Raw genomic sequence first — 144,179 nt, forward strand, 5'->3', positions numbered from 1 at the left:
AAACCGTGTGCCTCTACAGCTACACACAGAACCCTTTTCTTCTACCTTGTTGCAGCCCACCCCACCTTGTAATCAGTTCCCCTGCTTCAGTTACTGTGTCACGTCTACACTCTTTAACTGCATCTCTCTTTAACAAACCCTTAGCATTGCATCGTTTCTTTGACCACTGGTCAACAAACTTAAAGGTAAACTACAAAGGCAAACTATCAAAGCTATATGATGTCACTAATGACATCATCAGTACACAGACACATCACAAACACACATTAGATAAAACAAATAACTAAACTGTGGACCCTTGGTTGGCTCATACAGTGACCATAAAAAAAGCAAAATGACCACCTTGGTTCGATCCCCGGCTCCTCCGGTGTCCTAGACACTGAACCCCAACTGAGTTGCTCCCGGTGAGTGTTGGCCAGCTGCATAGCATTTTGCAAATGGGTGAATGAGAAGCAGTGTAAAGCACTTTGAGTGACAATAGGTAGAAAAGCGCTATATAAGTGCAGAGCATTCAACATTTACCATTTCACTACAGAGCGACACCACAGATTAAAAAACAACATGTACAGTGAGATTCAGGTAATTGCCACAGATAGATAGAAAATAACTACAAAGATAATATAAAGGCACAACAGCGCATTGACCTATATGCTGAATTTAGCATATTAATGTCATCTTCAGCAGGCGTTATGTATAACAGCTCCACTTTGTTAGTTTATCCTGTCAGCATGCTTAGAATTGAAGCTGTTTTGCAGCTATATGGTCATATGATGTGCAGGATGGAAATTCTAAATTTTTATAATTTATTCTCTGGTCACCATGGATACTGGTATCTGAAATGATGGCAATCCATCCAGTAGTTATCACAAAAACGATAAACAAAATAATAAACAAAATTTAGCCTTATTGAGTCCATCCAATACTTGATATTTCTGTCTGGAACAAAGTGGGTCCCTGAAAATAGATGCCACTGAGATTATCCACACTTCTGTGCTCAGGCTACATATGCTGTAAAATACACACCTCACTTTTTCTGCACACCCATTTACTGCTGCTCAAGGCCTAAGGTCCTTAAAATGTCAGTGGTTCATTTCTGTATAATATCAGCTTATATTGCAAAGGTCGGTTTTATGTTTATGTGGTTGTGATGGTCCTCCACTCTTGTCCCACTGGAGTGAAAGACTGGAGTTGGGTGCTTTAAGACTCAACACAGTGGAACAAATCATGGTCACCTTTGTCAGCGGTGCATCTTTGGGAGTTTGTGTTCAGCCAGGTTTGTGGCCTTCGCCCAAGTCACACCACAGGAGCTACTGAGCAGCAGGAGAAGTGTCATCACTGAGGTTTCTAACAAATTACACCCTTCACTTGTGGACAAAGTCAAGTGAGCTCTTGGCTTGGGAGTGTGTTCTTGGCTGGGTCGAGGGGGAGAAACTGTTTAAAGAGTGGAAGAAACACTCCTCAAAGCAAAGTGACACCTGTCTCACGTACAGCAGTGTCCCTCGGCTGAGAAAGAAGACAGAGAACTCGCCCTCAAAACCAAAAAAAGCAAGTTCTCTGCATGTACCAGAGCACTAACATGATAAACTGTGTCCTTCCTGGCAACACAGCGCGCGCACTGCATTCGATAAAGGAGATTACATTTGATACGATTATTCAATTTTGTGCAGCGACCATTTCTGATGTATAGATCCTGGAGCTGTAGCGGGGACAACAGTGTGCTGCTGCATGTATCTGCCAAAAAACGACTAAGACTAGGCAAATTTCTCTCTCTCTATGTGTCATTTTCTTTTTTAAAAATAGCTACACGGTTTGTGCTCTTTGATTTCGGGCATTCAAAGGATAATGTCAGGTATGTGTGGCCAGAAGCAGCGAGGCCCATACTTAGAAAAAGACAAAATGGCAGAGGCTTTGAAAATACCAAAAAGATATTTTGGTTTTTTAGACTTTTTTGGCCCCATTTTTTTCCTATAATAGACTGTTCAGGGTGTAGCATCCCTCTCACCTGATAATGGCTAGGATAGGTTTCTACCCTCCCCCCCTGCAATGATATTATGTTGACATTATATACTGGATAGATGGAACTGATTATTAGAAGGGTCTCTAAATCCCTATGGCTCTTATAGGCCAGATCCTCTGTTTGAGGTGAGCGTTGGGAAGCTAATGAAACAACTATAAAGTCACACAAAATGACGACAAAGCAATGCAAAATTATCACCAAAAAAAAACCAAGATGACTATGCATAAACACAAAATAATGACAAAATGATGACTGTGAGGCACAAAATGACCACAGGCATACGAAACAACCGTAAAGAAATACAATACATTTTCTACAAACAGACACAAAATGGCTAATATGTTAAAAGAACAACAAAGCCCCTTTTGTGTCTATATTTCTGTCCGAGGATTCTATGTGGAAAGAGTCGCTGGCCTTTTACATGTCTGTGCCCTGGGGTCCGTGTTCTCATAATCCACTTATGCTTATACTGGCTTACATTTGATCCAGCTGCAGCACAAAATGGGTCAAAATCGGACTGTGTCAAAAATGTAAATGAAGTTGTACATTGTGAAAAATACACCGATTTTAGAGATTATCATACTTGTTTGTGAGAAGTTTGACACTTTGACAAAAATATGACATAAAGACATAAGAGTGACATTTCAGATTGGTTGTAGTCGTTTTGTGGTTTTAGGGACTTATTTAATTAGTATTTGTATTTCACTTTGTATTTTTTTTTGGAGGGGGGGTGTACTAGACCAATTATGTGATGTTGTAAATAATATTTTTCAGTAATTGTGCCAGAAGGAATTGTCAGACGCTCCCTACAGCGAGCAGGCTGAGTAGTTGATGCTGGATCGCGGAGCGGGAGCTCAGTCAGTCCGTCGCTGCGGTCCGACAGAGCGGCCGGTCATCAACAGCCTCCCCGCGTCCCCGGAGCTGTGGCGCTCTGTCGCTCGGAAAACTGACAGAAGACGCTTTGACGGGAGCAGGTGACGACGCTGTAACATTGGTGGACATGAGGACACATGCCACAGCGACTTTTCCCAAAGGGCGGACCGGGAATCCCGACTGGCGGAGATTTTCACCGAGCGAATGAGAAAGGTGGTGATGCAGCACAGCGGCGTCTACACAACAGACTGCCTGTCAGTGGATAAGCAGCTAGCTAGCATTAGCCAGCGACTCAGTTAGCGCCTCAGCAGGCTGTGGTGCTCCAGCTCAGCTAGCAGCTGGCATAGCTACAATTCCAGCAAGATAATATCGTACGCCACAATTATTTCCCCCATGTTTCATTCTGACCGCTGCCTGATTGTTCATTTGCCGCTGTCCGTTTGTTGTTTCTCTTCTGTTAGCCAGCGTTAGCTTAACAAGTTAGCCGCTCGGTAGCTAGCATTTTATATCGGCTAATCACCTCACGCAGACTGGCACCGAATTAACTATGTAGAGCTACGGAGATTGAAAACTGCTGGTTAGGACAAATACGCTCAGTGAAACCTTAAAGATTAGCTGGCGCGACCCCTTCGGTCATCGATACGTTACCTTGGGTTAGTGTATAAAGGCATCGAAACCCGCTTAGTTTACATGAATCCCTCACATTTAAATAGCTGAGCCCAATCAAACATTTGGTCCACTGATATTAGACATTTGCTAGGATGCCTCTGGTTCAGATGGAATCCAGGGCATGATGTGGGCATGCAGTGTGTTTAGCTTGCATGTCTTGCAGAGGATTGCCACACAACTGTCAATTGTAATTCTGGTCGACTCCGATGGATACGGATAGGAGGAGGACGTAGGCTGAGTTTTGCTCTACTTTTCTCTCGTTTTCATCACGATACGTCGTTTGGCTGACAGAAAACCATAGCACTGCAGTGCAATAAACCAGCAGAACAGATTCCTGGGTTCATCCTGGAAAGTTAGTCCTGGCACAGATGCCGTAATACACAGTTGTTTGGTGATGGTTTCGCAGATATTGCACTGGCTCTTAATACTTTAAGCCTGTGGAAAATATGTTTGTCATTTTTCTCGTAGTCCAGGGATTACGTTTTGTTTGTGTGCACGTTAGACTGCGGGGGTATTAATTTTTGAGATGACATGATGGTAAATTCACCATAGCTTGTTAGATCACTGTTTATTACCCCGGGATTTTAGTTATCACATCAATCAGCCACAGCATTGCAAACACCTATGTAAGGTTCTGTAGGTACCACCACAACCGCTCTGACCTGTTGAGGCAAGACCTGATAAAGTGTCTGGTATCTGGCATCTAGATATTGGCAGCAAATCCTCTGAGTTTCAAGGTGGGGACCTCATGGATTGAATCAGCGTCCTCACTATCGCTGTGGACGTTTGTGCTTTTTGGGTGTCAGGTTTAGTTGTTGTGTTGACCACTGTCTTCTAGCAACGCCCTGCATCGCCTGCTGTTTTAAAGACGCTTGACACAGTCACAGTGTGGCCCTTGTCAAAGTTGCTCAGATCCTCGTGCTTGCCACATTTTCCTGCTTCCAGCACCTCAGCTTCAAGAGCACACTGCTGCTGCCTAATATGTTACTTATGTCACCTGTCTGTGGTCCCAATGTTGTGGCTGATCGATGTGTGACATACCAGTTTCCTCTTTAATCGTAATTCAGTGGTGTTGGGCTCCGTAAAAGCCTTTCAGACGGTGCTTGGCCGAGGTATGCTACTGGTTAGCAGGGGCATGCTGCCACGGTGGAGAAATGACAGCTGAATGGTATCGGTGCTTCCATCCCGACACAACATAGAACATTGTGTGTCTGAAAAATTAACTGAGGCAAAGATAAGATAAAAAAAAAAAATAGAATCAAGTGTGAAATCCAGTCTGTATCAGGTGCTAACTCTTTAATGTCATTTATTTCAGAATCGGCATGACCCTTTTCCTGCTGACCAGTTACTCCTTCACTGAGGGACTTAAGCCCTTTTTGGTTGCTGGACTTAACAATGCACATATGAGATAATAAAGTCAACCAGCCGGTGAATGCTGCTTCAACAACACCTGCGGCACTAGTAAACCCACCCACTGCTGCCCCCCAAGCTAAGTTCAATTTAACAGTCGAAACATGACAACACCGGCTCTCCTGCCGCTGTCAGGCCGCAGGATACCTACTCTGTCACCTGGCGCCTCCTCTTTCCCACACCACAGGGCGACTTTGAGGCTCTCTGAGAAGTTCATCCTCCTCCTCATTCTCAGTGCCTTCATCACTTTATGCTTTGGGGCCTTCTTTTTCCTCCCGGACAATTCCAAGCACAAGCGCTTTGACCTTGGCTTGGAGGATGTGCTCATCCCTCATATCGACTCTCCCAAAGAGGGGAAGCATGCTTCAGGACAGGTCATCATTCATGGACAGGGGGGACACGATGAGCACAGACACAGGTAAGGAGCAGTTGCCTGTCTTAAGAATTTCTAATGACAGACTGACTCAGTTCTTAATTAGTAGTTTTATTTCATTCTATACTTTTACATAGTTACTACATTTGAGTGCAGAAGCTCAAATCCTTTCACTCTGAAATGGTAAAATAATAATTAATTATTATTTTACCATTTTACCATTAAATAATTATTTCGAAACATAATATTGAATGAACATTCACACCTACAAATGTTCCTTTATCATCAGAAATGACAAAAATGGTCAGTAAATAAATACAAGCCAGAGTAAAATAATGGAAATTATTGCAAAGGTTTCCATCCCCCTTTATGGAATGTCTAATACATTTTTTGCCTCTATGACCTCTTCCAATCTTTTTGGCTTCACTCAGAGCAGAGCTTTTTTTCTTCCAGGTGTAATCTTAGCCCTTTCCTTATGGCATATTTGTTCCAAGGCTATCGGATTGCTTACTGGTCGGCCATGTACAATGTTCCTTAAATCTCTACACAGGTTTTCAATAGCTTTTGATTCTGGAAACTGGGAAGTCGATGGTAAAACATTTACATGATTCTCTTTTAACCGTTTCTGGGTTGACTTTGCTCTTTGCTTTGGATCGTTATCGTAGCTGTTTGACTTATGGCAGCAGGGTTTGCTTTAAATTCTCTGATATTGGGCTGTGTTCATTTTTCCTTCCACTTTGTGAAGAGCTCCAGTGCCCGATGCAGACATACACCTCCAAAACATAAGCAAGACGGTGGCTGTGATTTTCATCTACTCATAGCCAGAGATGTTTCTGAACACACATACCTGTACAAATTATCACAAAATCTCAAGCTCGTTTCCTAGTGCTTCTTAATATTTTTCTCAGTCTTACACTTTTTGGAAATCAGTTTGATGATAAAGGAACATTTGTACCAGCTGAAACGGCAATAAATATTATGTTGATGGAGGCGGGGAAAAAAAACGTTTATTTTCCTCCTTTTTGTGTTTCAATATGAGTTGGTACAAACCTTTCACTCAACTCTGTATAAACCGATCAGGCATAACATCATAACCACCTGTGCCACTACTTTTTCTAGTTTTACAAGTTTTTAGGTTGACACTGTCAGAAAGGTGATAATTCTATGTGTTTATTACTTAGGTCAAAGTGGGTATTGGAGTCGTACTGGAGCACATTATAAGAGGTGGTTCTAATGTATTGGCCACCCTATTTCAAATGAATGAGGCGGCCAATTCATCAGAACCACCTGTTCTTATAATGTTGTGCCTGGTTGTTGTATCCAGTAGACTATAAAGGTGATTGACCTGAGAAGACACACACGGGTGACACAAGTTGTATAGCTATACACAGACTCTTCCTCTTTTTCTCCTCATCTTTTTGTTTTGAATATACTCAAAGTTTTTCAGCTTTTTTTTGGCCCGAGTGTTGTCTTACTGTCCCAAGGGAAGACGTGGCTGAACTTGATCAGCTAAAGCACACAGGCAGTTTGAAATGCTTTAGTAACTCCTCAAACAGGCTTGGAAATTACTGCCCCTCACAAGCCAAATACTGGTAAATTTTGGCTGCAGCTTTTACATTTGTCATTTGGTTTGTCCAACCCCTTTGGCAGATAGCCAGCCATCATTTGAAGGCTCTTTTTGCTGCCTCCTAAATCCAGTCATATTTGGCTGCTCTAAGTGTCTTGTATTTGGGAGTCAAAACCAATTTTTCCGCTTAAAACCAATCTATATGGACATTTATTTGTGTTGTTGATTCAGATTCAGGTCCGTCTTGAAAGTTTAGTTCAAATATTTGGACATTTTGTTCTGTGCTATAAATATACATAGGGAAGGCCATCAATCAGTGTTTTTGTCCATTTATGCCGACTGTAGAGAAAGTGAGGAGTTGATCATGGATTGGGGGGGTAGACGGTAGACTGACGAACCAATGGCAACGATAACTCCCTCGGTGGTTGGCGGGGGGCGTTGTTTGGTTATGTTGTCCATAGTAACATAACAGGGCAGAGAATTCTGCAGGGCAAAAGTCCTCTACCTCAGAAAAGCCCCATCACGGGGAAAGTGTACATGGTTGCTGCCATGGGGTTCTGCATCACTCTCCATAAATGCCTCTATGAGCACTTAACGAACATACGTATTTGAGTTATGAATTGGTTTTTTAGTGACAAAGCTGAAGAGGATGAAATTTAATTCACAAAATGCCAGCCAGTAGGTGGAAAGGATAATTTTCTAGGAAAGGCCCCCTCTATGCTGGTGAAGGAGGTCATTACTTTTACGGAGTGCTGGGCAAGATGTTAAAAGCAATTCTCCAATGGTTTCACAGTGGGGACCATTAAGTGTTGCCTCCTCGTCCCCTGTGGTGCCTTTTCATTTTTCCACACTGAAAGCCTTCTTAAGCTTTGGATGCTGCCTGCTTGAAATAACATAATTATTGTTGTCCAGCAAATTAGACACAGCAGACAGCATTGGGCTTAAGTGGAGCTGTGTCATAGTTTCAGAAAAACTTTGTGGTTTTACAAACCTAAAGTTATGCGACTTGGTTCTGACAGGTATGACAAAAGACTCGATGAAATTCAATGGCACGTGACTTATGGCGTTTGATAATGTGGTAAAACATATTCTTTCTTGAGTCTTTAATTATTTTATGCGTATTAGTTTTCAGTAATTCCCAGGCCATGGTAATGCATATTTTAAAGCATATAGCCAGTGGTTTTAAACCAATGATCAGTCTCTTCACCGTTGTGTTTCTTAATCCAGAGCCAGCTTTGTCTAATGAGTCTGTGCCTTTACCTTCATTATTGTCCCAAAACTATCAAAAACACATCATTGAGCTACACAGCTTTAGCGGGTTGACATGCTTCTTCATCATGACAAATGTGGGGAACAATGCCAGCTCTGTAAGTGAGCGGTTATTGCTCTTGGCTACACATATAGTTGCTTAAATGATAGTATTCCTCAGGGTGCAGCAAGAAATACAAGTATTCCTTCCTCTGCGATGCACTAAATCATGTTAAATAGGCTGAATGTGACAAAGTTTGTACTTTCAATCTACCACCTCTGTGGAATTATTAATTTGAGGATCATGAAAATCAGCCTTTAGGGTTAAAACTAAATAGGTATAGACTAGTTAAAATAATGATACATAATTATGAACATGTTGATCTTATGTTTCAAGCATGTGGCAAGATATACAAATAATTTGAGCTTGACTGAATTTAACGGAGTCAAAACTTTTGGTTTGATAAAGTGCAATAAAAGAAGATGTATGTTTGGTGCCGGTCTGTCCTGATTACCAGTCCACGAACTAGAGCTTCATTCTGGTGATTGATCCTAATCTTATCCATCTTATTTTAAGAAAACCATTTGCCTTAAAAATGTCAGCAATGCTACTGAATAGACTTCATTTACATTTAATTGAACTTAATTGTTTTTTTAACGCACTGAGCCTACTGAATTGTATTTATTTAGTGTTATTGTGCACAAGGTGGGAACAAGACTTGTAGTTATTCACTATCTGTTTGAAGCTGTGAGCACAGTACAGTGTAGGTGATCCATGCTGTGGAAACGCATTTTAAAACCACTAAACAAACTAGTGAATTTCTGATTAGTCCAACACTTGTAGTTTTGAGGTGGGAGAATAATACCTTTAGTTAGTTTCACCTCAACCTTTTTACAAAAATTAGATATAGTTGAAATAACTATAATAATTGTTTAGCAGTAGCACTAACTTTAGCTATAGCAATAATTGTTTTCTCTGCTTTTAGCAGTTTATAGAAACGTGTTAAATTTCCTTTTTGTATGTCTGCAACAGTTGTTCTTTAAATCATCACTGTGCGATCCAGAGCGCCAGGGTTCTAACAGCCGTCTGCAAAATGAGTCATACCAACATTTAAGAAACCCAACAGGAACGACACATGCAGGCTAAGTTGAGTTTCACATACATTTTATTTGGCCCCAGAAATCACCACAGCACCACCTTTGTTTTCACAGCACAGTTAATAGTCTTTACAAAAGCTTTTGGGTGATCAAAGGTTATTAAGCTGTTTCCTGTGGAGTAATCTAATTGTTTTTACAAATTGTTGATATATTACCGTATTTCAAAAGGCCTGAAAATATAGTTTACAATTTGGTTGTAACATCACCTATTGTTACATCCTAATTTCTTAGAATATTTAAATTAAATCATGATCGTTCCAATTTTTTTTTGTATATGAGCCATTATATGGCCCCATCTTCTCACTCCCCTCACAGACAATCAATCATTCTGTTTTACAGTCACCTCTTTCTTGTCAGGTTCTGTCCTTGAAGTCAGATTTACGACCCGGGAAACATTTTTGAATCTTTTCGAGTGACATTGTATTTATTGTCTGCTTGACTTATGACTTGACTTCACATCTGTAGTAAAAATATCTGAAGCTGTTCTGGACGTATTTAAGTTCAGTCTTTCCTTTTGAATTTGTTTCTCCTGTTTTACACAATAAACGGGTTTTACGCTGGCAGGCAGTAACTCGCTAATCTATTTACACTAAGCTCCAAAAAGCGCATAATACAAAATGCACAAAGTACAAGTGCTGATACCGTTTAGCCCTGGATTCAGTTTACAACATTTAAACAAATGTTCAGGTCATCCAACTTTTAAACAAATTTACTTTCCCATTAACCTATAGTGCTTTCTATCCATACAATATACAGTTTCAGTTTTATTGGGATGGTGTTAAGATGTCAAATTCTAGGGTTTCTAATCCAATGATGGCTTATACCATTTGGTCTATGCATTTAAAAAAAGGCTGACAGCGTCATGCAATCCATCTCTACTGAGCACAAATCAGTACTTGGGTATCACAGCCAACTATGTGTTTCTGTGCAGGAGTTCTAGGAGGAGTACTGCAGAAATAAGTACTGGAAACCATTTAAAGATTTTTGCTTGAAGCTAATCCTATATTGTTTCTTTCTCCTTCCTTTTGGGATGGCAATAGAAGTCTTGGCATCAAAGACTGGCAATCCTTATTAATTAAACTATGCTAAAATGATCTTCATTGCTAGTTGCCACAAGCTGTACATGGGGAAAATGTACAAAATAATCTTAGCTGTTTGACTTTTCCTTCAGTAGTTGTGAATGTGGAGTCATATCAAGCAAACATTTAATATTGTCCCTGTAATCTCTTTTTGTTTACCTTTTGAGGTACATTATAGTACTATCCATTTTTGGTCCATTTGATCAAGAAATGTGTGAAAGACACCCTGTTGTGTCCCTTTTTATGAAATGACCCATGTAAGGACAATATTTTCTAGTTGTTTAGTGGATATTTGTGTAAGCATTTGTTTTTTAGATCAATGCAGCACTCAAGGACACTGTGACAAATGTGTAAGGATGGACTCACAACATGGCTGCATAAAACTATTATTATAAGAATTGATAGCCTGGACCTCACTGTCACCAACTCGTCAAATGAAACCCCTTTCTCTGGAGTCCTAGAAAAAACTTGGATGTTAACCTCAGCATACTGTGAGGCCAGCAAAGTTTGGCCAGTTGGTTTTGTTTTGATCTGACCAAAAAAATACAGGGGTAGCTGGGAGCAGTACTCTATATCTGATAGGGGGGCAAGTGGATGTGTTGACAGAGGCAGTGACATTTCAGCAGCAGAGTAGCCCTGGGCGAACACAGTAGCAATATCGAGGACAGAAAGAAATAACCTTATGTTGTGATCAGACGCGGATATTGTGCATCATATTTTGTTGTGAGGACGGAATAACATAGTTTGAAAGAGTTGGTTTGTCTTGCAGAAAAGAATATGTTATCCATATCCGGTTTTAAGAACTAGGGCTGAATAGTTAATCATGTTTAAATCAGTATGGCAATTTAACAGAAATCAATTTTCAAATCTCAACAGCTGGGATAAATAGTTTTTTTTAATGCTAGATTAAGTAAGAGAAGCTGTCCCCTGCCTGCACAGGAAATGAGAAAGAATGAAGAAGAAAGTTTGAGACACAAAAAAGTTGAATTGCAGTGCTGATAACTGTACAGAAAAAGATCTCAGCAGAAGCAAACCCTGATGTCAAAGAGTGTGTGTGTGTTACGCATATTTGAGCTGTATTAAGAAACTTTGTTTTCCTTCAGAAATGCATATGGAATATGGTGGTTTGATAAGTTGTTTCAAACTCTTTTTCTTGTAGATAATAATTCCTAATTTCTTTTGAGATAATCGTTAATAGACTAAATGACCGACTGAAAAAGTGTCTGATTAATTGATGATTTGTTGAAATTACTGTTAGATGCAGTCTTGCATTTGCTCTATTTCTTATTGGTTGTGTAATCTTGAGCAAGATGCATAATTTATGTGCGTGCGTGTGCATTGCATTTGTTTTCAGGACAATGTTTTTTTTTCTACACAAACACAAGCACAAGAAGAAATGCAGTTTCACTGAAATGAAAGCTTTCTTCATTGTGCGGCTTTTTTAGACCAGGGTTCGGTACAGCACCAGGTACTAGTGTTTGGATTCTTAACAACAGACAGAATAAATGGCTCTAGAAATTTGGGGATTGCTCAAGCCCATACTGCAGTATGAATCTGCGTACTTATTGGCGTCATGGTCCAGTAAACATCAGATCTTCTACCAAATGTGTCTTCTGGGGACTCAGTGAACCCATGCATCCACATGATTATGAATTGTTCATTCAGGACATAATGATTAAATCTTTACGTCTTCCTTGTATTTAGTCATGAAATGCTGTTTGCAAACTGATGAGACTCCAGAGAGCACAATCTTATTCCTCTTCCTTGAAGTTTTCAATTATAGCACTCAAAATCTTTGTACAAAAGCATCACTCTGTAGCTGTGCTCTACTTGACAATGGCAGTGTGCTGCTTGTTACATAGCAGCAAAGACTAGGACATCCTCTTATATGGAGTGCAGGTGGCTCACAAAGTGGCTGATTTTGTTCCAAGCCCAGATAGATGCTTGCAAGACAGACTATATGGAAGCTCAGACTTTATGCTATTAGTTGGCCAATTTGAGAAAAACATGTTTGGGCAGTTTGGCGTTTAAAATTATTAATTTAAGATAGTAGTTTATCAAAATAGAAGCTGATGACATTTTTACTTTGCTAGGCAATTTGACATCACTGTCATATATATCTTTATAATCTTGACTTTATTCTGTAAAGTGCCCTGAGATGACTTTGTTGTGAATTGGCGCTATATAAATAAAGTTGAGTTGAGTTGAGTCAGTGAACATTTTCCAGAGTGAGGTGAACCATCAAAAGAGACAAGTGGAACTGTATATGATGACACAAGATAACAGGCAGGATTTTAATGGCCATCTTTTTCGTGCATCCATGCTGCTGCCACCTTACGTAGTATGTTACTACATCTGATCTGTGCCAGTTAAACCTTTACTCTTAGTAAACTACATATACACTATGGCAGGGGTCACCAACCTTTTTGAAACTGAGAGCTACTTCTCGGGTACCGATTAATGTGAAGGGCTACCAGTTTGATTCACACTTTTGAAAAAAAAATTTTTGCTCGATTTATCTTTAATTATATGTTATTATTAATTATTAGTTAAATTAAGGATATTCATCTATGTGAAGACACAGATCAGGATTTCTCACAATATTTATAAATGTGATTTAAAAAAGAATGGCAACAAAAAAAATTTGATTCAGCTCATTGGTAAGTGGCGCTATGGTGAGCTATTTTTAGAACAGGCCAGCGGGCTACTCATGTGGTCCAGGGGCTACCTGGTGCCCACGGGCACCATGTTGGTGACCCCTGCACTATGGCATTGTTTTCCATATTTCCATGATGAGAAGCTACTGCCAAGTAAGCTATGGAATGTTAACACAGAGCCAAAAGTAGATATTGCACCAGCAAAGCTTTTTCCCAAAGCATCGTCCTCATAATAACCTGGTTTCACCACTTATCGCCTTGCCAGTTATTGTTGGTGTTGCAAGACCCCTTTTCGTTTGCACGTTGATATGACCATAAATCAGCATCACAGTCTTCTAGATTCTATTTAAGCCTGGGGCCACTATAAAAGTGCACTTATTTATCATATTTAGTGTGATCTTGGATATCATTTCTGTGTCTTCACGCTTCATTGGCCTGTCAGCGGCAAAGTACATCTGGGTTGGTTTGCGTGTTTGTGAATGCCGTGTGTATCTCTGTATGTCTAAACACCTCAGTGCTAATAAAGGTGCACCAGCTTATACAGGCACCTCACCCCATCACACACACAAGTGCCGCACACTGTCAAGCTGGAAAGAATACCAAGATGCTGCAGTCGGCGCAGAGGCCTCATGTGGTTTGTATATTGAACAGAAGTATAGCAATTTAAAATCAGCCTCTGTAGTTCTGGGCAAATTGATGGCTGCATACACCTGACCTACATGGAAAAGGCCTTTTAACACATCCATCTACATCGTTGAGTTGTTTTCCCCTTTATGTCTAACGCTAGGCTAAAGGGTGGAATGCATCAAGCTTGTTGTTGGATTTCTTCTATCCTAAAATTGCGATTTAATGTGGTGCAGAAGATGATACACATAATATTTTTCACCTTAAAAAGATAATCACACTGCTGTCTGGACTCACCATATTGAGTTGTGACACGTAAATGCCATATTTTTGCTTTTTCACCAGCCTCTTAGATTTTTTTGAGTATAGGCCCTTCACATGATGTCTGAATTCATGCCCAAGTGGCTGGCAGGACGCTCTAAACTTCCAGCTGCAAGAAGGACTTGGCATGAGGTAGTTTTTTTTTTCCCGCATTCTGGTGGTGGTGTTGTCTTTTTCAAAAAGTAATGACACTGCCAACGTTTCGACTGCCGACTTGTGGCTATAGTATGTTGATTTCCAGTAAAAGTCAGAAGACTAACTTGGCCAACAAATGCCAGTAAAGTGTGTCGTGTTGGAGTCACAAAATGTAAATTAGACCATTTCAGTGACTGAGCCTTATGAAACCTTATGAAAATTAAATAAGTTTATAAGTGAGTGGAAGCTTGCACGTACATCATTATTAGTATCTCTATTTTCAGTTAAATTGGTAGATTCACTCTGTTCATGTGTTAAGTGTGTTTAAAATAATCTTTTAGTAAACAAAAATTACATTTCAAACAAACTTCACAGCAATGTAAAGACCAACAAATAACCTTTTTAGTTTTACTAGTCCTCACTACTGTTCCTATTTGAACTGTTTCAGAAGATGGTCACTGCATGCAGGATAAAACGTCAGATCTATGTTCATGGAAATGTCACTGAGACTTCTGCTAATTAACTTATCTGTTGTCAGGAGAGTTCTACTGCTTACAGGCTGCAGAATGAGTGGACTTCATCAAGCATAATCCCCTCATTAACACTGCTGCTTCATATCAGATCTGCATTCTGTTTCTAATTTCCTGTCTTTCTTTCTCTTGTTTTGTCGCCATCTTTTTCATGTGATCACAATGTTATGCTCTCTGTAAAACACAGCTGCAGCCTCTCAGTGTGTGTGTGTGTGTGTGTGTGTGTGTGTGTGTGTGTGTGTGTGTGTGTGTGTGTGTGTGTGTGTGTGTGTGTGTGTGTGTGTGTGTGTGTGTGTGTGTGTGTGTGTGTGTGTGTGTGTGTGTGTGTGTGTGTGTGTGTGTGTGTGTGTGTGTGTGTGTGTGTGTGTGTGTGTGTGTGTGTGTGTGAGGCAGAGAGAAAAAGACAGACTAGACAGAGAATGCATGTGTAACTTCAATAGATTTTTCTTTTCTTCCTTTCAGTAATTTCAGAACAAGTACAGTTTTGTAAAATAATTGTTTTCATCAACCTAATATTTGATCCAGCTAGTAGCTATGTACCTTCCCCATCAGACAATTTATTTAATTTATCAAGAGGATGCAATTTTATTATTGTATTTTTTTTTAAACAGTCCTTGACCATTTTTGTTACCTCTAATGATAAAAGAACATTTGCGTTAGCTAAAGGTGCATTATTATTAGTATGTTAGATTTAAGGTTAGCTTTGCATCCATTTATAATAAAATGTCATATAAGGGGATGCAAACATAACTGTAAACCTAACATAATACCAATGGACCTTTTTTGGGGGGAAAAAAATGTATTTGGGCTGCAATAGTTGAGTTCAAATGAGCTTTCTAATTTTGGCAAGTAACCGCATCATTTTGAATTTTATTAAGCAATTGTTGGATTTTGTTGTTGGATTGTTGGACTTAAACTAATCAGTGTTGGTGCTAAAGTCTGGGCTTCAGTCAACAGTGGAACAAAACCCCAGGGTATGTTACCTGTTGAGCATGACAACAGTGGCAGTGAATTCTCACAACCCAACACTCCAGGGAATTGGTATAAAATTCCCAGAGAGAGTTGGGGAAAGACAGATATTATGCTATTAAAATCTCGCTTTATGTTATGGCGGTTTTATTATATTTATGAATTAAAAGATGTGCATAAGTTTATTGATGTGTATTGTAGATCGAACAACACAAAGGAAATAATGAGCTATAGTTTGACTTGAGGTTGCTCACAAGGGATGATTGTTGGTGACATTGTGTAGTTACAGAATCTATAATATTAGAGTTAAGGTCTTAAGAAGGATGGTGGTGCAATTGACTGTTCTAAAAGTACACTGATGCCTTAAAAATGACAACTGTTGTTTTTTTGTGTGCACCCAGCATTTATGTCTTGTCTTAAACCTCTGGTATACAGAGGGGCAGCCTTTTCTTATTCAGTTGAGATCAGTTAATAATAGGTTGGCTCAGAAGATTTTTATTATTTTTTTTCACTGGCAACTCACTTGTTACACTAACTGGTTGGACGCAACCTGATGAGGGCTGAAATTAGAGGGAACCTGTACAGTGTTGACCATGGATTAGTTGTGTTTCTTATTTTCTCTTTAGCCTAACATATGAACTTAATATTCTTTAACCAGGACCTCCAGATTTTGGATCAGGTAGTTTCTGAAAAATATGTCGTTGAGTATTGAGTATGCTGCTAATAATAATTGAGTCAGACTGGGGGCAAAAATCTTAAACGAGACACTTATTCAGTGGAAGCCTGTCATACATCATACTAGAGTATGTCTCCTTGAAGTCTAACAAACATTATGAACATGTTCCTTCCTTATTAATAGTATTAAATGTATATATCAACTATTATAAATGTCCATCAATATGACTAATAAAATACATTGATATCCCAGCTGTACCCACAAAGTAGAATTAAATTTAGTAGTCTGTACTGTGAATGAAAGTAAGCAGGTAGAATCCTGGGCTCTGTGCTGAAGGCTGGATGTTTTACAATTACTTTGGAGTGGGACATGTAGGACTGGACATGTAACAAGTGTGGCCTGTTCCAGCAGCAGCCAAGATGTCATCTGCTGAATGAGATGTAAAAATGTCTGCCGTTAATGTAATTTATTCTTAAAAGCCGCTTTGCGACTACTCAGAGAGGACTGCAGTACAGGAAGCAGGTGTATCTAGAAGTTTGAAGATTATTACGGAGATGCAAGGTATAATGGGATGGACCACAATGTATTAAATCCCTGTTAAATTTAACTGTACGTGAAGAAAAGTGCATGCATGGCTCTTTGACATCTGTCAAAACTGATGGCTTCTGGTTCTGAGGAGCAGTGCTGAAATGTGGCTTTAGGCCTTTGCTTTATTTTAATTTCAAGGTGCAAACAAGCTAGCATCATCTTTGTGTGTGTGTGTGTGTGTGTGTGTGTTAGCTTTAGCATACCGGAAAAAGTGTGTGAATCACATCAGTAGTGCCCACAGGGAGTGTGCCTCACTCACCCACTCTTCCATTTCCCATCTCTGTGGAGTGCAGCAGTGGTGACAGGACCACTTGAAATCCAGACAAAGAGAGAAACTGGTTTAGTTTGGTTTGTATTAGCTGCAGCACTGTGGGTTTTAGTAACAGGGGCTGCCAAAAAGGAGAGACAGGATCTAGAACAAAAAAGGGGAAAATGAAGGAGAGAGATGGACGGAGAACAGAAGAGAAAGCAGTGTAAGAGTGGCTCTCAGTCTTCAGGAATGATGTGACCGTGTTAGCTACAGAGCTGCATCCCTGCCAAACACTGGGGCTAGAGCCCACTCCACAGTGGTTCCCTCTCTCTGTTAAAACAATGGGATAAACATGAGATTGCTGAAAACCACATTTAGAATTGGCCCACAGGTTTCCAGGGGTAGAATTTCATACGAACACTTCTAAATTCTCTGGCAATTTTATGCACATTCATTTCAATAATTGCAAAAGCTGCACTAGAGGCATTAGAACATCGGAGTAAATATGTATCGTACCAGAGGAATGTCATGCCAGCCAGTGGATGTACAACTGTGCTTTTCCTTTTGTGTCTTGAAACCTAGCAGTGTTGATCCGCCACTATGCCTGGATGTTGGCTTGATAAACGAAAAATAAAACTGCAGAGGTGGAAATAAAACAGTTGAGCCACAATGTTGGACTTAAGGGGGAAACCTTAATTTTTTTTTTTTTTTTGCAATTTGGATACATTTTATTGTAGTTGATCACTAGAACATTATGAACAGAGCAAAAAAAACCTTTAATGGACATTGTCTATTTTTGCAACAGCAGGAAGGTGGAGAATGTAACGAGGATGAATTTTACCTGCCACACTAGCTACACATGCTTCATATCTCACAATTATGTTAGCAGAATTAAGTTTAGCTGTCATTTTCTTCATCTCTTCTACCACTTTTGGTCAGTTTGCCTTTACTCGATTCTACACCTACCCTTATATTTAGGAGGTTAGAAACCACCACTATATTAATGCAATAAAACAGGCTTTTAGTGTTGACAAAATTGTCCTTGCTATTCTACATGTGGGGAAACCAATATAAATCTGGGCAGTTATTAAGCAGAGTTAGTATTTGTCTAATGTATGGCCTGTGCTAGCTGCAGGAAATGGTGCGTGTGTGCGTGTGCGTGTGTGTGTGTGTGTGTGTGTGTGTGTGTGTGTGTGTGTGTGTGGTATGAATGCACAAGTCATCCAGGTCTGATGTAGGTCAGAAGTGCTTAATGCCCGAATGGCTAGTGATGTTTACGTGAAATGGGCTGTGAGAATCCTGACACCAACTGTTTGGTGTTGATATGTGAAAGTGAATACTTTGGTATAGTATGTTTTGAGTGGAAGTGACTGAGGATTGGGATTGTTTACATATATAGCATTCAGTTTGATACAGGTTGAGGTTTAGAGGAAGACCAAAGAGGAGATTTATGGATGGAGTGAGAGAGGACATGAAAGTTAGTTGGTGTGAGAGAAGAGGATGCAGAGGATAGAATTAGATGGAGGCAGGTGATTCGCTGTGATGACCCCTGAAAGGGAACAGCCCAAAGGAAATGAAGAAGATGATGATGATTCAGGTCGATACACAGGCTCTACAGTGAAGTAGTGGATGACTGTTGATACACACAACATTTGACATGTGAGAGGAAGGAATTTTGAACAGATAATAAGAAAAAAAGTGAGCCAAGTGGGTTATGTGGAAAATCGGGACTTGGAAGCAGTTTGACAGTTCATGTTGAAGGGAAGCCGGGAGCTGCAGGCCACTAGAAACAATAATTCGGCTGCCTAAGCAGCCTCTGCCGCCGCCGCCTTCTCTCCACTCGCAGTTTGTATGAGCTTGCAGGAGACAGGCTTGTCCGTATCCGTTGAAACTCAGGGACACCATTCCTAAGAGTGCTCTCTTGCTTAGAGATGCTTGACAAGAAGCACACACTTTGGGCTCACATTTCAGGGATGGACTATAAAAACACTCCACAGGATAGGGAAGAGATCCTTGACATGAAGCGGTCGCACAGAGGTCTAACCTTTATTAAGTCAACCTTCGTGCTCTTGTCCTGAGTGGCAGTGTACAGTGTTGGCATTTTTCAGCTGAAGTCTACGTGGTAGCCTTAAGCAGTTTTAGGAATATTTTACATTGGTTCACTATAATTAATCAGTCGTTAATTTAACATAGATGTGTAAAGCTTGGGTGTGCAAAAAGATGACCTTGGATGTTTCAGCTTTATATTACTTTTATTTCACACTTACACCTGCTTTTAATCTACAATTACTTGGTCTCACTAGTGTTGCGCCTCCTATGTCAGTTGTTAATGGTTAGCACTAAAGCGCTGTCATACGGTAAGCAAAGAAAAAGTTTTACATTTCTTTATATATCTTAATAAAAAGTACTGAAGTGCCGTTTAAACAATAAAGGCTGTTGATCGTTAATGGTTGTTATTTATGATATTTCATTATTTCGTCACACATTTTTTATTGGATGTATTGAAGCAAAGAAATGATTTGCCGTGAGCCACAATTTGTGTAACCTCTGACGAGCTGCTGGAAATCAGGGAGTGATGTAATTTTTGTCATAGGTTTGTCAAGAGCAGAAGCAGTTGTTGAATTATTCTACAGACGTCTTTGTGAACTTCCAGATACATTTCTTTCTGAGTGTTTCAACAAGGCTCATGTTTTGACAGGACAGCGTGGATTATTGGAATCTATGTGTGAAAATATAATTGACTGTGTCAGCTAATTAATCATCCTCACTAGTTTGAAATTGTTCTGTCTTTAATACACTGCATTTCCTGTGATAATGAACATTTCTACCATATGTGATGCATAGCAGGACGGTTAATGTTAGATCCTGAATGAAGAGGACAACATAAACTAAAAATGGAAAAAATAGTCAGCAAGCAATATCAATTAGGATTTTTTTTTTTACGCCAGATGCCCTTCCTGATGCAACCCTCCCCAATTTCTACCAGGCTTGGACCGGCTCTGCACAGCTGGGGATGGGAATGGGCTGTCAGAGGTTCAGTGTCTTGCCCAGAGACGCTGGGGGGACACTGGGAACTGGGGATCAAACCACTGACCCTGTGGTCTGTGGACGACTGCCTTCCCAACTGAGCCCCTCCTTGGTTGAAGTTTGGAAATCGCAAAAAAATACTTGGGGGACAAGTTGCTGCTGAAGATTGAGAATGAGAACGGCCTTTTTTGTCGGGGTTGAAATAACATAGTCAGCTGTAGGTAGATGTAGTCAGAGGTTTCATTTACACCACTGGTTTTTTTAAAAGACCCTCTGTGTTATTTAGAACAGTTGGAATTGCATCGCCTGTTAGTTATTGTTAAAATGTTCTTGAAGTTTTACTTACATTTGAAATCTGCCTGATGTTATGCATGTCCCATTTGTTTTTAGATCTGAACATCATCATTTTAGTAAAATGTCAAACTGTGACCTTAATGTAGGTGGTTTTATTTTTCCTCCAACACAAAGAAGAGTCAACTAAACAATACTCAGGGAAAATAGTTATAACTGTTGTAAAGCCGACTCATAAAAGTTTTCAAGCTCAGTTTAAACCAGACTTGTCTAAAAAAAATCACCTTAGATCATATTTTCTGTTGTGTAGCCCATAGATAAAGGATGGATGGATGGATATTTGGGGTTGTTAAAGAACACATGATGTGAACATTCCCCTCTAATTAAAAATTGATTTTTCTTTTTATGTACAGAATTGTTGTACTTCGGGGCGACCCTGAGGCTATGTATACTACGTGTCCTGAATTAATTTTTAAGCTCTGAGGAAGAAGCATTGATGGCAGATCTCAGGTTTTTGTAGTGCTGCAGAACTGTTGCTGTGCTTCTGCATTTTTGAGGGTATTTTTCTTTTTTGCCACATGCTTACATTCAAAATGATGCCATGCACTGTTTGGCACAATAGCTAAAGCTTGCAAACCATTACAGAGTTGTACGCCAAATGCTCCAACAGAGCATCTTACTTTTTAATATAAGCCCAATACAACAGCCTGTAGAGAGTGAAGAAAGCATAGTATTCATGCTACAGTTGTTTTCATTATAGGTCCATTTTGGCATATGACTGTAGCTCTGTAGCTTTATAATGAGGCAACATAAAACATCCACAGAAAGGTCAACATGTAATACATTTCATTAAATTAACCGTCATTGTAGAAAGCACACTGATGCTGAAATGTCAGCTTTTCCTTCAGAGCCATTCGTGTTGGTGTATATGATGTGATGATGCACAATGATGTGTAGAGTCTGGGAACATAACCAGAGATACACCTGTGACAGCCATGTCTTATGAAGCATGGGCGTCACACGGATTGGCATAGAGTGGGACACACTTGGGCTTTGTTGGGAAATGGGTTGAACTCTGTGTCTTTGGAGTGTGAAATAAGACGCAGTCACATGAGGTAGTTGTAATCCCAGGACGTGGAGGGGTTCCAGCTAAGGGGGTTTTTGATCAGCCTTGCAACATAGGAATTCTGCTTTCAGTGTGGCCAATCTGTTTGGATCTGTTGCAGTTTGGGTGCTTTGCATTGAGCTTTAGCTACTTAGATGAACATAGACAACACATGTTTCACATTTCCTATAAATCTATCTTTTGCCAATGAAAAATCGGATTTACTTGAAATAATGGTTTGGTTAAGCACTTTCACGTTTACTGGTGTTACACACCATCCGTTTGTGTTTCCCCCTTAAAGCCCGAGTAGCAACTCATTCAGATACTGTGCAGTTGCTCGTGGCCTAGCAGTCATACCCACTTGCATAAATGAGAAAATTAGGTAATTAAGGTTTGACTTGCTGTCTTTGACCCCCATGCCTGTGGCTGTGCGCGTGCCAGTTTGTTGCTATGGTTACATAGTCCTTTCCTGTTGCCATGGAAAGGACCTGTGTTTGCTGAGCAGCAGATTTCCAATTGACACTGAAGAAGAAATCTCAGTGACGGGCAGGGAGGCTGATAAAATAAGGAAGTGATCACTGGAGGGCTGACGCAAGTAATCAGAGTGCTGGAGCTCTCCTTGCCTCAGTCACATTTTGTTGCTGTGGGGTGGGGGGATCCTTGTCATGGTTACCTGAGTGTGCAGCAGCTCCAGCCTGCAGTTGTCTTTGTCACGGTAACAGTGTTCATGTGTTCTGAATTGCATGTTTGACATTTTATGAGCCTTAAAGGGAATCACAGGCAATACAAAAGTGAGTCTGGCAATGCATGTTAGGAGGAGAGAACATGTGAGATGGAAGGCAGTTGTGTGTCAGTGTGTTTCTGTGTATACAGTGCATCCAGACAGTATTCACACTAACCTGTTCCACATTTTGAAATGGACCAAATGCCCCATAATGACAATGTGATAGAAGTTTGTTTGAAGCCTTTGCCTATTTAAGAAAAAAAAAGAAAAATAATAAGTAAATGTATGCACTTATTGCACTTTGTTGAAGCACCTTTACCACCAAATACAGCTTCAAGTCTTTTTGAGTATGATGCTACAAGGTTGGACACGCCTTTTTTGGGCAGTTTCTCTCGTTATTCTTTGCAGTACTTTCTGGATGCACTCTAAATGTAGATGTGTATATGGAGCACAATCAGTCCCCATCATCACCCTAACCTCCTCCGTGGCTTTGGTCAAACTCCCTTGCATCTCTCTCTCAGATCTGCAGACATTTAATCAGACCTTCCAATGGAAAGAAATACTGTATGCATGCATACACACACATCAGACAAACTAAAAAATACACGCATGCACTACGCATAAACATGAAAACTCCTCAAAGTAAATACAACTCATTTGAAAGGCTTCTGCAGATGCAGTGGCACAAACACATACACAGTAGTTGCTGTCTTGGTGTTGCAAAATATGTTTTATGTCAATTAAAGTCACACACACAGATATGCAATATGAATATTTATGAGTTGTTTTCAGGGCAGTGTTGCATAACACAGAGGCTGTTTATTTTGGTCTCTATTGGCCCCCACATTCAGCATTTTCATAGAAGTATAAAATGGATGCACACTGTGGTGTGTGATGGGTAATTAGTATAAAAATGTCTGTCATTAATTTCTCTAGCTTTTTTTCCCAGTATATTGCTGCTTTCTTTCACATTCTCTTCCTTTGGTATCCTTCCACCAGACCTTTGGAGTGATGTAAAGCGGCATATTTGCGGCTTCCTGGTTACACAATTTAGTCACACTTTCTCCAACAATGGTTGCAGTCTCAGCCCTGCAGATGGCGAATACTTAAATGTGTTCTATTAGAAAACCTTCTTATAGAGATTAGTTATAGAAAAGTACTGCAAACTCACCTTTGTATCAAGCAGCTAAAAAGTTATAGTGAGATGTGTTTTAATTTGCCTTACTTGACATTGTATGTCCTCAGACCTTTGCACATGGCAGTGACGATGCTAAAATTATATTGTGCATGTGTTGCATACACAGTCCTGCCTTAACTGCCTGAACAATTCAGTCAGCTGTTTGATTAGCTTTGACATAGAGGGGCCCAGCAAAAGGCTTATTAGGGCAGAAAAACTATTAGACTATCAATATATCATTTGATATGTCAAACTTGTAGTTATTGTGACTCTGGGTTTTGTTACACCTTGTATGTGCTACCACATATCTCCTCTGGTTTACATCTCCACCAGGTTCTTCACAGGGATGTCTTGTTTTCAGTGTCCTGTACCATCGCTCACTAGTGCGGAAGGCTGCACTAATGAGCAAACACTGTGTGCAGGTGGTGCTCATGGGAGTCGTCGTGTCACATTGCAATTATTTCAGATGCCTTTTGAGATTGGAGAGAAAAAAAAAAGTGCTCATTTTGCAAAAACTTTTGCTAATATTTTCGGGAAATAATACTAAAGAAAATTCATGTTATCGCAGACTGTTGCTTTCAGAGACAGAGTATATGTAACCTGTGTTTTTGGAAGTGTTCATAGCCCAGTATGCAGCTGCTGTGAGTGGGTGTTAGTTGGTTGGGTGTATCATCGCACAGCTGCTGCTAGTGTTTACAATAAATATAAAAAGAGAACAGCTATACTGGTTATTTTTTCTTTATTATCATTGCACATATGTGCCTCGTTACTGCCGAACAGCATATACTTTTAATGAGTTAATATTGTGTATTTTGGTGACTCACCATTAATTTTAGTGGGATGATGCAGCCACACTGCACTGTGTGTATCATCAGTACATGTGTAGAGCCCACTCTTTAAACTCATGTCTTTATTTTACATTTTGCTCATTTGTTTGACTTTTTTTTAAAAAAATTATTTAAAAAAAAAAGCACCTGTGCAGACGGAAATCTATATAAATCCTGACCTTACGTTTCCACTGTAAGGATGGAAAATACAGAACAAGACTCAACTCAGGCTAAAGAGCAAGATGAGAAAACATGACTTGTCGAAGTTAATATAATAAATAAGACCTAATGAGCAGTTATCTCTTTTTGGCCGCATGCATTAACACTTTTGTTTAACAAATTCATGCATCACATTTAACTTACAGAACAGTAGGTGTGATTGCACACTTTGCTTCTCTGTGTTTTACCACTCGTATGCCGTGAACATGGAAAGATTTGTACCCGCAGTATAAGCAATACAGTGAACACTGTAAACGGTATAATTATCATGTATTTCAATCTTTTAGCTGTGGATGTTTATTTCTGTAGAAGGACACACAATTTCTGTGTTGTTGTCTCATTTTCTCCGAGATGTTGTAGCACTGTGGAGGCTTGCAGCTGAGTCCACACGGATCACAGCAGGTCATCAGTTCCTCCCACGTTTCCAGAATTTGTCACATGGAAGGTCGTTACTAAACACAGTTGTCCTCGGATGACATATTAGAATAATTGCACTTGGCAACTCACATCTGACACATTTAAAGACTTTGAAGTTGTGAGGTGACCGGTTGCACACACAGGCGTATTGATCCTTGATATTTCAAAGTAAATGTAATTATAGAACTGACAACTTAAGCAATACAACAGAGCTGATGAAGCGATTAGGTAGTGACAAACGTGTCTTAGGAAATTCATCTTGTTTCCTTCTTACCTTTTCCCGTCTTGCCTACTGACTTCTTTTCGTCTTGATGTTTGGTAATTTCGCCTGTAACCCAGTGCAAGACATCAAACAGATTTCAGCTTGATTTAAAATGTATTTAAATCCTGAACAAAACTGACATCGCCAGAATTTACCTTTAGGACCGATGGTCTAATTTCAAAAGTAAAGGCTCTTCTTTTGCCCAAGGTAAATCATATTTAAATGTATATCCTTTCTCCCACATGTAGCCATATTATGAATATGATGAATTTACAGGCTGTGAGCTAAAGTAAATCACTGGTCATATAATTTGTATGTAATGAAAATTTTAAAGTTTATCAATGTAAATCTCTTTATTTTTTGTGGTAATTTGCCTATAAATAGTTGAGCATTTGCTATGTAGACTATTACATCTTTTCTGTTATTGTGTTCAGGACACAGACTGTAAGTGGTTTGTGATTGTAATCATGTGTTCATGTGTAGGCTATTGCACAGCCCTTTGTTTTATTGTAAGCCTCCCTATAAATGCCAGCCTGCCTTCTGCCACTTCAGAATTCCTTCATCACTGTGCTGAAGATGACAAAAATTGACTCTGATGGTTAATATTTCATTTACATGTATTTTATGGCTTCAGTGGTTTGTAGTTTTTCTAACAGCAGAGTAAACAGTACAGTGTCTTCGTCATCTTGTCACCTTCTCCTTTAGCACCCTGCTGGGTTTGTTTTCATTAATAACGCTCATCCTCACGGGGCCGAGTTGTGTCAGCACCCTGGGGCTTGTATCTCCATGTGGCACCTCGGATGATGTTTCTGTCTCAATCTGTCTTGGCTCTTCGTTGCGTTTCTCTGCACCTGTCCTATTTCCTGGAGCTGTAGTAACTACAGAGGGGGGTAGGGGTAGGGGTAGGAGTTCCCTTCAGAGACCCATGGTTTCGCCCCCTTCACAGTAATCTAAATTTGAGCTGTGTGAGTTATAGTTTGATTTCCTGCCTCTGTTTTTATTTTTTTTACAAAAGCTACTTACCCTGCAGATTTAGTGGCAATGTTTATTAAGATCTGGTCATGGAAGTCAAAGACAAAGGTTCAGTTTCACACTGCCCTGCATGCACTTGATGCAGGACCTTACTTGAGCACATATTGTGTTTTGTTGCTACTCGCTAATTAAAAGAACTGGCAAAAAGAAAAAAAACCCATCCACATAAACTATTAACTATTTGAATGGTGAAAAAATCCAGGTTTGATCTTTGCATTTGCTTTTTGTTCAGCAAACATTCACCTTTTCTGAACATTTAATTTGTACCCAGTGATAACCTTCTGTAACTGTTTCAGTTAGAGCTGTATGATATTTATAAAATATTTCTTTTGGTAATGTTGAGTCATTGCAATGTGCACATAATGGCTTAAACTAAACGCTACTGACTATACAAGCCATTTTATTTTGTCAACACACAAACTGTGTGTGCAGTAACTTGCAGTGCAGACTTGCTGCTTGCTGACCCTGGCCATCTTATACCAACTCTAGAGTTTGCATATACAGGAAGAACAGCCTGACTGAACAGTGTGTGGATTCAACTTTACCAAGTCTATGCGCTTGGGAGATGATGCCAGCTAGACGAGTGATGTCAAGATAAACTGCAGATAAATTAGTGAAAAGCGATTCTGTTGTCAAATATGATACTGTTAGATGATAGACGATACAACACGGCACAGCCCCAGTTCTTTCTTTCTTTATTTTTAAAAAGAAACCACACTGTATGTCATTCTTCTCCAAATGATTGTGCTTTTGTGCAGTAGCCTCGGTTAAAAAACGTGTTTTTGCAGCGAGACTAGCAACCACATTGTGGAAACTTCTAGTGATATAAAAACCTGCCTGCATCACCTGCCATTTCTCTCCTTACTACAGGGAGGAGGAGGAGAGCCTGCGGGACAAGATTCGGGCAGACCATGAACGAGCACTGCAGGAGGCAAAAGAGAAGCTGAGGAAGTCACGTGAGGAGCTGCAGGCTGAGATTCAAACGGAGAAGAACAAAGTGGTGGAGGACTTGAAAAAGAAGGATGCGGGACCTAAACCCCTGCCACCTGTTCCCATGCCCAAAGTGGTGGGTGTCAGTGATGGAGAGCCACTAGAGCCTGACGTCAAAGAGAAACGTGATAAAATCCGAGAGGTAGGATGATCTCATGTTGTTTAAACATCCCACTGATAAGAACATTAGTTTCTGTTGAATTGTTTCTCTGATAGGATTGATGCCGATTATTTCACTGTAAGTAAACTTACAAAGACTGTAGTTAATTCTCAATATACTTTTTTTTTTAATTTATTTTTTTTTGCTTATCCCGTGAGTTCAGCGACGCCACTGCGGATCATTGTGCGCATGTTGATTTGGCAGTTTTTACGCCGGATGCGCTTCATGACGCAACCCTCCCCAATTTCTTAGACTTCACTCAATATATCATTTTAAAAAGTCTAAAAGTATTAAGTTCCTTCTTCGTCTTTATACTCCCCCATTAGTACAAGTAATTTTGTCCTAACGTTCCTATCTGTGTTTTCATCAAATAACAAATGTGGGATATTAAAACGGCTTTTATTAGAGAGAACGTGATATTATATATAATATAATATATTAATATATAATATAGAATATTTTGAATGTCACACTTAAATCGGTGCCATTAGCTCCTCATTCACAAATAAACCTGCAAATAGTGTAAGTAGGGTGAAAACAGGAAGCCGTGTGTGTAAGGACGAGTTTGTACTCGACTGCACTGTCCATCTGAGTACATTTCTGCTGGTTACTGTCTGTCTTGGCGCCAGCTTTCATTGAGGGGGAAAAAAAAAACACAGCTAGCCAGACGGACAGTGCTGGTGCAGAATGCAGATGGTGCTATCTGGTCCTGCTCTCTATAGACACTAAGCCAGCCCCCAGCACATCTCCCTCTCTTTGCTCTTCGTCTTCCTTTCTCCCCCCTGCAAGTTCTCCTGCATAATTACCTCGTATCGTCTCTCTTGAAACAGCACTTGGAGCTGGCCCATTCACTCCAAACCCGCCTTTGTCTGTAAATGTCCCTTTTGTTCCCTTCATAATTACCATTCAGAGAGAATGCCATACACTCCCGAAAGAGCAAGAAAGTAGCAGCTGTATGGGCTACGGCACAGCACACTCCCCTTTTCCTGATTGCCTTGTGATTCGAAGTAGAAACCATAATGGCACACTGCTACACAAGTGGGACTGTAGGACTGTAGCTTTTTTCTTTTCTTAAATAAGCGACAGGCAGCCATTTGACCTGCGTTTCACGTTGTCAAATCAAGTGTAGGGCGAAGGGAGACGTATTAGCCTCCATCTTGTCATCATTTAGGTTTCACGTAAACGGCAGTAATTTAGGCAGCGGTAGCTGCTGAGTCAGTCTTTCACCAAATTACTCTTTATAGGATTATACCCTCTCACTGACTTGATCTCTGATAGGGTCTTTCCCGCGTCACCTTTTAGATGTTTGGTTTCAAATTTGGTCTCATGCACAGTTCATGGCTGAGGGATCAGTGATTGCTCTCTTTGCTTCTGGTTTAATTATTGGAGTGGGGTTAATCAATTTTAATTATTTTTTTCTGCTCTGTTTCTGTTTTCTGGGGTATGAGGACAGTTTTGTAGTGTGGAGATGCTGAAATGAGAATGGCAACCAAAGCAGTAGCACCAATTTTTGACAGATGACGAAATTGGGAATCTGTGAACAAAAGCTTCCCACAAGCTATTAACTCCTGTTCTTTAAAAAAAATAAATGAATTTAATGAATTTAGTTCTTGATTTTGACCATGCAGAGACATTTTAAAGCTACACTATGTAACTGTTTTGAGTCACACTTAGTGAACAGGGCTCCCAGCAGTGCAGACACATTGAGCAAGGTTTGCATTTCAAATCAACCAAACCCTTTAAATTTCAGCTAGTCGGGCAAAAAACAAAAAACCTGGCATAAATTGTAGAAAACACTAATACAATATTTAAATAATAGATGCTCATCGAGAATAAAACCCCAATATTTGTACAAGTCAGCATATGACAATACAGTTAAATCAATTTTAAGTATAACATTACGTCTTAAGACCAATTTCTGCCTGAAATGTACAACTTGGGTTTTGTCCTTGTTTACCATTAATCTCTGTTTTCAGCACCAGTCAGCCACAGTATTAGCCATTTTGTTCAAATATTCCTCCTCCTCAGCTTGGAAAATTGTCATCAACATAAGTGAAATTGTAATGAGCAAATCATATGTTTTAACGCCCAAGGTACATGATTTAATTTGAAACGAAAACTAAAAACTAAATTGGGAGCCAACGTATGTTTTTGTCTTACCCCAAATTGATAGGGAAACCACCCTGTTCTAAACTCACAGGCCACTGGTCCTCGATATAGTAAAGACTATAAAACTTTCATCAACTCCTGAGAATTGCAGGCTATGCTCAAGATCCCCAGTCAACTGCTTTCTAAAATTCTATAAAACATACTAATGTGGATTTCTTTTCTTCAATTCTTGCTAAGAAATAAAGTAACAGTATATATAAATAATATGCTCTAGGTTGGCAAAATGATAAATAAGAACATTAGAAAACTTGATAATGGAACAGAATTCACTGAAGTTCACAGATTGATTAGAAGGCATGAATTTTAAAGCAAATAATGTACAGCTCATCAAATCACAGCATCTCAAAAAAATTACTGCCAAAGTGTTTTATTTCTAATGATCTGGTGGTTATGTATTGTTAATATAGATCTATATCAGGGAACTAGAAATAGAAATGAACCTTGTTTATGTTATGCCTTCATAATACATATTTTACAGAATACAAAAAGTCTTCTTTTTCTCCACATCCATTAGCTCAGAGCTTTGTGCTGTTTTGGTATTCTGCTAATTACACGACCCGGACATTAGCGGCCATTAAATCTATGTCTGCAGATAGAGAGCGCTTCAGGGCAATAAAAGAAAAGGAATGGAATGAATTTGACTATTAAGTGTTCCTTTACTATTCACCTGTCACATCATGAGTTATGTTGGCCCACAGCTGTTGAAACAAGCTGGCTGTTGAAGTTAATGAGCTGTGTTACAAAGGCACAGTTCATGTTCACAGGTTTGTTCATCAATATTGTTGGAAAGACACTAGTTATCTGAGACATGGTGAAAAAAATCTAAAGTGTTTAATCATAAAAGGTAGCATTTTCATTATTTTTCATGAAGAGTTCTTTACGTTTATCCCGTCTTTTCTAGAGCCCTGAAATGTGAAATTGCATAACAAATTTGATCTCTTACTTATAACGATCAGTGCTACAGTGTGTTCTAAAGAGATTTAGAAGCTTCATTTAGAATGTCAGTGTTTGTTTCATAAAATTGCCTAAAATTATTGGCAAGATTTTGGTTGTTATGCTTATGGTTTTTTTGGACAGTAGCTGAGAAAAACGATTTGTTATTTTGTGAATAGACACAAAACGCTACAACATTAGTTACAAACAGATTGAATTTGTGAATACGTTATCAAAATGATTGACATACATTATTGTCCTGTGGGTGATAATATTTAAACCTTCCTTCCTGTATAACACTACATGTGATGGAGTAAGAAAATATGCCTGTTTAAACTTTTGGTATCGTTGACCATCAGTTGAAATGACACTAGTCTTTCATTAGTACATAGTTGGCACGATGAGCATTTTTCAGACATGAACTCTGGTCAATGTTGGTAGGATTCAGCCTCAAAGTATCCGGAGTGTCCTTTCAGACATGTAACTCACAGTGGGGAATCGGAAAAGTGATCTGCGTCCGCAGGTGTGAAAATTCGCTCGATTTCCTGACTCCTGTGCGTGATCAGCGAGCACAGGAGGCACAATTTGATATAAAACCTAATCTGTAATAAACTGTTTATTTAAGCACATCAGAGCTGTGCATCTAATTAAAAAAAAAGATCACTAAACTACAGCGGCAGTTGAGTGATAAAAACCCATTCACTCACTTTCAGTCATTCGGACGATTCAGCACAGAGCAGCATGCTGCACGTCTGAAAGGGGTTATAGACTGAGCCAGGTGGACCAGCCTCAGAGGCTCCAACATCTATGACTTATCAAATGATGCAGATTGCCTTTGATTAAAAATTGATTAGTGCTAATTGCAGAATCATCATACCAGACTTGTGAAAAAAAAAAAAAAAAAACAAAAAACCAGCCTCCTCTCAGACATGCGTCTCTGCCCACTTTGGCTCATCATGAGGCAGTACAATGTTTGAAGACTGAAGAACTGACTGCTGACTTGCCTCTCCAGTCACTGAGCTGTGGCAGTTGAGTAAAGAGCAAACCATCACAGTGTGTGTCTGTAACGCCCACAACTGAACTCCTCTGAAAGTGCAGCTGAAATGTTCCAGACTGGCCTGGATAGACACAGCATGGAGCACAGGTTCTAATGCAGGTGTGGATTATTTGCTGAGGTAGTAGTGAGTGTCCCTTACACACTTCTTTGTAAACTATGTATTTGTCTGTCTGGCGTCCTCTCTCTCCATTTGAGTCCTTGACTTGGCAGATGGTCTTGTATGTTGATTGCACACCAGGCCAATACTGTATGTATGTGTCTGTGTTTGTGGAGCAGTTGCCTTCGGGGCACAGCTCAGTTTTCATCATTCCTCACACACTGTCATCTTTTTGTCTTGCATTTAACCAATTTTCTCCATGTGTCTTGTTTTTCTTCTGAACCCATTTCTTTCTTGTATCTCTTTCTGTCCATCGCTCACTGTTCCTGACTCTTTGCCGCAGTCTGTTGACTTCCCCATCCCTTTCAAACTCACTGTCATTCGGCAGAGTCCTCAAAGTGCCTCATCTGGGCACTTTTACAAGGCTCAGAAATCCTCATCCCCATTTGAGTCTAACAGTATGAGTAGGCGTTGAAAAAAAATGTTATCTGGAGAATGAAAAACATGCGGGTAGAATATGTTACATCCATTCCCTTTTCTTTTGTTTATGAAAGCATAAGCATTTGAACCTGGATTGTGTCTAGGCTACATATTTTTTGTGAGGCAGTCCTGCTTGCTATTGTAGTGCTTGATGCTCCCTTGTAAGTCAGCCTTTCATAGCATGTGGTAGGAAGTTGACATTTCTTTTGCAGAAGACATTATGCACTATATGTGTATACATTATGCATGATTCTATATGTCAACAGAGTTCTCAGCTGCTAAATGTATTCCTGATTACTGGCATTAACCTTTAAGGAAGTGGACTTAAATATGTGATACATCCTGTGGTTGTGCATTGTTGCCATAATGGAACAATATTTGTACATGAAGTACTGCTTTTTAGTGACATTTTCACGTTGTATGTATGATTATAAAATGTTGCCTTCATGCTTTATTGTGCAGCTGGTAATTATCAGCGCTACAGTGGGAAAGCAGTGTTTTTATCTCTAGTCTAAAACGTTAGGAACTGTAGCAGCTTCACGAAACCTGTGGCAAAATCACGGAAAAGCCACCACTGCTGGTACTTACACCGATATGTTAACACTAAAACAATCTATTCATTAAACACATTTAGTTGGCATCAACTCCGTTTGATCAAAGCTGCACAATACTTAAAAAAGCTGACACAACAGTATTGCACATTAAACCTTATCTGGGGGATTTCATTAGTTAGTGTTGCAAATGCGCTTCATATTTGTCAGTGAGATTTACTTTCCTTGCTAATCAAACTATCAGTACATTTACATGGACTTAATTAACCAGGTGCCAGTCGTCTTAACAGTCACGTAAACGGGAGAACAAAGATCCGTTTCTCCAGACAGAAGCAAACAACCAAGTGAAAAGGCTGAATTAGAAAGAGCTCATTAATGGAGCTCATTCGTTTTTTTAAATCGAAGTCCAACAGAAAATATAACTGTGTTAGCGTCTAAATAAGTTCCTCTTCACTGCTGCTTTTTATTCAGACAGTTCATGCTGTGGATCAGCTGTTTCTCTCCTCTCTTTTCTTTTTTTCTCGCCCTGTGCTGTCACTCTGCTGTGACATAAACAAAAAAAAGAGAGAAAAATCTGGATGCTGCTTTTTCTGCCGCTTAACAATTCAAATCTGTGATCTATCCTTCCACAACAAGTCTGGGGTAAAAGAGAAATCTTGACTACTTATCAGTTAGATGTATATGCAGATTTCCAGAAACCTGCTTTCTGATGTCTTAAGCACATCGAAACTATTTCTTTAAATAATCTGATTACTTAAATGATGTAAACACAGTCTCTGAAGCAAAAGTGGGACCATTTAAATGGTATAAATCTGTGTAAAGTTACTAAGGGGTCTTAACGTTTATCTACTTTGTGATCTTTAAATTGACGTTTCGTTTTTCACGTTTATGATTCATCTGTCCTCTCAATCCCCTCTCTGGTCCATCACAGAGGTCCTTGTTGTGTGTGCAGCCTGTGAGAATTAGCAGATGGCAACTTGGTTGTGTTTGTTTTAATTCCCACAGAGCACAAAGAGGATACACAGCTGTCCTCAAGTGGGAATGTAATGCTCAAAAACCAGCTCTCCTGGAATTTGTAAAACAGAGTATTGGTGCAGGATGACTTCTTTTTTAGATTAGTCACGGAAAATCACAACCATGCGAGTTGCCTTTTGCATCAAGCAGCATAAGCATTGCACATCATGCAGTGTGACTATTGAGCATGTGCACATCGCAGTGACTATGCTGAGATGATATATCGTGCAGCCCTACTTTTGTCAGGAGTTAATGTATGAATAATGTATCTTTAAATAAGTCCTTTAAAAAAAATAAGATGGAATAACTTCCCATTGTCCCCAAAATGTGAAAGCATCTTTAGAATAGTGTCACTTTAAGATAAAAAAACCAACAAAAAACAAAGATTTATCGGTTGAGAAGTATAAGTGGAGGTTTCACCAAGCACCACGTTTCACAGGCAGATAGGCTTATGTGCTAATAAGCTTGGAAAAACAAGAAAAACCCAACAAAGAACCAGGCTGAGATGCAAAGCACGTCTGGAGAAAAGACCACAGATCTTTGCCACAGTACTGTTTGTTGAATGCCATTGTCCTGGATTTTTCAAACTTCTTCTGAATCTGATTCCAGGGACTTGGCTCATATTCAGCAGTCTTATCAAATATCATCTTCAAGCCCTTTCAGAAAGTTTTTTTGCCTTTTCTTTAGTTCAGTAGCCAAAATAAAGAAATAACAAGGAAGTGTGCTCCTTTCACTTAGTTGAAATTGTCTGCCAAATCATCTCTCCCCCTTCTAAAATATGACTTTGGTTTTGGTAAATGATTTACTCCTTCATCCCAAATGTTTTCATAGTATTTCCTATCATGATCTTTCTCAGTTACATGATCATTCCAAGGTAACAGGAACTAATATTTTGTTACAGCTTGTGTCCAGATCTTGTCTTGTGGCATCTATTAAGCTAAAGCAATCCAGTGAATCACCACAGACTGCTGTAAAATTATATGTACAATTTGACCACTCCCCTACTGACATGATGGGGGGGAAACAAAGGTTTATTCAAGCATCTTGATGAAATGGGACAACCAGTAATGTCATAGATTAAATTTGAGAAGAGTATATGTCCAGTGTGAGAAAGGTGCATTAGCATGAATTTTTTTTTTATTCTCTTCAAGTGTACTTCAGTAAACACTTTAGTGGTGAAGCCAGTAAAATAGCCACTTCAACATCAATGCCAGATGATTAATAATTAATTTAAATGTGCATGTGGACACTACTTGTCAAGCTTGATTCTTTTCTTTTCACAATTTGTCAGGCAATTTGTCAGGCAAGACTAACTACAGTACACACTCACAGCATTATAGTTAGTTTCCATCCCCATGCTGATAGATTTTGAATAAAAGTCTGTTATATTTCTAAATGGTGGTAGAAATAATTAACATACATCAGAACAGCATTTATTATATTGTAGAATTCTGAATCAATTGACACAATAATAACGTAAAACAGTAAAGGATTATGAAGACATTTTTACGATATGAAGTTGAAAAGAAAAAAGGTGGAACTGTATTTCAAGGGCACTCTGCAGCACATTCATACTACAGTAATTTTGCTCAGTTTCAAAAGAAGCAAACGCTTGAGCAGAGCGACCTCAGCAAAGAGGGACAGAACTCCAGCACCGGCGAGTAAAGAACAGCTGATGAACACTCAGAGCAACACTTTGCAGAGAGCTTAAGTGTGTTTGACTGCAGAATGGGTGCAAAAATCCCTGCAGAGCACGCAAGGCAGAGACCATCCCAATCATTTACAGCAAGTGGTACAGGACAGCAGGACAGCAGGACAGAGATAATGAGCTTCACCAATTAGAGATCAGGTGAAGAAGTGAGAGTGAGAGGACAAAATCACTCAATCAGAAAAACTGCTCCCTTCCAGGTTTTTTTTTCTTTTCTATTTCAACCACTAATAAAACATTGATTTTATGAGATCAAGGTCGGCCTGTGTAAGCAAGCAAAATCGGGGGATTGCAAGTGAAATGGGTTTTCCATGGTTTCCTCCTTTCATTCTTAGCAAAGTAATACACCTGCATGTTGAGCGCGTGTGCATCTTTCATGAATTCAGAAAATTATTGATCTGGTAGCTTCAAAACTGCAACATGCAAGAAGTAACCAGCATGCAGGGACATGAGCCGGCGACGTCTCCTTTTCCTTAATGACCATGTAAGGCAGAAAACGTTCTGTGCTTTCTATAGCTCTGATGTTCGACAGTTCAGAACAGGCTGCCAAAGAGCAAGGTGGAGGGCTACAACTAAGAGGGTTTGTTCAGATCCTAAGCCACCAAACAGAAATGTTGCATGTTTGCGAAGCTAGAATTTCTCTTTGGTTGGAATGAGCAGTTATTATTAAGTTTGTTAAGGTGTTTATCTCTTTTGTCTTGAATTGAAAATAATCCAAAATGTGTTTACATCCAACCCTTTCTTGCCAGCAATAGTCTTATTTTTATTTATTTATTTATTTTTAATTCTTTAGTGTTTCTCCTTTTCTAACTGAAGACAACACTTGCATATCTCCATAGGTAATCAGAAAAAATTAATACTGGACTCAGACATGCTGTTTTCTTTCCCAACCTGCAATCAAGTGTGTGTTTTAATGTAAACATTACACTTCCAACATGTCAACACTGTAGTATGAAGATTGACATTCGTTTGAGCTGCACGATATTGGAAAAAAGCATTGATATTTTTTGTTTCTGCAATATATATTGTGATATAAAAAAAGTACAGGAATTATAACTAGATGACTTCAATAGCTGTATTTGTAAAGAACTGAAAAAAGAGAAGACAAAGGAAAAAAGGAGCCTTTCCACATGTTGGGTGGTCTTTATTTCACAGTATGAAGTCAGTATTTGCCTCTTTTGGGCCACTTTTATTGTAGTTTACTCAGTTTGTAAGCAAATCTTAGATCATCATGGAGAAATTGCTGTAAAATTTAATTTCAATGCTCTTTACATGAGTATTTTCAATTGAAGTTACTTTTACTCCCGAACAATTCAATCGTACTTGTCCCACTAGATTTAATTCCAGATTCATACAATACAAAAATTCCTGTTTTATTTTCTCTTTTGTATATTTACCATTTCTCTTTAACAAACTAAACTTATCTACCTTTTGTTCGGTCACTTAATTCATCGATACAATACTAAATTACTAGAATAGTCTATAGCTGCAGCACTAGCTGCTTGTTAACTGACAGGGTACCAGGCTGCAGCCATATTTGTGATCTCTCTTATTTCCAGGTCAGTCACTAACTATAGTGCAAGTAATATATATATGTAAATGAAATAAGTATTATTTGAAATTGTTTTGTAAAGCTATGCAAAGCAAGACTTTGAAAGATTTCCTGCTTTCTACTTAGTGTGAGTGAGCCAGCTGTAGAGATGCATGGTCAACTGATTTCATCACTTAGAAAAAGCCAATACAAGCTTGTAGTTGATATTGTCTGTGATTGTGTGCTGATTACTGACCTGTTACTCTCACCAAAGATTGCATGACTTATGACAGGTGCTTTCTTTGGCACAAAGTATGTTTGCATGGCCTTTGCTATTTGCGTATATTTAGTGAGAGAGAGGAGGCAGCATTTGGGTCTTTAAATCAGCAGTGTGGGAGTATTTTGAATATGAGACTTGAGGCACATACCCAATTTGCTGTAGGTGTTGGCCAAAGTGACTGCCAGTGAGTTTAGCACTTTCAAAGTGTTACAACTTCCTAAGCTTCTTGGTTAACAAAATATAACACTTGTGAAATGTTAAAAATAAAACATTCAGAGCATTGAAAGTTTCGCATCACGATGATGGAAAAACAAAAAGAAAAAAGGATGCAGACAAGATTGTACCTGTAATATTTGTAATAACTCAGTATTCATTGATGCTGCCTTTGCACTATTTTTACAGTTATTAGATGATTCACTTATTACATTTTCAGCTCGAGCAAACAGGATGGAGAAATCTGGCTGAGAAATACTGTAAAAATGAATAGTTGACATGAGCAGTGTTTGACAGTGTGCTCTGCCATCGAAACAGCCATCTTATCTAGTGGCTTGGGAAAAAAACAATCCGTAATGAACAGATCTGCCCTGATAAGTAAGTATTGTCCAATACTTTCTGCTAACAATCACAGGATGCTCCTTGTTTCACAGAAAAGCTACAGTTGCGTGTCACTTGAGCGGACGGTGATGACTATGATTAGGAACTGAGGGAAATCTCACTTTTGAATGAACCCCTGCGTGTACATTACATGGGAGTAGGGAATGAGTGGAAAGGGAGTAATTTCAGACATGGCCTTTTACTGTCTGGAGGTCTTGGGGAATTTATTGCCACTCTCTTTTCATGTGCCATGAATGTATTTACCACAGGAAGCAATTCAGATGTCACATTCTTGTCTCCCTCGTGCGTCCCCCTGAGAGATGCTCCTGATAGGAAGATAGTAGGCCCACATTGGGGGAGTTGAATAGGGATGAGAAAGGTGGGGGCATCCAACCCTTTCTTGCCAGCAATAGTCTTATTTTTATTTATTTATTTATTTTTAATTCTTTAGTGTTTCTCCTTTTCTAACTGAAGACAACACTTGCATATCTCCATAGGTAATCAGAAAAAATTAATACTGGACTCAGACATGCTGTTTTCTTTCCCAACCTGCAATCAAGTGTGTGTTTTAATGTAAACATTACACTTCCAACATGTCAACACTGTAGTATGAAGATTGACATTCGTTTGAGCTGCACGATATTGGAAAAAAGCATTGATATTTTTTGTTTCTGCAATATATATTGTGATATAAAAAAAGTACAGGAATTATAACTAGATGACTTCAATAGCTGTATTTGTAAAGAACTGAAAAAAGAGAAGACAAAGGAAAAAAGGAGCCTTTCCACATGTTGGGTGGTCTTTATTTCACAGTATGAAGTCAGTATTTGCCTCTTTTGGGCCACTTTTATTGTAGTTTACTCAGTTTGTAAGCAAATCTTAGATCATCATGGAGAAATTGCTGTAAAATTTAATTTCAATGCTCTTTACATGAGTATTTTCAATTGAAGTTACTTTTACTCCCGAACAATTCAATCGTACTTGTCCCACTAGATTTAATTCCAGATTCATACAATACAAAAATTCCTGTTTTATTTTCTCTTTTGTATATTTACCATTTCTCTTTAACAAACTAAACTTATCTACCTTTTGTTCGGTCACTTAATTCATCGATACAATACTAAATTACTAGAATAGTCTATAGCTGCAGCACTAGCTGCTTGTTAACTGACAGGGTACCAGGCTGCAGCCATATTTGTGATCTCTCTTATTTCCAGGTCAGTCACTAACTATAGTGCAAGTAATATATATATGTAAATGAAATAAGTATTATTTGAAATTGTTTTGTAAAGCTATGCAAAGCAAGACTTTGAAAGATTTCCTGCTTTCTACTTAGTGTGAGTGAGCCAGCTGTAGAGATGCATGGTCAACTGATTTCATCACTTAGAAAAAGCCAATACAAGCTTGTAGTTGATATTGTCTGTGATTGTGTGCTGATTACTGACCTGTTACTCTCACCAAAGATTGCATGACTTATGACAGGTGCTTTCTTTGGCACAAAGTATGTTTGCATGGCCTTTGCTATTTGCGTATATTTAGTGAGAGAGAGGAGGCAGCATTTGGGTCTTTAAATCAGCAGTGTGGGAGTATTTTGAATATGAGACTTGAGGCACATACCCAATTTGCTGTAGGTGTTGGCCAAAGTGACTGCCAGTGAGTTTAGCACTTTCAAAGTGTTACAACTTCCTAAGCTTCTTGGTTAACAAAATATAACACTTGTGAAATGTTAAAAATAAAACATTCAGAGCATTGAAAGTTTCGCATCACGATGATGGAAAAACAAAAAGAAAAAAGGATGCAGACAAGATTGTACCTGTAATATTTGTAATAACTCAGTATTCATTGATGCTGCCTTTGCACTATTTTTACAGTTATTAGATGATTCACTTATTACATTTTCAGCTCGAGCAAACAGGATGGAGAAATCTGGCTGAGAAATACTGTAAAAATGAATAGTTGACATGAGCAGTGTTTGACAGTGTGCTCTGCCATCGAAACAGCCATCTTATCTAGTGGCTTGGGAAAAAAACAATCCGTAATGAACAGATCTGCCCTGATAAGTAAGTATTGTCCAATACTTTCTGCTAACAATCACAGGATGCTCCTTGTTTCACAGAAAAGCTACAGTTGCGTGTCACTTGAGCGGACGGTGATGACTATGATTAGGAACTGAGGGAAATCTCACTTTTGAATGAACCCCTGCGTGTACATTACATGGGAGTAGGGAATGAGTGGAAAGGGAGTAATTTCAGACATGGCCTTTTACTGTCTGGAGGTCTTGGGGAATTTATTGCCACTCTCTTTTCATGTGCCATGAATGTATTTACCACAGGAAGCAATTCAGATGTCACATTCTTGTCTCCCTCGTGCGTCCCCCTGAGAGATGCTCCTGATAGGAAGATAGTAGGCCCACATTGGGGGAGTTGAATAGGGATGAGAAAGGTGGGGGCATGGGGGTGCTTTAAATCAGTTGAACTAACTCGGGGGGTCGCTGAGAGCACAACATAATTCTGGCTCAGCTCTCCGCTTCCCCAAACTTCCAATAGCTTGACACTGTGCATATTTTGTGGGAGACTTTTATTTATTTTTTCAAACAAAGGTAGAAGTAATGGCCTTGCTCTCAGCGTCTGGCTTGAACTAGATTTATGAATATTTCACTGCCATGAGGTTGTCTGAGACCGTGGCACGTCAGGGATAAGGGTGAATGAATCACTGCCTTTGCTTCTTTGGGGGAGAGAGAGTCTTTTCTAGAGCAGGCAGCAAGGAGGCACTAGCTACCACTGTGAAGGTCACTGCTTCTAAAAGGTGGTGTGAACTCATTTCATTTTTTTTTTTTAGATAAACTATATTCAAGTAGTCCTTGGCATTAATTTCAATTACAGGTTGGTGTGCATATTTGAGTATGTCAAATTCTGTCAAAACAAATGTTGAGAAATTTTAATGAAGCCTGCCTTCAGTGATGACCACAGCTTAAGTGTTTGTTTGTTGTGGTCGACCCTGGGACACCATTAGGCATTCAGAGACAGCAGCAAACACATGTCCCATGTCTCACTGGCTCAGTTTTGGTCTGTTCTAGCAGGCTTTTACTGTCGGACACTTTTAAACCAATGTTTAGAGATACAAAGACTCTCTGGATTGGCAATACATTTATTAAGGCTTCCCTCTTCAATCTCAAGCCTGTCGGTGGACAGATACTTAGTGAATCTGACCATAATAAGACCGTTTCCCCCCCCTGGACTGCGTTTGTTCCCAAGTGAGCTTGAACATATAATGACACATGATTAATGCATTTGCGGTTGCAATATAGAGCCTGGATCACAGAAATGAGGAGATTGCTGTAGTAGGGAATGATGGACAACTACAGTGACACGTCTCAATCTTCTCAGGCACAGAATAGCATAAGCCATGAATTATTAGGTCGTTTTATTCTACCACATGATCGTCAACAGGAATATACATTTCAACCAGTGACAGGACCTGATCAGCTAAGTGTACTGATTGATGATGCAACGTATGACTTTTTTTGTCACCTCCAGACAACAACTGCTACAGTAAGTAGATTGATGAGGTCTCAGCCATTAATGGAGCTCCAATTCCCATTAAAAGAGAATAAAATGTGGTTCTAATGTTTTGGCCAGCATATTTAAAATGGATGAGGCGGCCAAAACCTTAGAACCACTTCTTCTTACAATGCACTCCAGTACGACTCACTACCCACCTTGACCTCCATAATAAATATATAGAAGAATTATCACCTTTCTGACAATGACGCGTTTCCAGCAGAAAACGCAGAATGTCCCAAAGGTCTGCTGTGCTGGTTGGGCATGGGTTGGACATCAGTGAGACTAATCCAGCAGCTACTTTCTTCTCCGGATGATTCTTACACAACTGGGAAAAAAGCTTGGGGTCATTTTCCTGCGGCAAAATTGTCCCCATTCAGGTTTGTGCCCCGATGGAATCGAACGCCTCTTCAGTATTGGAGTGGTATCCATGCTGATTGAGAAGACCTTGCACACAATGCTCCAGATCATCACATTTGCACTTTAATGCAAACTTCGAGATATCAGTCTACAACACTCAACAACGCAGGTATCAGTTTTTCGAGGAAGACACTTGTAAGTACTTGTCTTTCTAGGCAGATGTGCAGTTGTGGAGGGACATACATGTTCAATTTACAGTACACACATAATCAATTTGGGAGCACACACACTTTCTGAAAAAAATTATTAGTAGAATGCCACAGATTTGTCAGCCAGTTATGGCAGAAAGTAAAGTAGAACATGCAAATTTGATATGAAAAGTGTTCTTTGCTCAAATATGCTTAAAAATAAATGGCTTGTAAAGTATATATTTGGAGATAGGATAACAGTGATTGCAATAATATCAAGCAGCTGCCACAATCACACGATGAATCATGCAAAAGAACAGACTGCGTTGGTCTGTGTTCCTTTGGAGAGTTGTTGGGGTTGGTCAGGCTCTCTTCATCCTTCACCGCAAGCTGTTGCTCGCCCTCATGCATCACAGTACCAGGCGCAGGAATTCACAGCGGATGCTAACTGACAAGAGACTAACCACCAGCAGGACTCTCTGGGAGTAACAGCTGTGTGTGAAGGAGAAACCAGCAGAGCACAGGTTGAGGGATGCAGGATGGGGAACCTGCTTCTGATGAAATCTTGTCTCAGAGTAACACACAGTTTATTTCAACACACTTTAATTTATGGCTTGTATCTCAAAGTGCAGAGAAAGAAGATGCATCATTTAACAGAATTTGTTCAGCTTTATCCATGCTGCTGGTTGTCAAACGAAACCAATGAGCTAAACAGGGCTGTGTGACAATTGTTTGTGATTTTGACACTCTAATGCTTGCAGGTTAAATCTTCCTATCAGAGATCAAAAAATGTTTCCAGCCTTTGCTGCCAATTTTGCCGTAATTGTTAATGAGATTCAGTTCTACTGTTAAAATGGAGCAGCCACTTTTCCCCATTGAAACTAGTTTTCCCCGTTTTCTTCATTCTTGTTCCCAAGAATCAGAATCAGTCACAGAAATGTGGAGCTTAATGCCATATTAATATTCCAAGGTCCTTTAAATTATGTGTTTGTCAACATTGTCAAGCTCTCTGCACTGTTGTGCTTGTCCTTGGCATACGGGCCAATCAAAAGTTGATGAAGCATCCAATCAACACAAATCAGAGGAAGGCAGCCAATTCTTAAGTGTCCATGTCATGCTGTGTATTAATGTGAGTTACGGTCCCCAGTGTGTGCATAGAGTGCGTCATGGAAAGCCATGAGGCCAAGAACACAATGAAACTCCTGGCCCTTGTCTTTATTAGCTTGGCCGCCGGCCTGGTCCAAGGAGTGAGAGTGACTTGGATGAGGATCTGGATATTCATCCTTTTCATGGTGGCATGAACAGGGAAGCAGCACATGCTGGCTTCATAGGAGGGAAATCTAAAGTGACTGGTTGGCAGATACTGCTATGTGAAAACCATGTACTGCTTTTGCGTTGCTGATTGCTTGTTTAATTTCTTTCATATACTGGGCTCTTAGGAAGTGCTTGCAATCACATGGCAAAATTAAACGGCGACATGTGCATATGCTTTACCTAAACACTGCATTTATAATTGTTTGATCCCAAACACATACACATTCTCCACTTACTCTGCACTCTGCTTTCTTATTTGTTTAATAAGTGAACCCCATCACTATTAACAATCTCTAGTAACAGTTTAGTCACATCTAAACTATTCTCCGCTGTGTATTCCTGGTTCTTGTGAACAAATCAGAATTCAGTCTGCTCATTAACACAAATGAGGTGTATGTCTTAGTTGGGATTGTTTTTTTTTAAACTGCAAACTTCTACAAAGGCCTTTGTTTGAATTATAAAATATAGATAACTATTAACCAAAACATACAGAGAAGGTGCATGGAAGTCTGATGGATGCAGTTTGGTTACCATAATTGCTATCATCACAGAAATGATGTGATAAGCTGACATGCGTGTGAGACGGTGAGGCTAGAAGATGGACAGGTTGGAGAGCTGCCAGGTAGACGGTGTAATAAAGAAAAAGAAATCAACAGATGTCCATAGAACCAGGCAGTCATTGACATGACCGCATAGACAGAAAATGTACTTTCATAGGTTGTTGAAGCCACTTGAGTTGTGGATGAGGGGGGAAAAAAAGGTTTGAAATGGAAAGAGACCAGCAATGCTTCAGTGAGACCTGGCACTTTTTTCCCTTCTTCAGCTGTGTCATCTCTTCTGTTTGCCCTGAAGCACCTTTTCTCAGCATCAGCCTCCATGTCAGGGCTCATCTCACAATCTTTTGCTCTTTTCATTCTCATCCCCCCTGCTCAAACCCATCTCTTGCAGACCTCTTTCAAAGGTCATGTGAAGAATATCCCCCCCCCCCTATTTTTTTTGTTTTGTTTTTTTTGTTCTGTCTTATAGACAAATGTCTACTGATGCAAGAAGAAGGAGGGAGAAGTAATACACTAGAGCAAAATATGAATATACTCCCTCGATTTCTGCTGAATTTGTGGGTAATGGCTACATTTTCCTGTGCTTTTAAAATAGTATAAGGTTTGGTAGATCATTCCATCCTCATGGAACCACTGAGCCAAAAGAGTTTTGCTTGGGACCTTTATCTGTTTGATACTAGATGCCATTCCTTGGCAGTGAGTTCAGGGGATGAGGAGGATTGTAGACATGGATGAAGATGTTCAGGGAGGAAAGTGTTAGATCTCTCAATTTGATGTGACCAGTCACTGGAAGTCACTCCAGATGTGAAGAGTGGTGTGATGTGTCCTTTTCGGCTGGTAAAAGATCCGCAGCTGTGTTTTGGCTCATCTGGAGAGCTTTGATTGGCCTGGTAATAGGCCTGTTAATAGGCCATTACAGTATTTGGGTGAGACATGACTGGTGGCGTATACAAAAGGCAGCATCCTCGGCCTGATGTGTAAGTTGACTTGATCGATTTAGAAATGAAAGAAAGAGGAGGATTAAATCATAATGTTGTTTTTCTACTTCATGCGTCGGGCTTCATGATTTTGCCTAAATGTATTATTTGAGTTATATGGCAGCTATTGGTAACATACAGTTACTTTTCTTCATCATAACCATTTCCAAAACAAAACTATAATTATACTTGTGAGTGAACTGGGAGCCAGTCGTATCGGTTCCAGTATTTAGGAGACTTACTTTCCATCCCAAGTCAGTAGTAGACTTCACAACTTGTAACACGTGGTTTTGTTTTCCTTTTTTCCAGATGATGAAACATGCCTGGGACAGCTACCGACAGTATGGCTGGGGTCACAATGAGCTGAAGCCTCTCGCTAAGAAAGGACATTCCACAAATATCTTTGGTACGTCAAACAAACTACTATCATCCACTGCTGTCTGTGCCCAATGGCTCTATTTCTCACATGGTAATAAATCACACACGTGTGCATGCACGAGTGCACAAACACACTGTGTTGCTCACACTCAGACTCATATACAGTACACACATAAACAACACACACACACACTCACACACCATCTTTTTTCTCTTGTGGAAAAGGTAATGTGATAATGCCTCTGGCAGGATGCATATCATTTTTGGGATGGGTGCTTGTGAACAAAATATCATTGATGTTTGTGAACAAACATCAGTGATATATCAGACAAAAGAAAATGTAGAAAGTGTGTTTAAAGTATTTGTAGCATTTCACCAATCCTTGAACTCTATAAATATATGGAGGAAGCAGTGTTGATAACGCTATATGCTGTTAGTTCCCAATGAAAATGTTTCTTTTGCAGTTTCAGCAACTCTGCATTGCCTGTAAATAAAGTACTCGCATTGTTGTTTTAACACTAATAAGATTCAAACCTGGAAGTTTTTTAAATTTGAGTTTTGACCTGAAGTATCAAATAAAAAAAGTTAGGAAACGCCCAAATCAGACCACACATTGTTAAATCACTGTGGTTGCGGCTTTTAGGCTGAGACACAAAACAATAAAAAGGATAATGACACAGCAGGCTGTAAACCTCAAAAAGTCTCATGGTTAGGCCACGCTGGCAGTCCAGATACAGGTCCAGCCCAAGTGTAGACCTCGAACAGTGGACAGTATATGCAAGGTGGAAAACTGTGAAGTAGAATCAAACCATCCAGAAAGCAGCAGCAGTTAATGGCAAACCTTTTTTTTTTCCCGCATAAAGTTAACAACTGGCACTGATGATACACATGTAATGTCCTGCTGGATTCAGAAAGTGTTAAAAATATTTTTCCCCACAGTTTGGCAATATGGCCAAAACCGCCTAGAGGAGACCGCCATCCCCCAAAAACTGAATATTGTAACCTTTATGATTTATTATATGTCTTTTAACTGCATTCAAGTTGTATTCGATGATTGTTCACATCTCATGAATAAGGTCATTATTGCATCTTAAAGAATCATACCACTATATGCTAATTATCCACTGCATTAAAATTCTGACCACAGTGTTTAGTGCCCATAATCCTCTATATTGGTGAAGATGGGGTATTATGCTTGTTTACCTGAGTGTTTGAGTTGCCAGTTTGACTTGTGTGTTTCCCTGGGTTCCTGCGTGTGTGCTTTTGCCTCAGGTTAGTGGTGTGTATTTGTCTGATGTGAGGATGCATGCATATGAGGCTCTTGTGTCAAATTGGAATGTTCCGTCTGGCGGATTGGCCAGAGGCGGCTGTTTTTTTTTTATGAGCCCCTGCTAAATGGTAGATAGATGCTGTTTGTGTGTGTTTCCATTTGTTAGTGTTCCTGCATGTCTGTTCATTTGGTGTTTGTCAATGTCTGTGTGTGTGTTTTTCTCCTGCCTCCTTGTAATGGCTGAGTATCTGTCGGTTATTAGTCACAAGGTGGCCAGAAAAACACAAGTAAGACACAAGACAAAGAATCCCGCTCACATTCTTCACAAACACACTTCCATTATTGATAAAGTGTTTACTTTCCTCCAACAGAACACTGTGTGTGTGTGTGTGTGTGTGTGTGAGAGAGAGAGAGAGAAAGATCCAAGAGTGCAATACAGAAGTATATACATTTCCCTATATATTTGCAATATATAGGTATTTGATGTAACTATCAGGAGACCTTACAACTTGTTACAAGGGGGCAAACAAATCCACAAAATGGTGATGATTGAATGGAAGCTGATTAACTGTGGATATAAATCACTTTGATGTTTTGTCATTTAAAGTGAACCCTACTCCACTACACTTAGATGCTAGAGCCAATCCAAGATAAACATATTTTTTAAATAATATAATTATTAAGTATAATATGATTTTTTTTTCTTTTGTTCGAGGGGAAATGTGGTTAGATTTCTGATTAACTGACCAAGTTTGCTCAGTGAATCCTTTTCTAATACAAGCAATATTTAGCCAGCGCCTCCTCCATTAAACATGGCTCCAGTGCAGTTGTTGCAGAGACAAAGGGTGTGTGTGCTCATCCCACGCCTTACAGCTCAAGCGTAATCTGTCCAGAGAGACGAGGAGAGGCCACAATGGTAACAAGAGGACTGGGCCTCTCATTGTGGCTCCAAGCTCAGATAACCTTGAGGACAGATACAAACATAGCCTTTGTCTCAAGGGTGAATGGTTGGAGCAAGGATAACGCATGGCCTTGTTAAAAAAGAAACACAGTTCAGGCTGGGTTCTTTAAAAAAAGGTACTGTGTGTGGGGTAGTAGGGAAAGAAATCCAGAATGCGATGGTAAAATGACTGCAGTACTATTCATAAACATAAACACATACGCTTATAAGGAGTTAGTGGCAGAGACTTCATGCTCATCAAGATCTAGCAAAGACTGAGTGGACGTGTGCATAATGATGACAGCAGACTGACATCCTTCGTTCGTTCACAGGGGGATAGCTGCTTACAGACACATAGAGAGGCCAGTTAATGATGATACTGTGAAGGGTCATCACTAATAAATGAATGCAGGGAGTCACTGGGGAGGGAGGTGGCTGCAGCTGCTGTTTGATGGACACATTCAAGAGGAATTTATACAGTCTTTTAATAGGTGGACCCAGGGTTTGTTTCCACTGACACTAGTAGTGTTGGTGGCACATAATTTGATGGATGTGGAGGTGGATGGAAGTGGATGCCTTATAATTCCATATGCAGAAAAAGCCTGGACTGTTGGTTGGACAAGTAAAAGCAATTACCAAAAATCCCACTGGGCTCTGTACAGGTGGGATGTCCATCTTTTGACAGTAATAAAAATAATAATTTGTTGCGGCTCTAATAAACTGTATTTCCTGTTCTGACCATCACACATGTTACGAGGACACGACTCCTTTTTAGGCTTTTGTTGCTTTGATCATAGTAGCACTGTCACCAGTGGTCAGTTCAGTTACATGAAACAGAAGACTATTCATCTCTTTGTGTTGGTACTCTCTCTCACACACACACACACACACACACACACACACAGGGTAATAATACCCCGATGGTTAATGAAGAACATCAGCCTCCACTGGTTCAAGCAGAAAGCATTTGACGCAGATGCACAGCATAAGGCCTCATCTTTAAACACGCTCTGTATTTGCAGGAAATACTGTCAGGGGAGCAGGGTCACTTTACATTGATAAGGATGTCAGTGGGATCGTACTGTCCACCCCCCCTTTGTTTTGCTTTGCAGCCAGCGTCATTCCTGTTTGTTCAGTCATAGTAGTTCAGTCAAAATAAAAAAAGCATGAGAAAAGAACAGAGTTGTTACGGTTATATTACAAAGTTAAATGAGATTTGTTGTCTGAGCAACACATAATGATTAATCAAAGGAAATTAAATAACTATTCAGTCAGTAAAGTAATTATCAAGCAAAACTATTTAACGTTTGGCCATGTTGGCTTCTGGAAAATCCTTGAAGTTTTTTTAATAACAAATTGAGTCATTTAAAACGTATACTAACTAGTCACAGAAATGATTGTTTATCCAAAATTAAAAAAACTTCCAACTGTAAGATGTGAAGGTACAAAGTTGGCTTTGTACTGTCGTGTGGAAGTCTGACCAAAGATTTTTGTTTCATTGAAATATTTAATAATTTCAATTAAGGTTATTTATTTGAAATACTTTCCAGCCTACAATAGAATCTGGGTGTTGTTTCTTTCAGCTGATTTCATTTGTGGCTTTGGAAGAGCTTATTGGAGTCATTTCAGTCGATTTAATCTTGTCTGCCAGCACACAAGGGAACCCACTGGTGAGTCTGAAGCCTGTCCCTCATACTCTGTTTCTGCTTTATTGGTTTCTCTGTAAGTTTGCCATCTGATAATTTCAATCTAAGCTTGCAAGAGGAGAATCTCTCACTTCTCAGACACATGGCCTTCTCCCACCAGCAGACTGACACGCTCACAGTAAATTCTATCACAGACTGCCTGAGGCAGGCTGTTGCTCGAGGCCTGTTAGCTAGTGGGCAGTATTAATGATAAAACACCTAGATGGACATCTGGCCCCTCTGTTAGTCCAGTAGTACAAGAGGCTTCCTAATGCTAATGCTTTGTCTGTTATCACGTTTATTAGAAAACAAACGTTGGTGCATTGTGTTGCACATAGTACAAGAGTTGCACACACTCTTTGTTCAGGCAAGTGGAGTGTGTCTTTCAGTTGCCCAAGTGGACAAGTGGAAAATCGGTGTACTGGTCTACAGTGTTTCTCAAACATCACCCGCCACAGTCAGTATGGGACACAACATTTTGATTTTGTTATGTATGGAAGTATTTAAATTTGTTAAAATCTCTTTAACAATGTCATTGCTAAGCAGCGTGCAGCTTGTTCGATCTCACCGTGTCCACTATATCAGGGGAACAAGTTTTCATTTGATGCTATAAATAATTTATCAGCACACGTGCCAAAATAATAATAATTGATTTTATTTATAAAGCACTTTACATGTACATGTAAAACACTAAGCATAACCGAAACCTGAACACTAGCAATTTAGCTAAATTCCCTACAAATCTTGCGCTAAACAATTTCTAGTGGACTATCTAACTGACAGAATCCCACACAAATAATTCAGACACGTTCAATAGTAATCAAATTTTTATTTAATTTGAGCATTTTTCTCTCTTGTAATTATTACATTGTGATATATGTAAAGCAAAGAGAGACAAAAAAAATATTTGCATTATGTTTCGGCTGTGGCCTCCCTGCTCTAAATTGGCTTTGGCATCGGGCGTTAAAAAACCCATGTAAGACGACCACTAGTGCATAGAGATGATCTGTCAGTTTGTATTCAGACTCGGGTAAGATGCACATGCTGTTGTAAGATGGAATTGCTAAGAGGACATTTATTCATTTTCTCTCTCTCTTTTTTTTTTTTTTTTTTTTTTTTAAAAACATATGTTTTGCTACCAGTCTGGTGATCACGCGTGACCTGAGAGTAAATCTCACCAGTGCAGAAATACTTTATGAGCACTGTGTTACTGAGGCATCTTTTGGTCTCGCTCATCTACTTGATCAAAACAAGATATTTAGGCAATCAGGGAATTCAGATTTTGTTGTTATGATATCACGTCTAAAACCCCCAATACCAGATACCAAATACTGCATTGATTTCCAGCTTTTCTGAACATTGACAGCAAACAGTGTAATCTTCTTTAGAGCTATTCATTTCCTCTCACGACAACTTCACAGGGTTTAAGTATCTGAACTCTCTCCTTGCTCACAGCTATGTAGCTGTACTTTCCCCCCCAGCAACTAGGTCTCGTCCTCACATGATTATCTCTGCGCCTTGCATGCTAGAAAACGGTTGCATAGTGACACCATGACAATGTACTCACGGGTAAAGACCAGTGACTCAAACACAGCAAAGCTAAATGTCGGAAATTACATTTATGTGTCAGGCAATCCAGTATTGGGGGTCGGAATGTAGGGCCATAGTCTAACTTTTTATGTCCTATGCACATCCACAAATCCTCACTGGGTTAGGTGTTGGTTAGCATCAGTGGTTCATTTAGCATAGAAGGTGTGTTGTACAGTAAATACTTCCTTTGCTGCAGGAGCCCAGTATGGATCATTTTCTATGGGACCAATAGGATCTATAGAAATTCCTTCACTCATTTGGTCAGAGGTGTTCTGCATTGTTTGTATGCAACCACCTTTCTGGAATATTGCAAAGTACCTTTCAAAGTATTTATTCAGTCACTCTTATAGGAGATATAAAAGCTTACATGACTTAAAAAAAAAATAAAAGAAAGAAATGGTGTGCAAGACACACTGAGTCACTGATCTGCTTATTTGCAAATCAGCAGCGCAGTGAACTTTTCAAAAGCCAAGATGTGCCACTAGTACAAAAGGTATATCCGCCATTTGAGGTGTAGTACTCACTGTGTGCAGTGTAAGGATGGATTGATTGCAAGGTGGGATATTGAACAATCTGCAGACAATAATCTTAAAGTACTTCCTCTGTGATTATCTTAAACTTTATGATTGTGGCATGCTGTCAGCTGAATGCTTTTATCGAGAGCACCCTACAGTTCCAGTAATGGGTGCATTTTATTTTTTTTATCACATTGATTCCTGTAAAGACAAAGTGCATAACATTTTTTACAACAGCAAGAGCTGAGAAAAGACATCTGAAGACATTTGTTTTTAATATTGACCAAATGTACCATGGGAAATGTAGCTCTATTCATTTTGTGTTTTGTTAGTTTATTTAGTTTTTTCTTGCTTAAGGAAACAGTAATTGCTGGTCCATCCTTTACTAGAATGTACCATCTGATACAGAGTGGCTGGAGAAAGTATTTATACCCCTTGAACCTTTCCTCATTTTATCACGTTACAACCACAGACGTAAATGTGTTTTATTGGAATTTTATGTGATTGATCAACACAAAGTGATACATATTTGTGAAGTGAAAGGAAAATGATGAATGTTTTTGAAACTTACTAATAACTAAAATCCAGTGGAACCAATTGGCTTTATAAGTCACCTGACTATTAAATAGAGTCCACCTGTGTGTCATTTATTCTCAGTATAAATACACCTGTTCTGTGAAGCCCTCAGAGGCTTGTTAGAGGACATTAGTAAACAAACGGCATCATGAAGTCAGAGGATTAGCATGATAAGGTTATAAAAAATAACCCAAGCTTGGAACCTATCACGGAGCACTGTACAATCTATCATCCAAAAAATGGAAAGTGTGTGGCACAACTGCAAACCTGCCAAGACATGGCCGTCCACCTAAACTGACAGGCTGCACAAGGAGAGCATTAATCAGAGAGGCAGCCAAGAGGCTCATGGTAACTCTGAAGGAGCTGCAGAGATCCACAGCTCAGGTGGGAGAATCTGTCCACAGGGCAACTATTAGTCATTCACTCCACAAATCTGCCCTTAATGGAAGAGTGGCAAGAACAAAGCCATTGTTGAACAAAAGACATAAGAAGTCCTCATAGGCCATGTGGGGGACACAGCAAACATTCGGAAGAAGGTGCTTTCAACTGAAAGCAGTTGAAACAACCCTAAACATGCAGCCAGAGCTACAATGGAAGGGTTTAGATCCCAGCATATTCATGTGTTACAATGGCCCAGTCAAAGTCCAGACCTAAATCCAATTGAGAATCTGTGGCAAGACTTAGAAAATGACTGTTCAGACGCTGTCCATCCAATCCATTTCACTCTCTAGATGTGCAGGCTGATAGAGACATACCCCAAAAGACTTGCAGCTGTAATTGCAGCAAAAGGCAGTTCTACAAAGTATTGACTCGGGGGGCTGCATACAAATGCACCCCACACTTTTAAGATATTTATTCATTTTCCTTTCACTTCACAATTATGTACCACTTTGTGTTGGTCTATGATGTAAAATCCCAATAAAATACATTCACGTTTGTGGTTGTGACCTGATAAAATGTGGACAATTTCAAGGGGTATGAATAATTTTGCAAGGCACTGTACAGTATGTAAGTAACTGAAATTGTTACCTGATGTTCCTCCATCTCTGGAACATTTCATCCCTTTCTGCTTCATAAGCCCATTGTCACAGTTTCCCTGTTACACCGTTCCTACAGTATTTTACATCAAATGCAACTTGAATATGTGGATAGGTTCTAAAACAGTTGGGCTACAAAAATAGATTTTACATAAATAAAGTGATGGTAAGAAGGGCGAGTTTCAGCGCTACAGTCCCAGTCATTTTTGGACGTACTTCTTAAGAGTATCTGTGGGACAGTTTCAGGAGTTGCTGGTCCTACTGACTGCATTAGAGGAAGCAGCGAGCCCATTGACCATTGGAGCAGCGTCTGGGATTGACTGAGGTTAAATATTTAACCTTGATGAATAAATCAGTAGGTTTATGTTACAGGTGCACAGTAGACAACAGGGCAGCAACTTGAGTCATAACAATGAAGCTAACAACGATAAATCGTCTGTGTGATACATCAATACCTTTCTAATCTTTTCCAGTACAAACATGATCTTGCATATTTCAGCCATGTACTACAGGCTCTCTTTTAAGCAGGTTTACCCCAAACATTAGATCATGTTTTTGTGTCAAATTCCAGAAACCTGCATTTTAATTGTTTAGAGTTGTTTAAAGTCAAGATTGTTAAAAGATGATGGTCTTAAGTATTGTAGAAGAAATTGAAGTAATCTTAGTTTAGTAATAGTACTTGGTAGCATTAGTTAGTAATACTAGGCCTTGTATTAAAGTAAGGTTAATAAGTTTTAAGCAGTCAATTTATGGTGAATAGTGAGGAGACCAGTTTCTATGGTTTTGGGAGAGGAATGTCTGGACTGCAGGCAGGCAGGACTGGACTCTTGTCCTGTGAAGCCACGCTGTTTGATGGATGCAGCATGTGGTTTTGCATTGCCTTGCTGAAATATGCAAAGTCTTCCCTGAAGGACACGTTGTCTGGATGGGAGCATATGTAGCTTTAAAACCTCTATGTACTTTTCAGCATTGATGGTGCATTTCCAGTAGTGTAAACTGTCCACGCCATAGGCACTAATGCACCTCCACACCATTAGGAATGCAGACTCTCCACGGAGACGGTCCCTCTCCTCTTTAGTCTGCAGGACAAAAAGGATTTCAAATGTTGATTCATCTGACCACAGAACAGTTTTCCATTTTGCCTTAAACCATTTTAAATGAGCTTTGCCCCTGAGAACACAGCAGTGTTTCTGGATCGTGTTCACATATGGCTTCTTCTTTGCATGATACGGCTTCAACTCACATTTGTGAATTGCACAGTGAACTGTGTTCAGACAGTGCTTTCTGGAAGTGTTCCTGAGCCCATGCAGTGGTTTTCAGAAGAGAATCACGCCTGTTTTTAATGTGCCCCATGTGCACAGAGATTCCTCCTGATTTTCAGAATCTTTTCGTGATATGTATTGTAGATGGTGGGATCTTCTCAAGTCTTTGCAGTTTTACGTTGAGGAACATTTTTCTGAAATTGTTCCAGATGTGTCACAGATTGGTGAACCTCTGCCCAGAGTCTCTCTACTGTAAAGCTGTAACATGAGGTTACTGACCTGTTGCCAATTAACCTAATTAGTCAAATGCTCCTCCTTTGTTTTTGATTTGTGGCAGTTACTTTTCCAGCCTTTTGTTCGACCTTTTTTCAGATGTGTTACTGCCATCAAATTCAAAATGAGCTAATATTTTCCAAGAAATGGTAAAATATCTCATTTTCAAAATCTGATATATTGTATATGTTCTATTGTGAATCAAATATAGGTTGGTGAAATTTGCAAATCATCGCTTTCTGTTTTTATTTACGTTTTCACATCTTACCAACGTTTTTGGAATTGGGGTTGTAAATGTTTCTCGTAAACATTTATTTACCAGTAATTGGCTAATCATCAGTCAGCCTTACTACGTTATTTCTAACTTTAAAGACCTCGGTTGGTGCAGAACAGAATTTTGCTCCTGAAAAACTTCATTCAGACTTCTTCAACTTGGCCATCCTTTACTATACTTCCCTGTTTCCTTTGACATTAAATTTTCAGTAGGGCTACCATTGCCAAGTCGGACAGCAGGAACGAGGAGGATTTGCCTGGCGCTGAGTACAGCAGGAAGGTGAATAAGACCTTCAAACAAAGAAAAAAAGGGTTATAAAGCATTAGCTTGTACATTTTTAACCACAGTCTTTAGTTTGCTTTTGAAATTATTGTCTACCATGTATGTAACCAGATGATTTCTACAAAGTGGTGCCACTGAATTATCAGTAGAAGTGTAACAACTTTTAAAGAAAAAGTATAGATGTGTTTAGGCCCAAACTCAGAAAGCCAGAAACTGCTTTAATTTTGGAGGTTTTTAAAAAATTTTAAATGATCTAAATGATCGATGTAAAAAGTATATACATTGCCAATTTTTCTAATTAGATAAAATGAGAAAATTGGTCAGTGTTCATGTATAAAATAGGTTCAACACAAGCAACCCATGTCACAGTTTGTTTTCCTTTGTACAGACAGAGCAAAGCCATCAAACTACTATGAAACCAGCGCCGATTTCGGCACGTTGGCACTAGGCCTGGAGACGGCCATCTAGGCTGGGGCTTTGTCAGAGGTCCAGTCTGACTAGTAACCCTCTGAGGTGAGAAAAAGAACACAGCAGATGTTTCAATCTAAGGCCAAATTAGTTGGTAACCAGTTGCCCACTGCCAGCCAGACTGGTCTGGCCTGGGGAGTTGACTTGACTTGGCTTTATTTATTGCTGCTGGGCTCATTGCAAAACAAGCTTGAATGCCACAGTGGACCTGGAGCATCAGAAGCTGAGTTTGCAGCTGCAGGCAATTTTTAGAAAACGGTCCAGTAGGTGCTGACAGTGAATGTAAATAATCTGTAATCTTGACATAATTTAACATGGTGGGACAAACATTAAGGGTTTGTTAGGTTGTTCATTTATTATTATTAGGGTTATATTGGGGCAACATGTTAAATTATTTCGATAAAAGATTATTCACTCTGACGTTACGACAGTAATGGGAACTGACTTTGTTTCCTTGGAGACGCATTTGATCGAGCTTGGTCAGTCAACAAGCTGGAGTTATCGGCAGCCGAAGCAAGTGAAGAGAACAAAATAAAGCCAGAGAAAGGTCATGTTACCTTGGTGATATGGAAATGTAAGACATCTCGGCTTCTCTATCCCTTACCTGTCTTTGTGAGCAGAGGCTGGGTGTTACTTTCATTGCTGCACAGCTGCTGTAAGTGTTATTCGTTCCAATGTTTACGACATGAATAGAAGAACGAAATGAATGAAGAAAAACTGTGTTTTTAATTATATTTTTCCTCAAAAATATTGCACATTAGGCTGTAGTTACTGGAGAACGGCATATAGTTTTAACAAATGTATTTCTAATCTAGAAGAATCAAAACATTTTCATTTCCGTTGCTCACAGCACTGAAAATTACATATAAAGCCAAGGCCCCAGTTATTGTGTGAACCCATTTCTTTGACCTTTATTTCTTGTGGTCCTTAAATTGTGGACTTTCTTTGGCATATTCTCAATGAAACTCTCTAGAGGTAGTAAAGCTCTTCTGTGGTGTAGGCCGGCGTAGAAGGTCGTGTGGAGGGCATGATGCTAGAGACCTAATGGGATAGAGAGAGACAGACTGTGGAAGCAAAAGCAGAGAAGCATAGAGAGTTGAGGAGCTAATACAAGAAAGGGAGTCTTGGAAATAAAATAACTCCAGCGCTCAGCCCAGTCCTGCTTCTAAGTCCGATCTTACAGAAAAAATCTGGTTATAAACATGTAGAAAACATGCTGAAACTACACTTCTATTTACATGTATATCCACCCACCGTTATTACTCTGTATTCCATTTTCAGTTTGAAAAGCACAAAACAAAATGACTTATTGTAGCATATACATCCTAACCACACACACACACACACAACCATCCTTTCTGACCCCACCTCCCACACATCCACCTGCAGCTCTCCATCACCTCCCACTCTTTCAGAGCCGACAGGTTACAAGACAGATGGAATGGAGACAGAATAATGCCATCACATTTTCCTGCTATGTGTGAATTCATACCGCAGCGCTCTGAAACTTGCCTTCTAATAAAGCTGGCACAGGGACTAAGACACTTTGAAAGTGGATGGAGGGCGAGAGTGAGGTGTGTGAGATTGTAATAGATGGAGAGAGAAAGCTGGAGAGTGTGGGAGTTCAGTTGAGGTAGAGAGACTGTGTGGTGTGAATTCAATTAAAGGAAAAGGAGGTTACATGTGTCTAGTGTTTTAGTTTAAGTTAAGAGAGGAAGAGAGTTAGTTCACCCAGGCCGCCTCAGTTTTCAGCTAAGTGTAAGTGTGTGCTGTGATTCCATGACGATAATTCCCCAAATGAATAAATCTCCTCCTGGCCAATTTGTCTCAGTTAAGCTGCGCCTGTATCCCTAAACCCACCTCTTGGAAGAGCCCATTCAGCTTTATTTAAACCACTTGGCGGCGTATTAAAGGCTGCATGGTGCTCAGATGCAAGAAATGGACAGTGTTGTGTTGACAAAAATGAGTAAAACAATACTAGTTAAAATATGAAAAGGAAAACCAGGTAAAAGCAGGGTTGAGCCAGATTAGGATGGTAAAAGGCAGATTTGGCGATGGGCTGAAGTAGCTACAAAAATGCACCTGCCGAAAGGTGAAAGGAGTAGATTTGCATTAGGGATTGAATGGGGCCATCAAGGGAAGATTAGGAAAAGCACAGTAAGACGGTGACGAATGAGAACAAACAGATGGTTAATCATAGGAAGGAAGGATGAATGAAAATATGGAGGGTGTGATGAAGCATTAAGGAGATGGAGAGGATGTATCCAAACATCAAAGTGAGCTTAACTTTTCAAGGTTTGGAAATCATACACTGCAAAAGATCCAGAGAAACCGAAGTAAAATGCGAGTTTAAGTTCCCTTTACCTTGAAGTTTACACTGAAATTGCAAATGAACTAGGGTGAAACATTTTTCTAAATGCCAACTAGGTGTTGGAGATCGAAAGAAAGTAAGTGAACCCTTACAATTACCGGGAATTTTATATTTATATTTTATATTTTATTTTGAGAATGATATATGCTCTGCATGGTGCTAATTCTACTTTACCTGCTGGACACAGTGCTTGTTTGTTATTCACACCAAAAACAGCAGGGGGCAACTTAGGGTTCAGTGTCTTCATCTAACTCGCAATTATGTATTGTACATGTACTTTAGCTGCTGTTGTGAAACCTATCACTGCTCTTGTTCACGTTAAATTTATCAGTACTCAAACATTTGCAGTATAAAATAGAATCATATCGTAATAATAATGTCTGATTGGTTAAAGTTGATGATGGAGAAAAGCAATTATTTTAGACAACTACGTAGATTTATAACAGTATCTTAGATGGTATAATATTGTTGTTTCACATTTTATACCAGCACAACAAATATAAATAATAATCTGAGGCTACACTCTGATGTCACATTCTACCTGGTTTTAGATTTACACTGTGTGCTCTCTTTTGCTGTTTAGAATCTACTTTTAGATTAGGTAGATGTACAAAGTATCTGAACATTAAGAAAAATATTGTTAGGTTTGTGTCACGGGCCTGATCAGTTGAAAGACTTTAACATTCGAATTTTTTTTAACCAGCAACAGCAGCATTAAGTGTACGTTAATCATTATTGCATTACATAATACTGTAATTAGTCAAATTGTTTTTGATGTAATTTCAGCTGATAAACTGGCTGAGGTGGTGTCTGTTGTTGCTGGACCAATAGTAAAAAACGTTTTTTAGAAGGAAAACATGGAAGTTCATAATGGTGGTTTTACAGATTCTTATGTAATTTTACTTTTTTTTTTTTTTATTTCTAACAACTTTAATAAAGACACTAAAACTAACAATGAATTACCTTTACGCACCCATAATGTCCATCAGTCTGAAACCTGGATTAATTGTTCGTACCATATTCCCCATTGTTGCTCACCTGGATGACGTGCTTGCCTTCCATGATGCTTGGTCTAGGAAAAAAAATGCAATTTGGGGAGTTTTTTATATCTCATTTTATTCATAGCGGTGATGGTGTATCATTGTGGTGAACACCGAGGAATTAATGCATTCAGGCGCTTTCACACAAAACCTTAACATCAAAGAAATATGCTCCGTCTTAAGAGGTTTGACAGGTCTCCATCTTTGCCTCAGTGGTGTCACATTGCTGTGGCTCGCCTGAAGCTTACCTGTAGGTGATGAAAGTGACAGAAGGGAGGGAGATGGGGGTTGTGCGGTGCAGCAGAGGGGCTCTGCTCCACCAACAGTCAGGCCAATCTGTCAGGATCCGGCAGGCAGCCAGGGCATCTTGCTATCAGCCCTGGCTGCCTGACTGGGGGTGTATTTTTAGAGTGATTTAGCGGTTCCTGTCTATAATGATAATAACACTGCAGCTCCTGCATGACGCCAGACGCTGTGCTTTTGAATAGAGTCACAGATAAGGAAGGATGGTGGGAAGTCTCCGGAATTCCAGCAGCACATGCTGCACTTGATATGAAATGAATAAGAATTTAAAGGACGGTGCCACTGGCGTTTACCACTGAAATATGTTGTCATTGAATGTGCATTGAAGTGAACCAAATGCTGGCAGCAGTAGGACAGTGGGGTCACGATGATCCAGTGAGACCTTGGTAAACCTTGCTGCATTGTAATAAGGAGAGTTTTGTGTATCTTTACACACTGTAAGTCTTTAAACCTTTAAGGTATGTTTTGTGTTAGGCAGAGGCAAATATTGTGCCTCCCATTATGAATACATAATAAATGTTAGGAGGGCCTGGATTTTATTGCAGCACTGCCGATATTGCACATGATTCCAGCAAGTCTAGCACTGGTGTTGCTGGAATTTCCTGCACACATTTACAATGATGGTAAATATTGACTAAGTGATGCCAACATTAACGTTAGACTTTAGGTTCCTCAGACACGGGCAGGAAGACGGCTACAGATATCGTTACATCGTTTCAATATTATTACCTTTACTTCCATACCAGTTTGTAAATCATACTTGTTTCAAACCAATTTCATCATGAAGTAAAGAGACTTACTTTAATATTCTAATCTTCCCATTTAAGTTTTTTAGGTCTTGTGCCGGTAATTCTTAAATCCATTTTAACAAAAAAATAGATTGCAAATTGTATTATCCTACAAAAAAAGGTTTTATTTTTACTGTAGCTCTTTTGGATTAGAATAACTTAGTTTTAGCTTGGTGAACCTAATTAAATGACAGCTGAGTAATTCAATCATTTCTATCACAGCAAAATCACATCGACCCAATACCCTTAAATGTAAAATCTTTACGAAATGAAAACTGGTTCTGAGATTAATCATTAGGTGAACACTGTCTCACTGTCTAATAATAACATCCTTCAACCTCCATCAATATCCACCTTATATCTAATATAAAAAATATATTTTTGACCCATTCATTTAGGAAAAGAGCTGTTTTTAAAAGAATATTTTTAAATGGTATTTAAAAATAATGTTTGTACATTTGACAGACAGTTCTTAGATCCAGCCTAAACAAAAGATTGACTGTAGTTGTGTGGTGTTGTACAATGCAACATTCACCATAGCTACTGGTTGAATCTTACTACATTTGACCTGAAAAATATACAGTAAATGTGTTTATATTAATTAAAATAACCTTCGCAATGGTCAAAGCATCTGCAGTACGTGATCGTTACGATGCCTTCAAAACCTATAATATTTTGAAAGTACGATGTTAATGGTTGTGTATTACAAAGAGAAAGTAGCTACAAAGCCAAAACTGATGGACAGTATGATCAGACAATAGACACAACAGTATTTGATGAGCACTGTACAGAACTGTGATGCACAAAAGAGTGTTTCTTTGCTTTAGTGGTGCAGTGATAGTGAGACTGAGCTGTGTGCTGTGAGTTCTCTGCCTTACAACTAGCTTGGTCTAATTTCTTCTCTGACTGCCTATGACACCCATGACTAGAATCATGACACATTTCAGCTGTAATTGCCACGGTATCCAAACCATGATTAGTTTATTATGACATGACAACTGTGCTATTTTTACCTCCGCACTAATTATCTTGATGTCCCTTCTCTCTTGCAAGAACTTAAAATTCAGGAAAATGTAGATCTGATGAGCCACAACAGACTTGGATTACATACTGCTCACAGATGCAAGTTAATCATGGTCATACTTTATTTTTTTATTTTTTAAAGTTGGGGATATTCAACTTTCAGGTGGACTCGGTGAAGATTCTCAGACATCCAGGTTTGGTTATCCGAAGATTGAATCATGTCAACTGGTCAACTCTTCTTTTTGGTTCGATGGGGATGGATGAAAGGGCAGGATGAAAAAGGAAGACAGATGGTATGAGAGGAGTACGTGAAGCCCTTTCTGTTCATGCACAATCTTTCCCTCAACAGAGGAGGCCTCAGTCACAGTCTGTCTTGTATTTCTCATGCTGCCCTTTCATCCATCCCCATCCGTCCACTTCACATATCCACACCTAACAACCCCCATCTTAGGGGTTGTAACCGTTACATCTTTATGACTCCACCCTTTTGTCACCTACCACCTTAAGGAGCCTATTCAGGCCACAGTGGAACACAGGCCTACTCTGGAGGATATGACTGGGTTCAGGAAGCTGCTTGGATAAGCAGCGAAACATTTCTAACCAAGACAAAGAATTCCAGTTAACATGATTCAATCTTACAGGCGAACTTAATTTGACCTTCTCTAAACGTTTGAATGCACAGGTTCAGCTGTTCAATGTTTCAGTACCTGTAGCGTAACATGCTGTTCTCTAACAAGGCGATTAACAACGTGATCCATAGATCAGGTCTGATCCATGAATTCACCACTAAATGTTCTGGTGTAGTGACAGTTTGGATTTAAACAGTTCTGTCCATCATGCTGTTCACATTTTGACATCATGAGACCCAGGTGACACCTAACAATTGACAAGTAATTGTGACGTTGACATTCTTTGTCTCGGTATACCCTCATCTGTTAGCCTTCGTTTCAATAAACAGTTTGAGATGAACACTTAAATGCCCCACTTTCATGAAATAATAGCACTGTAGCATGAACTTTTTACATTTTCCATGAATTTCACCCAAAAGTCTACAACCTTGATCCTTAATAGATGAATGGGTGGTAGGTATTTTACTTTACTTTGCAGCTTCACACCCGTCTCCCAAACTACCCTATTCAGTTCACAGCAGGAAGTACTGACGATTGGAGTCCAGAGAAGGAAAAGTTTTCTCTACCCACATCAGTGGAGATGTTGCATATTTATAGTTGGAAACAATCAGATTTCACTGAAGTTTTTCACAGGGAAGTGAGCATTCTCTCATACATTTGCTGGGTACATTGATTGGTCTAATTGGGCATTGGTATTGCTTAGTGAATGATTAAAATTATACACATCTATCTTTTTAGTTTTTCTTGTCTCTGCTAGTCCAGCTTTGCCTCTCAACTCCTATTTCTATCTGTATATCTTGTTTGTCCTTACTTCTGTTTACAACCTGTTCCATTTGTCCTTTATGCCATCTATTCTCTTTGTCTTAGGTTGAGGTACATCTACTAGTACTTTTCTGAAGTTCTCACTTTGAACTCACACTGTTCTGGGATGCAACTCAGGGCAATAAATGGAGAATCAGAGAAATCAGAGGAGGAAAAATATAACGAGAGAGAATAAACTGATATTGGAAGGACATGAGTGACTAACAAGGAAACTCTCACATAAATGTTGGTACAAAGGGACTTAAAAGACCAATTTAGAGGCGTCTCATGTTCAATTCAATTCAATTCAACTTTATTTATATAGCGCCAATTCACAACAAAGTCATCTCAGGGCACTTTACAGAATAAAGTCAAGATTATAAAGATATATAAAGAGAACCCAACAATTCCCCCTGGAGCAAGCTATAGGCAACAGTGGAGAGGAAAAACTCCCTTTAACGGAAGAAACCTCCAGCAGAACCAGGCTCAGGGTGGACGGCCATCTGCCTCGACCGGTTGGGGGGAGTGGAAAGGGGAGAGAGAAAAGAACAGAGCAACAAAAAGCAATAACAAAACATCGGGCAGATTGGTAGGACCAGTAGCTGCACGCTGGAAGACACACAGCTTCAAAGCCGGGGGACACCTGCAGAAAGGGACAGAGAGAGGGGGACAGAGGAGGACAAAGACAACTACGGGAGAGAACACACAGAGTTAATGACATACAGTGGTGAGAATTGCGGGGTGAGAGGAGAGGAGAGATGGTCAAGAGGAGGAAAGGAGCTCAGTGCATTGGGGGGTGGGTCCCCCAGCAGTCTAAGCCTATGGCAGCATAACTATAACTAACTATATGCTTTATTAAAGAGGAAGGTTTTAAGCTTAGACTTAAAAGTAGAGAGGGTGTCTGCTTCCCGAATCTGAACTGGGAGCTGGTTCCACAAGAGAGGAGCTTGATAGCTAAAGGCTCTACCTCCCATTCTACTTTTGGAAATTCTGGGAACCACAAGTAGGCCTGCATTCTGAGAGCGAAGTGGTCTACTGGGATGATATGGTGCTATGAGGTCTTCTATATATGATGGAGCCTGACCATTCAGAGCTTTATATGTAAGAAGCAGGGTTTTAAATTCTATTCTAAATTTAATGGGAAGCCAATGGAGAGAAGCTAGTGAAGGTGAAATATGATCTCTCTTGCTAGTTCCAGTCAGCACTCTTGCTGCAGCATTTTGGATTAATTGCAGGCTCTTTAGGGAGTTACTGGGGCATCCTGAAAGTAGGGAATTACAGTAGTCCAACCTAGAAGTAACAAATGCATGGACCAGTTTTTCGGCATCACTTTGAGACAGTATGCTCCTAATTTTGGCAATGTTCCGTAGGTGGAAGAAGGCTGTTCTAGAGATTTGTTTTATATGTGACTTAAAGGACAGATCCTGATCAAAAATAACTCCAAGGTTCCTTGCAGTAGTACTGGAGGCCAGACTTATGCCATCTAGGGTAACAATATGGTTGGACATCATATCTCTGATATTTTTGGGCCCAAATACTATGACTTCAGTTTTGTCTGAGTTTAAAAGTAAAAAATTGTGGGACATTCAGGCCTTTATGTCTTGTAGGCATGCTTGAAGCTTTATTAACTGATTATTTTCATCTGGTTCCATAGATAAATATAGCTGGGTATCATCAGCATAACAGTGGAAATTTATGGAGTGTTTTCTAATAATGTTGCCTAAAGGAGACATATATAAAGTAAAAAGTATTGGTCCTAACACAGAGCCTTGTGGAACTCCATAGCTAACCTTTGTGTGCATGGAGGATTCATCATTAACATGAACAAATTGAAATCTATCAGACAGATAGGATTTAAACCAACCTAGTGCAGTTCCTGTAATTCCAATTTCATGTTCCAGTCTCTGTAATAAAATGTTATGATCAATGGTATCAAATGCGGCACTAAGATCTAACAGAACAAGTATAGAGATGAGTCCATTATCTGAGGCCATGAGAAGATCGTTGGTGACTTTTACCAGTGCTGTTTCTGTACTATGATGAACTCTAAATCCTGACTGAAACTCTTCATACAAATTATTCCTATGAAGGTGATCACATAATTGTTTTGCGACTACTTTTTCAATTATTTTAGAAATAAAGGGGAGATTAGATATTGGTCTGTAATTGGCTAAAACACCTGGGTCAAGACAGGTTTTTTTAAGTAATGGTTTAATTACAGCTACCTTATAGGCCTGTGGTACATAGCCTGTTTCTAAAGATAGATTGATGATATCTAATATGAATGTATCTATTAAGGGTAAAGCTTCCTTGAGCAGCTTAGTTGGAATAGGGTCTAGCAGACAGGTTGTTGGTTTAGATGAGGTAATAATTGAAGTTAGCTCAGAGAGATCTATGGGTAAAAAGCAGTCTAACAGAGAGTGGGGCCTTATCCATGATTCTAGCACTGCTGTACATGAAGATCTATCTGTAATTTTTGGGGGGAGGATCTGGTGAATACTTTCTCTAATAGCTACAATTTTATTCATAAAGAAGGTCATGAAGTCATTGCTGCTCAAAGTTAAGGGAATAGTAGGCTCAACAGAACTATGGCTCTTAGTCAGCCTGGCTACAGTGCTGAACAGAAACCGGGGGTTGTTCTTGTTTTCTTCTATTAATGATGAATAATATGCTGTTCTGGCATCACTGAGAGCTTTTTTGTACGTTTTTAAACTATTTTTCCAGGCTAAATGAGATTCTTCTAACTTTCTGGAACGCTACTTCCTTTCTAAGTTTCGTGTTTCCTGTTTTAAGTTGCGTGTTTGTGAACTATACCATGGAGATCGCCTCTGCTGGTTTACTGCCTTCTTTTTTAGAGGGGCAACACTATCGAGTATTGTACGTAGTGAGGCTGCAGAATTGTCAACAAGATAATCTACTTGTGCAGGAGTAACATTAAGGAGACTACTTCCCATTGTATTAACATATGGTGAAGCAAATGATGAAGAAATAATTTCTTTAAATTTGTTGACAGCTTTTTCACTTAAGCATCTGCTATAGTGGAATTTTTCCCTAACTGCTGTATAGTCCGTTATTGTAAATTCAAATGTTATTAAAAAATGGTCAGACAGAAGAGATTTGTGAGGACATATTGTTAAATTATCCGTTTCAATTCCATACGTAAGGACAAGGTCTAACGTGTGACTAAAACAGTGAGTGGGTTTATTTACATTTTGGGAAAAACCAATTGAATCTAATAATGAATTAAAGGCAGTGCTCAGGCAGTTACTGTCAGCATCTACATGAATGTTAAAATCACCCACTATAATGACTTTATCTGTACTAAGCACTAAATCAGCTAGAAAATCAGAAAATTCAATCAAAAACTCTGAATAAGGGACTGGAGGACGGTACATGATAACAAATAATAGTGGTTTTTGAGTTTTCCAGTTTGGGTGTGAAACGCTAAGAGTAAGGCTCTCAAATGAGTTATAACTATGTTTAGGTCTAGGAATTATTGATAAGCTACAATGGAAGATTGCTGCAACTCCTCCACCTCGGCCTGTGCTTCTAGGAACATGATAATTAATATGACTTGGGGGGGTTGACTCATTTAAACTGACATATTCTTCCTGCTGCAACCAAGTTTCAGTGAGACAAAATAAATCGAATTGATGATCACTTATTAAGTCATTTACTAACAGAGATTTAGAAGAGAGAGATCTGATATTTAATAATCCACATTTAATAGTTTTGGGGTTTTGTTCTGTAAGAGGAGTAGTCTTAACTTTTATTAGGTTATTATGATTAACTCCTCTTGTTGTCATATTTACTTTATGTAATTTAGGTCGGGGAACAGACACAGTCTCTATAGGTATGTGGGAGTTGTGGGGGGGTGACGGTTGTAAGGACACTGCAGAGAGACGTGTAGGACTGGATCTCTGCATCCTAGGCTCAACTCTGGATTGTCATACTTTTGGTTGTCTAATAAAACCAGCCATATTTCTGGATAAGAAAGCTGCACCATCTAATGTAGGATGGATGCCATCTCTCCTAATCAGCCTAGGTTTTCCCCAAAAACGTTTCCAATTGTCTATGTAGCCCACATCGTTTGCTGGACACCACCTAGACAGACAGCGGTTGAATGACGACATGCGGGTGTACATGTCGTCACTGGTCAGATTTGGCAGGGGACCAGAGAAAATTACGGAGTCCGACATTGTTTTTGCAAAGTTACACACCGATTCAACATTCATTTTAGTGACCTCCGATTTACGTAATCGGGCGTCATTAACTCCCACGTGAATAATAATTTTACTGTATTTACGTTTATCCTTAGCCAGGAGTTTCAAATATGATTCAACGTCGCCCGCTCTGGCCCCAGGAAGACATTTGACTACGGCCGCTGGAGTCTCTAACTTCACGTTTCTGACTATGGAGCTGCCAATTACCAGAGTTGGTTTCTCAGCGGGTGTCGCTGAGTGGGGAAAATCGGTTAGAAATCATGTCACAGCACTTTATACTGGTAGGGGTACAGCATAGTTTTAATTGCTTGGAGGAACTGGCTTTACCCCAAGTGAGACGTTATCATTTATATAACTCATAGTAGTATTGATTTAACATATTAATCGTGTGACTTCACTGTCAATTAGTGTTTCTCTCCCCACGGGAGCCATGTATCGTGTTCGATTTCCGGCTCTCTCTTTGTGGATTTTAATTTTCTCTTCAGGTTGCCATAGAACTCTCTGCTGGGTGGGTAGTAAATCCCAATTTTAATTATATATAATACATAATTTTAGTGATTATTTTTCACTGCCTCAAATTAGCTGGTTTCCTGTTGTGTTTTGTCATTATTTTTCCCCAAAGGTGCAGAGTCTCCGTATCAAGGTTGTTAACTGGTGGAAAAATTGAATCTAATCTTCCGATTTCTCTTTTCACGTCTCGTGCAGGTAATTCCCAACTAGGGGCTACCATTGTGGATGCCTTAGACACCCTTTACATAATGGGTCTGCATGAGGAGTTCAAGGACGGCCAAGAATGGATTGAACAGAATCTGGACTTCAGTGTGGTATGCATACGCCTTCCTTTTTTAACATAAGCATGTGGTTCTTTAGAATTGACATTCTGTCATGTTGATAGTCCAAAAAACATATTAAATATTGCAAACCTTGCTTAACGTTGTGCATTTTGATTGTCGGCATTAGAAAATATTAGAAATCTAAAATGATCGTTTCTTATAAAGGCCGCATGCTCAATTTGGACCATCGCTCAATTGGGGTTGTGCTTAATGAGCTCTGAGCTTTCGTTTAGAGAGTTAGTTAGAAAATCACTGATCAGTCACCACAGTACATCCACCCGACAGTTGTAATGTTGACTTAAGAAACGTGGAACGCTGCCAATGACCAACAGGTTGTCAGAATACAGTTCTGCAGACTGATCAGAGTGGATGCGGTGGGATTCAAACTGCACTTGAACTGAACTTAATTTGCACCGGTGTCACCAACGAGCTGCACTTGATTAATGATATTATAACCATTTTAAAGTACAAACTGAAACCGTATCTAATTAACTGTTTGCATATCATTTTCTCGTGAAATATATTTTCATCCTGAAGTATGTTTGTCTCGTATTCTGTTCCATAGATGAACTACTCTCTTGGGTTTTCTTCACCCATTTTGCTTTAAAAGTTTCACAGTTACTTGTGTGTGAGTTTCTTCTGTAACCAAGAATCTTAAAATTTGTTCATCCCTTCATTATTGGCACGTTTTCAGATTACCAAAGCCAAGTGGGTTGCCGTTAATAAAAATCAAAATTGCCATCTTTAAATTATGGTAGTAATAGCAATATCATTTCATTCCGTCATGTTGTGAAACCAAAGTTATTTCCTAGCGTGATTCCCTGCTCTATTTACATTCATAGCCACCATTCCAACTCATCTGTCTCTGTCCATTTCTGCTTTCATTGCCATCTCTCCTCTCACACTCTTCCATTAAAAAGCTCCTTTTATTTGTCTCTCTTCTGTTCTTAACATTTGCAGTTCTTCCTCATTTACTTTTGTTTCACTCTCTCCCATGACCTGCTTTTCCTCTCTTTTTTTTCCACCTGTCAGTCAACTCCATCCACCATATTTCCCTTCTGTTATATTTTACTACACTCTCTGCATTCTCTTAAAAACCCCCATCTGCCTCTCTTTTTTTTATTTTGCACTTTTTATTTCCCTTTTTTTGTTTTTACTGCTCTTTCCACGAGAATACTTTATTTTCCTCAGGTGACCCTCTATTCAGCCTCCTAACTCGGTTTTTGCTGTTATCCTTTCTTTTGCCCTTCAGTAATTCATGTCCTTTACATTTATTTTCATGGCTACTTGGCTACATGGCTCTTTCCAATCCCTCTTTGTCCATCCTACCATCATTTTATAACTTGTTTTTTGGCTTCTAGATGATTATTACTAAATGAGATCCCATTTCAGCGTTACCAGTTTCTTTTGCACTTTATTTTTCTCATTCTGTCCTCCAATTAGAGGGCTTCAGGTTACCTATATTTATTTGCAAGTCCTTTTTCCCTCCACTTTCACTCCTACTTCTGTAGTTTCATTATGTTTACTTACTTACTTACTTGTCTTTTGTGTGGTTTTCTGTCTATTTTTTCATTATGGTGATTATGGTTTGTCATTATCAAGCTTTCAACACTCCTTTATTTCTCCAATATTTTGGTCTATCTCTCCTATAATTCACCTGAAATCACTGTTTTATTCTTTATGCCTTCTCCCTATTTACTGTATGTTAGTCCCCCTACCGAGGCAATCACAGGGCAGCTACAAGGTTTTTGAATGGATAGACCGAGGAAGAAGAGATGCCAGAGGAAGAGACGACGCGAACATGAGAGAAATGGGTAGCAGAGATGGGAGGAGAATGACAGAGAAACAAAGACAGTTTTGTTAAAGACAGGGACTTTATTTCAGTTTGGACTCTAGGTTTTTTACCATTCTTGTTATTTTCGGATTAGATTAGGTTTAGATACACTAACACGGTCAGTGTTGTAAGTCTAAGCCCATAATCAGATGTTAGCTTATACATAAAACTATGCCATGAAATTATTTTGATTTGATTCAATATAGAGGCCGGTAATAGATATGAAATTATAATGTGTGCCTCTTTTAGACAATCAATTACATTTTCATTAACTCACAAATGTAAAGATTAATTCGATTTTTTTGAGTGTATGTATAATAAGCCAAGGCTTTTTTACATGAACAAACTTAAACTTTTGCACTTTTTACACTGTCACACCTAAAAAAAATGCTGAGCAAAACATTAATTGTTCCCACATTACAGTATGGTAGCACAGAGTGATACACAAAGTCTACGCAGGAGCAACAACTTTATCAAAGCTGCCAGGGTGAGATTTGTGCCTTATGAACAAGGTGTAGAATTATAACATGTGCTGTAAAACAAATTCATCATCAATGCATATGAGGCAGTAAGAAACACTGCAAATGTGCTCGAGTTGAATAGAAAGAGGCAAGTAAAAAAGAGCACAAGCTCTTTGGTTACACAGGAGGGAAGTGGAAAAAAGAGATTTAAGGGAGGAGAAGAGAGGAGAGGATGAGACCTGAAGCTCCTGTTGACATTGAGAGGAGAGATGCTACGTTTTCATTAGATACTGTGTTGGATGCTCTTATACCTGCTTACATTAGGCAAATGATTCAGATGGTATTAGCATGCAGTTACTGTAACATTCATGAAAGGTTAAGCTAGCTTAGGCTGAATCTTTGCAATATGGCCATGGCATTACTCTGGCTTTTCCTCAGACCTTTTACAAAACAAGTAAGTCCCCAGCTTATAGGGACCAATGTTTTTCAAGTCTGCAGAGGCCTTGCAGCGTAATTGGCAGCAGAATACTTATTAGGCTTGGCCCTTGTGAAAATCAAAGATTTGCTCAATGGAAACGGTCCATCCGTAACCAGGCTGATGCTCTGAGGCTGGATTAAGGGTATAGTCTGGATTTCCATTTAGGAAATTAAAGACATCACTCCTAGTCAAGTTTAATCACTCTCCTGAGCATGCATATGTGAGAGCAAGATCCCCACGGCCGTACTGCACTTAACTGTGTGTGCAAAGGCAGTTTGACCTTTGGAGAAAGACTCATTTTTGCCCCTTTTCACTTTGGCATTAAATAGTTCAATATTAGGTTTGAGTTAAATAAGATGTGTATGATTTCTGCTGCCTTACTAAATTCAGCTTTGTATGACATGTATAAACCATTATTTTATGGCTTTCATATGCTTTTAACACGCGTATGCACATTTTTATTGGCTTCTTTACACTCACACTTCACCACCTCCCCATTCAGCCACCCACCTGCCACCGCTAGCGCATCAACCACCTTCAGCATTGATGAATGATTAAAATCCTGCCATGTCAGGTTGAGCCAAACCGTGAGTCATTGTTGGAGTCTCCAGTGTCCTGTTGGGTCCCCTGCACTGCAGCTTGCCCTCAGATGATGAATGAGTTGGTGTGAGTTGTGCATGCACTGCCAGGCTCAAAGATTCACCAAATTAATGGACCCCATTAACTGACACATTAATAACCCTGGTTAAATTGAAGATTTGATCAGGGACGATGTTGCAGAGATGAAAAGATAAATTAATACTTGACGTCAAAGAGTGTGTTCAAACCCAGTTTAATTAACTAGGTTATATTATACAGGAGTAAAAGTTCCTAATACCATTTCTTTACTGCAGTTTACATCGTAAAAGTTTGGCACTTAAATGTTACATGTGACACTGTTTTTTCATACTTGAAAAACTGTTGCATTTTACTTTTTTGTTCTTTTTTTTTTTGAAGAAAAAGAAAACGAGGGTCGCAAGTGAAAGACATTTGACACTGACTTCCTCTGTCTTATGCTCCTGTCTCTTGTCACCTGTAAGATCAAGTCATTGCAGAATGTAATATTTTAGCGGAATCAATTAGATGACCCATTTGTCAATTTATACGTTTCACTCATGCTACAAATGAACATCATCGTCATCATCATCATTATGTCTCTCATGGGGCTTTACCATCTTAACAAAATTAAAAACCTCTGTCCTTTAAATCAAGGACAACCTTTCCCAAAAAACCTTTAATAAAAAGAAGGAAACCTGCACAACTCTTCACTTATTCAACAGGCTTTTGCAATATATTATTCAAGCACAGCTTTCTGCCTTCGAAATGCAAAGCAGATGGAGAATATACCACAAAAAGGAAAAGGGAATAATATATTGCAATATGGAGGGTGAGGGGTCAAAACAAAAGCACAAATTCCAGGTATGCAAGGTGGTAAAATAGATACCAAGTTAGAATATGAAGAATGAATCCTCGTCCTAATGGCAGGTCCAGATTACACATTATTTTAGTTTGATGTAATGGTCACTATGTCAGATTAGACAATTCGTGGCCAGTCTTGGCTGACTTCATAGCATGAGCAGCATCCATCCTCTTTCACTTCATCATGTCTCCAGCTGTGGCTGCTGTGCAAAAAGGCCCCGTGTGCTCACTGTTGCCCAGCAGGTTGTAGAGATGCCGGTGTTTGTGTCAGGACATTGTGAGGTGGAGTGATTGTCAACTATGACGCACTAAAGGTTTTGAAATTATGAGTTGGACCATTTTTGGTGAAGATTCCCTACGTCTTTGGGGTAAGGCTACAGCCTGGCTCCTATAAAGTAGTCTGAACCTGCTATGATTTAAAAAAAAATAAAAAAAAATAAAGCCTGGACTATTAACAATTATGTTTAGAACATTGTATAAAGTGTCTGTATGCATTTCCAAATTATTAGTTGAAATATTCATAAGACCTGAGAATGTGGACCTGGGGATAAAGCACTTTTATAGGCATGACATTATCCAAATGAAATAATGAATTATGATATAGCTTGTCCGTGGTGGATATTAATAGAGAAAGTAGGAAAGGTTGGAAAGTGGATGCCATTCACAGGGGAGAGAGAGACAGTGCAGTACGAGGAGCTGTCTCTTGATAGAGGATCAGAGAAGGAAGACACTTTGCCGTCCCAATTTGTAACTTCATTCCATAACAATTCATTGAAATAAATCATCTGTTCTTGTGCTGCTCTCATGCGTCATTGCATAGCCTCGCTATCCTATCTGTGCTCACTGCAGGGATTTTTAAGTCAGGGTTGTTTTATAGCTGTGCTGCTCATTGGAGTTTGTGCCCCTGAACTACAGCTGTAAATGGATACTAAGTAAGGCAGACTGACTGGGGATGAGAGAGCTAGATGCTTCAACACTGGCCTTCAGCTTTACAAGAACTTTCCATCGCTTCAGAACTCTGTTCAATACAACATCCACTCACTCACTTAGTCATTACTGGATATTGAAAGGAGACAATTGTGCAAATGCTAAAGTAAAAGCAGAGAATTGTCTAGACGTGCATCATCCGAAAAACCTTAATCTTACCGTGTTTCTGTTGCCTCTGTAATATTGCTGGCTAAGGTTGGGGCTGAAAGAATAATTGTTTTAAAATCAATATTGCAATTGAACAGAATGCAAATTTCAAATCACTTTTTTTTTTGTACGCTACATTAATAAGACGTGTTCCTGCTGGCTTCACATGCAGAGATCTGCCCTCCCACACCTGCAGAGAAGGTAAGTGAGAGTGAATGAAGCAAGTTTTACTGCAGTGCTGCTCACTGTGGTTAACAAAATGGCCGTGATGGGGAGGATCAAGAGACCACACTAAGCAAAACAGTAAAGTCACATCGGTCGTTAGGACTTATTATGGTTGCACGAAGGGGTTGTGTTTGACTAGTTATTGAATAAAAACACTTTAGCGTTTAAACACCACTTGGGTCAGCTGAGCCAGTTATCAGCTGACGGAGATCGATAGCCTGCTGTGTGAGAGCCTCACTGCAATGTTGTCAAAGTTCACGGTCTCTGTTCTGGAGAACATTGTCGGTGTGAGTAGCAGAGGTTACACTAGTCAGCCTGTACGCTGACAAAATGTTTGGATGCTGTTGTTGGTATTTAATTTTTAAATTCATAATTGAATAAAGTAGCTCTATTGGAAGAGGAACCCTGAAAAGAAATAGCATGTTAAGTTGCAATTGGAATATTGCTCTAAAGATTGCAATTGAATTATTTTCTTAAATCGTTATTTTCCTAAAATCGTTGCCTAATACAGTGTGGGAAAACCTCAACTTCATGATCTGTTGAATTTAATAGAAGTTTAAAGCAAATACATTTGCCCCGAGTATGCAAACAAAGGACACGATAAAACGGGGATCCCTGCAAACCTGCCACCTTACAAACCACCTTCTTCCTCTTACAATCAGGATTTGACAAATTTAAGATCCGAGGTAGGACTCTGCTTCAAGTGGCACTGGCACATTATCACATGTTTCAAACCAGCTTAACTCAAAGGTGATTGTACACTAATGAGCCATTTTACACCCACTCCTGACTTATACACTTTAGCTTTTACACGAACTCTGATGTTCCCTGTAGAATCTGGCACCAAGACGTTGGCAGCACATCCTTTAATGTTCTGTGAGTTGCAAGTTGGAGCTGCCAAGGATCAGACTCGATTTGATTACAGATGACTTTCAGTTGTTTAGATAAGATGTTTGATGAGGTAGAAAGTGACAGAAATGACAAGAAGCAGAAAGGGCCCATGGGATGGCCAGGAATAGGTTAGTGAAGGTAAGCTTGGCTACTTCTGCTGACCCAAAAATGGAAGCATAAAAACCGGTGCGTTGCATAAAGACCCACATGACGGAGATCATTTCTCGATTATTCAACTTTCTACTGAAATGTAGAAACTGCTGTAATAAAATGTGCCAGTGAAAATATTGGAATATTAAAAACCTCAGTAAAGTGGCAAACCATGATGATAACGTGGTGATTATTAATCTGGTGGTAATTCTGTTGTATAAATCATATTTTTAATTAAATTATTTCTGTATCATAATTCAGTAATGGCAATTCATATTTCTTTTCTTTTTTTCTATCCTACATTTTCAAAAATTACGAGCACTGCTCCTCAAGACAGAATGACAATGTGCCAGCAGCACTGGTTAAAATATCCCCCTAAGAAATGGGGCAGCCTGCATTTTAGGCTGTCGACTCCTCCAAGTCATCAGAACCAAATAAACAGTTTTGCACACACGCTACAATTGTTGCTTGCAATCACCAAACAAAGTCTTGTTTAGACTCTAATATGTTAAATGATAACATATTAATCTTTGAAACTTATACTGGAGTTAAAGTTATACATTCATAATACATGAAAACAATGTTAACCTAAGAGAATTGTGTGGCTAACATCATTTTTATGTGTCTGTTAACAGAGACTTTATTCATGCACCTCAGTTTTGTGTCTGCTATCATCTCCATCTTCAGTTAACATGAACTAGGCGCAACTGATACGCTGGTGCTGGTGTTAGAGCCAGTATAGCTCGGGGTTCAACTGAATGTGGTTCTTGGTTCTAGAGCAGGAAATAGTTAGTACCCTGTGCTGCTAAAGTGAATCACGGCACCAGTACTGCTGCACATGAATGTGAAAAATGCAGGTGAAGGGCTTATTGGTGAAGCCTGTTGTCTCTAAATCGGGGTCACTTATGATTTACTTAAGAGATGAACAAATCAAGTCCTTAGCTGTTGTATATTTTTATATTTTCTGTAGAATCGTCCGAGCAAGTTCACATTGTATATATATCTCCCAGCATTGTAATATACTGGGCTGCAAGGTTTCCCAGTTGAGTACCTTTACATCAGACCTGCCATAGCGTAGGTGAAGCTGTAAAACGGGAGAAATTTACAGTGTGTACGTGCATATGTTTACTAGTAGCATGTTAAAGTATTTGGTCTTTTAGTTGTGTCAAGAAAATGCTCAGCAGAGGCCACAAAGATTACTGTCGTAGGTGCTAATCAAAGATGATTATTCATTAGGGTACGTTAAGGTAGGAAATATGGACCTTTTGGGGAATTAAGCCCTTATTAAGTTAAGAAAGAACGACACTGAGTACTAACCTAAGGTAGAACATATCACTGAGCTGAGGGCTGTGGAAATGTGCATAATCCCTACTGTGTACATCCACAGTTGACTTGTCTGATTTTATTTTAAAGTTCTTTCTTTGTTGGGAGCTCAGAAGTCAATAATTACAGCTCACAGATGGCAATCAAATGTTTAACATCTACCATAGGTAGATTCAGGCTACAAATGGACGTTCAACACCTGTGACTCAAGGATCATTTCATTTAACGAGGTTTTGCTTTTAAATATTACTGTTTGATCCAGGATTTCGTAAGGAAGACAAACCCACTTTGTGCTTTCAGTAATAGCATCTCTGGTCTTTCTCCCTGTCAGACTGAGATGGTCTACATGTTAACTGGAGAGATGAAGAGAAATTATTCCCCTGTCATAAAAAGATAAATAATAATTGAAATAATGTGTTTACCTGTCTTCTTGTTTTCCCAGAATGCCGAGGTGTCTGTGTTTGAGGTCAACATTCGTTTCATTGGGGGACTGCTGGCTGCCTACTACCTATCTGGACAGGAAGTAAGTTCTCACCTTTTATATGAGTATTTTTGGAGCAGCTCAATAAACCTCACTTGAGTTACCTGAGGAGCACAGAGAAGGCATGAAGGGAGGTTTAGAAATTGGCGTTTGATTAAAGAAAGTATAAGGAATTAAAGAGAAAATCTTTGAGGGAGTTTTTTTTTCCAGGTAAGTTAGGTGTGAAAGGATGAAAGCTTAGAGAGGAAATTAATGTCTTACAGGAATAGAAAAAATGATCTTCCTCTTACATTTTTTCATCTCCACTCTTCCCACTTTTCTACCCCATGTTTTTTTTTTTCTCCTCCACTGCCCCTCCCTCCTCAATCCTCCCCACTGTTCTCATTAAGGTTAGCAGACAGAATTTTAGTTGGAAGGTGAATCCAGCCTTGCATCTCTCTCTCTCTCTTTTTTTTTTCCTCTCTTCTATTTCCCTCTTTCTGTCCATCCCATTCACTCCAGCTTTCATGCCCAGCCAAGCGGCGTTCCCTCTGTAATGGGAGCAGATACATCAAATATGTGCTTAGTACAACGCCCACAGGAACCGTGCTCTCTCTGGTGAATTTATGTGGCCGTTGTAAGTCCTGGCCAACAGTTCTCGGAGGAAACCTTTCGGTTGTTTTTGGGCATTTTGCTGAAAATACTCCGTGAAACAATCTCAGATTCTGCTTTTCTTGTTGAGGTTTATGTGTGTGCTGGAACTTAAAGCGGCTGTCGTTGGGTCGCCAGTCTATTGTGGAGCCCCTGACGACTGCCTTAACTGGGGGCAGCACACTTAACGTAGGGCTTTCTCGAGACATGAAAAACTCTTTTGCGCTTTCTCTTCCACACCTTCCTGAGCACTTAGATCTTTAAAAAAAACACAAAAAACCCCCCATAAAACACACACTTCTTCTGATATCACTTTGCTTTGATGTCTTCTCCTGACTTGGCTTTGCCTACACTTGTAAGTCGCATCTGCCAAATGACCAAATGTAAATGTTTGACAAACTTTGACTTTATAACTAAAAGCTAAATCGCGCGTGTAAAGGTGAGGACAACGTGGACTAAAGAGCCTAAAGAGGAAAGTGAAGGTAAAATAACGTGTCGATAACTTCGACCTAGCTAATGAAGCTAATTGTACTACACAATATTACTTTCATAAATCTCAATAGGCCAAACACATGATCTTGTGCATGTGCGCATCCTTTACTCACTTCAAACCATCCAATTCAGATTAATTTCACACTTCTGAAGCAGACTTCCTCTGTCTTTTCTCGACAGCTATGATTTATTTAATAAAAGGCTAATGGGAAACCAGACATGAGAAGTGTTCCGTAGTTTAGAAAGCTGTTTTTACACTCAAAATGAAAAAGTTTTTCTTAATTAATTAAGAGAGATGTTGATTGGAATGTAGGCTTGTTAAAGTTCTTTGGATTTGTTTAACAGTAGGCAGACACATATTCCTTCTGGGTTTTCCTCAGGTAAAGAAAAGAACAAATGCATAAACTGAATGTATTCACAGTTTGAGTTTGGTGCACAGCAGAGGAGGCATCAAACATTCTCAAAATAGCTGCAGTGTTCATGTGGTTTGAAAATCAGCTGCACAGACAAATAACAGCTCTGTAAATGACACATTCACTTTGCCAGTCGATATAGCATAGAAGCAACTGATTAGTCATCTGTCAGTAGGTTAAAAGCTGATTTAATCATCCTAAAAACCGTTTGGCCTTCTCCCACATTGAAAACGCCCATTGAAATGTTGCCTGAGCTCTGTAGGTGATGCTAAAATTGTGGGTTTGCTCTTTCAACCTGATGAACCGCGATTTTGCTAAATCACTGAATATCAACATAAACTATATTGCCAGACAAGCAATATGTAATGTCACTCTTTCTCTCCACACTTTCCTGACCATCCCCTTGTTCAATTCCAACTATTCATCAGCCGCCGCTCAAGCGATAATAGTAGCACTGGGTGGTGGGAAGGGAGAGGAGAGGGTTGAAGCATTGCAAAGCTCAGAGGAGAGGCAGTGATGGAGGAATGTTAGGAGAGGGTGGAGAAATCCCTACGATTGGATAGTGTGGATGAGTTGAGGGTGTTTGGAGGTGATGGTTACAGAGAAAGAGATGGGAATGGAGAAGGAAAATGATGAATGGCAGGCAGGAGAAAAAGAAAGTGAGCTTCATTCTTCACTCTCACTTGGACATGTCCTTGAGCAAGGCACTTAACCCCTTAACTGCTCCAGTCAGCCAGCAATTGACTAAATTGTTTTCACTGGGCAGATCCCTTGAGGACATTGTGTGTAACTGCTTAAAAATGAAGCGGTGCCCACTCCGTGGGCAGATGGAGGTCGGCGTTGTTAGAGCCACAGGGGTGCACTGGTGGTGGAGGGGGATACTTTCAGAGTTTATCAGCGTCTTTCCCAGTTAGTATGTCATTAAGGTGTGATTGTTGGAGAGATGGACTCACGAGGAGAATGAGAGGCAGGTCTGGGAGAAGTAAGAGAGGGGAGGGAGTAATAGATGCCAGAGAGAGAAAACAAGACAAGGAGCAAACATCAAAAGGCTTAAAAAGGCTAATGTGGATATATTTGTTACTTGTTGTATGACCATCAGCCCAAATTACAAAGATAGCTTACATTAAAATAAAATGCACACTAGTCTCTCACTTGTTAGTTTTATCCTGGGCTTTATCACGTTTAGGATATGAGGCCTGCACTGAATAGACTTATGGGTTTTTAATTTCCTATTCGATTGTCTGTCAGTACAGGTCCACTCATTGGTTCTAATCTATTTTTCCTTTCCTTTTTTGTTAAAGCCCAACGAATTAACTTTTCATCCACTTTACCACCAGCTGCAAAAGACAAGTGAAAGTCTCTAAATTTATCATGTGCAGTACAGATGTTAGACTGTAATTGTAGCATGTGTATAATTACGCTGTCAGTTTGGTAGCTATTTCGTGACATTAGTGGAAAATGCCGTCGTGCAGACACTGATTAAAGTCCTTCCTACAAAAACATTTATATGGCACAGTGTCCTGGGCTCTATCCACCTACATAGAAAAAAGCTTTCTCTTTCTTTGACAGGGTTGAAGTTTGTCCAGGTGTCTCACATGCTAGCCACATTTTCCTAGGTTCACCATCATTTGGGAATTTCATTTTTGCATTTTTATTTACTTGACAGAGAAATGATAAACTAGTGCCTCTCATCCAAGAGATGGTACTAATGCTGAGATTATTTGAGAAATACTTTTACTTTTTAATTCTAGATGGCTGATTAATTTTTCCCATGGTTATAGTTTGGTAGCTCACCTGCTGTCCTACTGCTGTAGTAAGGAGTTAGACATTTGGGAAGCTGGAGACATCTAGTGGCTATAGTAAATATTACAGGCGCCAGATTTGCATTGGGTGGTGTGTTTGAGTGACACAGCGCAGGATATCTGTTAATGTCCTAAATGACTAAAGGACATTGCTTCACACAATATCACATGATTAGGACCTACTTAGCATCGTAGCATGTGGAGCAGGTGCCTTTTGTCACAAAATATGTCTATGGAGGTGTATAAAACAGGTAATGGTCATTGATAAGCCTGCTAACATCTGAAGATGGTTTTGTAGAACGCAGTTGTTTTTGAAGTTTAAAAACAAAAAAACAAACTTTTTATGAAGCTGTAGAAGATCATGGAGCCTATTTGTCTTCACATTTGATATTCTTGTCAGATTGGCCACAAATTTTCAGAGCTATAGAGACTATTTGCTGAGAAATGCTGCAATTTTGCATTCACTCCTAGACCCACACACAATTTAACGTAATGTGGGGAAAAACATTCAAGGACAGCCTTGAATGTTCAGATGAAGCTTTCTAGTCATTAGATGTCAGTCTGTCATCATCAACCTTGTGAAAACATCATAATATGCGGAATGAGAAGAGAGAGAGAAAAATGTGAGATCTAAGAACATTCAGGGATACTGAATAAAAGACAGTGAAACAGGAGAGTGATAGGAAGACTTAGAGGTACAGACGGGAAAGGGGGACAGAAACACAGGTGGAGGAACAGAAAAACGTAGAACAAAGACACAGTAAATAAGAGAAAGAGTTAATAGAGAGTTGGAGATCAGCATTCAGGAGGAGGATTGTAGGTCTGGGAGAGTTGAAGCGGTGCAGCATTGATGGATTGTGTTTACTTCTCTGTCTGTCTCCAGCTTATTCCTTTACTTTCTCCTTGTGTTTCTAACACTTTTGCTAATGTCCTCACCACCTTCTCTTTTTTTCACACTTTGTCTTTAGTTTGGCTTGCCTGGACACTTGTCCGCATCTAATTGGATCATCTCCTCTCCTCTCTTATCGCCATGCCACCAATTCTCTGCGCTGCTACAGTCACCTTTCTTTCTTTCTTCTTCTTTTTTAGTTTCCCCCTCTGCATCTCCTTACTGATTTATTGTGCCCTCTTTCTGCATATTTTCTCTTCTGTGCTTAATATCTTGTTTCTCAGATCTCTCCCAATGTTTCGTCTACTCCCCTTCACTCATACATCTTCCTCTTGACCTGTTTCCTCATTTTCTTCTCTGTTGTCATCCTTCTGTGTATTTCTTCTTCCTTTCTCCCAATCCCCTTCTCCCACCTGTATTTCCACCTGTTCGGTTGTAATCTGCTAACAGGCAACCGAAATATTAATGCCAGACAAATACATTTAGTTATTCTGAGGAACTGTGACTCACAGTTCTTTCACAGTTTTTATGTCTCCCTCTGAAGTCTTGAAAGAGGAATGACCAAGTCCCGGAACTGCAGCCTTTTCATCTTCATAATAATTTCCCCGCTGCTGCACATATTGCCGGTCTGTCTGGATAATATTTATTGATGTAAATGTAAACTTTATATAAGTTTAACATGGTTGAAGAGCACTTTTCTGTTTGGTAAGACTGCTTTAATGACATGATATTTTATGTGGTTTGATTACATTTTGTTTTTAGGAAAATATTTTTGTTCCTTATTTATTTTGTAAGCAGCTTGCAGTAGGATAACTTGTTCCTATTAAGTGCATAGCGACTGAAGAATCTACAAAGTCAGTAACAACTTTCATTGGCAAGTAGAGTAAGTAAGAGAAATAGCTTCCACACACACCTGATAATAAAACACAGCGTTTTGTTCTTATTGCCTATGGTGGTGTGTGGTGGCATTCTGTCTCTTCTCTAGTTGTTCTGCCAATACCTGCACCTCATTAGCGCCCTGGAGTGTGCACCATACTTTCTGAAGTTTAGAAACCAAGGAGATGAAGTCCCATGTAAAAACACATTTGGTTGACATTACACTTCCAGCCTAACACACTGTTCTAGTTGTGACATTAAATCTGCTGATAAAGCTCAGAGGACTGTGTAAGGTTTAGCGGCGCGTCCTGGATACATGGAGGCATTCAAACCACCCGTGTTAATTAGGTGCTGTACATAGTGTGTGTGTGACTCTTATGTAAGGGAAACTGTGTTACACTTACACATAGTTTAGCAAATTAAAGTTAACTGTCAAGCGATTAGAACAGCAAATCTTGTAATTGATTACACAAACAATATTATTTTAGGAAACATGCTTGTTTACAATTCCAATTAGTCATTTACCAGATGCTTTAACCCAAAGCGACTTGGGAATTTCCCATTGGGTCTATCTACACATAAGGAGCACACACCAGGGGCAACTTGTTCAACGTCCCACCCAAGGACACCTTGACACATGGACAGGAGGGAGCAGGAGTTCCTCTGACCTTGCAGTTGGTCAGTGACTGCTCTACCAACCCAGCTACGGCCTTATAGCTTATGTGACAGTAGGATAATAAGATTAGAGCATTAATACCATTTTAGTATGGCAGTAATATGTGGTTCATATTTGTATGACCAATAGAAGCAGCTTCATTCCTTAAAATCAGCCTGTGTTCATGTTTATTTTTCAATAGCATTTCAACATGCCAAAATGCCATCATGTCATTTGAAAATGCACTTTGCAATTCAATCCTCAATTTAGTCTGAATTATTTTGATTAAAATGTTCATAAAAACTATATCAATTGAATTCCAAAATGATTTTTTAGGCTTTATTCAATTGGCAATTCAATATGCACTTTAATCATACAATTTCGAAATGCATGATGCATTTGACAATTCGGTATTAATATTTGCAAATTAATCTTGAATTCAGTTGTAATTATGTTGATTAAACAAACTGAATGAAAGCCAAATCAACTCCGTGTCATCTTGCCATGGTTTTCTGCTGTCTATTCAAATGTCTAGTCCAACATCGCCCCCTAACTATATCAGTTGCTATTTGAATAAAGACTACAAATTCATTACAAATTAAAAATTCATTTTGCTTTTATTTAGCATTTTATCCAAATAATTCAAACTGAATTGAGAGTTGATTTGTCAGTTTGCATATTGACTTGCCGATTGAAAAATGCATTTTCAAATTGCATGACCCAAATTGAAAATTGAATTGCCAATTGAAATATGAATTGCCATCAGAATTATGAGCATGATGTGCTTCCATAGTTTGGTAATCCTGGAATTCCTAATAAACAGTAAAAGCAGTAAATTATTACTTCAACCAAGTGGTGTTTTGCCTAAACTTAACCACAAATGAGATTCTGAATTGTGTGGGCAGTGTGACAGTCATGTGCTGCTTTTCATCCACTCTGTTGTTTTCTGATGAGAAATGTGCTGCATCATTCATTGACAAAAAGACATGGAACTGATTAGGCTGCACAAAAAATGTAACTGTGTTTGCAATTTAGGTAAGATTTTATTCATTTTAGGTTTCATTAGGGCCATTATTATTTCCAGGGCAGCTTTTGGTTTCAATCTCTGCAGCTATAAATAGTTGTTTTTGCTTTGTTTTTGGTTTAGTTTTTTCGGTTTGTTTTTTGGCCAGTGCACGGCACAGATTTTAAACCATGAAACTCAGTATGCCTCTCATGGAGACGACTACTCCCCTGCGCTACTAACAGTTGTATGGTGTCTTATGTGTCTTTGGAAGAGCTTTTCTAAGTCTGAGAAGATAAACCCTATCTCCTCTTGTGCGTGGAGGCTACAAATCTTTAACAGAAATCCTGCATTACAAGCTGTGGACCTTTTTTTTAAAAAAAATAAAATAAATCTGAATTGTCCTACAATATCAAGTAGGCTTCAGGTTGAAGTGTTGACAACGTTGTATAGAATTTAGAAGGTAATGTATACAGTTCATTGCAGTTACTCATCACTTAAACACTAAAATGCCTCTGTTTCTTTATTCTCCTTTTCCCTTTGAACTGGCTTTTATTTTCCAGATGGTTGCATTTATTTCACGTAATGCCTCATTTCCTCAAATCTTTTTCTCACTCTTACAAAACTCCTCCACTATTTTCAGTCTCTACCATCCTGTTGCAGCCGAGGAACATCGGTAGTTAAGTGAGCATGCAGTATAAATGTACCCTCTAGGCAGAGACTATGTATGTGCTGTAGAGTTGTATGGATTTGTCACCATGGGGTAGCACTCGGGAGTGTCTCACATTTAGTTATCCGCCTGAATGAGGAACAGATAAGTGCACACCAAAGGTTAAAAAGTCGCATCTTCCCCCATAAATCTTAAAAATTTAAAATCTGAAAACTGTCTGCCAAGAAATGAGATGGGAAGAAGGGAGAGGAACAAAGAAAATCAGAGAGATGAGCACAACAGGAGGAGAGGCAGTGGCAGATATGATGGAGTGGAAAGAAAAATGAAATAAGTGGAGGTTGATGCAGGGATCAAAATAGGGAGTGTTCATCTCCCTTTTTTGAGTTAGAAAAGTCAGGGTTAACAAGTCAATCGGCCGGGCATAATTTGAGACATGCTTTTGACCAAACTAATTAATCACATTAATCTTTATTCTGTTTTTTACGCCGCCTTGATCAGTTGATAAGTGAAACCATTATTACATGTTAACCAAGGTTCGTGCCTACAACATCTGGACAACATTTTTAAATAACTTTTTCTTTTTTTTTTATGCATAAAGAGATCAAATTTACAGGGCTCCTGTAAAATAAAAAAAGACAAAACAGGGACGATTTGAGGGAGGAACAGCAGTTAGTCCAGAGAAAGGAGAAGGTCAGGGGAGCAGACTGAGCCCTGTAATGTAGGATAATGAGAGGAGTGTCTAAAAGAAAAGTTGCAGACTCTGCAGGCATAAACGGCATAAACCACCCTGTGAAGGGATGGATGGATGGATGGATGGATAGAAAGGACATGAAAAGGGTGGACACTGGCAGAAATTGAACAGTAAGATGAAGGACAGGGTGGTGGAAAGACAGAGGGACAAAGATAATGATAGTGATTAGAGGAAACATCAGAGAAAGAGACTTAAGTGGCCAAGGAGGAGGGGGAGAGACAGGAGGAAGCATAAACAAGATCTCCAGAGAATGGGAGCAGGGAAGACGGACAAACGGGCATCAAGGAAGCAAGAGAAGAAGATGTGCTGAGTATGTAATTTACCAGCCAGAAAATAATGAATTTATGCCTTTTATTTCATCTTCCTCCAAGAGTTGTTATTTGAAATCCTTTTCTTCATTCGCTCGTCGTCTCTCTTTCATTACTCCAGACTTTCCTTCTTACTCTCTTCCTGTGCTGGGATATAAAGCTAAGCTGTCTCTTGTCCAGGGATTGGAGGCTGCAGACTGCAGCATATCCACTGGCTGTCTGTTTGATCTCTCCAGGGAGCATTTGACTGGCTCTTATTTTTGTGTCAAACACTGAACCTGTCAAACAAATTCAGGGCATCATACTGCCATTGACCGACTGCGCCTACACCACTACCTAGCAGGAAGGTGGGGACAGACACGTGGGGTGAAGGGACTTCAACAATATGGCTGAGCGAGATCCAACACAAACTTTCTAAGATGGTACAAAGTACGGAGATGAAATGCGGACAGTTTCTTTGGAAAAACAAGCCAATTGAAAAGATATTGAATGAATTTTTCCTAACGTCGTGCAACCACACAGCGAGTTGAGGCTTTTTACTCTCGGCCTCTGTCTCTATCTGTCACGTTTGTCCAAACATCAATTTAAAGCTTTTCGATGCAGAAGTTTGGAGGTGAAAAATGTAACCGGGGGTTTGATGATGATGGGACGGTGGGACCTCTACTTTAACTGGGTAACTCCCCCAAAACGCCCCCACAAACCATAGTTTGGATTAAAATAAATGTTATAAGCCCCAGTTACCAAAAGACTCATTAAATATTGGACAGTTGCTTCCTAATCACCCATTCACTCACACTCACTCACAGACGAAAGCTGCCGTGCACGGTGCTGGCTTCATCCACTAGGAGAAATCTGGGGTTCTGTGCATCCCCCTTGTCTCCCTATGTTACATGGGGAAAATCCTGGCAGTGTAACATTTATGCCGATGGAAAGCAGCACATAGTGAGGCCACCACAGTTGTTTTTAGCAACAGTTGTTGCTTCCTCCTGGGAATCCTTTTTTCCCTTAGCAGATATTGCTGTGATGACATGCTCTGTAACTGGCTGCTGCTGTGCCAGCAGGCAGGCCCACACACACTGAGAGCAGGATGGTGTAACAAACAGGAGAGACATTTTAATTTCAGCACAGCTATATGAATTCCTCTTTGCAAACAAATGACTCGCAACTCATACAAACCAGGGTAAAATTCAAAAGATGGATGCATAAACTTTAACCACACTGAAAAGAACAAACTCAAATAGGGAGGAGAAAGTAGTTGATGGACAGTCGAAACACGATCAGGACTTGGAGGTGTGCAGAAAGAGCCAATTGGATGCAGAGAGACAAAAGACAGACACTATTGTAATGATGACAAGCAGAAAGATATGATAATAATTAGTAATAATTCAGCTAATGAGGGACAGAGAATGATGTTCAGTGGGAAACACATGTAGAGTATGTGCACATAATATACTGTATACTGCATAGATATTATAACACGAAGTTTACGTTCTGTTTGCTAAAGCACACTTGATTTAATTAAAACCAACCTTAATACCAATTAAAACATCTAATTACCATATTTCGAGTTGTCATTGGTGATATTTAACATAGGAAAAATTCAGCCTGTATTTTTATCAGTTCTCAGGAGGGAAAGATGGTAATATGGTAACATGGCAACAAGATGGTATAAAGGACTAAATCCTAGTACAGCAGACACCATATACACACATCAGGGGGCTGACACAGCAAAACAACTAGCCTCAATTGTTCCATATTGAGAAGATTGGATGCTGAAGGCAGACAAACTCCTCCGTTTATTATCCATTTCCAAAGCTCTGCAAGTACATAATTTCCATTAATTCTCAACGCAAAATATCTGTCACAGTTGACAGCAGACACTGTGATGCAGTGCAATGGCAACAATCGAAGCGATCACAGAGCTAATTTGATGACGGTCTTTAAGTTTTTCCTGTGGCAGCTCGTCTTTGTCCGTCTTGCCTTTGATGCAGAGCCACTGGATGCTAAATAAAACGAGCAAACGTATCCGCTGATGGCGAAGTGGCATGAAGAAGTATGTAAATGTCACACAGCAACCACACACATGCACACAGAGGGTGACTTAATCCTGTCTCTGCTGCTGGCCCTCAGGGTCCTTCTTACCAAGCAGGCGCATTCAGCCCATTTCACAGTCTACCCCTTAATCCCTTTAGGAGGCTCCATTACATGTCAACAGTGGCCCACTGCTCACACTAGAGACACTGTGTGTCTGCCTGTGTACAGTATCTGAGGACACATTGTGTGCAATTTTTGGAATGTATGAGTAGCTTCTTCAACGAAGTGTGAAAAATAATCATGTTAAATCTGATCTTATTAGGCCATTTGCATTTGTTATACAGCCTTTTTAGTCAGGAGAAACTAAGTTTGGGATCACAGTGATTAATTTTAGCGTGAATTATTATTATCTCTTATTTTATTAATATAGCAAGACGTGAAAGAACCCACAGTAGGATTGTAATACATTCATTCCTCAGATGGCGTCAAATTGCACACAAAAACACACACCCACAGAAAAACCACACGGTAAATTTCCGGTGAACAGAGGCCGCATGGTGTATCAATACCTGATCTGGTGATCAATACCTGAGAATAAATCAATCCAAAGGAAGATGATTATGATGATGAATGCCAGTAATAGCTAACTGCTGCTGACAGGACTGAGTTGACATTTCAGGATGTTTGCGTTTAAACATACTGTAGCTTGAGCATTTATTAGAGAAGATGGGGCTGATGGAACCTAAAGTAATCGTTAATCACTGCTGGTTGAGTTACAAGCCAGCAACTCTTTCACTTGTGCAATAAAAGCAGCATTTACGAAGCAACTTCTTAGCTTAAGTGTGGACGACTCAACAAAACATACAGTAGCTTATACCATAATATATAGTGATCTTCCACAGAAATACTTCACATGCAGAACTCTTTGTAACGACGCAGTGCGTCTTAAAATGTCGTCTTTAAATATTTACGGTATATTGATAATTTTGGATTGTATGAATTTCATAAGGCATTTGAATACACAGGAGTAAAAAAACATTGTTACACATGAAGCTGCACTGCATCAATGCAGATGAAGTATGTTGCATATTAAACGTTTTCAAATGTTACTGTATGTACATGCTGTTTGTGTGTTTCTGGTTTGTGTGTATCTGTTGGAGCCTGCTCTACTTTACAGCCTCCTAGCGGCTCACAGCTTACAAATGATATCCTCATGTGTAAAAACTGGATTATTGGCTGAGTTTAGGACGTGTTTAAGTGGCGGATTACAGCTCTCCCGGCAACATTGATGTACCATTTGGCAGACGACTTCATCCAAAGGACCTGACTCAATCATGGCATGCGTTTGTAGTGCAGCTGCTCCCGTGGAGAATTTTACCCCTCACTCCAGGCACCGTTATCATAAATTTTCACCACCAGGACCACCAAACCAGCCTTCGTCCCCCCTCTAATGTCCTCACCCTTTCTCCCTGGAAATGTGGCCAGTGGAAACGAGTAACTAAACGGCCTCTAGCGGCGACTAATCCTGAATAAGGCAAAAACGGAGAAGGATTGATCAGAAGAGAGGGAGAGAGGACGCTGCTAATGTGTAAATAAAGGAAAGAAGGATAAGACAAAGATGGGCTCAATTTACTGTATGTATTTCGATTTTATGTTATTTGAGTACTCGGGGAAAAATATCTACCCTATTCACAGCCTTCCCAGTTCCTCTTATAAGCATAGGGTCAACTTGAACTGGTTTGGTGAAAGCAATAACTAGCTATGATGTGATATCAGCTAACCTCCACATACTAACCCCATTTTGGCAAATTAAACATTTTGGAGTCCAGACTTTTACACCTCAAAAAGGACAATATGTCCATACCCCTTGTCAATGTGAGGGATGAAAGGATGAAATGAAGGAATGGCCATGCAAATCATGGACTTTTTTGACTTTGGTAGTAGAGATGCTAAAGTGATGCAGCATCTTAAAAGCCCAGAGACAAATCAGTACATTAACGACAATAAGGTTAATGTTTAGATTTACAAAATCTGTTTCTCACTATCTCCCAACCTCTCAAATCTCACCTGATGTGCTTCTGGTACTGCTGCCAGTCCTTTTGAGGACCCAACATCTCTTCCCTGGTGGTCTTTCTAAGCCCATTCACAAAGTTGGTTGCAGCTTTTCCTCCATCGGCTTCTTGTCAACAAAATAAAATGGGCTCACACACTGCATTTCAGGACGGGTTGTTTAGTTTAGATTTTTTTTGCTCTTCGCATTTATTTTTAATTGGCAAAGTAACTGTACCATTGTTGACAGAAAAAAAATAGTATTTTGTTCGGGGCATGTCTGAAACGGTACTGTTGTAAAACCTACAACTCAGCTTACTCTGGTTGTTTGTACAGTGCAACATAATTACATTTTAGCCAGTTTTGTTTTGAGCCTTTATGCTTTCCACCATAATCCCCTAGTGCAAGGCTACACCATATTTCATAATGCAAACAAGGTTTGAACTGCCACCCATGCGAGCAAAAGTGAGTTGTACATACGTGACTGTATCTTCTGGTACTTTTGCAGAAACGGCATCTATGTTCATTTCTATTGTACATCATTTAATGCATTTATATGATGATATTCACATATTGGTAAAGTAATAAAATGGCCCAGTAATATCATCCTATCCATGCTGTGTTTGTGTGCGCTGCCGAAAGAAATGTGTCAGACCATAAATATTGCTTAACCTTGTGTTTTATACCCCAATTGTCTGTTTTTAAATCTGTGTGTGTGTGTGTGTGGTGTCCCAGAGAGAGTACATCCTTCAGTGATTGATTTTGAAGTGTGCTGTAATGCATTTTAAAAAGCTGAAAACTAAAGCTGTCAGCCCTGGAGGGAGAGTGATAGAAACAAGTAAGAAAATGCCAGACAACGAAGTGTCTGGGTTTTTTTCTTCCCCAAGGATTTTTTTTTTTATATCTTATACCTCTCAATAGTCTAATCTTGTCGTCTTGCTACAGTAAATATGTTGTCAACAGGATAGATGCAAAGAGGCTTTGTGGTTCTTTTGCTACGGTGATTTGGAGATGTGTCGAGAAAGGGAGCACAAACCTCACATTGTTTTGTTGATAATTGAACACGGGATCATTTCACAACTCGCTAGTTGTTGGTAGAATAGGACAGAATGTCAAAGTGAAGGTTGAGTAACTTTGATTCAGTATGAAGAATGTAAAATGAGGCCGTGCTGTAAAACCCTCCACAGCCTGTTCAGTGGTAGCCCGTCCTGGAGGTGGTGGCATGTTTGAATTATGTTTGTTAAAGAAATAATAGCTGCAACCAAAGTATGATTTTGCAGCAGCATTACATCGAATATTGAAATATTTCTCTGCAGGTCTTACTATTACCAACATTGAACATACCTTTACTTGTCCTATTACTTTTGTTCATGTGTATTTTAGCATAAGTCTTTGCATTACTTATCTGTAGTACAAGGCATTAAATGATTTGTGTGTGTAAGAGTGAGTGAGTACTAGTGTGTAGTAGTGTTGGTAAAATACCTGACTTTGCATAACAAATTGCACAAAACTCTTGACTGACCAACTTTTGCATAGACACTTTGGATGTAGTTTATGGAAATAACCATTCAGCAGTTCTGCCTGGTTCCTTGACACGGTCGCTGTGGTATAATGGTTGGTTAGAATAGTAAAGATACATCTGCTACTGTATGTACGTTGATGTGATGCAGCTGGCAGTGTGGAGAACACCCCCCGAATCTGTTTACATCAAATGAATTCGGCAGCGCAAGCACAAATAGACACAACAGCACTCGTCGTAAGTGTGATCATTCCCCATAGTAATATAAACAAGATAAGGAAAACATACAGCCGCTAATTAAGCAGACTCTCTATCCTCCTCCTCCTTCTCTCAGCAGGTTTATTTCCTTTAACACCAACAATGCAGCCCTTGTATCTTTAGATAGCTTGGCGGCTTTTCCCTGGGAGCTCCCTGTGTCTTTCATCCTTGCCTGTAGATGAAAGCACTGGAGAAAGATAATTATCCTGTGCTGTGGAGTTTTATCTGTGAAGGCTGCTGGCCATCTCCTCTGATGGGCCATTTTGGGTCCTGTCACTGTTTGATGACATCAGCAGTGGGATTGCCAATAAAAGGCAATGGTGTTTGTTAAGGACCTCAGTTCAGCCAGCAAACACGCCAAGAATCATTACAAGTTTATGATGACTGGGCAAACATGAAAACACACCATGACCCCAGCGTACATGCACAGAAGTATGAAAGTCAGAGATGCAAATATATGTTTCTTTTCAATTACTACTAACTTACTGCTTCAGTGACAACCAGTCGTTTCAGTTTATCCTTCATGTGCTGCCACAAGCGCTCAGATCCAATCAGTCAGGAATTTAAAGGCACCTTCACAGACCTGGATACGCACTGTTCTTATGAGAGGTGTACGTGCATACGCATGGCAAAAATAATTGTCTTCAGTTTAGCATTTAACAATCCAATTCCCTCAGTTCAGACGGATTTTGTTCTGCAGTGCTTCTCTCGTGATAAAAGAAGTTAAACTTAAGATGGACCCTAATAATACTCCTATAATGTTGTACGATATAGAGTTTTCCCTCTTTGTGTGGTCTTGTGTTGAGTTCACTTGCTCATTCCCCTTATTGCCTCTTTCCCTTCCTTCTCCTCCTCCTGACAAATGATTTCCTATCTCATTCTGGCAATTTGCATCCTTCACATACGCAGGCCCGTTCTCTCCATCTGTTTGACTGCACTGGTCTCTCTCTTCCTCCCCCTTTTCTCTTTGCATTTATATCAATTCTAACTCCACAGCTTGACCTCTAAGTCGTCCGTAAGATGTCACATTGGCTGCTTAAGTATTCTGCAAACACCAGCATGTGTTATTGCTCCTTCTTGTTTTGCGAGACAGCAGGATTTTTCCATAGATCTGGTCTCTCTATAAAACTGCTCAGTCCTGACAGATTGTGTTAATGAATCAAGTAATGCCTGCTGCAGACTGGCATTTAATGAAAGTGTTTCTACATTCAGGAATTTAAACCAAATAAAAACTGTAGAAAGGAAAGAATTCATGTCTGTCTGCTCGCCGTGTATACAAATGGTGGTAAAATAGAGCGATTAACAAAAATAATTTTGCATAAAAACTTAAAATAGTCAAATTGTCACGAGGAAAATGAAAGCTCAAGAAAAGTCGACCTAAAATCTACTTACTCATTCCTCCTCAGCTTTACACCAACCAGTAAAATATTCAGCTTTCAGCATATGCCCATATCCAGTTAGTTCAGAAACAGAACAACCCTATTTTCCTTTTTATCTTTTTGACTGACGTGCTGAGAGAAGAACAAAGGCTGCAGCCAATTTTTCTGGCCTTCATCTGTCGAGACAAGTGCAAGAATTTGTGTAATCTCGAGATGAACACGTGTCCATTCCTCCAGATTAGTCTGTATGAATTAGACGGCGGTCGTGATAATAGAAATTCAATTCTGACTGCGTGCTTTGGTCTCCCCACTCTGCTCGGTTTGTGTAGTTTGACCTCCAAGCTTTTGTTGTAGACATCTCAGTGGTAATCTGGAACATTTTAAATTACTGCAGCACAGCTCGAAGGGAGGTTTTGCATATATCAGCCTGCCAGTTTCTACCATAAATCTGTTTATCTCTGACACTTAGCTTGCTAGCAATCGTCTGCCTCACTCTGCCCTATTTGCCATCGTCGTGCATTTGTTTTGGCTGCTGACACTTGTTTTATACTTGTACCCGTCCGCCATTTCCGTGCAGTTGAACATTTTTAAAGTTAACCAGTCCTAAAGTAAAAACCTCTTCCTCTGTCTCTCTCCAGGTATTCAAGCTGAAGGCTGTTCAACTAGCAGAAAAGTTGATTCCTGCCTTTAACACCCCCACAGGAATACCCTGGGCCATGGTCAACCTAAAGAGGTTAGTGCTTTGTGCATGAGTCAGTTGGCAGAGTGCATCAAAGTCCACACCCCTTTTACACTGCCTTTATTTGGTATCATGTATAAAAGGTATGATGATGATCGACACTGGTTGATGGTAGCTTGGCGGCTCGGCTCAGGAGGGTTGGAAGTAAGAGGGTGAGAAGTTCCAGAGAAGACTTTGTGATGATTTTAACATGAGTCAGACTGAAGTCCTGCATTTTGTACCATCCAACATTATAGCAGCTACTTACAGTTTACTATAAACAAGAGAAGCCTTTCTAGTGATTTTTGAAATGTCTTTGATCCTAAAATAAGAGGAACATAAACTCTTGGCTTCTATACTCAGGTGTAACCCAGAGATGCCCTTTCTTTTTTTTTCACAGTTACTTTACCAGATATTAAATGACAAAGCTACATGTGGTTGCTAAAGATAAGTGCCTGCCTCTTACAAACTTCGATTGCTGCAGTCAGATCAGCTACCAACAGCCACTTAGTGAGGAGCAGTAGACATGACAGCCACATGTGAAACACTGATTGCCAGCGACTAGGTGCCAGCGACCTGCCGATGACATTTTTCATAGAAAATATTAATGATCACAGACTGTTTGTGTCTCTACTCACTCTGTGTCTGCTAATATGTGAATTAAGAGGCTTCTAATGCCTTAATTACAGAATTGACACCACATCATCATGATATACAGTCAATTTGAAGGCAATTCATGCCATGGCTTGTATTGGTTTTCTTTTTTTTTATAGAACATCACAACTTCAGTTGACAACATAAATTGTCCAGCTGTAGTGCTGTGTTCACATTCAGACTTTTCTCCCCTGTAAAATGATGCAGGGAGTGACATCTGCCTGAATACATTTTTAGGAGTTTGGATACTGCCGCACTCTTACACAGCCTTGGCAAACTTCTTGACGCTGCCACTCATCCACAGTGGGTGTTGTATGGGAGGGTCAGTTAATTATTGCTTTGTGCTCATTCTCATCATTACGTAGAGTTTAATGGCCTTGTTAATCCCAATACTGCTGCACTCAGCTTTATTCCGAAAAGCACTCTAATTGATTTGAATAACTAAAAATACTGAGGCAGAACTTATTTTGGAACTTGTGTGCATTTGTCACATAAACATGCTGTAAAACATCTTTAGAAATAGTGTTGAATTCAACCTTTAGAAACCTGTAGTCTATTTTCTTACATTCTGTATTGTTCAAAGTTGTTTCTTTTGTAGCGTCACCCCAACGTGACATTACCATCACAATTCAGTTCCCTTTCTATTTGTCTCATCGGCTTCTACTGGAAAATAAAAGATCAGCTTTCTGGTATAAGCATTTGCAGGTTGTTGTGTGTGGAACACAAGAGGGTTCTTGAGGTAATTGGAATTCTTCTGAGAGCAGATGCTTTGTGTTTTGCCTTAATGTCCCACAAGACGGAGAAATCCTCACGCACAGGACAAAAGAAAAACAACACAAAAATCATACACACACACACACACACGCCTGCAAATGTTCATACGTACGCACATCCTGGAATTTCATCTAAACCGAAAACACAAGTGACAGATCTGTACCCTTTTATCACACGAGGATCCTATCACAGGAAAGCACACAGCAACAAGTTGAAACCTATTAATGTAGCATTGAAGATTAGATTATGCCCACTGCGACAGAGGCAGCCTCATCTGTGAACCTGTGGCACAGTTCCCCTTCAAGTCGTCCATATTTTACTAGATTTTGTTGAAAAGATAGAGCACAGCAACTATCCTACTTGAACACTTCTTATATTTGGAGAAAAGGGTTGTTGCTTTTTGCCTCTGTTCCTTCATAATCACTGCTTATTCAAATCTTATTATTTACAAAGATGCACTGTGACCTAGAAAGAAAAAAAACGGATGCGACAAAAAGTTTATTTACTAATTGAATTTATTTTTATTTCCCTCCTGAGAGTAAACGAGGTCATAAACGTCAGAAATTTCAAAACCTGACTGACTACATGAACCAATAAAGTGTTGCAGTGTGCACTGCTGAATCCCGTTCATAGAAAAGCTTGCTGCACCCTGACAAAGCAGTAAGGAGGCTCTGCGGGTGTGAGACAAGTGATACTGTGAATAAACTCTTGGTGTGTGCACTTTGTCTTAAAGAATAAATCTACATTTTGAATCATTGGTCTTAATTGAAAACCCTGTCAGCCCAGGCAGATACATTATGTTCGTTTTTATTCTATGAGCTAGTAAAAATCATTTGAGTGTATAAAATCAGTTTCCTGTTCCAACACTCTGTATTTCTCTTTTACTGTCCATCAAATTAATCTTCCACCCTCGACCACCCTTCTCGTTACTGTGTATCTAGTCTCCACCATCGTAATAATCACCATCTCTTCCTCTCCAGTGGTGTTGGTCGTAACTGGGGCTGGGCGTCAGCAGGCAGCAGCATCCTGGCTGAGTTTGGGACTCTCCACATGGAGTTTGTTCACCTCACCTATCTGACAGGGAACCCAATCTACTACCAGAAGGTACAGTAGCACCATTAAAAATAATGTCATGCCACTACAACATATCTGCAATTTATCTTTAAACATATATGTACAGTATAAAATCAGTATTAAAGCGGTGAAAATCGGTGACAAAGTTCACTTGTCACATGTTTGGGTCTGGTCTTCATCTCAGGTGATGCACATTCGGAAGCTTCTAGCCAAAATGGACAGACCCAATGGGCTTTACCCAAACTACTTGAACCCGCGCACGGGCCGCTGGGGCCAGCGTAAGTTTACCTTTATTTTAGATTTACTTTAAAAATGTTTTCATCAGAACAAATGGTGGCATTAAATAACTCCTTTACTTTGCTAATGATTCCTGCTTTCATTGTTGTACATTTCTGCTATAATCTCTTTGATTATGGTAAATGAAAATGTATCTTAAATGGTACATTAATGTAAAATATATAATAAAGTTCAAATTCAGTATTAATATCATGAGAGTATGCGTGAAATCCTGGATCACTGATTTCTTAACCTGCCATTTGGGAGAAGTGGAAAAGGGCTCTTGCACACTTTAGATGATCAAGTTCCAAGCGCTATAAAGAGGAACAGGAGGAATTAACGCAGAGTGAAGAAAAGGGGGAGAAGCACTGTAGGATGGATCCTCTTTAATGAGAACAAATTAAAGCGAGCAGAGGAAGATGGAAGAGCAGGAACATGGTATTCCCAGTATATTGATTACATTTTGGCAGTCTGCCCAGGGAAATTAACAGCTCTCTGAGCGAAGTTAGATGTTCAGTGACACACTACTCTTGCTCTAAACCTGTCATTTCTGGTTAAAGTAATTTTAAACTAATATATAATTAGAGCTGGTGAGACAGCACGTTCCTTGGTTAGCTACACCTACAGTAATCTAATCTCCCCCATTTTGACACACGATGATGGACAAACAAGCAGTTTAATTGAGGTCACACTGAGGAAATGCCTGCTGTAATTGCAAAGAGAAACGGAGTAAGAAGCCTTCACAAATGTGCGGAAACCAGATACTTAGTGTTTTCGGACTTTGTGTTTAACCATACTCTCTCATTTCAAGTGTGCCTTAATATAATACTTGCATGCTCATACCCTGTGTACATTTGAATATGTCTTTATAGCTACGTATTTCCCGTTCATGCCACAATTGAAAAGAGCACGTCGTAAATATAACTGTGCAAAAATTCGTTTTGTAGCATTGAGTTATTATTATCTACAAATTATTATGGATTTGGTAAATGAAGTAGACTTCCTCCAGAGTTGCAGCAAAAGAAACCTGATAAATTATTGAAGTCTGTCAATGCGAATATAATTAACATCTTTTTGGCAACTGATTAAATAAAGTAATAATTAACAGATATTTTCACTCAGAGGACAGCATGAATAAAATTATGTGTAAAACTAAATCTCTTGATGGACAAAGGTGTTTTACATGTCTTCCCATTCATGGAAGATCTCTTACTACTACTACATACTATTTTTATACTGTTTGCAATAGATTTTTTGGGCCTAATAATTGTCTTCATAAGAGCCTAATCACACAGAACATGAGAACAGAAGTTTCACAGCACTTCTGCAAAAGACATGTTGAGGAGAAAAAAAGCGAGATGCCCTGCAGCACATAAGCAGCAAACAAAGGCTTCCCTCTGATTTAAAACAATTATTCAAAAAAAAAGTAATCCCAGAAGGCTGAGATGCATTCTGTCAAATCAGGAACTAAAAGTCTACTTATTGTAATGTACTGGGATGAAGTGAGACTGACTCTGAGACTGGTGTCTTTTGTTGAGCAACAACAAAGCCACAAAACGGGTTCAGTGTACAGATGGACATGTGAGGGTTGTATCAAATGAGAGAAACAATGTAAAGCAGTCCTTCAGTACTAGATTATACTTAAACTACTTCTACTGTGTAATCAACCAGCATCAACATTAAAATCACAGTGTACTCGTCAGTATGCAATTTTTGGATGCAGCATAATTCCAAACACCTTAACCCTGATATTTAAGCACCTGTTGTCCAGCTTGCATCGCTCACATCTATCCGATGTGCCACGTCTGTCTTTGCTGAGTTAGCCCTAACTTAGATTGTGGTATCACTTCTTTGAGTCTTCTTCTAAACATATATTCAGAATATTTGACATTATCTTTCATAGACGCACTTTGATTGTGTGTACTCGTGTTTCGTTTTTTTCCAAGCCTTCGCAAGGGAATATTAAATATTCCTTTTTGTTTATTTTTCAGCAGGGAAAGTTTTGAACCTGGGAAGACATTTTAACAGAGACTTAGAAGCTGGATGACAGTTATGTAGAGGGTCGAGGTTTGTTATCTTAGCATTCCAACAGAATATTAAAACATTGTGGATATTAAAATATTCTTTTTGTCCGTGCACACTCCTTAAAAGGGTTTTTTTTTTCTGAGTGCTGTAATTTTTGGCCGTGGATCAGATATAACTGTCTGCTCAGAGTTTTCTCTTTAGTTTAGTGACGGAAATGAAAAGATGAAATCTGTTTAAAATTGAATACATTTCGGTTGTTATTTGTTCAGTGGAGTGAGTTGCTCCGGTAAGAGACTGCCGTTAAAAGTCTATTCATTTTCACAATTCTCCCAAGTAAATGGGGAAACAAGCAATACGCATCCACAGACTGAGGCACCAGATGGTACCACTCTTAAAACAAAACAACACAGAAGAGAAATTTTTAATAACTCCTGTTGTCCAGCAAGATGAAATCTCCCCTATTATTTGTTTCACTTGTTGACAAAACTAATGGCGAGCGCTCTTGGGCAGGATGGATAAATGGAGAAGCTCATTAACGGATGGATAGGTAACTGGACAGCCAGACTGATGCACTTGTGTGTGCGCAGGCTGTGGGCCAAAAGCAGGAAAACTAAATGGCTGTAAGATGGAGAGGGGGGGACAGACTGATGGATCGATGAGTATAGTAACAGACGGGTAGTTAGATGACGAGCTGCATGTCTGGGCGGGGGATAACTGTATAGTGTGTGCACGCGTGGGACCAGTGTTTCCGTGCAAACACACGTTTATTTCTTACTGAGATACAGATCTTGTGTGTTTACATTTGTATACATGTGTGTACACGCATTATTAGCTGCCTTTAATTAAATCTCACACGCACTTCAAAATTAGCCCTAGGTTGCAGCAGTGCAACCCAAACTCCACAAGAAGCTGTGTGATACGTACAGAAGAAGGCCGTTAGGGGAGAGAATCACAATCTAAAAGCTGAGGGAGCAAAATTATTGCTAGTGAATTACTACAAAATAACACCCGATGACGGAGAGGTGTCCCTCGTGGTCAGTGAACATTTTTTCCCTCAATCCACAATTGAGCTATGAGGTAATCCTGCTCGAAAATATGACTGTTACAACCTGTAAATTATTTTTGGCTGACACTTTGCAAGTTATTGTGGGTGAGTGAAAAGCCTGCTGCTTTTGAGCATGAGCAGCCTCCAGCAGAGTGGAGAAAATGATGGCACTGTGCAGCCAGCAAAAGAAAATGTGGTGCCTTTAGTAACAGCTTTATTAAAAAACAACAAAACTATATGATGAAAATAAACATCGAAGTCATTATAAGCGGGTTAACTAACTGGGAGGGCATAGTGCTTATGGACACCAATCAACATTTCCAAAGCGGTGTACATTTTGGTCCACAGCTCGGATTAGAGGTTTGGTAAGAGCCGGGGCTTCAAACCACGACTGACCTCGCTGTATCATTTGTTAAACACGTTTTCAATCAGCCATCCACACGTCACTGAAGATACAAAATAGGTTTCTGATGTTGACACGACACCTTGATTGATCATTTACAGAAGGCAGAAAATGATGATACATTCAAAGTCTCTTTCCACATCAATACACGGTGTCTAAAGCATTATTGTAGGACGTTTTTTGGAACACCTGTAGCTGCTGCAGTGCCAGACGGAGACACGCCACGTCCATTTAAATTCATTACAGGAACATTATAATGCAGTGAGGCTGTTTCATGTTAGATTTATGTGTGTTAGTATCTGGGTACAAATCAACACAAACCACCATCAAAAATCTGTCTGCAGCTGGAGGCTTTTCCACAGCAAACAACCATCATTTGGAGGCTTCATCTTAAAGAGTGTAATTCATTTGTAAAATGCCAGAATTTACGGTGCATTTGTAGGATCCAGCCCACTGTGACATGCAGGGTGACGAACTCATCTTTCACCCTGATCATTATGCGTGTGGGTGCATGTGGAAAGCTGCGTGTGTGATTTATAAAACATTCGAACTGCGGGTAGTCATAAAGATACTGTTAGAAATATATGCGAATGTGTGCCCACATGTGAAGCAGTGTGTTAAATGTTTCAAAGGGTTAAAGCATGTGTTGAGAGTGTGTGAAAAATGTGTGTGTGTGTGTGTGTTTGTGTCTCCCTTACTGTATTTGTGGAGTGTAGGTGTGTAGACGGTAGTTAAGCCAGACTAATGAGGAATGAGGCTGAGCTCCTCGGTCTTAATGAGATCCTGCTGTGACTGACAGCCTTATTACCACACTCTCCCCTGTTGTACTATGACTGTGCAGCCTACGCACACGGACCCACCCACACCACCCACTCCCTCTTTTTAACCTACTCACTGGCACTCTCCTGCACTCACATATGCATATACACGACAGTCTGGCAAACACCTATTTTTTTTTTTCATCACTGTGTTTACCATATAGAATATTTAATTATTACTCAAACAGAAATGATTTTAATGACATGGTGTTTTACTTAGTGGACTTAATGTACAGCCTGGTAAAGCAAAAGTTGCTATAGTTTAATTAATTCTTCCATCTCCCACGTACTGTTATAAAAGTTTAAGTGTTTGATTTTTTTTTTTTTTTTGCCTGTGCTACGTTTTTAGCCTAATATCATAAGGATTTTACAGTTTTCTGTTTTTGGCTCTATAAGATAAAAATTATGATTCTTATACAATTTACTGAGCTTGATAAAGTGAGAAATAGACATAAAACAATCCGGGCTTTTTGCATTTCTTTTCTAGTTACATTTTTTTCCTTTATTTTGTGGTTGTGATTCTCCAAGTGCCATTTTTTCCCTTATGTATTAAAGCTACAATATGTAACTTAGTGTAGTGCCACTCTGCTCATCCCAGTTCCCCCTCTGCTCTGCTCTGCTCTGCTCCTTTCTTATCCGCTACACTGCACCATGTGCTTCACAGCCCTTTAGGTATTAGTGATAATGAAATAAAAAATAAAGGTGCCACAAATTCAGTAATTAAGATGAAATTGTTGAAGATGTCTCACAAGTTAGAAGGACAGATGTAGCTTACAAAATGTAAAAAGCCTTTAGATGTAAATATCGTTGCACTGCTGCCAGTGCTGTTTAATGACTGTGTCACAGGATGTTTCAACAGCACTTCTCCAGATGTTGATCATCTTTGGAGAATTATAAGACACTTTTTAAAAATAAAAAGCTTAGATAATGATAGTTTTTGCTTCTGATCATATTGGCTTCTAATTTATATTTACAGATAAACTGGTGTTTTTTGTTCTTTCTCTTCACAGCAAACCCAGTAGTACTGGCCACTTACTGATGTCAATGCATCTAAATTCAGAACCTGATAAGTCTTTGCCATAAAGCTCCACTGTTGTTCGGAAAACGTAAAAACACGAGTGGGTCACGTTGCTGCATTGTAAAGGTGGCAGCAGAAGTCATGCTCATGAGAAATTAACAGCGCTGAGATTTGTTGTTTGTTTAAGCCTGTTATAGCCAATGACAAAACTATTAAAAAAAAAACACCAGCCCCACCTTAAAAAACACTATTTATTAAAGAAACACTCACATTTGATAGTATCTGATTTTGGTTTTAACTCCACACCCTGTGCCCATTGACCCTTGTTTTACTCAGTATGTTTGGATTTCTGTGTACGTGCATCTTTGTGGCTGTGGTTTAGTGTGTGTTTGAAGCTGCCTCCTCAGCAGACCCTCCTTTGATTGACAGGCAATCTCTGCATGACCTGCTTCCTTTGAATGGGAGAAAAAAGATGGAGTGGAGTGTGTGTGCGTGTGTGTGTGTGCGTGTGCGTGCGTAGGCGGATGCCAAGTTGAAAGAGTGTGGGAGGTGATTGTGAAACACTGAGAGGGAAAGGAAAAATACAAAAAAGCCAAGTTAAATAAGCACTCTATTGTTCCAATATGTATTTTAATCAACATATCCTTATTATTTCACTCTGTTCAAAAGCGTTGTGTGAAGGGGCATTTGGAGCTGTGGGCATTATTTTCTTTCTCATCTGGCACCGTGTTTTCCTGATTCTGTGCTACCTGTGACGCTGGAGGATCCATATTTGAAACAAGTACTTTGGCTTTGATATCATGCCGTCACTTCAGATGTGTTTTCACATATTTTATTGTAAAAATCAAACAATGGTTCAGTCATAGAAAAGATTGGAACTGAAGAGGAACACAATCCAAGATGAAGACGGCAAAAAATTATTGTATTCTAACATAGATAAGATCGTGGCTGTCAAAAGCCTTATTTGTATAAATACTTCATAGATAAATCTGTTGACGGTTTAACAGCTAGCAACACGTTTATAGAAAAATATTCATAAAACTAAAATTGAGAAAACCAAAAGAAAATACAGAGCCATCCATCATTGTTAGATGGCGACAGCTGCTCTAAGTCTCACATTTCAAGGTCTTTATGATATCGACGGTAAATTGTGGCTTTGACATTGTGAAATTTTTCCGACTCTACAGTGGAGGACTCACTATCACTCCACCGATATTGAATTATTCTGTGCCTGAAAAGAAGGCAGTCACCTTCAAATCCACATATACAGATAAAGGATCTCAGTCCTCCCCAAAACACTTTTCTCAGCACTGCATTAAAAAGAAAAAGGTTCTCGTAAGTTTCCAAACTTTTGTGTATATATCAGATATTTAGATTTCTGCAAAATATTAAAATACGTACAGAATATAACAGGTTCATAAATATTTGAACAAGGATGTGTTTTTTGGCTTCGACCTCTGACTGTTACTGATTTGCCTCACAATATGAAGTCCAAATTAATTAATGTTAATGAAAGTGAAGGCCTTCATCAGGCTGGAAAAAAAGCCAGCGTAAATGAAGAGGAGCAGCTTAGGATCTAAAGCATCATCACATCATCTATCAAACATGGTTGAGGCAATGTTATTGCATGAGCATGTACAGTACGGCTGCCAGTGTTTATTGATGACCTGACTTCTGATAACAGTAGCAGTATGAATTATGAAGTGTGTAGTGCAGGTCTATGCTGTACTCTCTGCTCACTTACAGGCAAAATGCTGCAAAACTGATAGGACACTGCTTCATATTGCATATTGATAATGACCCAAACTTGCAGCCAAAGAAGAAAATACTGCCAAACCAAGAGTTTCTCAAGGCAAAGAAATGGGCGATTCTTCACTGGCCAAATCAGTCACCTGATCTCAACCCAGTAGAACAACTTTTAACTGAAGTCAAATTAGCAGCACCTGAAGGCAGCTGGCGAGAACCTGGCAAAGCATCTCGTTGACTTTGCTGAGATGTTTCGTTTTAAATTCCATGTGGTGGTGTCAAAGACCCAGTGCCAAATATCGTATTATTGTTTCAATATTTATGAACGTAACTGTTAGTAATGCTCAAGCCTGAGGTAATTTGCCAGGAATATTTATATTCAGCACAGAGTATCCATCCATCAATCCTTTAGTCCATATCTGGATTTATCCATAGGGGTTAAACAAATATCATAATGATTAGTTGCCTTTCTTCCCAACCTTTTATTACACTGCTGACTTACAGTAATCACCTCAGAATGTAACATTACAAAACTAATCCAAAGGTTGGACTTAACTTCCCTTATTGTTAATTCAAATAGATGCAGGAAATTATTGTTGTTCATTCTGATGGTCAGCTCCTCCCACTGACAATCCATAATGTAGACATTAGACATGTCTCTTTGTGCAAACACCTCGCCAGTATCAATTTATCTAGAAGAACATACAGAGGCATAAACCTTTCCTTTGCTGTGTTTAAGTCAGTTCCCATGGACCTATGAATGTGAAAACTAAACTGTATTATCAACTTCTATTCAAAGATCACTGTCTGACCTTTAGAAACGTCTTTTCTAGCTGCTCACTACAATGGTAACTCAGACTTGCAGACAGTATATGTTCGTGTTAATTCCTTGCATTTTTTTGTACATCAGTCTAGTCTGTTGCATAAAGAGGGTCTTTATTGGGGTTTATATTTTCATTCTGGGGCAGTACAAAAATACTTTTGAATGATTTAAAAATTACAAAAACATTTTAAATATGTTTTAGTAACTGGTTGAACCACCTTTGGCAGCAATAATCTAAAGCAAGCGTAGAGGTCTGGGCTCTGCCTGGCAACTCCAAAATATGCATTTTGTCATTGAAGCTATTTCGCCGTAGATTCACTTCACTGTTTTGCTGCATCACCCAGGTTCATTGGTTGGACTGTTGAATGGATGTGTTCAATAAAGACATAAAAGGTCACATTTGTTTGTGTGTTATCAGCTTAGTAAACGTAGTAAATTTTTCTTGTGACTGTATGAACTACTCTGCTCTGCAAGAAGCGCATGTGTTAGTTCCTGCCAAACGTACTCTGTTCTGATTGGCCGGCTTGAGGGGGCCTGCTGGTGGGCTGAGCAAAATGGTGAGTCATGGATATAATATGATAGCAGCTGGGTGTTTGGCTATAAACCGACAACATCCCTATGTAGGACTGCATTTGGGGATGGTCAGGAGAATGTCTCTGGGGGGGGGCATTGAAGAACCTCAGCAAAACATACAGAGACACAAGATATAGTCTTGTGTGGCTTCTTTTACTTATGTTCAACCCACCTTTTTGAACTTTGGCATTGTTTCATACAGACATCAGTCATTACTGCAGTTTACCAAAAATATACAATTTTATTGGTATTGAGATAAACCTTGTATAATTGTTAAATGCTTTGATTGAAGTTAAGTGCAGTTAATTGCTTTCAGGTTTTGGACAGAGCTGCTTTGAAATGCTACATTGGTGACTTTGGGTTAATCAAGCTGATGACACTGTCCCTGCAAGTGAATGAAGACACTGTAAAAACAATGCACTTATAGTGCAGATAGGTGCAGCAATGTGTGTTCAGTTTGGTTTTTGTCGGCCTCATATTTTATTATGGAGGCTGCAACATAAAGTAGATTTAAAGTAAATTTACAACAGTGTGACAAATACTCTGATGTGTGTATTTATGTAAAGAATACTAGCCCACTATTATGGAGCTAGTGGCTACACTGCCTTTCCCTCCCATCTGGAGCTTCACAAACACATGTCCTTTGCCTGTCTGGAAACCAAATTGAAACGCTGCTGAGAAGCTACCGGAGCCAAAAACACCTGCTTGGGACTTTCAGTACTTCACTAACCAAGTATGATAATGTGGCATGGAAAGGAGCCATCAGAAGACTGCTGAGGAGCTGCCAGCGGCTAGCAGAGCAGGAAGAGTATGAATGAATATACATTTTATATACTAGCAATTATCCACGTCTCGTAGTTATTGCCAAACCTGGACGGAATTGTGTGAGCGCTGTATTTGAAGCACAGAAGTTATTGAAATAACATTGTCCATGCTACATTGATGAAAACGTTTCATTTTCGTACACATGCATCATTAGCTGCCAAAAGCAATTCCCTAACAGCCAGGAAGGTCGGTTTCACTGTGAGTGCTTCCGTGCTGCTGGTGCTCCATTCAACACCTGTTCATTTTGTTATGCATATTGTAAAACATGGGGAAGGTGCAACATCGATTGCAGCAGTGCCAGTGCAGTGAGTCCTAAAATATTAAAAATGGAATCCACACAGACGGCTATACACACACGAGTGTGATTGGTTGGCTCCACCAGATTCTTATTTACATACCCTTAAAATAACATTTTCCAAACTTTTTGTTTTTTAACAATTTTACTGAAAAATGCGAGAAACTCTGTACCAATCAGTGACAAGCCGTCAATATGTTTATTGTAAAGTAGTTTCATAAAGATTAAGGCTCAGTCTCAAGCTGTTATTGTTGTTATAAATATGCGAAGTCTATGAAAGCATTCGCCACCACACTCTGCCCCGTATTTTCTCCAAGGGTGTTGGGGAGCTTTGCTTAGTGTTTATGACAAAAGATGAATTATTCATTTCTTCTTCATAGTTCTCGCTCCGTGTCTTTGTGTATCCCCCCTCTCTTCATTTACCTATGGGCCTGTTAATCACATCCAGAAAAAGATCTGCCTAGATGAGATACAAAGCATCTGCTTAGAGATTGAATATGATTACACAGAGCTGAAGAGATAGTTATATAGAGGATGAGGAATTCTGTTTTTCACATTTTCTCAGGAGCTAAATAATGCTGTTTTCATCCATGAATACTTCCAAGACCAGACTTTTGCCTTGTGTAAAAGAAAATCAAAGGCAAAGCACAATTTCCTCTTGAAATTAAAGAGAGTTCCCAGAGGAATTAAGATGATTTACTTATTTATTTAGTTCAAGGAACTTTGAATACCTGCCCAATATTGTTGAAGTTTCATCTTAGTGAAGTATCTCAAATCTTAGAAGCACGGGGGTCTTTTCTTCGCTATTACTGCAAATTGTATTTTATAGATGAGTGAAATTGCCCCGGACGTAGACCAAAGTGTTGTAAAAGTTGAAAGTCAGTCAAATGGGCATAAAATGACCGCTGGAGACAAGATTTATTTTTTTTGCTTAGCGTGATCAGAGGGACTGCTGGCTAGCAGCCCATCTTCCCGACGTGGTTTCCTGCAAATTAGGGCAGCCATGAAAGCTGTGTAAACTTCCAAAAGGACGATTGGGGACATTGAAATGTGAGCACATCAGGGAAAGGATAAACAAAACGAGGAATGAGAGGAGACACGCTGCCAATACATTGACCGTGTAGAGAAAAACTACCACCTGTGGTTGGATAGATGTGTTTGATGCATTATGTTGCTCTCTGCCAAGGACAAATAATGAATAATTCAGTTTTGCTTTGTGATTTGTCCCTCCATCTCGTTCTCTTGCTCTGTCACAGTGTTGTGTGTGTCCCCTCACCTGCTCGTTTTAACTCGTGTCTTTCCTCCAGATCACACTTCAGTCGGAGGACTAGGGGACAGCTTTTACGAGTACCTGCTGAAGGCGTGGCTCATGTCAGACAAGACAGATACAGAAGCACGCAAGACCTACGACGATGCTATAGAGGTACAGTGTGTGCATACGTACTTCTACAGCTATTTTAGCAGGTTATTTCCACATTCTCTGAACTGTTACCAGAGACACAGCACCACCACTGTATTTGAAGATACTGCTGCAAAGAGATAAGCCATCATTAAGTGCTGGCTTAAAGTTTGATTACATTTCACTCTGCTTCAGGGAATAATAACATGGTCCTTAAGGAGCTAATGTCATAAACACACGTTTTTTTTTTGTTTTTTTTAGAATGTGTGTTTGTAAAGCAGCATTTCATCTTACTTTAAATTGGCTCAAACTGTAATTGATACTTGTTATTCATTTTAAATAGCCAACGTTGATTTACTGTTGTCCCTGTGGACAGATTTCAGTAGAGGTTAGAGGCTTTAGCTGATTCAAACTGTCAGGCATTGAGTGTCACAGACTAAGCAGAAATAGATTTCTTCACTTTGTTACACTCATACATTTCCCCATTCACACAACCTGACTCTATTCATACTTTCACACACATGCATACACTTAATTCATAGCCTCTATTCACTTTGCCATTCCCATTTTCTGTACACTTAATATTCTGTCCACAATATCACTGCTCTATTCCGCTTTTTTCTGTGTTCTATTTTCTCACAAATGTCAACGCTTTACTCTAAATGCATAAATCATCTTCATCCTGATTTACTGTGGCCAACACCACCTTTATACACGGACAAACACACACACCCTTCCTTCCTGCAGGCCATCGAGCGCCACCTGATACGCAAATCCAACGGCGGCCTGACATTCATCGGTGAGTGGAAGAACGGTCACCTGGAGAGGAAGATGGGCCACCTGGCCTGCTTCGCCGGTGGCATGTTTGCGTTGGGCGCTGACGGCTCGCCTGATGACAAGGCGGGGCACTACCTGCAGCTGGGGGCTGAGATCGCACACACCTGCCATGAGTCCTACGACAGGACGGGTGAGAAACACAAACGCTCGTACTACTATGAATAAAACTGGCAGAGGTGGCAGAAGTACACAAACTCAATACTCAAGTAAAAGTGCAAGTGCTATTATTAAAGAATACACCAGTCCAAGATATGAGTATAACTTTAAAATTGTTTAGATAACTGAGTACTGAATACCTGGTTTAAAACATATTGGATTCTCTGGTAAACTTGGTTACTGATTTAAAAAAACACAGTATTTGAAGAAGTATTAAACTTGATGCTGGTGATAATCCAGATAATCTATCCAAAAGTTTATTAAGAAGGCCACACGGGGCATGGCCCCAGCCTAAGCCAAACTGAACTTTAAAAAGCAGAAATGATTTATTGTAAAGTAATTACATTTATGCTGAAGACTGTTTCAGAGTTTCAAACAAAAAGCTGAAATGTAGTGGAGAAAATATAAAATGAAAATACTCATATAAAGTACAGTTACCTCTAAAGTGTATTACAGTACAGCACTTCATAATGCACTACTGTTTTAAAAGTGATAACCAATGTCATAATCTAATAATGTAAACCACTCATTATTGCTGTCCTTCTCAGTCAGTGCACCACGGGGACTTCAGAATTATAAGCATATCAATATTTATTTTATTTTACTCTAAAGAAAAGACCAGTGGAGCAGGATCAGCTTAGGGTCACTTTTACCCACCCAAGGACTATTAAATTCACTTTATTTGCTGTAAAAAAAAAACAAAATAATAAAAATGTTGCTTTATTAGAAATGGATGTGTGTTTAGCAGGTATTACATTTTCATTTGCTGTGAGTGGAAATATATTGTCTATTTGAAATCGAACTTTCAAAGTACCTGCTTGGGATGTTTTCTTGCCAATATCAGTAGTTGTCGGCGTGTGATCTCGCACCGATATTGGGTGTGCATGCAGTGTGTATGTGCGCGCTTGTGAGCAATGTTGCTCAGAGGAAGAGGGGTTGCCATGGCAACAAATGAAGATGGAGAGTGGAAGCAGGAGGGAGGGTTGGAGGAGAAAACAGAAACAACTTTCTGGTGCGGTGGCAGGGAGTTTGATGGCAACGGTCAGGCTGTTTAAAGTTCACCTGTGAGTTCTTAATGAGCAGTCCTTCACGGTGTGTGTGTGTGTGTGTGTGTGTTAATCCTTCAGAGAAACACAGTCCTGTCACCACCTCTTCAGCTTCTCAGTAATTTTCCACAGTTAGACTCTTAATGCCTATCGCACTCAATTGGCAGGAAACACTGATTGTAAAAGGACGAAAAGCCAGTGAAATCAATGTTTTTACAGCTTTTACACACACACATGCACTCAAATGCAAATCGGCTTAGAATCGTAATCACCAGCAACTGAACCCTAACGACAAACAAGGAGCAAAGGAAATGTTTATCTACTCTATTTTCTTTTTTTCATCATTCTTTCCTGGTTATACCTTCCATCTTCTATCAATTTTATCATGCATATCACCCTTCCTTTTCTTTTTTGCCCCCTTTACCTGTGTCAAATATTCATCCCCGTAAAATCCTTGCTCTCGCCTCTTCATCTGTCCTCCTTATGTATCCTGTTGCCTTCCGTCTTCTGTGTTTATTTCCTTCCACCTCTTTTTCTACCAGTTTACCTTCCTCCCTGTTTAATTCTTCTTTTTTTTCCCCCTCAGTATTGAAGCTTGGCCCAGAGGCCTTTAAGTTCGACAGCGGCCTGGAGGCAGTGGCTGTACGGCAGAATGAGAAATACTACATCCTGCGGCCAGAGGTCATCGAGACTTACTGGTACATGTGGAGGTTCACCCATGATCCTAAATACCGACAGTGGGGCTGGGAGGCAGCACAGGTAATGAGCATGCATTTGTACTGTAGAACGGCCATCATTGTAACATCACAAAATACAGTTTTTGTTCATTTTAAGACATTTTTACTGAATCATCAGTTTTTGGGAATGATTTACGAGACAACAATTACAAGACTCTATTTTCCCAAACAATAAGAGACTGAAGCTTTCAGAGAATTTGTGAAATTGATGACAGACACGAGACCGGAAAAGTCTAAAGACTATATGCAAATCAGCGGCTCCTGCTCCCACGTTGCCCTCTTGAAAACTGTAGCACACCGAGCATTGCAGAGGAGGACTAGCAGTTATCTGGTAGAGTACATGGCAAATAGGTCAAGTAGTTTTAACGTGTGAGTTGAGATCAGTAAATGTCCAGCTTTCTATAATAGGCTCTATGGCCACACAGAAGTAAACGGCAAGCGAAGCCTATTTTACTGCTTGACTTTTGAGTCATGAAGTCATACTGCGCAATATGAGTGTTCATTTGTCTCTCTGCTAAAAGCACGGCACCACTAAAATAATGAAGCGTTTTCGTGCCGATTCCCTGTTGCTTTGTCTTTTTAACAGAGCATCCCTGACAACCCAGTGCAGGGAGCTGTTTGTAGCTTCATTTGAAATTGTGAAACCAGAGAAATACAGGTCTCACCCAACTCCAGACAGCATCATAGATGGACTTTAAGTGGTTTCTCGCAGTTTCCTGTTTCTCATTATGTAGACTTTTGCAGCGTTGTAAGGGATGAGAGGTTTTTGACATCACAGTGAAGCACATATAGATTTATGCTCGTATCAGACGACTGCTGGTGCTTCTCAACTGCAGTGTAAACACCGACTTTACTTCAACCTGTGTGTGTGTGTGCGTGTGTGTGTGTATGAAATTTGTACCTGTAGGTGGATGTGAGACCTTTAGGTGTTATTAGTAATTTGTTTCTCCTGTATGTGTTTTAATATTAAAAGCATTGTCAAACTAGAACAGAAGCAAAGTCCTTTTCCTCCAGGAATAAAGAACTTGTCTTCTATAATGCTTTTCATGGGGCTTTTGCTGCCTGAATTTCAACTGGCCTGTTTGTGGTCAATGTTTGGTTTCTTCATTTTGTCTGCCTATTTTTTTTTTTTTTCTCTCCAGTAACCCGGAGAGCTAGCGCTGAACGCTCGCTCAGGGACACACCTGGTGGGTAGGCTGGGATTTGATCCCGCTGACTTCTGCATCCCATCCTGCTGCTCTACAAATCGAGCTACCAGTCGGCCTTTAGCAGTCACAGTGAAAAACGTCCAACACTTTCACAAAGCTGCTTAGTCAGCAGTGTTTAGTGATGATCAAATCTACCTCAATGGCTTTTGAGCCTGTACTTGAGTGGATAATAATCAGGCGGTTTAAGACGTTAGCATCGTTTTTGCAGTTAGTGTACAAGACATCAAGGTGCTTGACAATTTTATACTAATGGGATATGATACAGTACTGTATGTGTACAATCAGGCATCAGTCGCACTGCCCAAAGCCTGATCTTTAGTAAAGCTTATATTGTTTTAACAGATCTTGCTGCAGCGTTTTCACTACCATCCACAATTCATCATATTTATTCGTGCTGTGAGACGCACATCCAGTCGCTTTGCTTTGCATTGTGTTCGAGTAGTTTACATCAACAACACGTTTTGAGTAGATATACTGACTTTGAGTAAGATAAGCATAATATTATTTTCCTTTTCCTGTATCATTTATTTTTTTATGTTTTCATAATATTTTATGTGTTCACTTCACATGTACACCTGAGGCTTTCTCAGTATTCACATAAAATGTTCTCTCTCTTCCAGAGACACCAACAGTCTTCCCTGTATGTTACCTGGAGCCCCAGCTATTACCGCACACACACATACAGTACACGCTTTTAATGCTCCAGCTGCATCCAAATGTGCCTCTTTTTGTCATGCTTTCTCTTTTGAGCAGCCATTAGCGCTGGCTGGCTTTTGTTTGTGTTTTTATTCATGTGTGCTGGAGTGTGTGAAGGTACAGCCAAGCTGCTGTAATGTCCTCACTTAGCCACTGCAGAAACACTGCTCCTCCTACTCCCCTCCTACAGGTAGACTTTTAATGTGGTAATTTATTTTGCACAGATGGTCATGGTGTGTGTGTGCGAGAGAGAGAGAGAGACATTAGTGGGGGTATATGGTCTACTTGTTAACCCAGAAGTTGTTGCATGTTGATGCATCTCATATTTAGTGACTTTTAAGGATATAGACATATTCTCTCTCTTTCTCTTTCTCTGTTTGTCTCTCTCTCTCTGTCTCTGTCTCTCACTCTCTCTCTGTCTCTCTCTCTCTCTCTCTCTCTCTCTCTGTCTCTCACTCTTTCTCTCTCGTTCTCTCTCTCTGTCTCTCACTCTCTCTCTCCCCTTGTGTGTGTGTGTGTGTGTTGCACAGCATTTTGCTGGACACTGCAGTGTTGATCTGGAGGGCAAATACACGTCAGGTGTAGCAGCCCATGAATATCAGGAATTATGGTCCATACTCCTTGCAGTGGAAATCCGCTGACAGCAAAATGGTTACTTGAGGACAGGAAGGAGGGATAAGGTGTCTGTGTGTGTGTGTGTGTGTGTGTGAGAGAGAGAGAGCGAGAGAAAGAGAGAGGGACTGAAAGACAAGGACAGAGATAATGCTTTCAATTACATGCGTTAATACTTAAAGTCGATAAAGTATGAGCAGGAGTGTAATGCAGCCAGAATTTTTATGGAGGCACCAATTTTACTGTAACAAGTCCTCATTGTAAATCAATAGAGCACACAGGTAATAGCGTACTGTCAGTATCACCAGCTGGACGATCGCTGCATTTTGAGGCGGTGTTGCTGGTGCGTGTGTGTGTGTGTGTGCGCGCGCGTGCAGACGTAGTAGGCACCAGATCTCAGATGTGTTGTTTTCAATTAGAAGACTCATTGTTATTCGTCAGAGCAGCGGCTGTTTGCAGTAGGGCAGCATCAAGGTATTCTGAGGGGGGAAAGTTACAGGTGACTGTTAGCTTGCTTGTTTTTAGTGGCTCACTAATTTGCACCCTTCTGAAATAAATAGCAATACCTAGAAGCATAATTACTATAGTGAAACTGTTTTAGAAACTGGATTAGCTGTTTTTTAAGTTAGGAATAATCGAGAACATGTGGTGTTTTACTAGAATAAACAACAGGAGACTATTAATGATTTATTAATGCATAAACACTATTAGAGTGGAAAGCTGCAAGAAATGTGTCTTGGTCATGTGCACTCTGGAGCAGATGTACTTCGTGGGCTGGTTTGATTTATTCTGCTCTTTTGACCAGTCTCCCTGTCCCTGCCGCTGAGACGCACCCCCATAGCATGATGCTGCCTCCATCATGTTTCACTATAGGGATGGTATTAATCACATGCGGAGCGATGCCTGTTTTGGTTTTTGGACGTATGCCAGAGGGTTCCGTTTTTGTCTCATTAGACGATTCTTTAATTTGTCCTGCTCTCACAGTCCGACAAATGCCTCCATGGAGGCCGTCGTCCTTGTAGGAAGTGCTCCTTTCTCTGCAGAGGCTTTCAGAAAGTCTGTTGGAGTGAATGTTGGATGCTTGTCCTCCCTCTTGACAAAGTTTGGAATGCATGCTTTTAAATAAATTGAGTAATATATAAATTGTCCAGGCTTTGCTGTTTGACAGGCTGTGCTCCATCATTTTGGAAAAACGTCACATCTGCCTTGTTTGGAGAATGTGAGAAAAACCCTTGAAAGCGAGTGTGAATAGTTGGAGAGAAGATTGACGTCACAATTTGTTCAAACCACCTACAAATGTGGCTTAAACTGTTCCTGAAATGACAGGATGCCTCCGAAAACGATATCAGATCCACAGAAATCAGATTCAGCTTTGCCCTGAATGTTTCTTGAGATTATATGTTCACAGGCCGTTTTCCTCCACATGCACCGACATATTAAATAGAAGAACAACAACTGAAACTGAGAGTAAAATGTGTTTAGACAGAAACGTCTCACATTTTCGCATTTAACAAATATCCGCAGGTGAAGGGTCGGTGAACCTGGGGAACATGTTTTTTTTTTCTTTAATCATTAAAATGTGCTCCCACATTATAAAGCTGCTTTGTGAAGGAGGCCACGTCTTTAGAGAATAAAATGTAAATGCAGCAGAGGCAGGTTGAGGTGTTTGTGGTAATCTTCTTTCTCTCCTGTTTTTACAGCTGCTGTTTCCTCTATGTCTCCGCAGGACTTGTTCTAATCTGTCACAAGCTAAATTAATTATAGCATGCTTTTGTAAGCTTATTAAATTGTGCTCTCCTCCCCTCCACCTTTTCTCTTTGCCCTTTTTCTTCTTGTTTTTCTTTTCCTCCACATGATCCTGTCATTCTTATCTTATTTTGTCTCTACCTCTCCAACCTCCTCCCTTCATCCTTCCGCTGATTTTCCTCCTCTTTTGGTCCTGCATCCTTTCCCTTCCCTCCTCTGTTTTTTCCTTGTCTCCCCCTCTCTCTCCTTCTGTCCTCCAGGCCATCGATAAGTACTGCAGAGTGAGCGGAGGTTTCTCAGGGGTGAAGGACGTTTACTCCTCTAACCCGACCTACGACGACGTGCAGCAGAGTTTCTTCCTGGCCGAGACGCTCAAGTAAGCCGATGCTAACAGGCTGATTAATTGGCTCAACAATCATCATTATGATTGTTGATTAATTAATTATTCGTTTTGGTGATTAATGCAAAAATTTGGTGGGTGGTTAGTGGTTTAGCTGATTGAAGGGACTTAATAATTGCTACAACTATGTGCTGCTTTTTAAAGAATGTTTTCTAATAATTGAGCAGAAGGCTTTTGTGCAAATACGAAGGCATCAGCGTGTCAATCACAGACCTGCCTTGCACATTTTTAACCCAACGCTCATATGGTTATAAGGACTGTAACAGTTCTGAAACGGACTAAAACCACAAAGCGACTCCAATGTCTTGTGGCACAGTCATGACAACTCCGTTCCCAACCTGCTGCCGCCATGTTGCGCACATCCCACCTTTTCCAGAAGGTCTCCCACATAATAATTATCTACAGTGCATTCAGAAAGTTTTCCTAGCGCTTAACTTTTTCCCCATTTTGTTATGTTACAGCCTTATTCCAAAATGGATCAAATTCATTATTTTGCTCAATCTTTGTCTCATCAGACCAGAGAATTTTGTGTCTCATGGTCTGAGCATCCTTCAGGCGGGCTGTCATGTGCCTTTTACTGAGGAGTGGTTTCCGTCTGGCCCCTCCACCATACAGGCCTGAATGGTGGGGGGACAGTGCAGACAGAAGGTCATTTGTGTTTCAAAAGTGCTCAGAGCTTTTCACTGTTACAAATTGTTGGTAATTTAAAAACAAAAGAAAACCGAGTTCCGAACCAAACTGTGGATTTGGAGAATTGTTAAACTCCTTATAGTTACTGTGGATAAATGTACAGTTTAATGCCACTGTCGTTGTCCCTCCAGTCCACACTGATAGTGATTCAATTCTCGTATGATTCCAGTATAAGGGACAGAGGACATGATCTGCATTCATAAATGATTGAAATTTAAATGTTCCAAAGCTTCAGAAACAAATGTACTTTTTGAGCTGGTTTTACGTTCTGTTTCTGGCCAGTTGTGCTGCTTTTGAATGCAATACAGGAAAACCTTTTTGAGAAGTCAGCAAAGTTTCACACATTAGATAATATTTATTCGACTCAACCCTTTGATAGGTAAAATGTGTGGATGTCCTGCACTATAAATGCAAATGTTTTCCATTTTCTTTACTTGACCACAAATCCCTTACTGTATGGAGCAGCCTGTACAATCGTTGTGTAAATTAGCAATTCTCTTCAAAGGGTAATTACAGGTTAGCACACTGGCATCTGTTATTATTTCTTTCCATTAGAGCCCTTTGCTCTGAACGCTGTGTTTTGTATGCTGCCACATAATATGGTAATTCATGTAAAGGGTGGCTCTCTTGTTTCTGTGGTTCATCATTGATGGATGGAGGGAGAAGAGGCTCAGAATGCAGCCTGTGACCCACAGGGAAAAATTAAACCTAACAGCTCTCTGATTCCCTCTGCTGGTAGATGTCGGGATATTTCCCCCCTAAAAAACACTGTATAACCTGATATTCATGCACTGTAAACGGTTGTTCCTGTCAGTCAAATAATCTGGAAGGTTAAAGATAGTCATAAAACAGATCACACTCCTTTATTTTTTTTGTTGTTGTTGGCTTTTCTGCCACTCTTTGTAGTAGCAGGGAGCCTCCGCTGATCCGTTTGTAACGTAATTTCCTCTGAAATTAACAACCACAAAGCATCAAATGCCAAAAAAAAAAGTGTCTTTTGTGGAAAAGTCGTTAAAGGTCACCTGCCACGCTTGCTGCTAACTTTGTGAAACGCTGCTGACATTTGAATGTCTCACTGTTAGGCAGCTTTTGGCGTCTATCTGTTCTCTTTTCCCCGCTGGGTGCAGGCCAGTTACATCAGAGCAAAACAGTATCTCTGTGTTAAAGTGACTGCTGATTGGCTGTCAGTCACACTCATCTGCACTGGCAGGCAGCATCTAAACTTCTTTTCTTATGCGTTGTGAACAGTGGGGCTGTTCTCAGTTTGAGCATTTGTTGTCTCTCCACCAATGTGCAGAGATCAAACACACAGCCATCACATTTCATTTGTCCTGTCATCAGTGGAAAATAACGGTACTGGCAGGATCTGAGCTGCTGTTGGACATGTTAAGCTACAGGTGCGATAGAGGGAGGAAAATAGCTAATTCGATTTTTAGGTTCACAGTTCAAATGTGTCTGACAACAGTCAGCTCCCCATTTGAACACTCACACAGGTTTCACTAACCCGTCCAAGTGATTCTTCCTATGTGCTGTACGTAAGTTGACCCCAGTCTGTTGTTGTAGTTGTAAGCATAAGACTTTTTCTGAAGACAATGTAAGGTTTCAACCTAACCCGTTATTCACGTTGAAGGCAAAGCTTTTAAATCGATGCCTTTTTTTTTTTGTCAATTTCTTTCCACTCCAACCTCACAAGAAAACACAAAGGGAAGTTCAGACTAAAGATATCGACGTGCTTTGATTACGTCAGACTGCAGGGTTTTGCTGTATAGGCATTATATTAGCTCTATATCCTTATTTGACTACGTTTTGGCATAAAACAAGGACTGTGGCTCTTCAGCTACATCACTTCAACTGTAAGTGCTTTAGGAAGGGATCTATTCAGAACCAGTGTGAACAGGTGGGATGGTTACAGCAAGCTAGACCTCAGAGGACACAAAAATAGCATTTATGTAACATAGGTTTACACGATTACACGACATTCTTTAATAAATTCACAAAGCTGTTGAAATCATTTCTGTGGCGCTGATGATGTTCTCTTTTTTTCTTTACCTTCCTCACCCGATCCCTCCCCCTCCCCTTTCCTCTCTCTTAAAAAAACTCCTCCTACTCTCTCCACCCTACCCTACCCCTCAGGTATCTGTACCTGTTGTTCTCCAGCGATGACTTGATGCCACTGGAGAGCTGGGTCTTCAACACTGAAGCTCATCCACTTCCTGTCCTCCACCTGGGCAACATCACTCTGCCTGGCAGTGAACCGGCCCAGCGGTAGACAGACTAGGCCTCTTCCTGCACAATGGCACCAGGGGGCGCCACCTGTCTGTCCACCCAAAAACCCACCCACCAACACTGGACAAACTTACATTCAGCTCTACAGATTCTCAGCTGCTTTTGGACTGCAGGCGTCAGCTGGAGGACGCGGGGGGAGAGAGCCTTCGCACAGACCACTGCAGAATGCAGAGGACTTGGTTGTTGACTCTCGCTCTCTTCTTGTATGATTTACTCTTTGACTCTGTCTGTCTTCTCTGTTCTAATCAGAAGGATGGTGGGTGTGCTGCTCAGCCTCACCTTTGGCTTGAATGAACTCTTTCGCTCTGAAGGACCGAGCTCCAAAGCGGAGGCTTGATTTAGTTCTTTTGCTATTATTTTTAGGATTTTATTTGACCAAACATTTCCTCCCATACAGACTCGAGCTCAGAGTGCACATGAGGTTTTGTGAAGGATCACATTTCTCTTTTTTCCAGGCAGATCAAACTTGAGAACCGTACAGGGTCTGTTAACAAGAAGTGTTTTTCATTTGGCTATGTCCTGAATGGGGACACAGGGTTGAACCCCTCACTTTCTCTCTGAACCTTCCCTAATCTACTTTCTGTCTCATTCTCATCAGATGAAATTGTTTGACTTGTTTGAACTCTTAGCAGCTCGTCACGTCGTAGAGGACAGGTTGTCCCCTGGTCCTCCCTTTTTCACAAACACGGAGCATTCTACGTGGAACAGTAACTACATGGGGAAGCAGCTTCTTCGTCTTCACCCCTCCCCACCTCAACATCTTTACAGTTTCTCTTCCAATTCGAGTCGTCACAGCCACAACGTCCTCCCCAAACCATTCTGGATGCTGCTTTTTTCATCTCCTTTCTCCTGATCACACTACTACAAGGTTTCTCATCCACCCTTTCTTTTGTCATTGCTCCTGTTTTATATAAATCCCTCTGCATCATATTCAGGTCACATGCTGCGGGATGAGGCTGGGACCCGACTGTGCATATGCCACGTGTGTGGTTGTTAAAATGGCCCCTTCTGTAAATCATCAGTTTGTGCACTTTGTATGGAAAGAAGTGTAGCAGAATATATGAAGACTCTTCTGTAGCTGCTACATTTTCCCTGTTCCCTTTTTAAATAACTTAAACTCTGCCACCTAATTGTTGCTGTTACATAAAGCCATCAGTTTACTGCTTTTTCCAGAATTCCTCTCTTATTTTCTGTGTTCTCCTCTCATTTCCATGTTGACGTCCACCTCTCCATAAAAAGTCTACAAACTTGGGAGGCCTTCAAAGAATAACTTCAGTCATTTTCTAAATTTTCACCAATCCCCTATGAAGACACTAAAACCATGAATGAAATACCTCTGCTGACATTTATCGTCTGCAGCCTGCATTAGCTTATTCGTGTGTAGCGTGAACCTACGTTTAAGTCCACAAACCATTAAGAGAATACATCACTCTGCCAAGATACTTAAAACAAATGTTTCTGTGTATTTGGAGAATTTGGAACAGTTTTTTTTTTTTTTTTTTTTTTCATCACCGAGCATTTTCGAAGGAAGAAGCGTGTTACCCGGTCAAGCTGTCCGTTTGGTTGAAGTGACTTTTGGACAACAGTGGACGTGTATGACACAGACTAATACTGTAACCCAGGCTGCAGACTGACATCCATCCCCTGTAAGTGGAGACACGTTCATTGCTGGTTTTAGTGTGTGTTTGGGAAATGACCAGAGAGCTGGGCTTTAATCTCAGGGTTTCCTCAAACTTAGAATCTGGCAAAGTGTAAAACCTTAAGTTCATGATGTTCAGCTCTTAAGAAATTTGAAACAGATTTCACCAGTTAATTCATGCCCAACTGTTAATTTGACTGTATGTAACTGTGACTATGGGCATCAATGTAATCAGCTGCTGTACAGATGTCCTCGGTCAGTTATGACACCAATTATTAAATGACAGCATATCATCAAACAAATGTTTCAAATATGTCGAAAAAACAGTTGGGAAATGTTAGAAATTCAGAAACTATGGTGCTTTGCCTGTTTGTAGTCAGCTTGCAATGGAAACCCATTGATGTAATTATAATGTGATCAGCCTGAACATCGAACTACCACAGGAAGAAATGAGAGCTCCTCGCTCCGTGTGGTGAGACATATCAAGATTGTGGCCTTGTTGAGAGAAGTCCACGCACAAACACAATGCTGTGCTCTTGTAGTAGCTCTGCTCCATCGTGAGAGACTTGGTGCGTGGGTGGCTCGAATAATAACATTCGACAGAAGTATTTAGTTAGCAATCAACCAAAACAAATGAAGTGAAATAGTTCTTCTTGACTTACCGACTCTAATCCCCGAAGCAGACAACCATCTCAATTTCAGCAAATTATTTGCAAAGGCAGTTCTGCACAACGTCTAACCCAACAATTAAGCAAATCAAATGGAAGCACATCTATCCAAACATGCTTTGTGATCTGACTACACTGTAAGTCCGTGTGCGAGAATCAGCAGTTTGTTTATGACGCTTTCAAACGCCCAAATGCAGATTTCGAATATGATATTAACAGAAGCACAATTCTAGCGGCTGTGTGGACACAACAATGTGCTTAGAGAAAAGATTCTTCTTTTACTCCTTCGTTACATGTCAGATGCAACAGTAAGACGACAAAGCTTTTTTTGCGACTTGTGCCAGTTTGTAGACAAACAAATCAATAGAAAATCCAAGTTGTAGAAAAATATGATTCTGGTTTTGTTGAAGTTAAATAACAGTTTTTGTTTGTTTGTTTTTTTTTTTGTTAAGTTCATATTTTCCTTATAAAATCACTTAGTTTCTTGTTGTTACACTAAAATCACCCTCCATTAACCACATGCTTTCATGTCTTTATTTTGGTTTATTCCACACTCGTCGGATCCTCTCTCCATGTTGGCAGGGACTCAGCCATAATCTCAAATGCCAGAAAAAACAAGACTGATAGTGTGTTAAAATGTCGGTGTCGGTGGCCACGATAAGCAGCCTGTTTGGAAGCCAATAGGCTGCTTACAGTGTTTCCAGATGCGTTTCGACCGACCAGTTTGTGTAAAGAGAAAACGGAGTGTTTATTTGTATTTGTCTTTTTTTTCTGCTTCTTCTGAGCCTGATAAATTTCTCACTCGCAGTCTTTGCTTTGTGTTTTGTCGAATGCCACAGTGACACAGCTGGGGGCACAAGTTTACGTTCCCATATGTTGAAACGGCAAAAAGAGTGAAACCTTTTTTTTTTTCTTTCATCCGCATAATGCCAGGTAATAAACATTGAGGCAGTTCAAATGTTTTGAGGCTTAATTTTTAATTAAATTATCAAGGAAGAGTTAACTTTTTTTCGTGTGCTTCTTGTTCATTCTTGTTACTGCTGATGAGTAAAAAAACAATTGAAGCTTTGTTTGCTTTATTTTGTTAGCGTTAGGGTTATGTTGGCGCCATTTCTATGTAAGTGGACGCAAACTTAACCCTAAACCCTAATAACATTAATAATAATGAGCATTCAGCCAGTACAACTGTTCCTCATCATTCCAAGTAACAAAAATGGCCAAAGAGTGTATAAAATAAGGTTAAAGGAAAATAATATCAGTGCAGCCCCATTACTTAATTAATGAAACTTTATTAATTTATGATGACAAAACATCTGTACTATCTCAATGTTCGTAAAATATGTTGATGAAAAGCATTGTTTATATATATTAAAATATATATTTAAAAATATATATATATATTCAAATAAGGGGATGCAAAAGCCAACTGTAAATTCATTGTTGTCTGTCGATTCAGGTCAATTAAGTTGGCAACAAACCTAAATAGCATTAAATGGACAGTTAGTCAGTGAAGCTGCACTGTGTGGTATAGTACTGGGTGGTATAGTACTGGGTGGTATAGTACTGGGTGGTATAGTACTGCAGGCCAACAGTCGGACAGTTTTCCCCTGTAGAGGATGATCACTGGCAGCACGGACGGCAGTGATGTGATGGGATATGATAAGCCATAAGTGGCAGCGTTACTGCTAATAAGTGCTCGGCCATCGATCAGAAGGTGAAACGTGAACAAGTGATGATCGGTCGCAAATAAGCACAAAATATCCTGGAGACCTGGTAGAAGTTAATAATGGAACATCTCTGAAGTTCTTCTCAGTTGTTATCAGGCGCCACCATTCAGGGTGGGATTTGAAGGCAGGTTTTTTTAATGACTTATTACTAGTCGGCCTCTTCTTTTTATATATTGGTTTTTTGGTTTGTTTTGGTTTTTTTGGTTTAAAGTTTGTGGAATTTCTTGCCGCGCACTTCTACAGCATGACTCAGCGTACACCACGTTTCTCATAAACATGCTTCATGACTTTCATTTTACCCCCCATCATCCCCCCAACAACATCTCCACCTCCCTCTTTCTTCTGGTGGCATCATTCACGCAGTACGGTCTGGACTCTCGGCCTCGACTCCCCACTCCCCACTCTCTAACATCCCCACCGCTTGTATCTGATGCGGAGGAAGCCCAAGGAAAACCCTGGGCAGCCATTGAGTCACCAGGGAGCGACATTGGTTTTGAAACTTGAGTGCTCTGTATTTGTATTTTTACTGAACTTAAAAAATAAAATGAAAGTATCTGTAAATATGTTTAAAACCGAGACACAAATTCAATAAAGATGTTATGAAAAGTGATCAGAAAATACAGAGTATATTGTTTGTTTTGACTTTGCAGGGTCCGTTATATTGATGATTGTAGTTTTACCTGATAATTCTCAAACTAATAAATGGTTTGCTATAAAACCAGGCACACATTCGAGGACCCCTCCCCACCACCACTTTTATCCTCTTTGGTTTATGATCTGCAGAACTACAGAACATTTTCAGCCTCCTGTGCTGTGCTTACACACCAGACCAGTGTGGTATCAGTGGTGGGTGCTAGCTGCTATTGATCAGGAAGCTGCTTTAGCATTGGCCTCGTTTAACATGGCTTGTTGCATCGCTGCCTGCTACGATGAGCTTGTGATTTCATGCTGATTGTGAAAACACTATTGGATATTAGTAAATGACTCCTTTCAAAGTGGGGAGACAAAGTGAAGCTGATAGGGCGAAAAGCTCAAGTGTAAAACTCATTGAAAGCTTAAGTTGAAAATGACAAGCAGCCCATATATTATGTATGTTCGTTTTTTTAATGTTTTATTGTCTGATCATTTTCCATTTATTCTGATTGTTTGCCTGCACTGAGCTCTATTGTTGCCCAAAGCCATGAACGCATCAGTGAACCACATGTGCAGTGTTGTGGTAATGTTGAATCTGCTAAACTATGACGGGCTCTGCAGCACAAGACAATAACTAAAGAAATAACTAAAGTTCTCTGCTTAGAAGCTCAAACTTCTTGGACGAGAACATTTCTGCACCGCTGCCAGTGCTGATCAGCGAGTCAGGATCGAGGGACAGCGCCCGTCCACATTTTGGATTTAAAGCATATTTGTAAAGGAATATAGTAGAAAGTGTTTACTAGTCTGTATTTTAGCATTGAAATTAGTAACTAGATGAGATCGTGATTTTAAAGGATGACTGGTGATTTTCTAAATCATATTTTGATTTTTGAAACAGAAATACTTAATATAGTACGGAATCTAAAACGAATCATCATGGTGCCATAGACTATCATAGACTATAGACTTATAGTTTATTAAAAAGTTAAAATTAAAATCACATCAGACACACACACACTGCTTCCCTGGGTTACATGTTTCTTCATTCCCAACTATGTGGGCAACACATTGTTTGAACCAAATGTAGTTTTTCCCGACTTTACGCAGTCTCAGACGTACAGACACCACTGTGCAGCAATTCAGAAGCAGAGGGGCCATGAAACTGAATCGTGTGGTTTTATCACTTAGACAGTTTGGAGCTGGGTGGGTTCTGCACTGGTATTGTTGTTTCCTTCCCAAACAATCTTCAATTGGCGTGAAATTAGAGACACATTTCAGAATACTGCACATCTCAAGGCTCAGCCTTGTCAGGTTTGATTGTATCCATGTACGTCCTGAACCTGCAGAGGAACTTTTTGTGTGCGACAGGCCTTCAGTTTGTTTCACACATGGAGGGAAATAAATGAAACCCTGTTTGATACCTGCAGATACTTGCTAACTAATGATGGTAAATATTTGACTTGGTGGTTTCTTCTGTCACGTATCGCTACGGGTCGACATCCTGCGAGTGTTTATTTTTACTGCCAGAATGTTATTTTACATTCATGCGGAACATGAGCTCGTAGTTGTTGTTTTTGTTGCCTCCCAAACGCCAGCAGAAATGAAAAGTGACGCCTGTTTATGGTTCCACCCACCAAGCCACAAACACCAGATTTCCCGTGTCAAACCTCATCTCATTTCTCCAAACACGTTTTTTTTAATTAAAGACACTTTTAGCTTGGGGTTGCAGTTAATTACTCCTGGCACAAGTACAGTCCTGAAATATTTAGCGTCCACGATTGGACAGAACCTGGTAGAAACATGCACTTATTATGCTATTTTTGCTTCAAATGTTTACTTTGAATTTATGCATAATACATCATACTGTACTACTTTATGGTTGGTTCTCTATGAGGACATTCGTGACCCGAAGTTATTTTGGCAGCAACAAATTCATTCATTCTGACAACACGAAAACTAACTGCACTCTAAGCTTCTGTAAGTTCTAAACATGACCAGCATTTTCACACAAGTCAAATACTAGTGTCAGAATTGGATGCACTTAAATGTCCAATGCAGCTGTGCTTGAAAGTTTGTGAAGTCTTTACAATTTTCTGTCTTTTGCACAAATACGAACCTAAAATAATCAGGTTTTCATGCGTGTGTTAAAAACTCAATAAATGACAACAACCTTAATCATTCATTTATTATGGAAAATGATAAAATTTTCCAAACTATGTGACCTCTTTGGATTTTCAGTTCCCTTTGGAGAGTCTCAGGTTGGAGCGCCTTCTGGCTCTAATGTCAAACTCTGATTGTCATATCATATTTCTGAAACCTTGGAAGAAGAGTAGTTAGTGCTCACTAGCCTGGAGCAGGTTACAACATTTTTTTTAGAGAGTTTGGACCCGTTGACTCTCAGCTCATGTGAAAATGGGGAACATTCAACATCACTGTTGCTCTTCCCATAAGCTGTCTGCCTTCAAGAGCAAGGTGTTTAAAGATGTAGAGGTCAAAAAAACCAGCATCTGGGAATGTGAAGGCCTCAGTCTCTTTCAGCAGCTAACATAATGTCTCTGGACATGGACGACCTGCCATCACTGAGGGAGCTGTGACCTCCGAGTTGTAGAAACAGATTCTCACTTGTTTTGTCTGGTTCCCTTTGGGACATTTGTGAAAATGTGATCACATTTGAAAATTCCAAACTTTCAATCACCACTGTAGATCTTTTACCTGTAACTTGAGAAGATGCAAAACAGTTACAAATGAACCCTGTTCCCAGGCCCATGTTGACAGTTGACAATTCTGAGTCATCGGTGAAGCCTGAGCCGAGTTACTTGTCAAAACTAGAGTCGACGGCGTTTCAAAAGTCAGCATGCGAAATGTGAAACACATCTGTGTTTCAAAGCAGACAATTGTCATGGTCTAGAAATCGCGTTGCCGTTATTTACTTGCAGTCTGAAGCTTTATCGCCATTGTTCTTGACTCCGAGGGCTGATTGTTTTTACATCTGTCTGTTCCCTAGAGCAAGAGTGATTCACCCTCTTATTAAGGAAATGTTTGAAAGTTTATTTAGTGGCTGTTGGCAGATATTCAGCTTGCATGCCTGCCGGTGCCACGACTCGCCATCTAGCTCCACACTCTGAACTCACACCCAAGTTGTTTGTGCGCTTGAGAGAAACTGAACTTTTACACGTGGGACACACACACACACACACACACACACAAAAGTGTGGTGGAAAGAAAGCCAAGGACATCTTTGGATTTGTGTTTGGACATGTTTCCTGGCACATGGAACAGTGTATTTGTCTGAGATAGTCGGAGGGAAAGTGAACAGGTGGTTCGTGCTGCAAATGTTTTGCACTGGAAAGCTGCTTTTCTGTTTCCACATACTCCCCTAACGCAGTACATGCAATATAATATATGGACTAAACTTTCTTATTGCAGGATGTGAGGGTTTCTGTGTTGTTTTAGCCTGTTTATGTTGGGAGGTACTGTGAGCAGGTGGAGTTCAGTGGTAGTGTGCCTACATTACCTTGTGTACACCATAAAGCCACAGCCCATAAAACTTTATTACCTCGCGTGTGTGATAAGATATGTTACAGTCAATGAGTAGAACCAGTCAAAAAGGTTATTCAAATATAAGGAAGACTGGCTGCTGTCTATTCAGAAAGATACTTCAGGGTTTTATTGGGCCCAGAAATTCCTTTACAAGCATATGAGGAATTATGTTTGATCAAACAATTAATCAAACAATGATTGTATGAACACAAAATCATTTCTATTTGTCTCCAAATCAGCACCTAATACTTGTTGTGTGAATTTAAGATGGATTCAGAGGAATTTCTGAAGACTGGTATATTTGGAGCGAGGGCTTTCCTGCATTAGTTCCAATTTATCTCCCAGTTTTACTAAATAATGTAAAACCATTCCTCTTATATCTTATCTGTTTTCTGCAAAAACCTTTTATTCCATGTAACAGAAGAAGCCAAAGGTCCAAAATGATGAAGGCTGTCCGCTAAATGTACCATTGCAATGGCCTGATTTCCTTCCTGAAATAAAAAACAATTTTTTTAAGTTCTCATTGTAAATTCATCCAAACGAGAAGATCATTGCAGGTTGCAGCGCTGCCGCAGCATATGGATGTGGAGGAGCAGATCAGTTATGCTTGAAAACATACAATTTTAATTGGCAGAAAGTCATTATAAATAGATAACTCAGAAAATATCTTAATTTTTGATCACATAGTTTTGCAGTGTTGCAAAGTTTACCCTTTAAAAAGTAAAGGCTACATAATAATAGTTACCTTGGTATAAATGTAGTAAGTAAGGTAACAATGTAAATAACTTGTAATGTAAATAATCTATTACATATTAATAACATTACTTTTACCTTTTAAACTGAATGTGTAATAAATGTTAAAAGTCCTAAAAAAAATGTTTTACTCCTGATAAAGATTTTCGGAAAACAAAAGGAAACTGGTCTGACAACACGGCGAGCCACCTTAGCGCTTTCAGCTGGTCCCAGCCAAACATGGCGGCCTCCAGTTGCTCAGCAGTTTACACTGATTTGATTGGCAGATAAAAGGGAGAGCGACCTGCCTGCAGACAGCAGTGTCTCAATGCGGGGGCTGCATCCTTCCTTGCTGCAGACAATTGCGCTCTATCTTTTCCTGGCAGCGAGGGCTCCGACTGGAAGATCCTTCACTAAACTATGGGACTTTAACCAGCGGCTAGCTCAGCCACCCCGCTGCCCACATCCAACCAGAAACAGCTGGCGGTGTGAATAGAAAAAGTATCTGTAGACCGGGTTGGACCAGATCTGATTTCGGTTGGGCCTTTGCGGCCTGTGCAACGCAGACCACGTAGACCGCTTCACTAAGAGGATGCAGCCTGTGAATTAAGACACGGCTAAATGTTACACTTGTTAGACTGTTAGACTTCTGGGCCTTAACCTTCACTACTTTCATCTTTAGGTCCATTTTCTGCCACTTCTGGCAAACTGTCATCTTTGTCAGAACTATGTTCTCTTCATAAGAGGTGGCAGAAACCAAAATGAGACAATCCTGTCGGTGAAAAACTGCAAGGCGACAGAATGTGTTCTTATATTGTACTTATAAGCTTTTTACCAGATGACTAAGTCCTTTCACGTTTGAATCCAGGAACCGTGTACTGTAGCTGTGGATCCACTCCATAATGCGTCTCCATCTGTCACCGCTGTAACCACTCGTCCAAGTAAAGACAAACATTGTTCTGTTTAAAAAAACAAAAAAAAACAAAGCCACACTCTCACACCACTTCCTTCAATATGTCAACGCATTGGCTGCAAAAATAAATCAGGAAACAATTGATGCTCGTGCACTGTCTGCTAAAATGTACACAGGCGTGACGGCAGCGGCCCGTCGTCCAAAAATTGTCACAGAAGAACCACAAGAGCCTTTCCATCAATCAGTGGATATTTCACCTACCAACCACAACTTGTCAGATGTTAACAGATCCCCTCTGATTATTTGCATCTCTTTATTCCCCAGACGAGAGCTATGGCACGGTGTTGTACATCAACAGTAATAACTCGCGTTGTGCCTGTGGTGGTTCATGGTTATACTTTACAGACATGTTTGCAATCAGTGTCCTCATGTCTCTGTAATCCTCACCATCCCTCGCGTGTCATTTCAACACATGTTCGCTGTGCTAACGCAGCTAAGCTGATTTTCAGATATTTTAGCCCGCTGAACCACAGCTGCTGTGCTTATCAGTTTACTCATAGCCTTGTTTTATTTAGCCTGGCAGCGGTTGAAGACAGCGTGTGCGGCAGACATGAGGAAGACACATTGCTCGTAATCCTGGCTTAGCGGCTTTTCTCTGTTTACACGAAGAAAAAGGGCAGGAAAGAAGGAATCAACAACTGTGAGCGTGAACAGGGAATAACGTGGCGATAAGTAATGGCCGCCTCCCAAACGTCTGGATGAAATTGAGATGTTTTAGCTTTTATTTAGCTGTAGTGTTTTCTGCTATGCCCCGTGTAGCTCTGATGCTAACAATTACCCGCGTTTCACGAAATAATAAAAATGCTAATGGCGTTTCATCACCAGAGGCTGCTTTTCATGTGCTCTGAAAGATGCACACAGAGAAAAGCAGTGTTACAATTTTATAACGGCAATAAATTCCTGGTTCTTAATTTCTAAAACATTTTTCTGTTGTGTTTCCATAGCAAAAAAGTTAGTTGTTTGTCATTTATTCATGACAAACAAGTATATAACTGAGTTTATTTCATGTTGCATATCACAGTAGTGCATTTATAATATGAGGAATTATTCTAATATACTTTTCACTTTGTATAAGTGCTGAAAATGTGACACACATGTCAGTGATTCATATAATTAACACATAGCTGAGAGCTTAGTGTTTTATTATTTGCCATTGTTTCTAGAACCATGAAAAAGGAAAATTCAATTGCAAGTTATGTGATATGAAAATCGGTCCAAAGAGGCCTTTTGCCTACGTTGCTTTGAAAGAAGTGACGGATGAAAATGTTCCACAGTTTTTCCTCTGGGATCCTCAGAGATACAAAGTCTGCACACTGTTACATGTATGTACAGACTGTTTCTCTGGAGATGATGCTGTGAGGAAAAAGTCTTGAAAAAGTTTTTTTTTTGATAGAACAGTCATCTACAAACCTGGTTCTCCTGGCTACAAGTCAAAGTGGTCCCTGTGCGAGACACTGACCCCCAAGATGTCCCCACTGTCTACTGCTTAGCTGTAAGTTGCTAAAACCACCTGCTTAATGACTAATGGCACAGAGATACTGGGATACTGCTTATGAATTTGTGGTTTTATCCGTTTCCCTAATTCCACCTTTGTTATCCGTGTAGTCTGGTTCATGCATGTGCGCTTCAAGATACAGCACAGTCCCATGCAACTATTTAGCTTGTACTTAATTTCTGATTCCCTGTGTAGCCACGAGGAAAAACCTGGAAGATCACATTCCCCCGTCGCAGCGTAGGAGGAGAGAAAATGCCGTTTTTAAGGCAAGTAAAGTTTGAGCAGCAAATAATCTCTGTCAGATGCACAAACAGCACTCAGGTTTCCGTGAGGAGCAGCTTGAGAAACTGTGACTTTTAGCTACGGTTGCAGTGTCGCTCAGTGTCTCTCTGACTCTGACTGTGCTTTTCGTGTTAGACTTTAAAAATAAAATGGAACAGGAGTCGATGCAGACTGAGGCAGTTTACTCTGGGGACGGATCCCTTGTTGCTTGCAAGTCATCGAGACAGAGAGAGAGCGGATATTTGAAAAAGTGATCGTTCGGGGGGGTTGTTGAATCTGCTGACATGCTCACAGACTCCTCCAGGCACCGAGACCATTAAAAGCTTTTTCATCTCTCTCGTCTCTCTCGGACTTTTACTCATCACCCCACAAATGTTATCCTGCCCCCCTTCCCCGGATGCTTTACTGTCTCACACGGCCTTTCTGGCAGTTCTATCCAAAGCCACTAAACTCGAAATTCTGCAGAAATAATATTTCTTTCAAAGATGGTTCTGGGTGAACCAATGGGGTTTCCTTCTCTGGTTTTTATATGAGGACTTGTTATTATAGTCAAGAGGTTTCTTCATCTTGTGAGTTAAAGCCAGACATAAAAACTGCCCAAAATGTTTCCCACATAGTTCTATAAACAGTCCGACAGCTATCTTTGCGTCGAGAGAAAAACACCAGGTACCATTCAGGCCTGCACATAATAATAATTTGGGAAGTGACTCTGCGGGGCAACATAAATCACAGTCGAAAAGAGGAAGAAGTTCTAACTTTTGTCCCTTTACCAGCTCCCTTCCAGATAGTTTCACTTTAACGTGAGGCTGATGCTCATGTAAAAATATGGAGGGAAAGAAAAACGAAATGACATCAGACGTAGCTTTTTAAACACGAGAGTCATACAGAAAAGATTAGCACGTGTTTTCGTCAGCGGCCGTAGTGGAAACTCTAATGGCGCCGTCATGTGTGTGTCGCTGTGTTTGCTTACATGGGTCCAATATGTGCAGCCGTGCACACGCGAATCAATTCTGATTGTGCGTCTCAGTGTGTGTTTAATGTGCTAATGGCCAGCGCTGCTTACCCATCCACGGCCTGGACACACTGAGTCACTTCTCAAATGGCACGGCGCCCGAAAGAAGCAGGTGGCAGAGCTCCAGCTGCACAACAGGATGAACACACACACACACACACACACACGCTGAGCCAAGCACTCAACCACAGCAACCTCACAAACCTGCTGCCTTTCATCCCTAAACAAGAGCAGTTCTCTGAAGCTCTGTCATTGTCTCACACACACTTTATTCAGGCTGCCTACAGTGTATTTTTCAGAGGATGTAGTTCCACAGACGCTGTCACGTACTGTCTGTTTTCACAGTTAACAGATGGCCTGACACACACAGCGAAAGTGACAAACCCTGGTATACAGGAATATTTTGTTCAGTCAACGTAAGCTTTGCATTTACAACAGAAACACACCAGCTCACACACTGGGTCCCTTCGCAGAAGCAGTTTTCTTCACAGTGCTCAAATTGAGTGCGTGGACGGCTGCAGAACTGCTTTGCTGTGCTCCTGATGCACAACGAGTGAGAACCCTCCAGGCTAAAATGTTTCAGTGCTGCTTTCGTCTGCGTGTGCTCGTTCTCCCAAACAAGCTGAGAACAATGTCAAATTCAGTCCATTACACTGCAGTGAGCGAGTGGGGTGAGGCCTGTATCCAGGGCTCCCGCTCCTCTCATAACAGGATGTTCTCATCACCAAGTTATTCTTTTGCATTACATGTAGACGCTTCTGTGGACACACAGGGTTTTCAGACAAGTACAATGGAAACCCTTTATTTGTGATGCCTAAAGCAGTGGCGTAGTATAAAAAGTGAAAGGTCCTTGAAGGGAGGAAGTTGCCCTAAACTATACAGGACTTTCTCTAGATGGCATAAGTCTGGCCGCCAGTGCTACTGTAAGGAACCTTGGAGTTATTTTTGACCATTATCTGTCCTGTACCTCACATGTAAAACAAATCTCTAGAACAGCCTTCTTCCACCTACGGAACATTGCTGAAATTAGGAGCATCCTGTCTCAAAGTGATGCCGAAAAACTGGTCCATGCATTTGTTACCTCTAGGTTGGACTACTGTAATTCCCTACTTTCAGGATGCCCCAGTAACTAAAGAGCCTGCAATTAATCCAAAATGCTGCAGCAAGAGTGCTGACTGGAACTAGCAAGAGAGATCATATTTCACCTTCACTAGCTTCTCTCCATTGGCTTCCCATTAAATCTAGAATAGAATTTCAAACCCTGCTTCTTACATATAAAGCTCTGAATGGTCAGGCTCCATCATATATAGAAGATCTCATAGCACCATATCATCCCAGCAGACCACTTCGCTCTCAGAATGCAGGCCTACTTGGTGTTTCCATAATTTCCAAAGGTAGAATGGGAGGCAGAGCCTTTCGCTATCAAGCTCCTCTCTTGTGGAACCAGCTCCCAGTTCAGATTCGGGAAGCAGACACCCTCTCTACTTTTAAGTCTAGGCTTAAAATCTTCCTCTTTGATAAAGCTTATAGTTAGTTATAGTTATGCTGCCATAGGCTTAGACTGCTGGGGGACCCACCCCCCAATGCACTGAGCTCCTTTCCTCCTCTTGACCATCTCTCCTCTCCTCTCACCCCACAATTGTCACCACTGTATGACATTAACTATGTGTGTTTTCCCCCGTAATTGTCTTTGTCCTTCTCTTTCCCCCTTTCTCTGTCCCTTTCTGCAGGTGTCCCCGGCTTTGAAGCTGTGTGTCTTCCAGCGTGCAGCTACTGGTCCTACCAACCTGCCCGATGTCTTGTTGTTGCTTTTTGTTGCTCTGTTCTTTTCTCTCTCCCCTTTCCACTCACCCCAACCGGTCGAGGCAGATGGCCGTCCACCCTGAGCCCGGTTCTGCTGGAGGTTTCTTCCGTTAAAGGGAGTTTTTCCTCTCCACTGTTGCCTGGGGGGGATTGTTGTGTTCTCTCTATACATCTTTATAGTCTCTATAGACTTTATTCTGTAAAGTGCCTTGAGATTACTTTGTTCTGAATTGTTGCTACATAAATAAAGTTGAGTAAAGTCCACGGGTGTAACGTTGTACAAGGAGTTAAGTCCTTGTACAACGTTACACCCGTGGTTACTTTAGTAATTTTGTGGCATTTAGTTTTTGTCTGATTTGTCTTGCGACTTGTCTGTGTGAGTGTTAGTGTGAATGAGAAGCAGTGTAAAGCGCTTTGAGTGCCAATAGGTAGAAAAGAACATTTACCAGTTATCCAAAAAAAAAAAAAAAAAAAAAATAGTCCATTCAGACCAGGTAAGAAAGAAATGAACTCTCTGGAAGGCCATAACTGGGTCCCCAAGACAATTGTCCTCAGACAGAGGAAGCTATTTAGACGAGTAGTGAAACGTCCAGTGGACATGACTGAGAGCCTTCACTGACATACTGGTGTAAATCTGTGTGGCTTGTTATTTATTATATTTTTTATTAAGGTTATTTGTATTAATTTATTGTCTTTGTAATTAGTTTTATTTTTGTGTTCACGTTTTACTTTTTTGGTTTGTGTGTTCCTGCATTAATAATTATAAGAACAATCCATATTGATTAACTAGTGGGAAAACCTCGTACACTTTGTGTGTGTAGTCTAAATCTGCACTAATCAATATTTAAATATTAACAATGGATCAAATGACAATAAGCCAGAATCACTTGTAGTGACAAACCCACAGATAATTATAGCCCAGCTTTACAGCTCATATCAGCTCCACGGAGGCGTTCAGTTGCCGTGAGCTCATTGCTTTGGTTTTACAACCCACTCCTACTGTTTTTCTTCATTATCATCACAGCAGGCAGCGGTTTTCGTCACATAAACTCTGGAAACTGCATTGTACAGTATGTTTGTAGTACATCGAGAGCGAATATGACTGCGGGACTCCAAACAGCTTACTGTAATGTTTGCAAGTGGCCATACATTAAGTTTTAGCATTTTGTGGTGAGGCACCGCGTATAAAGGCTTCATGATTTCGAACACTTTACAGTAGCTGCAGTGGTATATTTAGACAGAAAGTGCTACGACACAATTATTTCACGATTAAGTTTAGCTCATAGCTGAGGCCAGTAAATGTCCTTCCCAAGTTAAATTCCTATTCCAGCTTGTTTTGTTCCCAGGTGAAGTGTCCTGTGGTGAGAGGAAACGGTGTGAGAGCAGGTCATAATTCTGAGTGTAGCTGCTCCACAGAGGCACATAATAAAGTGTCTGTAACTCCCCACACTGTAATTTCTGTGGAGGTGTTTTCCTGTCACCCCACCGTGTTTCAGTCTCTAGTTATCTCTGTGTCCTCCGCTACGTCCGTCCTCCATCGAGTCCTCTGCTGCCTCTTATTACACAGTCACCGAATCATTAAAGGCTCAGTTCGACCAAATTACAAAAAGACATATTTCCCCCCGACTAAACCTCCTGCTGTTCATGTTTGAGTATCGTCTGATGAGGTTTTGAGATGTCTGCCTCCACCCAAAAACTACTGAGGGGATTGAACTTTTTAAGGTGGCGCTCACAGCGTCCAAAAAAATCCATTCACCTCCATTGTTTGTTAAATATCAGACATAGGTCTTAAGATTTTCCAAAATAAATCTAAATGTACCTAAATGGCTTAATCACTAGGATTATTGTTTTTGTATAACACACAAACACAATTGCATTCACACGAATGGTTACAATGGACTAAACTTAACTTCAAGCTGATTACATCCTGTATTCAAATACCATATGATGTCTCATCAGTGAGAATAAGGGATAACTCTTTGAAACATTTGACGTTGGATAAGATTAGAAACAGACAGTTTCATCAAGAATAGGGAGGATTTGGTTGCAGTTGCATAAGAAAAAGATTAATATTCTCCTCAGAGGGAGCCTTTATTTGAACAGAAATGTAATTGCAGCTAATGATGACCACACCTTTTATTTTTTTTAATTTTTTTTTTTTCTACGCCACAGATTCATCTCGTGTTGGAAAACACCTGAAACATTTCATGTAGAAACAGAGAACATTATTCATATTTCTACCTGGCCAAGTCAATTTTATTCCTCTTCCACACGCTGTGGAAGCCATTAAAACAAAAAGTCCACGTTTAGGCTGTGTTCCAGTAGATTTACAGTAATCACTTCTGCAGACAGCGTTCTTCCTTCTAACTGCTCGATGAATGCAAATCACGAAGAATATGGTTTTATTTTTACTTTATACTTTTACACTTCTTTCATACCGACTATACGTGATGCTATAAGCACTCACACTACTGTCCGCACACTGTGTGCTTTGCCTCTCCAAAATCTAAATTGCCACTTGAAACAATAATATTTTAGTCTGTTTCCAAATGTGCAGTTACACTTAATCTTTGGTCTTTTTCTGTTGCAACATGTCAGTGCCCCCATAGACAAAGCCAAGTCTCTAAAGAAATGGTTTGGTGTGGAAGAACTTGGCTGACCTGCCCAGAGCCTGTTCGTAAGCACATCCAGAACCTTTTGGAGCGCAGAAGCAGACATTGCCAATCAGCATGTTTTCTGAAATTCTCTGTAAAGTCCTCACAGGACAGTGGAGACCGTGATAGCAGCGGTTTAATGCCAGCAGGTTTGCGGCTGCAATTCTTAATGGGAATGTGCAGCATATTGTTTGAATGCGTAGAAAAGTCAAAGGTAACATTCATCCAAACACCCAGAGGCCACGTTTTGACACATATGAGAACGAGCAGTGGATCATTGGTCCGCATGCTGATTTGACACCTTTCTTCTTTTTACGTCGGACGCCCTACCCAGTGCAAACCCAATTTCCCCAATTTCTCCCGGGCTAGAAACCAGTACCTGGCACTGCATGGCTGGGACACTTCGACATGCGGTTGGGGAGAGCGCAAGTGAGCCACTGCAATACGCTACTAAACTGTTGGATCCTGTTAATCCATCCAGCTGGGCTTTTTTATGTAAAACCACTCACAGGGTTGTGGGTGTGCTGACGCCAATCCCAGCTGTCATTATGCTGGCCGAACAGTTCAACGTTTGACTGATCAGTCCATAGAGAGTTCTGCTAAAAGCTTTCGGGGTCATTTTGGTGGGTTATGGCAGCATTCTGTCTTTATGTTCATCTGGGTCACTAGTGGTTTTCGCCTCACTTCTCTCCTGAAGCCATTTTTCACCCGCGTTTATCAGAGAGTGGAGTGAAAACTGACCTTTATTTGGATGTTTTATTTGGATCTTTTGTGGCTTCCTGGATGAGTCATTGCTGTGCTCCCGGACTAATTATGGAAGGTTCAGTTCTGGGAAGGTTCACTATTGTTCCAAGAGTTCTCCATTTGCAGATAGTGTCTGTCAATGTGGATCTATGGAGTCCCAGGGCCTGAAGAATCACTTTGTTACCCTTCACAGACTGAGGTTTTTCAGTTTGGTCATTGCATTGCACATAATAACTGAAGGAGTAAATACTTTTCTCCAGTGCACTAGTTGGTGTTATGTCACCTTTTCATTTCAGCAAATACAATTATCCTGTTTGTTCCGGTTGCTTTTGCTTTATGTTAGATTTTGTTAGAAAGTCTCAAAGTTTGGTTTTAATACGACACATTCAAAGATAGAAGGGGGGTGGAACATATTATAGCGCTGTAATTTAATTGATAAGATGGAACAGGCTAGTCAGTCCAGAGATGGAAAGGTCAGGGTGAAACAGCTCGTTGGATAATCAGTTATCACGCTGAAAAGAGTCTGCAAAACATGTCATGGTTTCCAGTTCTGCGTAAATTGGTTTAGGTTTAGTGAAGCCAACACGTGATCACCAGAAGACGCTTTCTGCACCTTCGTCCGGTTTTTTGACATGAATACATGTCAGCACCTGTTTCCAATCTATTGTCTATTCTTCAACGTGTTATAGCGTCACTTTGTCGGTTCATTTTCAGATTTATTGTAGCTCTAATAGAGAATATGATGCAGAGAAACGCGCAGAGTGGGAGGAATCCCCCTCTCCGGTCTACTAGTTTCCTGTCAGAGCCGCTGCTGACTCACTGATACTAAGCTGATACTAACCCACTCCCAGGGGCTCCCCCCACCACACACAAAAAAACGCTGCAAAAAGTGGAATCTCAGTAAGATGGAGAATGTTGAGTCAAGGCAATATAACCTTTTTTTCCTCTTTATCATCTTTAAGATAAGCTTTTAGAACTCGTTAGATTTTATAACTGGCTTCAAGTAACTTAATGCTTGAAACCACACTTACAAGAATTATAAAGCTGCTTTGTCCAGGTCAGAATTTTTTATTTCAAGCATTTTCCTAATTAATGTCTTTACATATGGGGTTTGTGGGTTGTAAATGAACTTTGATTTCTTTGATCTTGAGTCTTGGAGACTGGTTTCATAGTCTGATGGTGGTTTTCTGAAGCCAAGCTCATTATATTATGGACAGTCTATTGAGTTTCACTGTCTTTGAGCCGATCAGTCTCAGTTATGTTTATCTTATTCAGGAATACATATTTAGAAAAAACATTTTCAATGTTTTGTTTGGATCTGCACTATTACACCTGTTTAAAAAAAAAATGACTAGACATTAAAGACATTAGCACTAGCACTTGCTGAATTTAGGCACATTGTCCTACATATTGAGAAAAAGAAAACCTAAATATTGTCTTTGTATCTTAGAAATTACAACAAAATGTTTTTTTTTCTGGCTGCGTTACTTACTCAAGATTTGTATTGGTTCTTTGAATCTAGATTTGTTTTTGCTGGTTTTAGAAAGTCTTGGCATATAACCCTTTACATGTTGGCATGTAACTCTGCCTTTTTAAGTCTTATTTCACCTACTTTTTTTGGTCCTTTTTATTTTTTTTCTGGCTTTTAAAAGCTCCGTTTCTGAAGCGTAAATGGCTCAAACTCCATGCTGCCGCTGTGGCTTTATCTCACCTTTTCACTTTCCCATAGAGAAAAGTAAAATGCTCTTTAGCAAGAAACTACATTTCAAGACGGATCAGTTCCCTGAAACCCCAACTCCTCTCATCAGTGACTCCCAATGATGTGTGTGCTTCCCGGAGCTATCTAAACATTTTTCATTAAGCCAGGCAGAAAACACATTTCAACATTTGCAGACAGTTACAGTAAAAAACTACAAATACTTTAACCTCAACTTAAGAGAAAGCGCCTGAGATGATCTATAATGAGATGAGCTATCTTAACACAAGTTGCTATTTCATTGCAAAATAAACATAAAAATCATTGTCAACTGTTGGTGTTTCAGTTATGGATGTGACACTACAGTAAAAACATACTGTTCTTTTATTTTTTTCCTTTGTAACAAATTCAAAAACATAATAGCTTTGCTTAAAATGTTTCACCTGATGCTTTGGTCCGTACATTGATGGATTGCTGAATGGGTTCACTGGGCACAGGTCCAGGGTACTTCAGAGGTTGGGGGGCCCATGGGCCAGAGCTTCTGAATTTACTGTTCATATTTCTTTTTTGAATGAGCTCAGTTAAAAGAGACGAAATGAGAAACAAATCTACTGTACAACAACCCAGCAGATAGAAAAGTTGAAAAATGACCAACACAAATGGAAAATTGGCAACAAACAGATCAATGCAATAAACGTATTGAAATAGACCATGTGATGAACAAACATAACTTGCTTGCTTTACCTAATACAAATGTTGATATACCAGAAGAGACATAGCAGAGGCTTTGGGATAAATGGCAGCAGCTTGAACTTGCCAAATGTGGTTGTTTTGGGACGTAAATCCACAGTTTAGTATTGACCAAATTCTCTTTGTGCCTTTTTGTCATTGTTTCTTTCATCGGGTTTCAATGTTTTGACTGCAATGGTTGTGCTTTAATTTCTCTACAACCCCTTTTCTCTTCATTATCTCTGAACTTTTCAACGGTTTTGTTTCCACACACTCTTATTCTCTGGGGGATTTTTTATTACATGCTTGGGTTTTACTTTCCAAAGAATCATCACACTCACATACCTAATGTGGTTTCCTTGCATCATTAAGGGATAAAGCACTTTTTGGCTTAAGGGAAGGAAGAACTGACTTCCAGTGTGTGTCACAGGGGAGTTCTACAATGCAGCTGTACTCTCTTCGGTTGAAATGTGCATTTGTGTGCTTTGCAAAAGATAATTATTATTAAAGCTTTTTGTGTAATATTCAGCAGAAACCTAGGGGAGCATTTTTCCCTGCTGCCTGTGTGGCATTCACCCAGACCAGGCCTGTCAGACCCATCAACACAATGCAGTGTTAAAAAAAAATTTCAATCATTTAAATATTTCATTTTAAATACGAAATCAGATCCCATATCCATTTTCATATCCATCGCTTATCTTGTTTGGGGTGGCGAGGGACTGGTGCTTTTTCCAGCTGTCATCGGGCAAGAAGCTGGGTACACCTTGGACGGGTCACCAGTCTATCTCAGGACCAGCACAGAGAGACATACACACAGACAGACAACCACAGTATTCATATCACATTCACACCTACTGACAATTTAGGGTCACCAATGAACTTAACCTGCACGTCTTTTAACTGTGGGAGGAAACCAGCATACCTGGAGGAAACTCACGCAAGCTCGGGGAGAACATGCATAAACCGCAAAGAAAGCCCACTGTGCAGCCAACAGGTAGATTTAAACCGGGGACCTCCTAGCTGTGAGGCAGCAGCACCAACCACTCTACCACCGTGCTGCCATAGCACTGAGGGGTTTGCTCAAGGAAAAACCTGGTGCATGGGCTGGGATTTGATATAGATCGGATTGTCTTTGATGACTATATAAGCAAAATTATGTTGATTTTGATGGCGGCAACATGTTTCAAATACAAGTTGCGACAGTGGCAGCCAAGAAAAAAATCATAATAATAAAGGAAAAGTTGTCTAGTGGTAAAAATGTGATTTAACCTAAAATTCAAACTGATGCATTTGTAAAGGAAAGTCTATTTCTCTTTTTATTTAAGTATTTGTTCATGTTGTGACTATAGTTTATACATCTCACACTCTTACATCATTGTGGATGCACTGTTATTAGTGATTGTCTTAAATATTAAGTTTCCTTTTCTTTTATAGAAAATGTTCCATACTGAAGGGAGAAAAAAGAATCAAGCAGAGTTTTTGGTATTGGTATTATATAAAGTTGGTATTTTCAGGATTTTTGCTTATAATGGCTTTAAACATTTTAATCTCATCAAAGTTGTTCTCATGTACATTTCTGTTAGTCTTAAGCCTATATTAAGTATAATATTACTTCAGTGGTACCTGGTTGGGTTCCTGGGGAAAATAATAAAAAGTTTATTTATTGTGTATTATATTTTTAAAAATCACATTTTTAAAATTAGTTTTGGGCAACATGATCATAAATAGGAAAGAAAAACATTTATTGACAAACATTACATGCAACATTTCATGTGATAAAAGCCGGACATTACGTAGCTTTACTTAGAATGTCATCTGTCAAAAGACGCTCCTGGTTACTTGGCAACGCAAAAAACTTGACCAATCAGACGCTTCGCTCGGCGCATTGGTACATTCAAACTGGAACCTTCTTAGACTCTCTGGTCTTCTGATAGTAAAAGTTGGACTTCTCAGAAAATCAAAAAAAAAATACTGTTTTACATTAATTATACAAAGCCATATATTATTCGCATCGAACTTTTAAGGCAAAAAAAAGAAATAGGGGCGCTACACAAATAGAGGGACTGTGTCGTGTCACGGCTGTACATCCGTGTCAGTGGGTCGTACTTTGGCTTTATAAAACAGGCGTGTCCCCAGCGCGGAGGAAGGTTCAAACAGTGACTTGTGGGCTCGGTGTGTGTTCTCCCTCTCTGGCAGCGGATTATGTGGAGGCGTCTACACGAATGCGGAGTTAACATCTTCTCTTTCGGACTTTGCTTTTAGAACACGCTCGTGGAAATGTATGTACTGATTTCATCTATCGTTTAGCTTATCGTTGCTTATTGCCAAGCGGAACCGCATGTTACCTCCGTAGTAAGGAAACGTATTGCAAGGTAATTTTAGGCTAAGTTACATAAATTGTACGTTTTCCGAGGCCGTGTCGATGGTTTAAAAAAACGTGACATCAGTAAAGCTAATATGACGTAAGATTTGCTGTTTTTGTCTCAATCTTTCTGAACTTTGCTGCATGTACGGAGGAATCAATTGCCATATGGAATTGAGAACGAGCTAGACCAGTTTGAGTTTGTTGAAAAATTACTTCGTAGTTGGCACAGACCAGCGTCAGTAGTCGGAGCTAATGTCGCACTCGTCACGGGTAAATTGAGAAGCCCGCTGGATCGAAAACGAGTAACGTTGCCAACGTTTTGCTGTATTTAAGCGTGTAGAGACGCAGTGGACTCCAGCGCACTTACAGGTAGTTAGCTCGGCGTTGGGCTCTCAGCGGTTCTGGAATGAAAGCCAGGCTCCGCCGCCGTGTGCTGTTCTAGAAGCCTCACGCGCTCCGGTCCCAGAGCGAGCAGGTTGTCTCGTGCTGGCATTCTGCTCTGCTCGTGCTCTCTGGGTCCTGATGCTGCTGCTGCAGTTTCACAAGCTAAAGTTAGCAGGCCATTTATCCCAGTTTGTCAAGTGCGTGTGCGTGTGTGTTTGTACAGATACTGGAATTCAACGCAAACCATTCTAACAAAATACATTGCTGTGTATGAGATTATCAGTTTTGTTTTGTTTTGTTTTGTTTTTTTAGGTTTAACAACGCGTCGATTAATGGCGATATATTATATAGTTTATCTAATAAAAAAAGATCTCAGTTGCAGCGCACTTAATTGTTAGAACAAAGTCAAATCTACACTACACTTATTAGTAGCGTAATAAAAACAAAAGCTATTAGAGAGAATTCCTCACAAACACAGGAAGTAGAATTCTGCAAATGCAGAACTGAACTGGGCCTTTTCGAAAAGTTGAACTGTGTATTTGTTTGTGTTTGCTCTCTGTATTTGCAGCATTAGTATTAAATGCTGTCTGTGTTTTTAATTTGGTGAAGATGTCTTTTCTTTTAAGCAGACTGCGTATTTACATTTTTGTAAGTTGCAGTTTGAGTTTTGTACTTTCGGGTGATGGGGAAATGGGTTCAAAAAGGTCTGATTTGTATTTTGTTTGCATTGTCACATATATAACTTGACTTACCATAACTAACTTTTTTTTTTTTTTTTCTCCTGCTGCCATCTTTGCTAATCTGAACTGTGTGAGAAGATGGAAAACAAGGAAGACCCAAAATTCAGTGTCCTGAACTGGGAGCAGGTTAGCCGACTGGATGAAGTCCTGACAGAGGCTGTACCTGTTCATGGACGGGGCAACTTTCCAACCTTAGAGGTGAGGCTGAAAGACATTGTGGCACGGGTACACTCCCGTCTGGACCGGTGCGGCATCGTAGTAAAGGACATACGACTCAATGGTTCCACAGCCAGCCACGTGCTGGTGCAGGATATCGGCTGGAGCTACAAGGATCTGGATGTCATCTTTAGGGTGGATCTGCAACACGAGACTGAGTTCAGGCGCATTAAGGAAGTGGTGCTGGGTACACTGCTGGACTTTCTGCCTGAGGGTGTGAACAAAGACAAAATTACTCCCATGACTCTCAAAGAGGCTTATGTCCAGAAGCTGGTCAAGGTCAACACGGAACAGGACCGCTGGAGCCTCATCTCCCTCTCCAACAACAATGGCCGCAACGTGGAGCTAAAGTTTGTGGACTCAATACGTCGGCAGTTTGAGTTCAGTGTGGACTCCTTTCAGATTTTGCTGAACCCCATGCTCCACTTCTATGAGCTGGCACAGAAGCCCATGTCACAGGACTTTCACCCCACTGTAAGTGGGGAAAGCATGTACGGGGACTTCAACATGGCTCTGACCCACTTAAAGAAGAAGCTGATCGACACCAAGAGGCCTGAGGAAATCCGAGGCGGCGGCCTGCTAAAATACTGCAACCTGCTGGTGCGAGATTTTCGGCCTGCCGACGAGGAGGAGTTTAAGGGCCTGGAGCGGTACATGTGTTCGCGCTTCTTTATTGACTTCCCTGACATTGGTGAGCAGCAGCGCAAGGTGGAGGCCTACCTCCAGAGCCACTTTATAGGTGAGGAGAAGAGCAAGTATGACTACCTCATGATCCTGAGGCGAGTGGTCAACGAGAGCACAGTGTGCCTCATGGGCCACGAGCGCCGGCAGACCCTTCACCTCATCTCTCTGATGGCTTTCCGAGTGTTGGCAGAGCAGAACGCCATCCCCGATGCATCCTCTGTTACCTGTTACTATCAGCCGGCGCCTTATGTTCGAGACCACAACTTCAGCAACTACTATGTGGCAAACCAGAACATTCCAACCTGGCTGCCATGTAACTGACAAGACAAACGAGTGGAAGGATGTACAAGAGGTCACCGCTGCTGCTGCTTTTGAGAAGAGAAAAGGAATTTAAAAATTTGCCAAAAAAAAAAAAAAAAAATGGAGGCAAAAAATGCAAGGTTCCTCTCAAGGCACAGTTATATTTAAGTAGACAGTTTTGCTTTGTTTTTTGGAATCCTTTCTCATTCCTTATCTACAGAGGTGTCTAGGTCATTGAATAGAAAGTGATATTTTTTAAGTGTTTAGAATTTTTCTTTTTTTTTTTCCTCATGTTTTGTTTTTCCCTGTATCAACCTTATTCTTAACAGAGTTGTGTTTTGTGCCTTTTCCTAAAGGTTTACCCTCCCAATAATTAAGTATGGGCTATCAATTTAAAAAAGGGACAAAGAAAATGTCATGGCCCTAAATTTCTTTTTCTCCTGTGATTTAAAAATGTGAAAAGGTAGAAAAAAAATTTAAAATATTGAAAATTAGTATTATTGGGTAAGGGGTAAAATAATGGGGGACGGCCCAAAAAAAAAAAAGGGCAGAGCACCGGTGTTGAAGAATTCAGGTCACCCGGGAGGGAAGAAAGGTGGTACACTAATAACTTTGGGTCACATCAGAAATGACGGAGAGGTGACGAATCAATTTGTTTTAATGGATTTTGAAATGTAAATGTCTTTTAGAGACATTTGTGCTCTCCACATTATGCCAGCAGTGCCTCTGATTTGTAAACAATGCAAGAGAATGTGTGTGCATTTTACTTATCCACTCAGTTTCAGTGTAGGACGAGTTCCCCTCCCCCTTCGCTCGGCTTTACTCGGCTCTGTACTTTTCAGACGAAATCAGTTTACAGTGAACGTTTGCAGTGACACAGTTTAGGCCTCCGCCACATGGGCTCCTGTGTGCCTGAGGAGTTGCATATTCAGTTTTTAAGTCGCTACCAAACCTCACCAGTGACTTCCAGATGTCACAATACTCTATTCCTGAGCAACAGGACTGAGTGGCCTGTTAGGGAAAATGTGCCTGGCCTCATTGCATGGAGTTAGAGCTGGCTGGGAGTCCTGAACTGACAGGCTGACTGGATGTCCCTTCCCTTAAAAGGAGCAGCACATGGTGAGCCCACAGGGTCGTCCCTCACAACCATTGCAGGCTTGACAGCAGACCTGAAATGGGATCCTCTTCTGACGCAGCCTGACAACTGGCTCTGAAACTACAGGCAGTCTATAATTATCCTTTCTTTTTTCCTGTGGGACATACCGTCATGGGTGTGCAAGCAGCAGGAGCCGCAGTAGCTCTGCCACCTTACATGTGTTGCCGAATTGCTTCCTGTTCTCTCTTTTACAGCCCCTGCTGAGGTGTTTGAAGCCCTTTTGTGGTCATGGGAGGATAGACATTAGGGAGAGCGACTGGTATGTTCACAGAAATGTCAGCATGTCTGCTGGAGGGACACCGCTCCCCTTTCGTATTCTGACTTGTGGGCGCTACCACTGGCGTGAGCCAGCTGTGGCTGGGACATGCACCCCACACCCATCTCCCAAATACCATGAATTTCTATTTCTGGACAAGCATATTATTAGCTGTTAATTTGGAGCATTTGCAGTGTGGTATTACTAGCAGATGGGTTAAGCTTTGACCTCTCATTTCTCCTCTTCCCTTTCCTGACATTACATCCACATTTAAGAGCGAAAAGTTTCTCTTAAATTTCTTATGCAAGCTGCAGCTGCTATGTATTATCCCCTCTTCATCCCTTAGTTCTCAGAAGCCCTTGTTTCTTTTTTGCTTTTTTCATGCTCACTGCATTACTGCTGCTGCTGCTCATCTCACTGCAGCTCATGTTTATACCAGATAACCAGGAAGTCCTCTTATCTGGCTGGCTCACAGCTGCTGGCTGTTTGGCGACTAGTCAGAGGAAGGTTAGCTCGGCCTCGTCTGCAGGTCACACACGAGGGTCAGGGCGCGTAGTGCTGGATCAGCTTCTGAGGTTTGGTATGGGAGCTGCCATAGTCTTTTTAACAACAAATGAAGTGCCACAGTTTCTTACTCTGGACCAAAGTGTGCTTTATGACCAGCAACTCAAGCACTCAAGTGCCTTTTTGGAGAGTAACTTTTTAAAGGGCTATTTTAATGGTGATCAGAAGGGAAAGGGGTCAGCCAAGAGTTTTTTCCCTGTTTCTTTAAACCCTGTGAAACTTCAGTTCATACAAGTTCATACAAGCCTGATATCTCTCTCTCCCTGTCTCTATCACAGGTTTGGTTTTCTGGGGGTGGGGGGCAAAATAATTGGGGTTTGAATCTGGATTTTGTTATATTTTTCTTTAAATCCCCCCCCACCCCCTTTGGTGTTTCTAGTTTTAATTTCAGTCCTGAAACACACTTCATTAAAACCATTCTGTCTAGTCATTTCTGCTACAGTCTTGTCACCCATTTCATTTTTGGCTTCTTTTTTTTAACTTTATTGCAAGTTTAGGTCTTGCTGTCACTAGAAGTCCTGCTTGAATGATGTTTGAAACCCAACTTTTGACTAATTCTGATTTTCTAAACTTGAGTTACATATATTGAGACCCCTGATTTAATGGCCTGCCTAGCGTTGCAGCTCTTGAAGCATCAAGGCAAAATCTCTGTCCCCAGTCAAACAAAAGCAATACCCAAAGTGCACTGAAGAGCCACCGGGCTCCATTAGCTGGAGGTCACCCAGTAGAGACTCCATAAGAGAAGCACTTTAAAAATGCCTTGTTTTACTCCACACCCAGTTACCTAAGAGGAATGTAAATAAGCTATTGTCCATTTCTGAGGGAGTTGTGCTGGTTC

The 144,179-nt window shown here is 40.0% G+C and overlaps 2 protein-coding genes across 6 annotated transcripts in view; both read left to right on the top strand.

Annotated features, from left to right (window-relative positions):
* Positions 1-2,852: 2,852 nt before the first annotated feature.
* man1a2 (mannosidase, alpha, class 1A, member 2) lies at positions 2,853-121,001 on the top strand. 4 transcript variants are annotated; one of them, XM_067515694.1, is made up of 14 exons: positions 2,855-3,144; positions 4,875-5,387; positions 27,096-27,357; positions 45,055-45,151; positions 67,179-67,297; positions 75,703-75,783; positions 92,108-92,202; positions 94,596-94,719; positions 94,874-94,967; positions 105,844-105,959; positions 106,683-106,902; positions 108,561-108,733; positions 113,234-113,349; positions 116,197-121,001. In XM_067515694.1, the coding sequence occupies exons 2-14, from the start codon at positions 5,074-5,076 to the stop codon at positions 116,330-116,332; spliced, it is 1,947 nt and encodes a 648-aa protein (XP_067371795.1). In that variant the 5' UTR covers positions 2,855-3,144; positions 4,875-5,073; the 3' UTR covers positions 116,333-121,001. The 4 variants fall into 4 exon arrangements, with proteins under 4 accessions (XP_067371797.1, XP_067371795.1, XP_067371794.1 ...); XM_067515693.1 differs by having other exon boundaries at positions 2,855-3,103; XM_067515695.1 differs by having other exon boundaries at positions 3,138-3,261.
* Positions 121,002-138,795: 17,794 nt separating this feature from the next.
* The window catches only part of tent5c (terminal nucleotidyltransferase 5C), a 6,955-nt gene continuing 1,571 nt past the window's right edge, over positions 138,796-144,179 (top strand). Inside the window, exons 1-2 of one of the 2 annotated variants that reach the window (XM_067516151.1) lie at positions 138,796-138,955; positions 140,244-144,179. The exon at positions 140,244-144,179 is cut by the window's right edge and continues 1,571 nt beyond it. In XM_067516151.1, the coding sequence (XP_067372252.1) occupies positions 140,244-141,386 (1,143 nt within the window). In that variant the 5' untranslated portion in view covers positions 138,796-138,955 and the 3' untranslated portion in view covers positions 141,387-144,179. Of the gene's footprint in view, positions 139,049-140,243 lie in introns of both variants that reach the window. The other variant, XM_067516153.1, reaches the window with a different exon arrangement.

This window comes from Channa argus, chromosome 9 (genome assembly GCF_033026475.1).
Source record: "Channa argus isolate prfri chromosome 9, Channa argus male v1.0, whole genome shotgun sequence".
In the NCBI taxonomy this organism is placed as follows: domain Eukaryota; kingdom Metazoa; phylum Chordata; class Actinopteri; order Anabantiformes; family Channidae; genus Channa; species Channa argus.

Bases quoted from the DNA above. Each gene is read 5' to 3' on its own strand.
- man1a2 (XM_067515694.1), top strand. From the start codon at position 5,074: ATGACAACACCGGCTCTCCTGCCGCTGTCAGGCCGCAGGATACCTACT. The intron at 5,388-27,095 runs GTAAGGAGCAGT...TCCTTACTACAG, and splicing joins CACGATGAGCACAGACACAG to GGAGGAGGAGGAGAGCCTGC. The intron at 94,720-94,873 runs GTACAGTAGCAC...TCTTCATCTCAG, and splicing joins ACCCAATCTACTACCAGAAG to GTGATGCACATTCGGAAGCT.